Source organism: Scyliorhinus canicula, chromosome 15 (genome assembly GCF_902713615.1).
Source record: "Scyliorhinus canicula chromosome 15, sScyCan1.1, whole genome shotgun sequence".
NCBI classification, from domain to species: domain Eukaryota; kingdom Metazoa; phylum Chordata; class Chondrichthyes; order Carcharhiniformes; family Scyliorhinidae; genus Scyliorhinus; species Scyliorhinus canicula.
This window is the reverse complement of record NC_052160.1, coordinates 98,344,034-98,488,212: the sequence shown is the minus strand read 5'-3', so window position 1 is coordinate 98,488,212 and position 144,179 is coordinate 98,344,034. Positions and strand designations below refer to the sequence as shown.

The 144,179-nt window shown below is 49.8% G+C and overlaps 1 protein-coding gene across 4 annotated transcripts; it reads left to right on the top strand.

Moving 5' to 3' along the window:
- The first annotated feature begins 42,966 nt into the window (after positions 1-42,966).
- LOC119978334 (T-complex protein 11-like protein 1) lies at positions 42,967-112,849 on the top strand. 4 transcript variants are annotated; one of them, XM_038819898.1, is made up of 11 exons: positions 42,967-43,108; positions 52,086-52,284; positions 78,635-78,767; positions 80,206-80,326; positions 81,807-82,027; positions 84,905-85,041; positions 87,915-88,084; positions 90,422-90,603; positions 98,129-98,292; positions 99,088-99,349; positions 106,030-106,611. In XM_038819898.1, exons 2-10 carry the CDS (start codon positions 52,137-52,139, stop codon positions 99,315-99,317), a joined length of 1,506 nt encoding a protein of 501 aa, XP_038675826.1. In that variant the 5' UTR covers positions 42,967-43,108; positions 52,086-52,136; the 3' UTR covers positions 99,318-99,349; positions 106,030-106,611. The 4 variants fall into 4 exon arrangements, with proteins under 4 accessions (XP_038675826.1, XP_038675828.1, XP_038675827.1 ...); XM_038819900.1 differs by lacking the exons at positions 42,967-43,108; positions 106,030-106,611 and adding exons at positions 43,161-43,277; positions 110,370-112,849; XM_038819899.1 differs by lacking the exon at positions 42,967-43,108 and adding an exon at positions 43,161-43,277 and having other exon boundaries at positions 106,105-106,611.
- The last annotated feature ends 31,330 nt before the right edge of the window (positions 112,850-144,179 follow it).

Sequence of the window (144,179 nt, the reverse complement as noted above, 5' to 3'; positions counted from 1 at the left end):
AACTGGGAGTCCTACAGTGAGTAACTCACCTCGTGATTCCCCAAAGCCTGTCCACCATCTACAAGGCACAAGTCAGGAGTGTAATGGAATACTCTCCACTTTCCTGGATGAGTGCAGCTCCAACAACACTCAAGAAGCTCGACACCTTTTCCCTGTGTCTGCGTGGGTCTCACCCCCACAATCCAAAGATGTGGAGGGTGGGTGGATTGGCCACACCAAATTGCCCCTCAAATTGGAAATTTTTTAAAATAAGAGACTTGACACCAGGACAAAGCAGCCTGCTTGCTTTCTCCCACTTCCACAAACATTCAATCCCTCCACCACTGATGAACAGTGGCAGCCGTGTGTACCATCTACAAGATGCACTGCAGGAACTCACCAAAGTTCCTTAGACAGCATGTTCCAAACACACAACCACTATCATCTAGAAGGACATGAGCAGCAGATACCAGGGAACCCTGCCACTGGAGGTTCCCCACTAAGTCACCCACCACCCTGACTTGGAAATATATTGCAGTACCTTCACTATCGCTGGGACCAAATCCTGGAATTCCCTCCCTAATGGCACAGTGGGTACATCTACTCCTCAGGGACTGCAGTGGTTCGACTGCAGTGGTTCAAGAAGGCAACTCATCACCACCTTCTGAAGGGCAACTAGGGATGGGCAATAAATGCTGGCCAAACCAGCAATGCCATCATCCTGTAAACGAATAAGAATATATATATATATTTAAATATCATTAGCAGGCCTTTACATCTGATAGTCCCCATACTCACAAGGCAACGTAAATCGCAACATATCCCTCACGACATACGCCTGGTGAAGGGAACCCGCCCTAGGCATACAGGTGAGGAGAGGGTCATGCCCGGGTCATACCCTATCACTCTCTGGGCACCCTCATCTGGCAAGGGGGATGTTTCATGGGGGGAGTGGGTGTTCCATGGGGGCGGGGGGGGGGGGGGGGGGGGGTTGTTCTGTTGGGGAGGAACTCCTGGCAGTTCCTGGCAGGAGGGGTGAAGGGATTCTATGGTGGTGGTGTGGGGTTGCATGGGGATGGACGGGTGGTCTATCTACATTGTTTTTAATGGTTGCTGCAGGGCGTAGCAACGTGACATTGTGTGTTGTGTGATCTGCCCTATTTTTTGACTAAGTGGCTAAAAATACAGTAGACAAAGCCGTTCATGATGCCGACAGCTTCCACCCCACTTTCCAGCTCTCTGCATCACCCTGGACATAATGAGAAAATTCCACCCTGTATTTTACGTTGGGATAATGGTTTGTTTCAGAATGATATTTATCTGAAAGGCGATTTATGGTAGAGCACCTGGCTTCTGGTAAATTACCATGTAAATAAATTGCCTGGCAGACAAACAATAGAATAGTCGGGTCAACCAGAAAGGGTGCGGAGATTAAGGGTTTTTCGTTTTTAGCTTACTACAAGCTTCGTACAAATAAATCTGTTGCCAGCATGATTCACTGAAATTCTGCGTGTGTTAGCTAAAAGAGTCTAAAACATATCTGAAGGATTCCTCACAGTGAATTGAACTTCTGGGTTAGCCAAACTCAGAAGGGAAAGAGAGTGTTTTAGGTACCTGATCCAAGAGTTAAAAAGCTGATAGAACCGGGGAGTTTTGGCCCAACGTGACTACACGTAAGACTAGCAGTGCCTCTGTTGAACAGGGAGTCTACAATCATGGAATGGTTGGCGGAGATTTGAAGGGACAGCCCTGCTGTAAGTAAGCAGAAGACCCAAGAAATCTTAACACTTGTGAGTCTTTGAAACAGCCAACAGACTAAGTTGTTAACCTTCTAAATTCCGATAACTACCTAACTTGAGTTATTAGAGTGTAAGTCAAATGGGTGCAGAAGGAAATTTGATTTAAGTAATTTGCTTCAGATTACAAGTGACTGCGATTATTGTACATTTTTATTGGTCTGGACCAGACCCCTATTTTGGTTAAGATCCCAGCTATTTGCATTTGATAAAACTGTGAGAAAATGTTACTGCATCACAGGAATGATAACACTGACCAGCAGACAGCTTTTATGTCAAAACAAATGTTAATTTGAACATTGAATCAAGCACATTAGCAACAAAGAAATTGCTTTACAGTTAACAGTTACCACATCTTAACTTGCTTCCTGACACATGTTTCTACATTCTAATTAAGCAAATCCATATATTTCAAATACCGCTTATGTATGCAGTTAACAACCAAGCTTTACTTGCTTATCTTGGTGCAGAGTCCTTGGAGGGAGAAAGCTTTATTAGGAACAGGCTGAAACCCTTCTGCCAGGGTTAGAACCTGGAAGCAATTCCCTTTTCCAGACAGACCTGGCCCCTCCTCCTCCGTGGGCAGCACGGTAGCATAGTGGTTAGCACAATTGCTTCACAGCTCCAGGGTCCCAGGTTCGATTCCCGGCTGGGTCACTGTCTGTGCGGAGTCTGCACGTTCTCCCCATGTGTGCGTGGGTTTCCTCCGGGTGCTCCGGTTTTCTTCCACAGTCCAAAGATGTGCAGGTTAGGTGGATTGGCCATGCTAAATTGCCCTTGGTGTCCAAAATGTCCCTTAGTGTTGGTTGAGTGGGGTTACTGGGTTATGAGGATAGGGTGGTGTGGGCTTGGGTAGGGTGCTCTTTCCAAGAGCCGGTGCAGACTCGATGGGCTGAATAGCCTCCTTCTGCACTGTAAATTCTATGATCTCCTATTAGCTATATCAGCTGCACTCAAAGCACACTGCATTATTTTGACTCGTGTTACAAGATGTGCCTTGATTCATTCAGCCAGGCTCAAACTGTTACAACATTACATTAGCTCTTTATCTGCAAACAGGTAAAATGGATTTTAATACCTATTAGCAAACAACTTCCCCTGCAAAATCACTTTTAATCATAGCTCTAGCAAACTGCCTGTAAGCATTTTAACCCAGGTTTTTAATAACATTACTGCAAAACCACAAACTATAAAATATGACAATTTATTTTATTCATCACAACTTTTAATATATTTATTGTAATTGACTAGTTAAGATACAGTGTAGCTATTAATATATCCTTTGATTTTTGTGTTGTAAGATCTTTAGTTTTAAAATGTGAACCTTGTGAGCTTCATTCTTTTAGTTAATGCCAAGGGTTTCAGATTTTTTAAAAGCTACTGGTCTCGACTGAGATTATCACACTTCAAACATAGCGTTTAGTTAATGGTCGTTTTAGTCATTTGTTACAGTACAAGTCTTGGCATGTGAAATCTTGCCGTGTCATTCTTTTCAGCTATGAACCGAAAGTTCAAATTTCTTCTTAGAAGTTATAGGTCTCCATGAGGATTGTAATAAGAGCACAAAGGCCGTCAGGAGTAATCAACAAGAATATGGAAGCATGAGGTAATGTATCGCTAATCTGATGGGTTTTTTTCAGAAGAGGCACAAAAAATCTTTTCAAAAAAGGTTTAAGGCTCCGGCAATTTTCTGGGAACGATAGCATAGTGATCTAATACTCTGGAGACATGAGTTCAAATCCTATCATGTCAGCTGGGAATTTCTACTCATTTAATTAAATAAATCTGGAACAAAAAACTAGTATCAGTAATGTTGACCATGCATTAAAAACCTATCTAGCTCACTGATAGGAAAGGAGATCTCTTATCCTCACCTAGTTCAACTGTGTGTGACTCGGACCCACAGCAATGTAATTGACTTCCTGAAATGGCCGAGCAAGCCTCTCATTTTTAAAAAGGTAGTTCACCATTAGCCTCTCAAGGTCTATTAGAAATGGAAATTAAATGCTGATCTTGTCCGCTACGCTCACTTTCTGTGAATGAAGGAAAATATACGGCAGCTTAGCAAATTGAAATGAAAATGAAATGAAAATCGCTTATTGGCACGAGTAGGCTTCAATGAAGTTATTGTGAAAAGCCCCTAGTCGCCACATTCCGGCACCTGTTCGGGGAGGCTGGTACGGGAATTGAACCATGCTGCTAGCCTGCCTTGGTCTGCTTTAAAAGCCAGCAATTTAGCCCAGTGTGCTAAACCAGCTCCTAAGGATTGGATACAATTGGATACAAAGCTGGTTTGAAAATGGGAATCTGAAGGTGCTAAAATGAAAATAGCTGTTGTTGCACAATAATCAGCTTAGAGCATCCTTTTCATTTTCTTGACATTTGTTGTATAGTGCTAATAAATGACGAGGACTTGAGCTTACGAATGTATGCTGATAATTCCTCACAACTTGACCAAGTGACAACCTACGGGAGGCAAAGCTGTATGCAGAGAGATTGAAAGCAAAAAATACTGGAAAATCAGCAGGTCCAGCAGCATCGGAAGAGAGAGAAACAGTTAATGCTTTGAGTTTGTATGACTCTTGTTTATAACGGGCATACAGATTCAAAATGTTAACTGCTCCTCCCTCCACAGACGCTGCCAGACCTGCTGCGTATTCCCAGAATTTCCTGTTTTATTTCAGATTTCTAGCATTTATTTTAACATAGAGAGAGAGAGTTCGACCAATTAAGCTAATGGGCTAAAACATGACAGATAAATAGAAATTAATCCAGTTTGGATTGAAAGACAACAAATATGTATGCAATGGAAGTGTGAAAGGAAAAGAATCTTTGCAAAGATCAACGATCATTTACTGAATGTGTTGCTAATTGCAAAAGCTAATTTAATCTGCAGATATGTCTCAGAAGCATTAAAATGAATGAAAATCTGAATTTGGAGTGTTCGGGTTAGAAATAGACTGAGACGGAGACTGTGGCGCAGTGGATAGCCTCAGCGGCACTGAGGACCCGGGTTCGAATCCCGGCCCTGGGTCATTGTCCGTGTGGAGATTGCACATTCTCCCCATGTCTGCGTGGTTTTCACCCCCACAACCCAAAGACATGCAGGTTAGGTGAATTGGCCATGCTAAATTGCCCCTTAATTGGAAAATAAATAAATAAATAATTGGGTACTCTAAATTTATATATAAAAAAGAAATAGACTGAGATAACCAAATACTCAGGGGGTGGCTCTCGCAGAAAACAGTCATTTCGGACGGGAGATCTGATCGCAATCAACCCACACTTAGTCATTTTTTTGGAGTGGGGATCTAAAGAAGCCGTCAAGGCCTCATCAGAGATCAGGGTGCCTGCAGACATGGGCAGCTCCCCCAACCCTTGACCCTGGAGCGAATACTTCCCTCCTCCCAATCGCTAAATGTTTAAATCAGCCTCCCCCCCACCCCCACACCATGCAGGCATGAGGGTGTCCCAGCGCCACCCCCCCCCCCCCCCCCCCCCACATCCATCCTCACCAACACCGGGGCATCAGGCCGCCCCCCCTCCCCCCCAAGTGAAACCCCACAATGGGGTCGCCGAGGGCCCCCCTTTTTTCAGACCCCAACCATCCATGCATCCCCTTCAGACCACCCCCCCCCATCAATTCCCCCCCCCCCCCCCCCGTTATGGCCATGATCCCTCTCAGACCCTCCCCGCCCCTTGGCAGTGCTCCTTGGCCCCTAGCACTACCCCTTTCAGCAACCCCCCCAAAGGCCTTGGGGTCCCCCAACAGTGGTCATCATGACTGGTTTCTGCTTTTGAAAGCCAGCAGTGATTCCCACCGACCTTATGCTGCGCTATCCTCCGGAAATAGCGGGAGGTGGGCCGGGCCCAGGTGTGTGCTCAGAGGTGTGCTCCTACACGAGCTTTGCTCCGAAAGCTCGTGTTTGAAACAAACCTGTTAGACTTTAACCTGGTGTTGTAAGACTTCTTACTGTGCTCACCCCAGTCCAACGCCGGCATCTCCACATCAAAAATAGAGAGCCATCGTTAAATCTTTTGCAGTCTAAAGGCACTCAAGCAGATGAATATGTGAATGGTGGCGGAATTAGCACACACAGAAAGAACAAGATTGTTTGTATTGTTATATGTTAATTGTTACAATTAAAACATTCTAATCTCTTAATGTGCCATTATCAGCACCCTTCTTAGCCTCGATCACCCCCATTTACATTCCCTTTGCCTTTCTGTCTCCACCTATCGCTGGTCCCCTATCCAGTCCCACTGCTCCATGCCTCACCCCCACCCCCACTACAGTATAAATCTGACTCTATTTCCAGTTTTCTCCAGCTTTGACAAAGAGTCATCCAAACTCAAAACGTTCACTCACTTCTCTCTCCACAGATGATGTCAGATCTGCTGAGATTGTCCAGTATTTTCTCTTGTTTGGATTGGATTGGATTGGATTTGTTTATTGTCACGTGTACCGAGGTACAGTGAAAAGTATTTTTCTGCAAGCAGCTCAACAGATCATTAAGTACATGGAAGAAAAGGGAATTAAACAAAATTCAAGAAAATACAAGAAAATACATAATAGGCAACACAAGATAAACAATGTAACTACATAAGCATTGGCATCGGATGAAGCAAACAGGGTGTAGTGTTAATGAGGTCAGTCAATAAGAGGGTCATTTATGAGTCTGGTGACAGTGGGGAAGAAGCTGTTTTTGAGTCTGTTCCTGCGTGTTCTCGGACTTCTGTATCTTCTGCCCGATGGAAGAAGTTGGAAAAGTGAGTAAGCCGGGTGGGAGGGATCCTTGATTATGCTGCCCGCTTTCCCCCGGCAGCGGGAGGTGTAGATGGAGTCCATGGATGGGAGGCAGGTTTGTGTGATGGACTGGGCGGTATTCACGACTCTCTGAAGTTCCTTGCGGTCCTGGGCCGAGCAGTTGCCATACCAGGCTGTGATGCAGCCTGATAGGATGCTTTCTATAGTGCATCTGTAAAAGTTGGTAAGGGTTAATGTGGACATGTTCACAAGGGTTTGTGTTGTAATTTTCTCACACAAATGATGACAACACCAGATACCCCACAGTATGTTTTGGATAAACCCCACCCACCAGCACCTATTACAGTCCATGATCGGCCATTCTTGTTTTTGTTTATCTGAGCCTCAACTGATGTTTGAGCTTTTGTTCCTTCTTTACTTACGTGAACAGAGCTTGAAATTGACATGAACTCTCGTCAAAGTAAAAAGAAGAACTACAAGGATATTCTGAAGGCTTCACTTAGGAGTTTGGATATCGACCCAGACCCCAGGGAGAAGCTCGCTCAGGATCGCTGTGCTTGGCACAACCAAATGATAAAGGGTGCGGCCTCCTTCGAAACCAAACATATGTCAGAGACAAAGAGAGCAGACATATGGAAAGGAAATTCAGGGTCAGGAACTCTGAATCGTCTGCGGTAACCGGCCCTATTTGCAGCAGAAGCTTCCAGATGCAGATCAGCCTTAGCAGGAACCCATATACCCACTGAACCCTAGCAAACACTCCAGATGGTGGATGGACATAGTCACCTTTGTCTTGAAGGACAAACAACTCAGTTACATTATTCCTAGTTAGTACTCAGATCATTAGACAATTTGCCTCAAAGGAGTGCCTCACTCTGTCTCAGGGAAAGAAAAATGCTTATAAGAACAAAGAACAAAGAACAAAACAGCACAGGAACGGGCCCTTCGGCCCTCCAAGCCTGTGCCGATCATGTGCCCTATCTAGACCAACTGCCTGTATCCTTCTATACCTCGTCTATTCAAGTGACTATTCAGATAAGTCTTAAAGGTCGCTAATGTATCCACCTCACTTGGCAGTGCATTCCAGGCCACCACCACCCTCTGTGTAAAAAAACTTCCCTCGCACATCCCCACTGAACCTTCCCCCCCCCCCCCCCCCCCCCCCCCCCCACCCCCACCTTGAACTTGTGCCCCCTTGTACTTGTCATTTCAGCCCTCGGAAAAAGCCTCTAATTGTTCACCCTATCTATACCCTTAATAATTTTATAAACTTCTATCTGGTCGCCCCTCAGCCTCTGTCTCTCTAGCGAGAACAATCCCAGTTTATTCAATCTCTCCTCATAGCTAATACCCTCCATACCAGGCAACACCCTGGTAAACCTTTTCTGTACTCTCTCCAAAACCTCCACGTCCTTCTGGTAATGCGGTGACCAGAATTGGACACAGTATTCCAAATGTGGCCTAACCAACTTTCTATATAATTGTAAATAATTTTCGAACATTTAGACTCAATACCCCGTCCTGTGAAGGCAAGCTTGCCATATGCATGTTTTACAACCATTTCCACGTGTGCTGTCACTTTTAAGGATCTGTGGACCTGCACGCCCAGATCTCTCTGTATTTCTATGCTCCTGATGGTTCTGCCATTTATTTTATAGCTCCCACCTGAATTGGATCTACCAAAATGCAACACCTCGCATTTGTCTGGGTTAAATTTCATCGGCTATTTCTCCACCCAGTTTTGCAGCCTATCTATATCCTGTTGTATTCTCTGACAATCTTCACTATCCGCAACTTCTGCAATCTTAATATCATTCGCAAACTTGCTAATCAGACCCGCTACGTTGTCTTCCAAGTCATTTATATATATTACAAAGAGCAGAGGTCCCAGTACTGATCCCTGAGGAACACCACTAGTTACAGACCTCCATTCGAAAAAACACCCTTCCACTGCTACCCTCTGTCTTCTATGGCCAAGCCAGTTCTGGATCCATCCAGCTAGTTCACCCCTGACCCCACGTGATCTAATCTTTTGCACCAGCCTGCCATGAGGGACCTTATCAAATGCTTTACTAAAGTCCACGTAGACAACATCCACAGCCCTTCCCTCGTCAATCATTTTTGTCACCTCCACAAAAAATTCAATCAAATTAGTGAGACATGACCTCCCTTGTACCATGCTGTCTGCCGCTAATAAGACCATCCACTTCCAAATATGCATAGATCCTATCTCTGACAAACTTTTCCAACAATTTCACTATCAATGATGTCAAGCTCACTGGCCTATAATTACCCGGATTATCCTTGCAACCCTTCTTAAATAACAGTACAACATTGGCTATCCTCCAATCCTCGGGGATTTCATCTGTGGCCAATGAGGACATAAAGATTTCTGTCAGAGGCCCAGCGATTTCATCTCTTGTCTTCCTCAGTAATCTGGGCCCTGGGTATTTGTCTACCTTAATGCTTTTTAACACACCTAACACTTCCCCACTTGTAATAACGCCATGTTCTAAAGTGTTTACACATCCCTCTGAGACACCACCAACCAACATGTCCCTCTCCTTTGTGAATACCCATGCAAAATACTAATTAAGGACTTCACCTACTTCCTCTGGTTCTATACAGAATTTCCCTCCTTTGTCCTTGAGTGGGCCAACTCTTTCTCTAACTACCTTCTTATTCCTAATATACGTACAAAATACCTTGGGATTCTCCTTAATCCTGTCTGCTAAAGACATTTTGTGACCCCTTTTTGCGCTCCTAACTCCCTGCTTGAGCTCTTTTCTACTTTCCTTGTATTCCTCAAGTGCTTTATCTGTCTTTAGTTTCCTGTACCTCTCATATGTATCTTTTATCTTCTTGACAATATTCTCAATTTCCCTGGTCATTCAGGGAAAGAAGACCAGTCCACTTCACCATATGCACAGCAAACATGATGGACCTATGGCCTGGTATTGAGTTTCAGTCAAGGATTCAGCCACAAGGTGTCTGAAAGAAAAAGAAAAGCAAGAAATAGATTTGCATTAATAAAATGTATTTTGTGACATCCCAAAGAGTTTTATACCAATTAAATGCTTTTGAATTGTAGGAAACCAGGCAGCCAATTTGCCCCTACAAACAGCAATGAAATAAATGGTGAGATAATCTGTTTGAGGTGTTGATTGGTGTCCAAATATTGACCAGGGTGGCAGAGAGAACTCCTTCACCCTTCCTCAAATGCCATGGGATCCTGTATATTCACACAAGAGGGCAGAGGGGGCCTCATTTATGTCTCATCCAAAAGCTGGTACCTTCGATACTCCCTCCTTAGTGAATTGGATGCCTAGATTTTGTGTTCAGCTTCTTGGGGTCGTGCGAATGCTACCACTGAGCTGCATCTGATATAACGTATGACCATATTTTGTATAGCCTGGGAAGCAGTTATAGTTTGATGTTGAGGGTAGCACGGTGGTGCAGTGGGTTAACCCTGTTGCCTCACGGCGCCGAGGTCACAGGTTCGATCCCGGCTCTGGGTCACTGTCCGTGTGGCTTTTGCACATTCTCCCCATGTTTGCGTGGGTCTCACCCCCACAACACAAAGATGTGCAGGGTAGGTGGATTGGCCACACTAAATTGACCCTTAATTGGAAAAAATGAATTGGGTATTCTAAATTTATTTTTTTAAAGTGTCAGAAATTGATGATGACCATGTAAATTCAAGCCATGTAAAGAAATGGCAAGAAAATGTCATTGTTAAATATGTGAAACACTTTGTTGAACTGATCTACTAAATGGGAATTGCGCAAGCTTCTGTAATCTCACAGATTTAGCAAGTCATTTGTACTTCTAATCCTTCGTAGCATTTTTTCGGCATCCCTTTATGAATGGTGGAATGGATATTGAAATTTCAAGAGATTGTGACGTCGGGCTGTTCCACATTCATTTCAGATATGATTACCTAATGACAAACAGTGCTGTTGGCAGTAATCATTTCAAATCAAAGTACAAACCATTTGCATGAAAAGGAATGTTAACTTGAGTTCTGAACTATGCATTAGTGAAAACCGAGATGCTCAATCAATAATCAATTAGATCATAATGGTACATTGTCATCTAAAACATATCTACTTACTGACTAAGCGTTCATTGTTGTAGGAATAACTTTTTAATGAACTATGAAGAGATTTTGTGACCGGCACCAGTCTCCGTTCAGCTGGCATTGGCGATGGTACAAGTCAGTAAGAAGCTAAACTTATGTATTTATTCTCTCGCAGGGCGTGGGCATCACTAGTTTGTTGCCCATCCCTAATTGTGGTTGAACCATCTTCTTGAAATACTGCAGCCCATGTGGTGTAGGTACACTCATAGTGTTGTTAGGGAGGCAGGCAGTGGGGAGTGTTTGATGGGACAGTGTAGAGGGAGCTTTACTCTGTATATATCCCTGTGCTGTACCTGCTTGGGGAATGTTTGATGGCACAGTGTAGAGTGAGCTTTACTCTGTATCTAACTCTGTGTTCTACCTGCTCTGGGTGTTAGATCTAACAGTGTAGACCCTTGGTTCCCCATTAGCTCTTATTTGCTCTTTGTTTCTTCTGATGACAGGCACAAAATATTTGTTTAATGTTTGTTATTTCCTTATACCCATGATAATTTCTCCTGTTTCTACCCGTAAGATACTCACAATTACTGTTGCTAGTCAGTCTTTTCCTTTTTATGTACTTGGAAAGTCACCGACAGTCTACGTTAATGTTTCTTGTTCGTTTCCTTTCGGATTCTATTTTCTCCCTCTTTGTCACTATTTTGATCATCTTTTGCTGATTTTTCAAATCCTCCCAATCCTTAGGGTTACTATCTATTTTTGGCAACATGTTAGATCTAGTTAGTCATGGCTGTACCACTTCTACAATGGAATTTTTATTTCTCAAGGGAATATATATTCATTGAGAATGATGAATTATTTATTTCAATATTATTTCATATATTTTAACCCAATTTTCCCATCTACCTCAACCAACTCTCAACTCTCTGATTTTGATTAAAATTAAGGCTTTTGTTTCAGACATCATGGGCTGGATTCTCCCCTACCCGGCGGGGCAGAGGGTCCTGGCGGGATGGAGTGTGTGAACCACTCCGGCGTCAGGCCACACCTTTAGGGGCCAAGCCCTCACCTTTAGGGGCTAGGCCCGCACCAGAGTGGTTGGCGCGCTGCAGGCCGGTGGGAAAGGCCTTTGGCGCCACGCCAGCCGGGGCCGAAGGGACTTTGCCAGCCAGCGGAAATCTGCGCATGCGCAGGAGCATCAGCGGCTGCTGATGTCATCCCCGCACATGCGCGGGAGGGGGTCACCTCCACGTCGGACATCACGGTGGCTGATGCTGACGCGGAAGGAAAAGACTGCCCCCACGGCACAGGCCTGCCCGCGGATCGGTGGGCCCCGCCACCGTGGGGGCACCCCCTGGGGCCAGATCGCCCCCCCCCCAGGACCCCGGAGCCCGCCCGCGCCGCCTGGTCCCGCCGGTAAATACCTTGTTTAATTCACGCCGATGGGACCGGCATAACAGCAGCAGGACTTCGACCCATCGCAGACCAGAGAATCGCCGGGGGGGGGGGGGGGGGGGGGGGGGGCGCCGATAGGCGAGGCGTGATTCCAGCTCCCGCCGAATATCCGGTGCCAGAGAATTCACGCCGGCCCCCAGCGATTCTCCGATCGGAGAATCCAGCCCCATTTTCAAACTTAGTATGAAATTCCATTATATTATGATCACTCTTCCCTAGAGGATTCTTTACTGGGTCACAAATTATTATATATGTCTATTATATAATATTAGATATAAAATAACCTGTTCCTAGTTAGTACCTCAATACAGTGCTCCAAAAAACTATTTTGAATGTATTCCATGAATTTATCCTCCATATTGAGATTAGGTGCCCAAGATTATTGCATTATTCTTGTTACATACTGACCGCATTTTCTGAGTTCTACTCTGTCCAATACTATGATTGCTGTTAGTGGGCGTAGACCAGTGTTTTCTGCCCTTTCATAGTTCTTGCCACACCCGTACAGATTTTACGGGCGCAATTCTCCGACCTGCACGCCGGGTGGGAGAATCGCGGGATAGCCGGGTGATTCCCGCCACGCCACCCTGGCACCCGCACGCGATTCTCCCACCGCCCCCAAAGCGGCGTGCCGCGTTTTATGACAGGCCGTTCGGAGAATCGGTGCTCGCCGTTTCTAACGGTCGAGCGGCGATTCTCCGGCCCGGATGGGCCGAGCGGACTGCCCAATACGACCAGTTCACGCTGGTGCCAGCCACACCTGGTCGCTGCCGGCATGAACAGCGTGCTAATGCTGCGTGTGCGGCCTGTGGGGGGAGGGAGGGAGGATCGAGCACCAGGGGGGTGCTCAGTGGGGGTCTGGCCCGCGATCGGTGCCCACCGATCGACGGGCCGGCGTCTCTAAAAGACGCACTCTCTTTCCTCCGCTGCCCCGCAAGATCAATCCTCCATGTCTTGCGGGGCGCCCGCGGGGAGGACGGCAACCGCGCATGCGTGGATTGGCGCCGGCCAACCTGCGCATGGCGGGTGACATCATTTAAGTGCCGCCGGCCGCGTCATTTAGGCAGCGCCGCTTTGACGCGGGCACCAAGGCCCGGCGCACAAAATTGGCACGGCGCCCTGGGGGTGGGAGAATAGGGGGCGAGGAGCGGCCTCTGACGCCGGAGTGAAACACTCCGGTTTTCACTCCGGCGTCGGCACTTAGTCTCCCGTTGGGAGAATCGCGCCCTACATCCTGATTGTCTGATCAAGATATTTTCTCACTGTTCATTTATCAGTGATGTCACTACAATTCATACAGTTATGTGCATAATAAGAACATAAGAACATAAGAACTAGGAGCAGGAGTAGGCCATCTGGCCCCTCGAGCCTGCTCCGCCGTTCAGTGAGATCATGGCTGATCTTTTGTGGACTCAGCTCCACTTTCCGGCCCGAACACCATAACCCTTAATCCCTTTATTCTTCAAAAAACTATCTATCTTTACCTTAAAAACATGTAATGAAGGAGCCTCAACTGCTTCACTGGGCAAGGAATTCCATAGATTCACAACCCTTTGGGTGAAGAAGTTCCTCCTAAACACAGTCCTAAATCTACTTCCCCTTATTTTGAGGCTATGTCCCCTAGTTCTGCTTTCACCCGTCAGTGGAAACAACCTGCCCGCGTCTATCCTATCTATTCCCTTCATAATTTTAAATGTTTCTATAAGTTCCCTCCTCATCCTTCTAAATTCCAACGAGTACAGTCTCAGTCTACTCAACCTCTCCTCATAATCCAACCCCTTCAGCTCTGGGATTAACCTAGTGAATCTCCTCTGCACACCCTCCAGCGCCAGTACGTCCTTTCTCAAGTAAGGAGACCAAAACTGAACACAATACTCCAGGTGTGGCCTCACTAACACCTTATGCAATTGCAACATAACCTCCCTAGCCTTAAACTCCATCCCTCTAGCAATGAAGGACAAAATTCCATTTGCCTTCTTAATCACCTGTTGCACCTGTAAACCAACTTTCTGTGACTCATGCACTAGCACACCCAGGTCTCTCTGCACAGCGGCATGCTTTAATATTTTATCGTTTAAATAATAATCCCGTTTGCTGTTATTCCTACCAAAATGGATAACCTCACATTTGTCAACATTGTATTCCCTCTGCCAGACCCTAGCCCATTCACTTAACCTATCCAAATCCCTCTGCAGACTTCCAGTATCCTCTGCACTTTTCGCTTTACCACTCATCTTAGTGTCATCTTCAAACTTGGACACATTGCCCTTGGTCCCCAACTCCAAATCATCTATGTAAATTGTGAACAATTGTGGGGCCAACACGGATCCCTGAGGGACACCACTAGCTACTGATTGCCAACCAGAGAAACACCCATTAATCCCCACTCTTTGCTTTCTATTAATTAACCAATCCTCTATCCATGCTACTACTTTACCCTTAATGCCATGCATCTTTATCTTATGCAGCAACCTTTTGTGTGGCACCTTGTCAAAGGCTTTCTGGAAATCCAGATATACCACATCCATTGGCTCCCCGTTATCTACTGCACTGGTAATGTCCTCAAAAAATTCCACTAAATTAGTTAGGCATGACCTGCCCTTTATGAACCCATGCTGCGCCTGCCCAATGGGACAATTTCTATCCAGATGCCTTGCTATTTCTTCCTTGATGATAGATTCCAGCATCTTCCCTACTACCGAAGTTAAGCTCACTGGCCTATACTTTCCTGCTCTCTGCCTACCTCCTTTTTTAAACAGTGGTGTCACGTTTGCTAATTTCCAATCCACTGGGACCACCCCAGAGTCTAGTGAATTTTGGTAAATCATCATTAGTGCATCTGCAATTTCCCTAGCCATCTCTTTTAGCACTCTGGGATGCATTCCATCAGGGCCAGGAAACTTGTCTATATTTAGCCCCATTAGCTTGCCCATCACTACCTCCTTAGTGATAACAATCCTCTCAAGGTCCTCAACTGCCATAGCCTCATTTCTGTCAGTCGCTGGCATTTTATTTGTGTCTTCCACTGTGAAGACCGACCCAAAAAACCTGTTCAGTTCGTCAGCCATTTCCTCATCTCCCATTATTAAAACTCCCTTCTCATCCTCTAAAGGACCAATATTTACCTTAGCCACTCTTTTTTGTTTTATATATTTGTAAAAATTTTTACTATCTGTTTTTATATTCTGAGCAAGTTTGCTCTCATACTCTATCTTACTCTTCTTTATAGCTTTTTTAGTAGCTTTCTGTTGCCCCCTAAAGATTTCCCAGTCCTCTAGTCTCCCACCAATCTTTGCCACTTTATATGCTTTTTCCTTCAATTTGATACTCTCCCTTATTTCCTTAGATATCCACGGTCGATTTTCCCTCTTTGTACCGTCCTTCCTTTTTGTTGGTATAAACCTTTGCTGAGCACTGTGAAAAATCGCTTGGAAGGTTCTCCACTGTTCCTCAACTGTTCCACCATAAAGTCTTTGCTCCCAGTCTACCTTAGCTAGTTCTTCTCTCATCCCATTGTAATCTCCTTTGTTTAAACACAAAACACTAGTATTTGATTTTACTTTCTCACCCTCCATCTGTATTTTAAATTCCACCATATTGTGATCGCTCCTTCCGAGAGGGTCCCTAACTATGAGATCATGAATCAATCCTGTCTCATTACACAGGACAAGATCTAGGACCGCTTGTTCCCTCGTAGGTTCCATCACATACTGTTCTAGGAAACTATCGCGGATACATTCTATAAACTCCTCCTCAAGGTTGCCTTGACCGACCTGGTTAAACCAATCGACATGTAGATTAAAATCCCCCATGATAACTGCTGTACCATTTCTACATGCATCAGTTATTTCTTTGTTTATTGCCTGTTAGTGATGTAATAATCCTCACGAGGCCCACAGGGACGACTCGAATGATCTCCCCATGGGGCTCGTGGAATATGAGCTCCCTGCTAATAGGCAGAGGCCCATCATCTGAAGCTCGTAGAAATCACCTCATAAAAGCTGGTCCAGATTGGGACCAGCATGATCGGTAGTCCTGGTCGGGACCTTTGTGCAGGTGCCCCTGGGGCAGACATTGGGGAACCGCCAGGGCTGGCAGAACCAGCAAAGGTGGCTACTCATCTCCTCACCTCCCCACAGAAGCCCTTCCGCCAAGTTCATGTTTTTAAAAGGCAGTACTAATCTGTGCCAGCATGAGCACTTGCTGGGGAGGTCGTTGGAAAAGGGGCATCTCTCGTTAATTGTATGGAAATGGGGCTTAAATGGTGATAATTGGTTTCTCGTCACGATACGGCGAGATCCCGATTTTGCCTACCTGGGCGGGCCGGTTGCATTGCAAACTGTTTGGCACCTGACATGGATCATGGGCTGGATTCTCCGTTTTGGAGACTAAATCCCCACGCCAGCGTGAAAACGGTGTCTTTTACACCAGGAAAACTGGCGTCAAAAGGCCACCGGTTCCCCATTTTGCTGGGGGTTAGCAGAGAGGCAGCATAGAGCTCTAGCTGCCGATATGGCCCCCAGCACTTACGGTTCAGAGGCCACACATGCGCATGGCGGCAGCCTGCAGTAGCCGCACCGTGCTCCATGGCAGACTCAGCCCGGGGACCTGCACCGGTAAAGTAGTGCCCTCCGTCGGCTGCTCGCGTACCCTGGACTGCCTGCTCACAGAGCCCCCAGCCCCGAATGGATCCCTGCTGGCCGCGGATCAGCCCTCCCTCAACTGTGGCGGCCCCGGACTGAGCCTGCAGCCACCACGCAAGGTTCCCGAATGACTGGGACCGCAAGAGTTCCATGCCGTTGGGAATTCAGCCGGTTGAGGATGGAGTATCGCAGGGCGGGCCTCAGGCAATGGCCTGAGGTGGTGGATAATCGGCGCGGCTTACTACTAGAGTATGCCACTTTTCATGGGGTGGAGATTCAAAAACCAGCGCCGCCACTGATTTTAGCGCCAAAACAGATTCTCCGCCCCATCGCCGAACGCGATTTTGGTGTGGGGAGAGGAGAATCCAGCCCCTTGCTTTTGGCCTCTCCCGCTATTCACCGGCCTCATTTTGCTTGAGCGAGAGCGTAATGAGGCCGGAAGATCACGCCCATGGTCTTTGCATCCAGACTTGCATTGGCACAATTAACAAAGCCATACCTCAAGAAATCATCTTTACATTACTTTGTTCCCGATTCCAGTTTTTCCTTTGCTTAAAACAATCCATCTTCAGTTCTTCACAGTCCTGTTGCCTTGCTGGCTTGCAGCTAAAACATGGAGGAATCTCTGCTCCAAAAGCACGGGGTTCAAGGTGCATGATATCAGTGTATATGCTGGGTGCATGACCTGCTCTCTGCCGCTCCTTCTGGCCAGAAAACTGCATCGTTCTTTTAAAATCCAGTTGTCGCCGACATTCTCGATTTAAAAGCCAGTTGTGGCTGTTGGCTGCTTCTCCCGCGATCGGGATCGCCACGACCAATTGCTCCGCTATCCTCCTGACACCTGCCCATGGGTCACAAGCCACAGTTTGAAAAACCCTGCTCTATACTGTCCAATCAAACACTCCCAGCACAAACACTGCACCTATCATACATTCCAGCACATTTATTGCCCATCCTTAATTGTCCTTGAGAAGGTGGTGGGAAACCTCCTTCTTGAACTGCTGCAGTCCATGTGTTTTACATACATCCACAGTGCTAATAGGAAGAGAGTTCCAGCTTTTGGCCCAGCGCCAATGACAGAGTGGTGATACAGTTCTAAGTCAGGATGGTGTGTGACTTGGAAACAAACATGTCGATGAAGGTTTTTCTATGCATCTGCTGCCCGTGTCTTTCTGGTGGTGTGTAGGTCGTGGGTTTGCAGGGTGCTGTTGAAGGTGCAAGGTAGATGAGGGGGAACTAGTAAATGTAGTATATATCCAATTTCCAGAAGGCGATTGCTAAAGAGCAACACAAGAGGTTGCAACGGTAGCACAGTGGTTAGCACTGTTGCTTCACAATGCCAGGGTCCCAGGTTTGATTCCCAGCTTGGGTCACTGTCTGTGCAGAGTCTGCACATTCTCCCCGTGTCTGCGTAGGTTTCTTCCAGGTGCTCCGGTTTCCTCCCACAAGTCCCGAAAGACATGCTTGTTAGGTGAATTGGACATTCTGAATTCTCTCTATGTGTACACGAGCAGGTGCCAGAATGTGGCGACTAGGGGCTTTTCACAGTAATTTCGTTGCAGTGTTAATGTAAGTCTACTTGTGACAATAAAGATTATTATTACTACAGTATTATTATTATAACACAAGATTGGTGCTGACAGGACCGAGGTAATGCATGGACATAGATTGAGGATTCGTTAATGCACAGTAAAGTAAAGGTACGAATAGATGGGTTATTTTCAGGATGTAATTACTGGGGTTTTGGAAGGATCACTGCTTGAGCCTGACTTAATTGAGGAGCCTGAATGTAATAAATCCAAATTTGCTGATGATACATAGCTCAATGGCAAATTAAGCTATGAGGAGAACATAAAGATGTTGCAAAGGGTATTAATTAGTTAAGCGATTATGTAAAAAAAGGACAAAATATGATGTGGACAAATGCGAAATCATCCACTTTGATCAGAAGAATGGAAAAACAGAATTTCTTTAAGATTAGTAAACGTTGATATTGAGAGGAATTCAGAGTTTCTGTTTTAATATGCAGGTACAGCAAGCAAGTAGGAAGGTAATGCTATGTTAGCCTTTATTGCACGAGAGTTGCAGTACAACAGTAAGGAAGTCTTGATGCAATTATATAGGACTATGGTGAGACCATACCTGGACTACTATGTACAACTTTTGTCTCCTTCACAAAGGAAGGAATGCTTGCCTTTCGAGAGGATGCAATGAAGGTTCACTATATTGATTCCTGAGATGAGAGGGCGTCTAATAAATAGAGATTGAGTAAAATGGGCCCATAGTATCTGTAGTTTAGGTGATCTCATTAAATCCATATCATTTCTCCAGGACTCCAGCAGAGCAGATGTTGAAAGTTTAGTTCCCTTGGCTGGAGAGATGCACAACCAGGGATCATTGTCTCGGGGTAAGGAGTCAGCCATTTAGGGTTGAGATTAGAAGGAATTCCTGAATTCGGGGATTTGTGAATATTAAAAATTCTCTAGCCCAGTGCATGGATGGTTGAATATATATTCTAGACAAGGATAGATAGATTTCATCAGTTCTGATCAAAGGTCTTCTCACTCTGAAATGTTAACTCTGGGCTGGACTTTTTCCAATATCGGCACGGAAATTCGGATGTTGGACGGGATTAGCGGCCGCTGATGGCAACAGTGGCTTTTTATGCCATATTGTGCGACACCTCCTGCAAAATGAAGACAGGCAGGGGTTCCACGACGTATCACTGGCAGGAAGCCTCTGATTTGCCAGCCATTAACTCAGCATTCTGATGATTTGAGTACCTATTCCCCTGGCATTCTCTGACAAGATTCCCCCCCCCCCCCCACCCCCACTCCCCCTCCGGAGCAGTGTCCTCACCTCTGAGTATTGCTTGCAAGGTGCACACCTTCTGAGACTAGTCGGGTATTCGGCTGTTCTGACATCACACCGTTCTGACATCACGCCACCATGGATGCATTTTTTGACATGGAGGTATGTGTCCGGGGTATGGGCCCGATAATAATATGCTCATGGTAAATGGCAGCACCGTAGCACAGTGGTTAGCACTGTGGCTTCACAGCGCCAGGATCCCAGGTTCAATTCCCGACTGGGTCACTGTCTGTGTGGGTTTCCTCCGGGTGCTCCGGTTTCCTCCCACTAGTCCTGAAAGAAGTGCTGTTAGGTAATTTGGACATTCTGAATTCTCCCTCTGTGTACCCAAACAGGCGTCGGAATGTGGCGACTCGGGGCTTTTTACAGTAACTTCATTGCAATATAAGCCTACTTGTGACAATAAAAAGATTATTATTATGTATTCCAATGAGGTTCCCGACATTAAATGGTGGGAAATTCAACTTGACACTGACGCGGGGAGCGATCGATTACTTCCTGCTTTTACGTCGATGTGAAACGAGACTTTGGCCTTCTCGCGACATTTCCCACTCTCACCGCCAAACCTGCTAGACGTGAACAGGAGCGGAAAATCCCGGCCTCTGCTTTCCTCCACAGAAACTTCCAGAACTTTCATCATTTTTCGTTTATTTTAAATTTTAGATTTCCAGCATCCACAGTATTTTGCTTTCATTACCGACCAACTTTTCTTCATTAATGGAATGAAGGGTTGTGATCTTATGGCCGGGAATTGGTTTTGATACAAAAGTTCAGATATTCCCAGTAAATGGTGGAACAGGCTTGACTGATCATGTGGCCTCTCACTCCTGTTTCTTATGGTCTTATCTGAGGTTTTAAATTTTTTGCACGATCAGTAATTATTTACAAGGAATAAATTCCTGCCAACAACCATTAGGCATGCAACATGCTGTTATTTATAAATAATTGATTTACAGCAGAATGATGAAGGCAAGTAAGTTAAGTACCCTAATTATTATAACATTAATGTTAAACATCGTCTCCAAAGTGGATTTTTTATATTCAGGAGCTATAATCTTGAAAAGCTTTCTAATATGCGGTACATTTTAAACACTTGGCTCTTCTCTTTGTTCATTTATCTGAAGTGTTCCGTGTATAAAAATCACAAACCTCTAAAGACTATTGAATGGGCGGCACGGTAGCACAGTGGTTAGCACTGTTGTTTCTCATCTCCAGGGTTCCAGGTTTGCTTCCTGGGTTGGGTGACTATCTGTGCGGAGTCTGCACGTTCTCCCTGTGCCTGCAAGAGTTTCCTCTGGATGCTCCAGTTTCCTCCCACAAACTCCAAAGATGTGCAGTTTCGGTGGATTGGCCATGCTAAATTGCCCTAAGTGTCCAAAAAGTTTCGATGGGGTTGCTGGGTTACAGGGATGGGGTGGAGGTGCGGGCTTAAGTAGGGTGCTCCTTCCAAGGGCCGGTGCAGACACAATGGGCCGAATGGCCTCCTTCTGCACTATAAATGTTATGATTCATTGAACATCATGAAGAGATGTTGCTCCATTTCGTACCGCGCTAATCTGATTCTTGGTCATCCATTCCCGAACTTCCATCCTCGATCCAAAAAAGTACGTTTTTTTTTGGATTGCTCCAGGTACAAAACAAAGAGTGTGTCAGTGAGCAATCAGCTCACTTTGGTCATCTGAGCAGTCATTTTGAGTCCTTTTGCAGGGCTATGAAAAGTGTATCGAGACACATGCCTTTACCTACGCTCTGCTGTATGAATTAGCTTTTCTCAAGTTGGAATTAAATTGAACAGCATTGTCCTGTCTCATTATAATTATAACTCCAAGTGCAGACTTTAATCCCTTTGAAAGACAGACGTTCCTGCCCACGTTCAACTATGTCCTTCAAAACATAATGAACAAAACTACCTGTGGAGCCAGACCTTGGGCGGTCCTTAGAAACAGACAGTTACTCTGACAACCACTCAAACAAGTGGAGAATTATTCAGGTATGTCTTGTTCACAAGAAACTAGGCGAAATCCAATTCAACCAAACTGCAGCTACCTCTGGAATACAGATCTTCAGCATTACAATGGGGGATGTGGTCAGGCCTGGTAGCCTTTGCTGTGTCCTGCGCATTCAGCCATTTCTCGATTTCACTTCGAGTGAATTGAATTGGTTGAAGAATGGCTTCTGTGATATTGATGACCTCAGGAGGAGGCTGAGATGTATCATCAATATTAGCAAATTGCAAAATTATTTTTTGTGGTCTTGTACTGGGCTTTGCCATTGTTGAGGATGATTAATAGTTTGATTGGTCACCACCATTCATGACTGAAAGTAGCAGGACATCTGTGCTTTAATCTGATCTGTTGGTTGCAGGATCACCTTTACATGATTATGTATTTTTTTTAAATAATTTTTATTCAAATTTTCCAACAACAAATTTTATCCCAACAAAGAAAAAAGAAAAAACAGAAAACCCACCCCCCCCCGCAATTCAAAGCAATAAATTAACAACAAGAAAAAGTAATGAACATAGAATCGTAAGAACAAACCCCCATAACCGACCCATAATCCCCCCCCCCAAGAAGAGGAAGAATTCACCCTCCCCAGGGCGTCCGCCCACCTCCCCTCGTCGACCACCTCCCCCAGCTCCTCCTCCCACTTCGCTTTCAGCTCCTCCACCGAGGCCTCTTCCCCCTCCTGCATCACCTGATAAATTGCAGAGATCCTACCCTCATGACCCACGTCCCAGAGAGCACCCTATCCTGAACCCCCCTTGGCGGCAATAGCGGAAACTCCGTCACCTGCCGCCTAGCAAACGCCCTAATCTGCATATACCTGAAGGTATTCCCTGGGGGTAGACCCCACTTCCCCTCCAACTCCTCTAGGGTCACAAACTTCCTGTCGAGGAAGAGGTCCCCCATCCGCCTGATACCTGCCCTATGCCAACTCAAAAACCTTCCGTCTATCCTCCCTGGTACAAACCGGTGGTTCCCCGTATCGGGAACCAAACTGAGGCCTTCACTTCCCCCCTATGACGCCTCCACTGCCCCCAGATTTTGAGGGTAGCTACCACTACTGGACTCGTAGAGTACCTTGACGGGGGAAGTGGCAGTGGGGCCGTTACCAGTGCCTCCAAACTCGTGCCCACACAGGACGCTGCCTCCATCCTCTTCCATGCGGCTCCCTCCCCCTCCATCACCCACCTACGAATCATTACCACATTCGCGGCCCAGTAATACCCACACAGGTTGGGCAACACCAGTACACCCACCTCCTTGCCTCACTCCAAGAATACCCTCCTCATTCTCGGGGTCTTCTGCGCCCACACGAACCCCAAAATGCTCCTATTAACCCTCCTAAAGAAAGCCTCCGGAATCATGATGGGTAAACACTGGAAGAGAAACAGAAACCTCGGGAGCACCGTCATCTTAACCGACTGGACCCTGCCCGCTAGGGAGAGTGGCAACACATCCCACCTCCTAAACTCCTCCTCCATCTGCTCCACCAGACTCGTAAAGTTTAACCTATGCAGGTGATGTACCATCAATTGAACGCGAGACGAGTTGCTGAACAAAAGTATGGCTTTAATATACTAGATGTTAAGCCCTGCGGTCGATTACAGTAGAAGGACGACCGCCGGGAGTACTGGGTATTTATACCAGGCCCTGGAGGCGGGGTTAACTCAGCCTCTCGACCAATCGGGGTGCCGTCACACGACTGGTCTCAACTAACCGGTCGAGAGGCACATGACCAACCAGGGCCAATGGTAAGCCGGTGTTCTGCACCAATGGCAGGCAGCTATGCTAATCATACCACCACAGCAGGGCCCACCAGCTCCTGGCTATCTGGACTCCCAAATATCTGAAGCTCCTCTCTGCCCTTTTCAACAGAAGCTCCCCTATCTCTTTCTCCTGGTCCCCCATATGCACCACAAACAATTCACTCTTCCCCACGTTAAGCTTATAGCCAGAGAAGTCACCGAACTCCCCCAAGATCCTCATCACCTCTGGCATCCCCCCCGCCGGATCCGCAATGTACAGCAGTAAATCGTCCGCGTACAACGACAGCCGGTGCTCCTCCCCTCCCCCGTCAACAATCCCCCTCCAGTTCCTCGATTCCCTCAGTGCCATGGCCAGGGGTTCAATCGCTATTGCGAAGAGCATGGGAGACAAAGGGCACCCCTGCCTCGTCCCCCGGGACAGCCGAAAGTCCTCCGACCTCCTCCCATTCGTCACCACGCTCGCCACCGGAGCACTATACAACAGCCTCACCCAACTAATGAATCCCTCACCAAACCCAAATCTCCTCAACACCTCCCACAGGTAACTCCACTCCACCCTATCAAAGGCTTTCTCCGCATCCATCGATGCCACTATTTCTGCCTCCCCATTCGCCGCCGACATCATTATGACATTAAGAAGCCGCCGCACGTTGACATTCAGCTGCCTCCCCTTCACAAACCCCGTTTGATCCTCGTGAATGACCTGCGGGACCACATCCTCCACCATCCTGGCCAGTATCTTGGCCAGCAGCTTCGCGTCCACGTTGAGGAGCGAGATCGGCCTGTAAGACCCACACTGGAGGGGGTCCTTATCCCACTTCAAGATCAGAGAAATTAAAGCTCTGGGCATCGCGGGGGCAAAGCTTCTTGTAAAACTCCACCGGGAACCCGTCAGGCCTCGGTGCCTTCCCTGACTGCATGCTCCCCAGCGCCTCAATCAGCTCCTCCAACTCAATTGGGGCTCCCAGACCCTCCACCTGCTCCTCCCCCACTCTCGGGAACTCCAGCTTATCCAAAAAGTGGTCCATCCCACCCTCCTCCCCAGGGGGCACCGACCGATACAGCTCCTCATAAAAGGACCTGAATACCCCATTGATGCCCCTTGCACTCCGCACCAGATTCCCTCCTACATCTCTAACTCCCCCTATCTCTCTCGCTGCCTCCCGCTTCCAGAGCTGGTGGGCCAGCATCCGACTTGCCTTCTCCCCGTACTCATACACCGCCCCCTGCGCCCTCCTCCACTGCGCCTCCGTCTTCCGGGTGGTCAATATGTCAAACTCCGCTTGGAGACTACGACGCTTCCTCAAAAGCCCTTCTTCCGGGACATCCGCATACCTCCTGTCCACCCTTACCATTTCTTCCACCAACCTCTCCCTCTCAATTTTCTCCCCCTCTCCCTGTGTGCCCTATATCAGCTCCCCTCTAACCACCGCCTTCAATGCCTCCCAGACCACCCCCACCTGCACCTCCTCATTAGCTTCCAAATACCCCTCTATGCACCTACGGACCCGCCCACATACTTCCTCCTCCGACAAAAGCCCCACATCTAACCCCCACAGCGGGCGTTGATCCTTCCCCTCCCCCAGCTCCAGGTCCACCGAATGCGGAGCGTGGTCAGATATGACTATCGCCGAGTACTCCGCCCCCACCACCCTCGGAATTAGCGCCCTGCTGAGGACAAAAAAGTCGATTCGGGAATAAGCCTTGTGGACGTGGGAGAAAAACGAGAACTCCCTACCTCCGGGCCTCAAAAACCTCCAAGGGTCCACCCCTCCCATCTGATCCATGAACCCCCTCAGCACTGTGGCCGCCGCCGGCCTCTTACCCGTTTTGGACCTTGAATGATCTAGAGCCGGGTCCAGCACTGTATTGAAAAATCCGCCCAAAATCAAACCCCCCGACTCCAGGTCTGGGTTCCGGCTCAGCATGCACTGCATGAGGCCTGCATCATCCCAATTAAGGGCGTACACATTGACCAGTACCACCCGCTCCCCTCGAAGTCTACCGCTCACTATTACGTATCTGTCACAGCTATATGCCACCACACTCGATGCCACAAAGGACAAACTCTTTCCAACCAAAATCGCCACCCCCGGTTCCTCGCATCTAACCCCGAGTGGAACACTTGTCCAATCCACCCTCTTCTCAGCCTCACCTGATCCGCCACCTTAAGGTGCGTCTCCTAGAGCATAGCTACGTCCGCCCCCAGCCCCTTCAAGTGCGCCATCACCCGGGTCCGCTTCACCGGTTCATTGAGCCCCCTTACATTCCATGTGACCAGCCGAATCGGGGGGTCCTCCCCCTCCCTCTGCGCCGGTCAGCCATAGCTCTCCCTTGACCCACCACGTGCCCGCAGTACCCCTAGGCCCGTTCCCCACGGTGGCAGATCCCCTTCCCAAACCCCCCCCCCCCCCCCCCCCCCCATCTCCAACAGTTCCCCTTCAGCCCTTCCAGCAGCAACCCGGTGCCTCCCTCCTAATCCTCCTAATCCTACCCCCCAACAACACCCCCCCACCCCCCCCCCCCTCCCCCCCCCCCCCCCCCCCCCCCCCGCAGTTCGAGTCCAGCTTCTCTGCCTGGACGAAGGCCCAGGCATCTTCCGGGGAGTCAAAGTAGAGCTGGCGGTCTTTCTAAGTGATCCAGAGGCGTGCCGGCTGTAGCAGGCCGAATTTCACCCCTTTCTTGTGGAGCACTGCCTTCGACCGATTAAAACCAGCCCTTCTCTTCGCCACCTCCGCACTCCAGTCCTGATAAATCCAGATCTCTGCATTCTCCCACCTGCTGCACCTCTCCTTTTTAGCCCATCTCAGCACACACTCACGGTCAACGAAGCGGTGAAAACGGACCAGCACCGCCTTTGGCGGCTCGTTCGGCCTGGGCTTCCTCATCAGCACTCGATGGGCACCCTCCAGCTCCAAGGGCCCTTGGAAGGACCCCGCACCCATTAGCGAGTTCAGCATCAAGGCCACATAGGCCGCCAAGTCCGAACCTTCCAGCCCCTCCGGGAGGCCCAGGATCCGCAAGTTCTTCCGCCGGGAGCGGTTCTCCATTTCCTCCATCCTCGCTTGCCATTTCTTGTGAAGCGCCTCGTGCGACTCCACGTTCACTGCCAGGCCTAGGATTTCATCCTCGTTCTCCGAGGCCTTCTGCCGTAACTCGTGGGTCTCTGCGCCCTGAGCCTTCTGAATCGCCATGAGCTTGTCCAGCGAGGCCTTAAGCGGTTCCAGGATCTCAGCCTTCAGCTCTCTGAAGCAGCGCTGAAGCAGCTCCTGCTGCTCCTGCGCCCACTGCTGCCACGCTGCCGGTTCCCCGCCCGCCGCCATCTTGTTTTTCCTGCCTCGCACCTTTCTCTGCTCCAAAGCCGATTTTTTGACCACCCCGCTCCTAGTCGAGTCCATCCACCGGCAGATGATCGCAGCAGATGTGTTCCCCCCACCGGGAAAAGTCCAGCCAGCGCCGCAACGGGCCCTTAAAAGAGCCCAAAAGACCGAAAAAAGCGGGAGCCAACGAACGTGCAGCTTAGCTCCGCATCGCCGCCACCGGAAGTCTCACATGATTATGTATTACATGCTGCCTCCGCTGTTTAGCATACATGTAGTCCCTTGTAACTTCTCTGGAGGTTGGGCTGGCATTTGTGTATTTTCTTTGATATTATTCCACAGTGCAATGGGAGCAAGCAGTTTCGGGATAGGGCGGAGTTTTCTCCTGTTTTATCTGCCATGCTAATCTGTTTGGACCTATTTTGGTCCTCATTCCATTACACCTTTTCTCTCGAGATCCGTGATCCAGGCCTTGTTGCCCTTCAGTGTCTCTGGCAAGTGGCTGGTGCGGTGCCTTCAGTGTGTTTCTGTGGGTTTGACTTGCCACAGTTTGCCACTGTGTTCCATCCTGTTACAGTGGAAGAATGGACTGTACTCACAAAACACTGATTGCAACGGTGCTTTGCACTCCAGCACTGGTAAGGTACTCTGCTGGTCAGTTGAGGAATTGCTTTCCCTGACTTGGATTGTCCCTGTGACTTTAAGGCCTGTTAAGGTGGACTGAGAGTTGGTCTCTGCCCCAAGTTCCCTTAAGATTGTCCAGTGCTGCTCATATAGTTCAAACAGTCTATCCGAATGGCCCTGTCCAGGGTTAGAACTTCTTTCACTTGTAGGTCCACAGACCTTTTCTTTAAGTCCAAAAGTCAGAAAACCTTTCAAACAAAGCCTCCAATTTTGAGACTGGTCTGGGCCTTGGGTAAATTCAGACTGAGCTGGAATTTTTTAATTGTGATCCATGTCAAAAAATGTTAAATTGTATGTGCAGCTTTAAGAGCTTACAGGCTTCCAGGATGATGTCACCGTTGACTCAGAGACACAAGGATTTCCTGCGCATGCTGGTTTTGATGGGCCGAGCAAAATGGCGATGGCACGCTTCTTAAAGAAGACTCTTCATAATGGTCAGCTGTGTGCCAGCTTCTTTTGTTCCCCAGTTTACTATGTTGAGTAATGAGGCATTGAAATTTAAAGTTAAGCTTGCCGTTTTCTGAGCTGGACAGTCGCAACATTCGTGAGAGACTTAAATAAATAATTTTTTGTCTGACCTTACAAGTTTGGAGGCCACATGTTGGGCTCCGACTGGGGAACCAGGTTTTAGCGATGGACTTTCCTTCCTCTGACACTGAATTAGGGAACTAAGGCTTGTTGCAGCCTGGAACTTTGAAAGATTTAGTTCACCCTTGCAGGTTCTGTTGACTCTGCGCTCTGAAACTGAACTTCCAAAGGAGATTCAGTGGAGTCTACTGCTGCAGCAAAAGTCGCTGCCTTCAATTTCCAGGCCTTTTCTCGGGGGGGGGGGGGGGGGGGGGGGGGGTATTTTCTGGTGAATTTTCTCTCCTTCTTCAGCTTCTTGTTGGGAGCTTCTCTCTGTTTAGGGTTTTTTTTGAAGTGTTCTCAGAATCACAGAATTGTTACTGGTTTAGCTCACTGGGCTAAATCGCTGGCTTTTAAAGCAGACCAAGCAGGCCAGCAGCACAGTTCGATTCCCGTACCAGCCTCCCCGGACAGGCGCCGGAATGTGGCGACTAGGGGCTTTTCACAGTAACTTCATTGAAGCCTACTCGTGACAATAAGCGATTTTCATTTTTCATTTTCATTACAGTGCAGAAGGAGGCCATTCAGCCCATTGTTTTTTCTAACATCACATTTGATTTTGTTTTTGTGCAAAATCACTTTATATCTTTTTCTTGGTCTTTCAGCCTCTCACTTGTTTCTGCATTTTAGCACGGTTGAGGGTTTTTGATCCCCAGTTGCTACCTTGTTGTATGGATGTTGGCTACATCAAAACAGAGAAAATAAGAGCAGGAGTAGGCACTTCGAACTTGCTCCACCATGCATCATGATCATGGCTGATCATCCAAATCAATAACCTGTTCCTGCTTTCCCCCATATATCCTTTGATCTCTTCCGCCCCTTCTTGGAAAACACCTTCCTGAAAACATAAAATGTTTTGGTATCAACTATTTTCTGTGGTGGAGAATTCCACAGGCTCACCACTCTCTCCTCGTTTCAATCCTAAATGGTTTACCCCATATCCTTAGACGGGTTATGGACTCCCCACCATCAGGAACATTCTTCCAACACCTACCCTGTCCAGGCCTGTTAGAAATGTATAGGTTTCTGTGAGATTCTCTCTCATTCTTCTAAACCCCAGCGAAAATATTCCTAACTGACTCAATCTCTCCTCATATGTCAGTCGTACCATCCCAGGAATTAGTCTGGTAAGCCTTTGCTGCTCTCTCTCTCTAGCAAGAACATACCTAGCACAGTGGTTAGCACTGTTGCTTCACAGCGCCAGGGTCCCAGGTTCGATTCCCGCTTGAATCATTGTCTGTGCGGAGTCTGTACGTTCTCCCCATGTCTGCGTGGGTTTCCTCCGGGTGCCCTGGTTTCCTCCCACAAGTCCCGAAAGACGTGCTATTAGGTGGATTGGACATTCTGAATTCTCCCTCTATGTACCCGAACCGGAATGGCGCCGGAATGTGGTGACCAGGGGATTTTCACAGTAACTTCATTGCAGTGGTTTTTAAAATAAATTTAAAGTACCCAATTCAGGGGCAGCACGGTGGCCTAGTGGTTAGCACAGCTGCCTCATGGCGCTGAGGTCCCAGGTTCGATCCTGGCTCTGGGTCACTGTCCGTGTGCAGTTTACACATTCTCCCCGTGTCTGCGTGGGTTTCGCCCCCACAACCCAAAAATGTGCAGACTAGGTGGATTGGCCACACTAAATTGCCCCCTTAATTGGAAAAAATAATTGGGTAATCTAAATTTATTTTTAAAAAAGTACCCAGTTCATTTTTTCGAATTAAGGGGCAATTTAGCGTTGCCAAACTACCTACCCTGCACATCTTTGGTTGAGGGGGTGAAACCCACGCAAATAGGGGGAGAATGTGCAAACTCCATGTGGCGCTAACAATTGTACACAAAGACTCGAGTGAAGTACAGAGAGGCTTTATTACAGTGAGATGCTATTCCTCCAGCGGCAGCTGTAGAATGGCATCTCAGTGAAACTTACGAATATTTATACAGCTCCCTGTGGGCGGGGCTAGCCAGCCGGAGCTTACCGGAGAAACCTGTAATACAGGTACGGCCATACATCCCCCTACTGCAAGCACACATATATACAGTGGTTGGATCACCACATTCACCCCCTGTAAAAAATGAGTCCGGCGGGGGGTGACGTGGAACTATAATACATAAAGTGATCTATTTACAAAAGGGCAAAACAAAAGAAAACCAAGAGTCCATCAGGCAATCCGGTCACAGGTTGAGTCGGATCCGCGGTCGAACGTTCCGTTGCGAGCGACGGAGTTGTGGTGGCGACGTCGGCACAGGTGGCGTTGGTGACGACGGTGCAGTTGCTGGTTGTGTTGGTGCTGGCCAGTGGCGGGATGACTCCGGGAGCGAGCCTAAATCTTCCATGTCCTCCAGCGTGGGCAGGGGAACGAGGGATGGACCTGGTGGGGACCAATACGGGAGCGCCGGGGAAAAGGAGGGTGGCGTGGGGGGACGGAAGGGGCGTGGGCATGGGAATGGCACCCGAGGGAGCCAGGTCCCGGAGCGAGACTGTGTCCTGGCGGCCGTTGGGGAACTCCACGTAGGCATTCTGGGGGTTCGCGTGGAGCAGGCGTACTCTGTCCACCAGGGGTTCCGCCTTGTGGTGCCTGACATGCCTACGAAGAAGGACTGGGTCCGGAGTCGTGAGCCAAGTCGGGAGCGACATCCCGGATGTAGACTTCCTAGGGAAGGCAAAAACACGTTCATGGGGTGTGTAGTTAGTCGCGGTGCACAGTAGTGACCGAATGGAATGGAGCGCGTCAGGGAGGACCTGCTGCCAGCGAGCGGCTGGGAGGTTCCTGGACCGTAGGGCCAACTGGATGGCCCTCCATACCGTCCCATTCTCCCTTTCTACCTGCCCGTTTCCCCGGGGGTTGTCGCTAGTCGTCCTGCTGGAGGTGATACCCCTGCTGAGCAGGAACTGACGCGGCTCATCGCTCATGAATAAGGATCCCCTGTCACTGTGGATGTAGGCGGGGAAACCGAACAGAGCGAATATGGAATCAAGGGCCTTGATGACGGTGGCAGACGTCATATCCGGGCATGCGATGGCGAAGGGGAACCTAGAGAATTAATCGACCACACTAAGGATGTAGGTGTTGTGGTCGGTGGAGGGGAGGGGCCCTTTGAAATCTACGCTGAGGCGTTCAAAGGGGCGGGACGCTTTCACCAGGCGCGCGCGGTCTGGCCGGTAGAAGTGCGGCTTGCACTCCGCACAGACCTGGCAGTCTCTGGTGACTGTCCGTACTTCCTCGACGGAGTAGGGCAGATTGCGGGCTTTGATTAGGTGGAACAAACGAGTGACTCCCGGATAGCAAAGGCTCTCGTGCAAGGCACGGAGCTGGTTCACTTGTGCGCTGGCACATGTACCTCGGGTGAGGGTGTCTGGGGGCTCGTTAAGTTTGCCGGGGTGATACAAGATCTCGTAATTATAGGTGGAGAGCTCGATCCTCCACCGCAAGATTTTATCATTTTTGATCTTGCCCCGCTGCGTGTTGTTGAACATGAAGGCTACCGACCGTTGGTCAGTGAGGAGAGTGAATCTCCTGCCAGCCAGGTAATGCCTCCAGTGCCGCACCGCTTCAACGATAGCCTGGCCTCTTTTTCGACCGTCCCTACACTGCCTTCGAGGCAGACGGTCGCCTGTATCAATTTCTTAGGGTTCCCTTCGGCGTCACTAACGAGATTTCAACGAGAAATGGACTGAACGGTTGACCGGTACGAACTGCGGGCCACGTTTCCGTACTTAGACAATGTCACCATCTGCGGCCATGACCAGCAGGACCATGACGCCAACCTTGCTAAATTTCTCCACACCGCATCTCTCCTTAACCTCACGTATAACAAGGAGAAGTGTGTGTTCCGCACAGGCCGTTTGGCCATCCTCGGCTATGTTGCGAGGGAGGGGGTACGCGTCGAGCTACATGTACCGATTGATGTTCTGACTGTAGTCCACGACCATCCTGTGTTTCTCCCCAGTTTTAACCACTACAACCTGGGCTCGCCAGTGACGGTTGCTGGCCTCGATAATACCCTCCCGAAGCAGCAGCTGGACTTTGGACCTGATGAAGGCCTTGTCCTGGGTGCTGTACCGTCTGCTCCTGGTGGCGATGGGCTTGCAATCTGCAGTCAGATTGGCAAAGACGGAGGGAGGCTTAACCTTGAGGGTTGTGAGGCCGCAAACGGTGAGGGGAGGTAGGGGTCCGCCGAATTTGAGGGTGAGGCTCTGGAGATTGCACTGGGAATCCAGGCCTAGTAAGAGTGATGCGCAGAGGTTGGGGAGAATGTACAGGCGGAAACGGTCGAATTCCACGCCCTGTACAGTAAGTTTAACCAGGCAGAAACCCCGGATCGGGACAGAGTGGGACCCGGAGGCGAGAGAGATCTGCCGGTTGGCGGGATGGACCGCAAGGGAGTAGCGCCTTACCGTGTCCGGGTGAATGAAGCTCTCAGTGCTCCCGGAGTCAATGAGGCAGGAGGTCACGTGGCCGTTGACGAGCACCGTCGTGGAAGAGGGTGCCAGATTGCGAGGACGGTTCTGGTCGAGTGTCACAGAGGCGAGTAGCGGGCAATCGGCCGACGAGTCCCGTGGTCCCGTCCCGAGGGGAGGACAAAATGGCGGCGTCTGGAGTGCCTGTGAGGAAGAAAATGGCGGTGGACAAGATGGCGGCGCCCATGGAGCGCATGTTGTGGGGGTGGGACAAGATGGCGGCACCCATGAAACGCACATAGAGGCGGAGGGTGAAGATGGCGGCACCCATAGTGTGCACATGGCGGGGGCGGCGAAAGATGGCGGCACCCACTGATCGCACGTGGGGTCGGGGGCAGTGGATGGCAGGGCCCATTGTGCAATTGGCTGAGGCGAGGGGGGGGATTTGGGCGCAATAGCGGCAACCGTCCGGGACTGGCACACCGCTGCAAAGTGGCCTTTCTTGCCACAAGTTCTGCAGGTCGCGGTGCGGGCCGGGCAGCGCTGGTGGGGATGCTTCTGTTGACCACAGAAGTAGCAGCGGGGATGCCCAGGGTGCGCGGTGCGGCGAGCAGCGCAGGCATAGTGCGCGGGGGCGGCTGCTGGGGGTGGGGGGCGGTTGCGGGGTCCACGAGGGGTAGGACGGGTGGGCCGGGGGGGCCGTTTGCGGGGTCCACGAGGGGTAGGATGGGTGGGCCGAGTGGCTAGCGGGGTAGGATCACACACTACGGGAGGCGGCCGTCATTGATAGCGCCAGAGTCTTTGTAGCCGCGAGATCGAGAGCGGCCCCTTCCAGCAGTCGTTGCCGGATGGGGTCCGATGCAATACCCGTAACAAAGGCATCCCGCGTGAGTAAGTCGGAATGTTCTGTGGCCGTGAGGGCCCGGCAGTCGCAGTCTCGTACTAGAGGTATAAAGGCCCTCCAAAAGTCCTCAATCAACTCACCCGGCTGTTGGTCGCGAGTAGAGAGTAGATGTCTCGCAAACAGGGTGTTCGTCGACTGTGCATAGTTCTCCTTGAGCAGTTCCATGGCCCGGGCGTAGTCAGGCACGTCTCGAATTAGCGGAAACACACTGGAGCTGAGTCTTGAGTAAAGAAGCTGTCATTTTTGAGCCTCCGAAGGTGGAGGGTCCGCTGAAGAGATGTAGGCCTCGAAAACTGCAAGCCAGTGAACAAAGTCTTTCCTGGCGTAGGGCGACTGCGGATCCAGCTGCAGGCGGTCGGGTTTGATCCTGATGTCCATGGTGTAAGGAAAATCTCACTGTAATAAATTGTGGTGCTAACAATTGTACACAAAGACTCGAGTGAAGTACAAGAGAGGCTTTATTACAGTGAGATGCTATTCCTCCGGCGGCAGCTGTAGAATGGCATCTCAGTGAAACTTACGAATATTTATACAGCTCCCTGTGGGCGGAGCTAGCCGGCAGGGTCTTACCGGAGAAACCTGTAATACAGGTACGGCCATACATCCCCCTACTGCGAGCACACATATATACAGTGGTTGGATCACCACACTCCACATGGACAGTGACCCAGAGCCGGGATCGAACCTGGGACCTCGGCGCTGTGAGGTAGGAGTGCTAACCCTGCGCTACCATGCTGCCACTTCATTGCAGTGTTAATGTAAGCCTACTTGTGACAATAAAGATTATTATTACTTCCTCATATAAGGAGACCCAAACTGCACACAATATTCAAGACATCCCTGCTCCTGTACTCAAATCCTCTCGCCATGAAGGCCAGCATACTATTTGCCTTCCTCACCGCCTGCTGGCCTGCATGCTTACTTTCAGCGACTGGTGTATAAGAACACCCAAGTCTCATTGCACATTCCCCTCTCTCAATCCGTTCAGATAATAATCGGCCTTCCTACTTTTGCTTCCAAAGTGGATAGCCTCAGATTTATCCACATTATACTGCATCGGCCATGCATTTGTCCATTCACTCAACTTGTGGGAGGCCTCTTGCAGACTTCCGAATAGCCTTCACGCTTCGCAGGATATACCCAAGTCCTGGGAGGCATTGGAATCCGGACCAAAAGGGGCGTAACAAAATGGGGCGTGCCTAAGTAGGGTTTAAACCTACTTTGGTGAGTTCACCCGATTTCTACCGGCCTCCTGGTAGCTACCAGCCGCCCCAAAGAGGCTGCAGCCAGGTGCCGTACAGTATTGGTCCACACAAACGGAGACTAGGCAGAACGGCACGTGTGGGATCTCCCGGGCCATCGGAGGCCCCTGGGTGGTCAAGGACAATGCAGGTTGGCCACCTGGCCCTTCCCCTGGAACGCAAGCACCTTGCACTGACCAGTTGCCATGCTTGTACTGTCACCCTGGCACTGCTAAAGTGCCCAGTGGCTCTCCCAGGCTGGACATAGGACTGCCAGAGTCACGGGGTGGCACTGTGCCCAGGTGCCAGGGTGGCACTGCCAAGGGTCAGAGCCCAAGAAGGCCCATGCCCATGAAAGGAAGGTGGAGGGGGAGTTTGAAGGATGGGGTTGTGCAGGGCTGGTATGTTGGAGCCTCTGGGAAGTTGGGGGGGGGGGGTGATGGGTGGGGTCCTGGAGGGGGGTGCCTGTAAGGGGGCATGGTGGGGCCTGAAGAGGGGGCCCCAGTGACCAAGGATGGGCTGTCCTCACTTGGGGGGGGGGAGTAGTAGTGCCCATGTGTGTGGGGGGTGACATTGCTCATGGGTGGGGTGTGCGAGGGACCCACAAACTCACTTAGAGATCCAGGCACCCTTTCAAAATGGCGGCCCAATCTCGGAGTTCAGCTCCTCAGTGCTGAAAATATTCTAAGTGTGGGCTAAACCAGTGAGAAACTCCCTTGGGCCTACAAAAGTGGCAATGGGCTTGATTCAAATAATTGGGAACAAAGTCCCTTAGCGAGCACGTTTAGCCACATGTTTCCCGGCTTAGAAACACATGGCCATGCAATCCGACTGGTATTGTACAAGGGGCCTCAGCGGGGAATGCACAGCCAAAGCCGCTGATAACCCCATTTTGTACACTGGGGAGCTCTGCTCACTACAACTCTCCAGTGTCGCGACAGATCGGGACACCGTTTTTAAATGGTGTCCCAATCTCCAAGTACCCCGATACGAGCCTTGACCACCCCCCCAGATTAAATCACACTATAGGAGGATCCCCAGTGCATCCCAGAACACCTGAACAGGCCAACCCAGCCCGATTGTGCAAAAAATGCCAGCTTGGCACCACCAACCTGACACCCTAGCAGTGTCCATGTCAGCTGGTAGTGCCACCTGGGCAACTTGGTGGCACCTAGGTTGCACCAGTAGTGCCAGGGCACCACCCTACCCCAAGGGCATGCAGCTAGGGACCTCTGAACCTCTGGGAGACCCGCACGAGTGCCGTTCCATCTGGTCCCAGTTTGGAGGGACCAGTGCTGAACGGCACTTTTCCGAGGTCTCCAAGGCAAAGAGGATGAATCCCAAAGTCTCAGGTACCTCGGGAATCAGCACATTAGTGTGTGACTAGCTGTCTCGCTCTAATATGCAGATTTTCCAAAAGGTGATCCTATTCACAATGGGTGGGATTTACATTGCAATATTTCACGAGATTGCTTTGGATGTTGTGAGGCATTACCAGCTGGATAGATCCACGGAGCAGGGTCTCATAGAACATAGAACATAGAACGATACAGCGCAGTACAGGCCCTTCGGCCCACGATGTTGCACTGACATGGAAAAAAAAACTAAAGGCCATCTAACCTACACTATACCCTTATCATCCATATGCTTATCCAATAAACTTTTAAATGCCCTCAATGTTGGCGAGTTCACTACTGTTGCAGGTAGGGCATTCCACGGCCTCACCACTCTTTGCGTAATAAACCCACCTCTGACCTCTGTCCTATATCTATTACCCCTCAATTTAAGGCTATGTCCCCTCGTGCTAGCCACCTCCATCCGCGGGAGAAGGCTCTCGCTGTCCACCCTATCTAACCCTCTGATCATTTTGTATGCCTCTATTAAGTCACCTCTTAACCTTCTTCTCTCTAACGAAAACAACCTCAAGTCCATCAGCCTTTCCTCATAAGATTTTCCCTCCATACCAGGCAACATCCTGGTAAATCTCCTCTGCACCCGTTCCAAAGCTTCCACGTCCTTCCTATAATGAGGCGACCAGAACTGTACGCAATACTCCAAATGCGGCCGTACTAGAGTTTTGTACAACTGCAACATGACCTCATGGCTCCGGAACTCAATCCCTCTACCAATAAAGGCCAACACACCATAGGCCTTCTTCACAACCCTATCAACCTGGGTGGCAACTTTCAGGGATCTATGTACATGGACACCGAGATCCCTCTGCTCATCCACACTACCAAGAATTTTACCATTAGCCAAATATTCCGCATTCCTGTTATTCTTTCCAAAGTGAATCACCTCATACTTCTCCACATTAAACTCCATTTGCCACCTCTCAGCCCAGCTCTGCAGCTTATCTATGTCCCTCTGTAACCTGCAACATCCTTCCGCACTGTCTACAACTCCACCGACTTTAGTGTCGTCTGCAAATTTACTCACCCATCCTTCTGCGACCTCCTCTAGGTCATTTATAAAAATGACAAACAGCAACGGCCCCAGAACAGATCCTTGTGGTACGCCACTCGTAACTGAACTCCATTCTGAACATTTCCCATCAACTACCACTCTCTGTCTTCTTTCAACTAGCCAATTTCTGATCCACATCTCTAAATCACCCTCAATCCCCAGCCTCTGTATTTTCTGCAATAGCCGACCATGGGGAACCTTATCAAACGCTTTACTGAAATCCATATACACCACATCAACTGCTCTACCCTCGTCTACCTGTTCAGTCACCTTCTCAAAGAACTCGATAAGGTTTGTGAGGCATGACCTACCCTTCACAAAACCATGCTGACTATCCCTAATCATATTATTCCTATCTAGGTGATTATAAATCGTATCTTTTATAATCCTCTCCAAGACCTTACCCACCACAGACGTTAGGCTCACCGGCCTATAGTTACCGGGGTTATCTCTACTCCCCTTCTTGAACAAAGGGACCACATTTGCTATCCTCCAGTCCTCTGGCACTATTCCTGTAGCCAATGATGACCTAAAAATCAAAGCCAAAGGCTCAGCAATCTCTTCCCTGGCTTCCCAGAGAATCCTAGGATAAATCCCACCCGGCCCCGGGGACTTATCTATTTTCACCTTGTCCAGAATTGCCAACACTTCTTCCCTACGCACCTCAATGCCATCTATTCTAATAGCCTGGGTCTCAGCATTCTCCTCCACAATATTATCTTTTTCTTGAGTGAATACTGACGAAAAGTATTCATTTAGTATCTCGCTTATCTCCTCAGCCTCCACACACAACTTCCCACCACTGTCCTTGACTGGCCCTACTCTTACCCTAGTCATTCTTTTATTCCTGACATACCTATAGAAAGCTTTTGGGTTTTCCTTGATCCTACCTGCCAAAGACTTCTCATGTCCCCTCCTTGCTCGTCTCAGCTCTCTCTTTAGATCCTTCCTCGCTTCCTTGTAACTATCAAGCGCCCCAACTGAAACTTCATGCCTCATCTTCACATAGGTCTCCTTCTTCCTCTTAACAAGAGATTCCACTTCTTTGGTAAACCACGGTTCCCTCGCTCGACCCCTTCCTCCCTGCCTGACTGGTACGTACTTATCAAGAACATGCAATAGCTGTTCCTTGAACAAGCTCCACATATCCAGTGTGCCCAACCCTTGCAGCCTACTTCTCCAACCAACACATCCTAAGTCATGTCTAATGGCATCATAATTGCCCTTCCCCCAGCTATAACTGTTGCCCTGCGGGGTATACTTATCCCTCACTAAGTCTCCTCACTTTTATTGGCATGCTGCTCAGTGGTTAGCTGCTTTTCAGGCACAGCGTGGCCATTGGATCGTGCCCTAAGTGTTGTTTGATAGAAGTGCGGGGGGGGGGGGGGGGGGGTCTCCCTGATAAACCTGCCACAAATGAACTTCTAAATTTTTACCATTAAATTCCGCCCATTACATTTAGTTTCCGGGAAGTTTGGACTTCTAATTTAATGCAACTTCAGATGATCAAGTTAAAAGACAATCCTTCCCAACTTGCTATTTAGAATAGCAATTCAAAAAATCCGGAATATATAATGGCATTTGTGACACATCACTGTGGCCAGTTACCCTAAAATTCTCACTCAGACAGTCAAGGAAGGTTGAACCGATTGATTGGAAGACCCATTTAACCATGTTTGTCTCTTCAGGTTCGAGATTTTGCCAGAAAGGAGATACAGAACTTCCCGGAGGAGCCGGCCTCCACATTGCTGGAGGAGTTGCTGACGACAGGGGGTCTGGAGAAGGGGATAGTGCCAGCGGTCTACGGAACTATTTTGGAAGAGAGAAGGCACCACTGGAAGGGATCAAAGCAAAGTGGGAGGAAGAGTTGGATTACTGTAATTTCTAAAGTGGTGCATGTGAAACTGGACCTGGGTGCCCGGGAGGCCATATTCGGGGTGTCAGACTGGCCAGTGTTGGAAACGGGTGCGGAGGCAGATGTTGCAGCCTTCGCCTAGTTGATCGCTCGAAGATTCATCCTGATGGGTTGGAAAGCAGCCTCTCCACCGTGTGCCCTGGTGGGAGGATCTGTTGGAATTCTTGACTCTTGAGAAGGTTGAGTTTATAGAACATTACAGTGCAGTACAGGCCCTTCGGCCCTCGATGTTGCGCCGACCTGTGAAACCCCTCTAAAGCCCATCTACACTATTCCCTTATCGTCAATGTGCCTATCCAATGACCATATGAATGCCCTTAGTGTAGGCGAGTCCACTACTGTTGCAGGCAGGGCATTCCACACCCTTACTACTCTTTGAGTAAAGAACCTACCTCTGACATCTGTCCTATATGTATCTCCCCTCAATTTAAAGCTATGTCCCCTCGTGCTAGACATCATCATCCGAGGAAAAAGGCTCTCACTGTCCACCCTATCTAATCCTCTGATCATCTTGTATGCCTCAATTAAGTCACCTCTTAACCTTCTTCTCTCTAACGAAAACAGCCTTAAGTCCCTCAGCCTTTCCTCATAAGATCTTCCCTCCATACCAGGCAACATTCTGGTAAATCTCCTCTGTACCCTTTCCAATGCTTCCACATCCTTCCTATAATGCGGCGACCAGAACTGCACGCTGTGGTGAATTCATACTGTAGTGTGATTCACACTGTATTGCATTGCATTGTATTATGTCCTTGTGGGCTCTGTATGTGAGCCGTTATGCGGCTCTGCCCATAGGGGAGATGAGGAGCTTGTACAGGATTCCACCCTTGGCTCCGCCCATGGCTCTGCCCATGGCCCCTCCCACTACCGGAAGTATAAAGTACTGCAGCCGTGAGCCTGCTCTCAGTTCTTCTGGTCGCAGGCAGGCTCAGTTGTAAGACTATTAAAACCACAGTTTACTTCCAATCGTGTCTCTAGTGAATTGATGGTCACATCACACGCAATACTCCAAATGCGGCCGCACCAGAGTTTTGTACAACTGCAACATGACCTCATGGCTCTGAAAATCAATTCCTCTGCCAATAAAAGCTAACACACCGTACGCCTTCTTAACAACCCTCTCAACCTGGGTGGCAACTTTCAGGGATCTATGTACATGGACACCAAGATCTCTCTGCTCATCCACACTACCAAGAATCTTACCATTAGCCCAGTACTCTGTCTTCCTGTTATTCCTTCCAAAATGAATCACCTCACACTTTTCTGCATTAAACTCCATTTGCCACTTCTCAGCCCAGCTCTGCAGCTTATCTATGTCCCTCTGTAACTTGTAACATCCTTCTGCACTGTCCACAACTCCACTGACTTTAGTGTCATCTGCAAATTTACTCACCCATCCTTCTACGCCCTCCTCCAGGCCATTTATAAAAATGACAAACAGCAGTGGCCCCAAAACAGATCCTTGTGGTACACCGCTAGTAACTGGACTCCAGTCTGAACATTTCCCATCAACCACCACCCTTTGTCTTCTTCCAGCTCGCCAATTTCTGATCCAAACTGCTAAATTACCCTGAATCCCATGCCTCCGTATTTTCTGCAATAGCCTACCATGGGGAACCTTATCAAACGCTTTAGTGAAATCCATATACACCACATCAACTGCTTTACCCTCATCCACCTGTTTTGTCACCTTCTCAATGAACTCAATAAGGTTTGTGAGGCATGACCTACCCTTCACAAAACCATGTTGACTATCTCTAATCAAATTATTCCTTTCCAGATGATTATACATCCTATCTCTTATAAACCTTTCCAATACTTTGCCCACAACAGAAGTAAGGCTCACTGGTCTATAGTTACCGGGGTTGTCTCTACTGCCCTTCTTGAACAAGGGGACAACATTTGCTATCCTCCAGTCCCATGACTGTCCTTGACTGGCCCTACTCTTACCCTAGTCATTCTTTTATGTGGTGATATGGATATGAGCACTGCCATTGGTGCAGAGCACTGGCTTCCCATTGGCTCTGGCTGGTCATGTGCCTCTCGTCCGATTGGTTAGGACTAGTCATGTGACTGCTCTCCAATTGGTCGAGATACAAGTAGGCCCCGCCTCCGAGGGTACCCAGAGTTCCCGGCGGTCGGCCATTCTCTGTAGTCGACCACCGGGCTAACAACTAGCAAATTAAAGCCACAGTTTGGATCCTCAATGTGTCTTGAGTCGAATTGATGGTACATCATTTTATTCCTGACATATCTATAGAAAGCTTTAGGGTTATCCTTAATCCTACCTGCCAAAGACTTCTCATGTCCCCTCCTGGCTCTTCTTAGCTCTCTCTTTAGATCCTTCCTAGATAACTTATAACTCTCGAGCGCCCTAACTGAACCTTCATGTCTCATCTTTACATAAGCCTCCTTCTTCCTCTTGACAAGTGTTTCAACTGCTTTAGTAAACCACGGTTCCCTCGCTCGACCACTTCCTCCCTGCCTGACAGGTACATTCTTATCAAGGGTACGCAGTAGTTATTTCTTGAACATGCTCCACATTTCCATTGTGCCCATCCCCTGCAGTTTCCTTCCCCATCCTATACATTGCATCATAATTGCCTTTCCCCCAGATATAACTCTTGGCCTGCGGTATATACCTATCCCTTTACATCACTAAAGTAAACGTAATCGAATTGTGGTCACTATCACCAAAGTGCTCACCTACCTCCAAATCTAACACCTGTCCTGGTTCATTTCCCAGTACCAAATCCAATACGGCCTCGCCTCTCGTTGGCCTATCTACATACTGTGTCAGGAAACCCTCCTGCACACATTGGACAAAAACAGACCCATCTAAAATACTCGAGCTATAGTGTTTCCAGTCAATATTTGGAAAGTTAAAGTCCCCCATAACAACTACCTTATTACTTTCGCTCCTATCCAGAATCATCTTTGCAATCTCAGTTTGAACTGAGGGAAAGGACAGAGGACAGAGGACAGAGGACAGAGGTGTTCTACAATTCATCGGCATTATTCATTATTCACTTTCAAGAACTGGATAACATCGAACATTAGTTGGGGGAGGTGGGTGGGAGGGCTGGGGGGGAGGGGGGGCGATGGGTGTTAATTTCATAAATAGAACATACAGTGCAGAAGGAGGCCATTTGGGTCTGCACCGACCCACATTAAGCCCTCATTTCCACCCTATCCCCGTAACCCAATCTAACCTTTTTGGACACTAGGGGCAATTTAGCACGGCCAATCCACCTAACCTATATGTCTTTGGACTGTGGGAGGAAAACGGAGCACCCGAAGGAAACCCACGCAGACACGGGGAGAATGTGCAGACTCTGCACAGACAGTGACCCAAGCTGGGAATCGAACTTGGGACCCTGACGCTGTGAAGCCACAGTGCTATCCACTTGTGCTACCGTGCTGCCCCTGTGCTACCGTGGTTCCCTAAATGGGGGCTATGGGGGATTCCTGATTCCTTTTTGTCAGTTGTTTATGTGAACATGTGGGCGAATGTTTGGGGTTTGGTGGGAGGATGGGATCGTTGTTATTGATATGGGGATTGAGATATTTGTTACTGATTATTGTTGGTGGGTGTCAATTTGGGAGAAAATGCGAAAAAGGAGAATAAAAAATATTTCAAAAACCATGTTTGTTTCTCCAAAGCTTCTGCCTGAATGCCTGAAGAGTTGAGTTGTCCCCCCCATTTCCCAACTCCAGCATCCGCAGTATTTTGCTTTAGCACAACCAGAGCAGCTGGCTACAACTCTGCTATACATTATTCCCCAGACTGAGGCTGAACATCATACAGGAGGAGGATTTAATTGGTGACGTGTCACTTCCTGGTTACCATGGTAAATTTTTGCTTATTTTTAAAAAAACAATGTTTTGATTAGGTGATTGACCTCTTCGATTCGCGGTTCGATGTGAATTATTCTGCATTTCACAGAGGGTGGATTCTGCAAATGGTTCAGTTTGGGAGAGATTCTGTAACATGCCCGCAAATGTAACTTTAATGGGATTTCCTGGATTGCTGCAACATTGCAACTGCTGTGAGGGGCGGAGCTCCCACTCTGTTTAGTTTCAATATTGGAAGAGCCCATTAAATAAGGGGACGAGAGAAGCCTCAGGAAACAGTGGCATGTCACCATACAAAGAAAACAGGTGCAGACTGTGCACAGATCAGAATTGTCCAGGTGGGTTTTGAGAAATGCGATGAAAGATTATGTTCACTGTGCAGTTTGGAGCCCGAATGCAAACGTTAGTCAGCTTGCTACCCCCTCCCTGCTGCCAGCAGTGTAGAAGGGTTCAGTTTGAAGTTACAGGCGGGACTCAGTGTAAACACTCCTCAGAGCGATCGCCCAGGTAAGACAGCTAAACCCTGGAGAAACTGCAAAAAAACCCTTTAATTTACTCTTTTTTTCTAAAAAAAACTTTCTAAAATACTTCCTCACTGAAGATGAGCTGGGTCGACACATTTTATTTTCTCACGTTAGCAGAAAGGAGTTCAAATTATCCTGCAAATTTGCTGTGGGCACTGCAGATCTATCCCCACTCTTGTTAAATAGTACTGGGCGGTCTTAAATTATAATTTTGAAATACTAAACTGCACTCTGCATGTGTATCTCGTTATTTAGGCACTGGTTTAATAACGTGAATCTGGTGCAGCGGTTGTTTTTAAAGTTTCTGTGTTAAGGGGATAAAAGTGTGAAAATGCAAATGTTGCAAATCTGAAATAGATCTGAAATTACGAGGAGGGGGAAAATGATACTGCAGATTAATCTGTGCCCCTAGGCAGGAAGGCGCCATTAAAAAAAAACCCTCTCCCAATTGGTTCTGGAGAAAGGTGTCCAAACACCAATCCATCTTTAGATTCTGATAGATCAGTTGTGGTGTTTGCAGTTTCTTTATTCTTGCGATACAGACAATCCTCAACCCTGAGAGATATGTGAGGAATACTACAGGCACCACCACTCTCTAACGTCTGAAATGAGTGTTATTAGAATATCGTTCATAGTTTATTCCTTTTTTGAAATGCTCCTAAATCCACATCTAAACTCATTGCACTGTCTAGTTGATAAGCAGTAATGGTGTGGGTCTCATTTTTATTCTTGGTGGCGACTTGTCGGGCCCCTGTTTTTGAAATTCTATCTGGCACCGTTTTATAAAGAGTTCAGAACCCCAGATACTAAATCTTTGAGTATTGCAATCTCCAGGCACACACTGAATTTAACTAGAGCACCAATAGGAACAAAGGTGGGCCATTCAGCCCCGTGTATATGCTTCACCATTCGGTGAAATCATAGTTGATCTGCCACCGAGTGTATCCACCTTTGTGCCATATCCCTGAACAGCTTTGGTCGACAAAAATCTATCAATTCCAGATTTGAAGATAACAAATTAATCAAACATTAATTGTCATTTGCGGAAGAAATTTCTACCATCTTCTGTGGAAGTATTTCCTAAGTTCACCCCTACGATAAGTGTGTAAAAAATTAGGAGACGGCCCATTGGGCCTGCTACATCGTTCAACGAGATCATGGCTGTTCTGATTGTGCCCTTAACTATTGTAGCCACATAGGAAAGATGAGAAGGCAGTGGAGAGAACGCAGAATGGTTCCAGGGATGAGAAACTTCAGTTATGTGGATAGATCGGAGAGGTTGGGACTGTTCTTAGAGAGAAGAAGACTAAGACAAGATTTGATAGAGATGTTCCATATCATGAGGGGGCTGGACAGAGTAGATAGGGAGAAACTGGTTCCCACTCATAAAAGGATCAAGAACGAGAGGGCACAGATTTAAAGTCATTTGCAACAGAAGCAAATGTGATGTGAGAAAATGCATTGCCTGGAATTGTAGTGGAGGCAGGTTCAACTGAGGCTTTCAAGAGAGCATTTGATGATTATTTGAATAGAAACAATGTGCAGGTTACAGGGAAAAGGTGAATGACGCTAAGCGGTGATGCTCATTTGGAGAGCCGGTGCGGATACGATGGGCCAAATGGCCTCTTTCTGTACCGTAACAATTCTGTGAAGTCAACTTTCCTGCCTTCCCCTTGATCCTTGACTCTCTTGTTGGTCTAAAGTCTGTCCAACGCAACCTTGAATAAATTCAATGATCCAGCATCCACTATTCTCTGGGGAAGAGAATTCCAAAGGTTAACAAATCTCTGAGAGGAAAAGTCAATCCTCATCTCCATCATAAATGGGAGACCCCTTATTTTTAAACAGTCGTTCCTAATTCAACATTTCCCCAGGAGGGGAAACATCCCCTCTGTCAAGCCCCCTCAGAATCTTAAATGTTCCAATAAGATCACCTCTCATTCTTCTAAACTCCAATGGACAGTTGGCCCAACCTACTCAACCTTTACTCATACGGCACCAACATCAGCCGAGAACCATCTCTGAACTTCTACCAGTGCAACCATATCCCTCTTGAGTAAGGATACCAAAACTATACAACAGTACTCCAGGTGTGGTCTCACCAATGTCCTGTACAGTTGTAGCAAAGTCTTCCCTACCTTTATACTCCAACCCCCTTGCAATAAGGGCCAACATTCCATTTGGGTTTTAGGGGTGAGACCCATGCAGACATGGGGAGAATATGCAAACTCCACACGGTCAGTGACCCCAGGCCGAGATCGAACCCAGGTCTTTGGTGCCGTGAGGAATAAGTGCTTGCAACTGTGCCACCCAAATATATCATTCCTACGGCTATCATAGAATTTACAGTGCAGAAGGAGGCCATTCAGCCCATCGAGTCTGCTAAGGCCCTTGGAAAGAGCACCCTACTTAAGCCCCACACCTCCACCCTATCCCCCGTTATCCCTGTAATCCAGTAACCCCACCTAATCTTTTTGGACACTAACGGCAATTTAGAATAGCCAATCCACCTAACCTACATATTTTTGGACTGTGGGAGGAAACCGGAGCACCCGGGGGAAACCCACGCAGACACGGGGAGAACGTGCAGACTCCACACAGACACAGACAGTGAGCCAAACTGGGAATCGAACGTGGGATCCTGGAGCTGTGAAGCAACTGTGCTAACCACTATGCTACCATGCTGAGCCTGGTACCCAGAACTGCTCAGAGTAACTCCTGGTGTAGTCCAACCAGGGCTTTATATAACGGAGGTATCGCTTGTATCCCAATTTTAAACAAGCTTGTATGAGGATGTGAGTAAATCCGAACCCAGAAATACTGATGGAAGAGGGATATAACCCCGATTTCTGTGCTTCCTCCATTGTGTACTTGTATTCATGGATATCAGACAGCACAGGATTGGGCTTGACTCTGATGTCCCCAACATTCCCACTGTGGTGAATCACAGTAGCGTAATTCACATGTCTCTGTAAGCTCGGCACACGAGCAGTTGCGCTGCTCTGCCACTAGGGGGAGATGCACTGGGAGTGTACGGGAGTTTGTACTGGGCTCCACCCACGGCTCCTCCCCCCTAACCGGAAGTATAAAGGTTGATGCTGAGAGCCTGCCTGCAGTTCATCTGGAGTTCATCGTGTCACAGGCAGACTCTGTTGTAAGATGATTAAAACCACTGTTCACTTCTAACCATGTGTTGCATGAATTGATGGTCTTATCAATTTAATCGTCTTAAGAAACAGTAAGGAATGACCATGGAATCAGCCCTCAAGCCTAACCGACTGGAACTCGACCCGCAGGATGCAGAGGCGAAATAAATCTTTTCGCATTGGCTCCGATGTTTTAAGGCCTACCTGGCTGAAGCAAGCACCCCAGAAACGACGGAGGAGCAGAAACTCAGCCTACTGCACGCGAGGGTGAGCCATCGTATATCTACTCAGCTAAACTGTACCGGCTCATATACAGAGGCCCTGGCCCTACTCGATAGAATGTACATGAGGCCTATCAATGAGGTCTACGCGAGCCACGTTTTTACTACTTGCCGCCAGTGCCCTACAGAACCGCTAGAAGAATTCCTCAGAGACTTAAAAGCCTTATCCCGGGACTGTAATTATCAGGCTGTAACTGCTGCAGAACATAGAGAACTTGCTGTCCACGATGTCTTTGTTGCAGGCCTTAGATCGAATTACGTGCGCCAGCGACTGCTGGAGAAGGGGGCCCTAAATTTAGAAGATACTGTTGAACTCGCTACAACTATGGAGATCTCATTTCGTAGCCTCACCTCGTTTCCTGCCGACTGCGCGACCCCGTCATGGCCCCCGACCAGCGACTCCCCCAGGCCTGCACCGTGCGGCCACCCAGCCACCATGCTGCCCCAGCCTGCCACTTTTGTGGCCAGCCTCAGCACCCGCGGCAGCACTGCCCGGCCTGCAACGCGACCTGCAGCAGCTGCGGGCGAAAAGGCCACTTCGCCAGAGTGTGCCTGGCAAGGAAGGCCCCAGCCCCTAAAACTCCTGCGGCACAAAGTAATCGCTCTCCGCACTCGCAGGCCCCGGAACGCAGCGGCCTATGCCCCGACTCCGCCCCCACCCGCCACGTGCGATCCATGGGGCCGCCATCTTGGCGGACCCCCACCACGCGGTCCACCACGGGCGACTCATGGGGGCCGCCATCTTGGACGCCATCTTCCTTGCCGCCCACCACGTGCAATCCACGGGGGTGGCCATCTTGGGCCCCATCCTCTCCACACTCGGAAAACTCGATTGAAGACTGCGACCTCAGCGGGCACTCATCGCGGGGCCATCCCAGCGCAGCCGACCGAGCCGCCGATTACCTGCAACTCAACGTAGTCACACTGGACCAATCGCGCCCAAAGAATCTCAACAACTCTATGACAACGGTCAAAATCAACGGGTACAGTACACCGTGCCTTTTCGACTCCGGGAGCACTGAGAGCTTCGTACACCCAGATCTGGTAAGATGCTGTTCGCTCCCCGTTTTCCCTGCACGGCAAACTATCTCCCTCGCTTCGGGTTCCCACTCTGTCCATATCCAAGGGCACACTGTCGCAACTCTAACAATCCAAGGCGCAAGCTATTCTAAATTCCAATTATACGTCCTGCCCGAACTCTGCGCCCCACTCTTATTGGGACTCGACTTTCAATGCAATCTCAAGAGTCTCACCCTCAGCTTCGGCGGACCCCTACCCCCACTCACTATCTGCAGCCTAGCCACACTGCGAATCTCCCCCCCCCCTCTCTTTGCCAACCTCACTCTAAACCCATAGCCACTCGCAGCAGGCGGTACAGCCTACAGGACAGGGTGTTCATTCGATTCGAGGTTCTGAGGCTTTTACGTGAGGGGATCATACAGGCCAGTAACAGTCCCTGGAGAGCTTAGGTGGTGGTCGTCAAGACCGGGGAAATATTCCGCATGGTCATAGACTATAGTCAGACTATTAATCGGTTTACGCTCCTCGGCGCGTACCCCCTCCCCAGGATTGCAGACATGGTGAATCAGATCGGCCAGTATCGTATTTTTTCCACGGTGGATCTGAAGTCTGCATACCACTAACTCCCAATCCGCCCGGAGGATCGCCACTATACGGTGTTCGAGGCCAATGGCCGCCTCTTCCACTTCCTCCGGGTCCCCTTTGGCGTCATGAATGGGGTTTTGGTGTTCCAACGAGCAATGTACCGAATGGTGGACCAGTACGGGCTGCGGGTCACGTTTCCGTACTTCGATAACGTCACCATCTGCAGCTATGACCAGCAGAACCACGATGCCAACCTCAACCGATTTCTCCAGATGGCCCAAAAGCTTAACCTCACATACAACAAGGAGAAATGCGTTTTTAACACGACCAGACTAGCCATCCTTGGCTATGTCGTGGAAAACGGAGTCCTGGGTCCCGACCCGGACCGTATGCGCTCTTAGAACTCCCTCGCCTTCATTGTCCCAAGGCCCTCAAACGGAGCTTGGGATTCTTTTTGTATTATGCCCAGTGGGTCCCTCAATATGCGGATAAAGCCCGCCCACTCTTTAAGGCCACACATTTTCCCCTGTCAGCTGAGGCTCGCCAAGCCTTCAACTGCATCAAGGAGGACATCGCCAAGGCTGCCATGCGGGCGGTGGATGAATCCGTCCCTTTCCAGGTAGAGAGCGATGCCTCAGAGGTAGCTCTAGCAGCCACACTAAATCAGGCAGGGAAACCAGTCGCATTTTTCTCCCGAACCCTCTCCGCTTCGGAACTTCGACACTCCTCAGTCGAAAAGGAAGCACAAGCCATTGTGGAGGCTATTCGTCACTGGAGGCAATACCTCGCAGGTCGAAGGTTCACCCTCATCATCGACCAAAGATCGGTTGCCTTCATGTTTGACAACTCGTAAAGGGGCAAAATTAAAAATGACAAAATTTTGAGGTGGAGGATCGAACTCTCCACCTACAATTACGATATTATGTATCGACCGGGGAAGCTCAACGAGGCCCCAGATGCCTTGTCCCGCGGGACGTGTGCCAGCGCACAGAGCGACCGCTTAAGAACCATCCACAATGACCTCTGCCACTCGGGAGTCACCCGGCTCGCCCACTACATTAAAGCCCGAAATCTGCCTTTCTCCACCGAGGAGGTAAAAGCCATCACCAGGGACTGCCCGATCTGCGCGGAGTGCAAACCGCACTTCTACAGACCAGACAGGGCCCACCTGGTCAAGGCTTCTAGGCCCTTTGAACGCCTCGCTATCGATTTCAAAGGGCCTCAACTAACAGGAATGTGTACTTCCTGAACGTCATAAGACGCGTTCTCCCATTTTCCCTTTGCTATCCCGTGCCCCGATATGACCTCCCACGCAGTCATTAGGGCCCTGCATAGTATCTTCACCCTGTTTGGTTTCCCCAGCTATGTAAACAGCGACCGGGGTTCGTCCTTTATGAGCGACGAGCTGCGTCAGTACCTGCTCGGCAAGGGCATCGCCTCGAGCAGGACTACCAGCTATAACCCCAGGGGGAACGGGCAGGTGGAGAGGGAGAATGCGACGGTCTGGAAGACCGTCCTACTGACCCTCCGGTCCAGGAATCTCCCGATCTCCCATTGGCAAGAAGTCCTCCCCGATGTGCTCCACGCTATTAGGTCCCTCTTATGTACCGCTACCAACCAGACCCCTCACGAGCGGCTCTTTATTTTTTCCAGGGGCACTACCACAGGGGTTTCGCTCCCAGTATGGTTGAAGACACCGGGCCCAGTACTCCTCCGGAAGCACGTCAGGGTGCACAAAACTGACCCACTCGTAGAGAAAGTGCTCCTACTGCATTCAAACCCCCAGTACGCCTTCGTAGAGTTCCCTGACGGCCGTCAGGACACTGTATCCCTCCGGGACCTAGCACCTGCAGGGTCCAACCCCCCCACTACCACCGCCGAGGTACCCCTCACACTACATCCCACCCACGCCCCCGCACCTACCAGTTCGCTACATTTTTTTCGCGCGCTAGCTCCCAGCGGCCCCAGTCAAACCAGACGGGTATGAAGCTCGGGGGGAATCGCCCCCGGAGTCCGCCATCGTACCCCAACCGATGGTGCGCATCCAACCACCAGAAGGGGCTGTAACCCCGGTGCTCCGCCGATCACAGCGGACAACTCGGCCACCGGACAGACTCAATCTGTAAGCCACCACCCCCGCCGGACTTGATTTTTTTACAGGGGGTGAATGTGGTGAATCACAGTAGCATAATTCACACTGTATTACTATGTCTCTGTAAGCTCGGCACACGAGCAATTGCGCTGCTCTGCCACTAGGGGGAGATGTACTGGGAGTGTACGGGAGTTTGCACTGGGCTCCACCCATGGCTCCTCCCCCCCCAACCGGAAGTATAAAGGTTGATGCTGAGAGCCTGCCTGCAGTTCATCTGGAGGTCACCGTGTCACAGGCAGGCTCTGTTGTAAGATGATTAAAACCACTGTTTACTTCTAACCACGTGTCGCGTGAATTGATGGTCTCATCACCCACATTCACTGTTTCCATTCTGAGATGGAGAATGGCAGCTTGGTTTAGTTATTGGTGCATGGTGGGTGCCTGAGTACATGTATTCCAGCCTGGCTCAGCATTGACAGGACAATAAGGAGCGGTGGCGTTGGTTGGGAGTGAAATCGCAAAACACATGGGAGACTTGTATATCGAAAAAGGGAAATGTGTCATTCGTCCAATTGGAAAGAAAATCACTTCCTCAATGTGTAGCATAAACCTGTGTGAATTTGGCCAATTAAATGTGGTCTCAATAGACTAAGACATAGGAGCAAATAGGCCATTCGGCCCATCGTGGGTGCAATCAGAGCAATGGCACTTATAAAATAATTAATGCAGTGAAACATCAAACATAGGGAGAGCTCAGAACCAGTCACTCAGCAGCGGCATAGAAGGAGGATTGAGGAGGTGGCCAAGTATCACTTTCGTAGGTGCTATAGAAATACAAGTTGACAGAGATATTTGAAAACAAGGGAAGTTGTGACATGGCAAGGGCTTTCGGAGGGAGGTCCAAAGTGAGGGTGCGTGACAGCTGAAGCGACCAATGCTGATGGGATGTGGAGTTGGGGTAGGAGGTGGGAATGGTTTGGGGTGGGTAATAGATGACCAGAGCTGGAAGATTCCGGGGAACAAGCTGGAGGCAGTTGCATAGATGACATGGAAAACGATTATGAAGCAATTTAAAAAGGACAAGGAATCCCAAATAAGACAGTGGAAGTGACAGATAGAGGCATCATAGGACATAGAGGGGGCAATATAAACTGTTGTCTTTATTCAGTGCATGCGGTACAAACACTGAGTGTATAAAAATATTTTTGGTCAATGTACAGCTGACACACATTTTGAGGGGCATCAGGGGCCAAAGGGGAAATTAGGCTGTTTGTACCCTGTTCAGTTTTCATTCCCTGTCAAGTTAAAGGAAAATAAACTGGCATAAGAATATTAGCCTGTGGTGGATCTGGTTAAGGCTCTGCCTTCACGAGCAAGGTGTGATCTACAGCCATTGCTCCCTGAACTAAAAGTTTTTCAGGGTCTCAGGAACAGCAGTTGCATCTCCTGATATTCAAGGGCTAGTGCCTGAGCGTTTCAGAAGGGTTTCCAATCATTAAAGCTGATTTTAACGGGAGGTTTTGCAACACAGAGGCAAGATTTAGCAATTTGACTCCGATGACAGAACTATGTCAGTCCGTGAAGTGACAATTCGAAAAATTAAGGGCATGAGGACAATGTGACAGCTGTTGTTGTACCTTGAAAGACATCTCATTTTTTTTCAACAGATTAATTATTCAACTGGTTTTAGAAGTGGGGGGGGGAACAGCCCAGACAAAATGCACAACAGTGAAGACACAAGTGACACCAGTGGCAAAGGTCAGAAAGATCGGGAGGACAGAGGGTCTCTGCTCGATGACACCAAGTCCAGTGTGGGAAGCGGCAACACCAACATGCCTGGCCTCTGCAGACCAGGCCTCTCCTGCTGTAAGTACAAAGTGACCATTCACCAGGTACCATTGCCACATCTCATGTACCAACCACAGCCAAGCCAATATGACACTCCCAAACTAACATCTCTGCACTGCCTTACGGTGGTGCCATTATTACTAACTCAGCTGTGAAATCACACAAAACCTGGCCAGCATCCTCAGATGTTGTCAGGTATCATCTCTATTTTGATCCTCCTGTTTCCTGGAAACCACTGGAAGATTGCCACAATGAAGATGGCAGACTAACCATGTGGCAGGGTTTGGGGGGCTGACTCATTCTGAAACGAGTAAAATGGCCACCAATGGACCAATTAATTACCTTAATTGGCTGCCTGCCTCCAGTTGGTGAGCCGCCTAGCCGTTGCCGTACTTGCCTTTGGAGAAATCCCATGGCAACAGGGACATGTTGGGTTTTCCTTTGAGCGCCTTCTGCGCCATCTTCAAAGAGCATGGAAAATTTCAGCCATTGTGTCGTACACAGGTGCAAAGTTGATATTGGAGCATTCTAAATCGCGAAGCACTTTGTGTTGAAACTGAGTGCTCAAAGTTGCTCATAACAGCTCCCCTTTGGATTGACCTTGGCTGTTGTTGTAGGGATAACAATATGCAACCTCAATGGGAATGGGTGTTTACATTTACAACATGGTGACTGGTCTGCAAGGTCATCAAAGCCATGGGATCAAGGGTCATCAGGGCCATGAGATCAAACACTGGGAAAATGGCCGGTTTGGGGCCATGAATAACCATGTCCCCTCTTCCTCACAGCTCTGAAATCCATTATATGGCTTTCTTCTCCAGATTAAAATGGTGGTCCCCAACTCCTTATAGGTGGTTTTACCTCTGCATGAGGTCAATTAGAGCACATCTTGTCCAACCTAAATGAATAATATTACAATCGCAGACCGGAGCTAGGATACTGGACTGAAACCCCGATATTTTGTTTGTAAAACTGGGGAAAGAATGATCACTCCAGGAGTGATTGCATGAAGAAATAGGGTTATTCTTAAAACAAAACTGTATTATGAATAAAATATTAACTTTTTAACTTTACACCCGAAACAAGCTGCTTACAATGATCCCTTAAATACCACTACTCAATATCCCATTAAACAACAAGTAAAACAACTATACAGCTCTCAATCTCACTTACTGTGGGAGAATTGTGGACTCCGCATCAGGCAGATCAGAATTCAACTCTTCTCGCCAAGATTTTCTCAAAAAAACTCTATTTGAAGCTTTTTAAAATGTCTCTCTACATTTCTTGGCTGGACCCAGTAATGACCTCATCTCCCTAAGCTGAAAAACAAATTATCTCTGCAGGATGCAAAGCACATTAACTCTCAGCAACTTTCCCAGTCAAACCACATTCCATTAGCCCAGACTGAAAAATACATTCCTGAGTCAATTTCGCCTTCTGGCTGCGAAAAACATCGAGGCCATATAAAATTGAATTATCTTTTAAAAACATGGGCCGGGATTCTCAGAGATCCCAGCCAAGTGTTGACGCCGGCATAAACACGGAGTATGCCGGCGTTAGCGGGCCACCTGGCCCAGCAGTTCAGCGGTCACCAAGGGTCCAGCACAGTGCCGAAGTGCTACGCACTGCTTCGCCACCGAATGGCGGCCCTGCAAGGCCGGCGCGGGTCCGCGCATGCGTGCGACAGCTGCCCCCGAGCCGACGCATGCACGCGACACCCATCTCCGTGCCGGCGTGTGCGCGTGGTTGCCGTCTCCGCGCCGGCACCGCACAACATGTCGGAGACCTACAGTGGGCCCGTGCGGAAGGAGGTAGGCCCCCTCCAGATCGCGGGCGCCCACCAATCGGAAGCCCCCCCCGATCGCGTGGAGGCCCTTCCCCAGAGTCAGATCCCCCCCCCCCCCCCCCCCCCCAACCAGGCCATCCACCGCGGGTCCGAGCTCCCGCCGGGTGTGGTACCAGGTTGGAACCACGCCGGTGGGACTCGGCAGGGGTTCGGCCGGTCGACCGCGGAGAATCGTCGCAGGGACCTCTTTCAGCAGCCCCCAACCAGCGCCGCAGAGACCGTGCGGGAGCGATCGGCGCCGATTCTCTGGTCGCTGGAAAATCGCATGGAGTGGCATGATGGAAATTTCCCTAGTTCTCGGCGATTCTCCAACCCGGCGCGGGCTCGGAGAATCCTGCCCATGATCACTTCAGTCAAACACACGCTAATCCCAGGAGTTTAACACTTAAATTGCACAATAAATAGAATTCAATATTCTTAAAGCCTTCCAGTCATCACAGTAGATAGTTCACATGTTAATTTAAACTCACAGATTCAGCATCCTTTTGTTTTTAAATATTTTTTTTCTCCTTTTTCACATTTTCTCCCGAATTTACACCCACCAACAATAAACAACAATCAGCAACAGATATGTCAATCCCCATGACAATAACGACGATCCCATCCTCCCACCAACCACCAAATATCAGCCCGCATGTTTACGCAAACAAATGACCAAAAAGGAATCAGGGATTACCCATAGTCATCCTTACTACACACAGCCCCCCTACCCCCAACCCCATACCAACTAATGTTCAATTTTATCCAGTTCTTGAAAGTGCATAATAAATAATGCCCATGACTTGTAGAACCCCTCCGAGCTTCCCCTCAGTTCAAACTTAACCTTCTCAGGGGTCAAGTATTCCAACAGGTCCCCCTGCCACGCCAGGGCACAGGGTAGAGAGGCTGCTCTTCATCCCAACAGGATCCGCCTTCGGGCGATCAACGAGGCGAAGGCTACGATATCTGCCTCCGCACCCGTTTCCAACCCTGGCTGATCCGACACCCCGAATATGCCCTCCCGAGGACCCGGGTCCAGTTTCACGTGCACCACCTTGGAAATTACCCTAGAAACCTCCTTCCAGTTCTCCTCTCGCTTTGGACAGGAACAAAACATATGAACGTGATTAGCAGGCCCCCCCAGCAATGCTCACACACATCTTCTACTCCTTCAAAGAATTGGCTTATCCTCGCCCTCGTGCGGTGCACACTGTACACCTTCAGCTGTATCAGCCCCAACCTCGCACATGAGGTGGAGGCATTCACTCTCCGGAGCATCTTACACCAGACCCCTTCCTCTATAACCTCTCCCAACTCTTCCTCCCACTTTGCTTTGATCCCTTCCAGTGGTGCCTTATCCTCTTCCAAAATAGCTCCGTACACCACTGACACTACCCCCTTCTCCAGGCCTCTTGTCATTCAGCATCCTTTGACCAGCTGATATGTGAAAGCCATTTCACTAAATCTCATGCAGGCACCTAAAAAATTAAGGAGGTTTGTGATAATGAGTGGGGTATGACTGGGGATTGCGAAATGTATGTACGCCAAATTGGGATGTCGCCGGATTCATGAAGAGGCTGTTAGGAGCGATTCCAGACTTGGACTTTCACCAGCTGATTATGGGGGGCGGATTTTAATTGGGAGGGTTTATGGAGAGAGTGGGGATGGTGGATCCATGGAGCTTTGGGGACCCGGGAGAGAGGGGGTGTTCCTCCCTATGTTTATTGGGTGTATTCCCAGATTAACTTTTTTGATGGGGATGGAAGGAGCGGAGTATACTGGAATGACAGCTCCGCGCTGTCTCGATGTGAGACATTGTTCGGAGTCAAGTGCAGAGGCCAGGGTGGAGGTTGGATTCAGGGCTTTGGCCAGACAAAGAGTTCTACGCGGGAAGGTGGCAGTGGCGAATACAAATTATGTTGAGCGCAATCAGATTGGGATGGTATCGGCAGCCACGTCCTGGGAGGCTTTGAAAGCAGTGGTCTGGGGGGAAATAATCGTGTTTAAGGCCCATAAGCTTAGGAAGGGGATGGAGGAGAAGCGGCGATTATTGTATGAGAGAGTTGAGGTGGATAGAGGGTACTCTGTGGCTCCCACGGTGGAGTTGCTGATTTGCTGATGGAAAGAAAGAAAGCAGTTTGATCAGTTGACGACGGAAAGGGTGGTGGGTTAGCTGCGGAGGTGGGGGGAGGGGGGGGGGTGCAGTATGAGTATGGGGAGAAGGTGAGCCAAATGTTGGCCCACCAGCTGCAGCGACAAACAGCGTCAAGGGAAGTCCTCCAGGTGAAGCCGGAAGCTGGGGTGCGGGGGGGGAAGTGGTGTCGGAACCACTTCCGAGAGCGTAAATGAGGTGTTCAAGTCCTTCTTTGAGGGGCTGTATAAAGTCGGGGCCGGGGGCTGCTGGTATGGGTCAGTTCCCAGACGGGCTGGACTTCCCCGATTTGGAAGAGCGGAAGAGGCAGGCGCAGGAGGACGCATTAGGGCTAAAGGATGTGTTGGAGTGCATTGGAATGATGCAGGCGGTACGAGGTGCTGAGACCGATCGGCTTCCCGGGTGTGTTTGATGAAGCAGTGGAGAAGGGGGAACTGCCAGCTACTCTGCCGCTGATTCCGAGAAAGGGGAAGGATCCGCTGGAGTACAGGTCCAATAGGCCCATCTCGCTGCTGAACACGGATGTGAAAGCCCTGGAAAAGGTATTGGCAAGAGGTTTGGAGGGGTGTGTTCCAGACATGGTCTCAGAGGACCAAATGGTGTTTGTGAAGGGGAGGCAGCTTTCTACTAATATTAGGAGGTTGCTAAACGTAATTATGACCCAGTTGGGGGGGGAGTGCCGGAGCTGATTGTGTCAATGGACGCCGAGAAGGCCTTTGACTGGGTAGAGTGGAGGTACATGTCCGAAAACCTGGGGCGGATTAGGTTTGGGCCAACGTTTCTGACATGGGTTCGGTTGTTGTATGTGACCCACATGGCAAGTGTGTGAATGAATGAGACAAACTGAGGGTATTTTGGGCTGCACAGGGGAAACGAGGCACGGGTGTCCGGTGAAGGGTGTCCATTGTCCCTGCTGCTGCTCGTGTTGACGATTGAGCCCTTGGCGATGGCACTTCGGGCCTCAGCTTGAGTGGCGGAGGATCGAGAAGGGATGCAGGGAGCACTAGGTGTCGCTGTATGCCAATGACCTGTTACTGTTTGTGACGGACCCATTAGAAAGCATGGACAGAATCATGGGCTTACTGGAGAAATTTGGGGCCTTCTCGGGCTATAAATTCAGTGTCGAGAAAAGCGAGGCCTTCCCGGTAAACATTTCAGGGCAGAGGGTGTGTTTGGAGGCTCTGCCATTTAAGGTGGCACGGGAGACGTTCCGGTATTTGAGGATCCAGGTAATGCATAAGTGGGCCACGATGCATAGGTGGACCCTGACTGGTTGGTGGAGGTGGTTAAGGAGGACATGAAATGGTCAGATGCTCTGCATTTGACATTGGTGGGAGGGTACAGGTGATAAAGATGAACATACTGCCAAGATTCCTGTTTGCTTTTCAGTCTCCCCCGATTTTCCTTCCCAAGGCCTTTTTTCGGAAGGTGGATGCGTTAAACTCGGAATTTGTGCGGGTAGGGAGGGTTCTGAGGGTTAGTAGGGCTCTGTTGCAAAGGCAGAGGCGAGAAGAAGGGGGGGGGGGGGGGGGGGGGGGCTGGTGTTCCCAAAGGTGCTGCATTATTATTGGACAGCGAATGTGGAACAGGTGAGACGATGGTTGAAGGGGGGCAGGTTGGGTCAGGTTAGAGGAGTTGTCGTGCGAGGGGATGAGCCTGAGGGCCTTTGTGACGGCCCCTCTGCTGTTCACCCTGAGGAATTACACGAGCAGCCCTGTGATGAAACCGGCTGAGGAGGCACTTTAAACTGGGGCACATGCCGGTGATGACTCCGCTCTGAGGGAATCATAGATTTGTGCTGAGAGGATATTTGTGATGTACAGGAGATGGCGGCAGGAAGGGCTAGTGCAGGTCAGGAACATATTTGTGGAGGGCAAATTTTCTGGGCTACAGGAACTGCAGGAGAAGTTCGAGCTACCATGGGAGAGTGGTTCAGATATTAGCAGTTATGGGACTTTGCACAGAAGGAGCTGACCTCATTCCCTCAGGTACCAGAATATATGCTTTGGACAAAATGCTGCTCCTGGATGAAGGGGGACATATATGGGTGGTTGGGAGAGCAGGGCAGCGGAAGTGGGAGGAGGAGTTGGGGGACGGAGATAGGATGAGAACTTTGGTGGTTGAGAGAGCAGGGCACGTCCTTAGTGAAAAGGATCAAGCGGAAGTGGGAGGAGGAGTTGGGGACAGAGGTAGGATGGGAACTTTGGTGAGGAGTAATGTGCCGAGTGAACTAGACCTCCTCCTGCGCAAGGATGAGCCTTATAAAATTTAAGGTGGTGCAAAGGGCCCATGTGGCTTAGGCCTGGATGAGTGGGTTTTTCCTAGAGGTAGTGGACGGATGCTAGAGGTGTGGGAGGGGGCAGCGAACCAAGCCCATATATTCTGGGAGTGTGAGGAGTTGGAGAACGTTTGGGAGGTGGTGTTTAGGAACCTATTGAGGATTGTAGGATTTGGGATGAAGCCGAGCCCTATGTTGCCGATCTTTGGGGTGTTGGAGCTGCTGTTACTTTGTTAAAATAAAAATGACAAACTGCTTGTATGGTATAGTTAAGCCTTTGTATGAAAGAATTTGATAATGCCGGAGGGAAAGGGGTCCGATGATGTGGCGTTCGTCTCTCTGATTGCCTGGCGACACATACTTTTGAGTTGGAGGTTGGCTATGCCACTGGAATTTGCGGCATGGTTAGGAGACTTGTACGAGTTTCTCAGGTTGCCCTCAGGGGCTCAAAGGGGGCCTCGAGGTACGGTGGACGCCGTTCATGACTGTATTTGAGGAGCTGTTTGTCACAGGGGGTAGTAAATGGGGAAAATGTACAAACTATATATTTCCACTGGATGTTAAGGTTGTGTGACTTTGTTTTTTTAAAAATATATTTTATTGCAAACATTATCAAATTCTTTCATACAAAGGCTTAACTATACCATACAAGCAGTTTGTCATTTTTATTTTAACAAAGTAACAGCAGCAATCCTAAATCTCCGACCCCCTCAGCCTCACTATTCCCCCTCCCTTATCCCCTCCCCTCCTAACCCTCCCGCCCAATCCCCCTAACTATTGGCTACGAACAGGCCCTTAAAGAAAGTGACCATCAGCTGCCCATTGTTCACAGTCCCACGCATACAGCCCAGGGGGTGGGTAGCTGGTGGCCTCAGTGGCCAGGGCACCTGGCCATGGCGGCTGCTATGGGTGCCAGCATGTGGGGAAGGGTGGGGATTTGGCTGTACTCTGGGAGATGGAGGGGGCAGGGTTAGTGCCAGGGGCGAGGCCTACTCACCCTGGCCGCCCTGAGGAGGTTGTGAAGATTTTTTTTCGGCACTGCATGCCAGTACGGGCGATGTTGCCCATGGCGCTGGCTGTCTCCGGCATGGCGGATGGCACCTGGCAACCCCCTTCCCGGGCCGAGGTACAAGGTCATCCGCCACTCCTCCACGGCGTCCAGGAGGGTCTCCAGCTCAGCGTCCGTGAATCTTGGTGCCGTTCTCCTTACAGCCATCTTGTTGGCTGGGGTGGTGCGTGTGGGGGAGGAGAATCGTTTATGTGCGGCTGCAGCTTGTCAGCCTTTTGAATGTCAATCACGGACCCGGTGAATCACGCACCATTTTTCATTAGAATTGATTGTGTTCCGCGTGGCGCCGGTGCTAACCCATTAATAGTAGCGGAATCGGTGTAGGTGTGGCGCCGATCTCTGTCCACGTATTCTCTGTTGGCGTCAACACTTAGGACGGGAATCTCTGTTGCCCGGCGCCGATATCGTAATCGTCGATTGGGAGGTGAATCCCTTCCGAGGCCCAAATCGGGGGCGGTGCCGGTGCTGGTTTGACGCTGTATTTTTTCGTTTCCACTCCCTCCGAAATGGCGTCATCGCGTGCCTCACGCTGTTGGAATGGCGTAGGCACGTCATCGGACGTCCTCCCCCGATGCTTCGCCCCGATGGGCCGAGTTCCCGACTACACGGTTGACGTGTGGTCCGAGCAGTCAGGAACCTGGCGTGGTAGCCGCAGACTTTGTCCAGCACTGCCACAGTCGGCTGGAAGCCGTGCTGCTGGCCGGGGGGGGCTTCCACGAGGTTTGGGGGGTCTGGTGGGCGGTAGCCAGGGGTTGTCCTTTGGGGCAGTATTTGGTAGGTCGGGTGCACGCATGGCTGGCGTAATGTTACATGGCGCGACCGCTGCAGGTTGTCGCCGTGTGCATGCGTGACCATGGACCCGGCCATTCTCCGGTGTTTTTTGGCGCAGGAGCCGGGAGTTTTAGCCGGTGCTGCTGTTTGCCCACCACCGGTCCCGGAATCGTTGAAGGTCCTGCGCTGATTTTGGCATCGTAAAACGCCACAGTTCCCACGCCGGCGTCAGCATCTAGCCACAGAATTGGAGAATCCAGCCCATGAAAGGAATTTCTGAACCTTATGATTTTTGTAAGTATTTGAAAACATTACCAAGAACAAACCACAAAGAAATAAGAAGGGAACTATTCCCCACAAGTATGAACATTTGCTTGAAACTCCGTCTGCTTATGGTCTTGGGTCTGAACATCCTGATAGTTGCAGGCCTGGATGCCTTTGAGGTTTGAATAAGGCAGGATCAGATGTGTGTGTGTGTTCACTGGAGACAATTACAGGTGTAACACCCTAACTACCAATTACATTTTTTCACTTCAAAACGCTTTCACGTCTGACAAACAAAAGCGTGAACCGGGCAGGGCGAGCCACTCCGGCGCCGAGGAGTGGCGTGAACCACTCCGTCAACGGGCCGCCCCGAAGGTGCAGAATCCTCCACATCTTCAGGGGCTAGGCCGGTGCCGGAGTGTTTGGCGCCACGCCGGCCGGCGCGTAAGGGCTTGGCACCATGCCAACCGGCGCTGAAGGGCCTCCGCTGGCCAGCGCGAATTGGAGCATTCGCGGGAGCGCAGCGTGTGCTGACGTCATCCCAGTGCATGCACAGGGGGGGTTCTTCTCCGCACCGGCTGTGGCGTGGATCGGTGGGCCAGGCCACCGTGGGGGCACCCCACCCGGGGCCAGAACCCCCCAAGGACTCTGCAGGCCGCCCATGGAGACAGGTCCCGCCGGTAAGGACCTGTTGTGATTTACGCTGGGGGGGACCGCTGCCAGCAGCCGCCGACCGGCGCACCTCGATTCCCTCCCCCGCCAAAACCTCGACGCCGGAGAATTCGGCAGCCGGCGGGGGTGGGATTCACGCGCCCCAGCGATTCTCCGACCCGGCGGGTGGTCGAAGAATCCCGCCCATGGTTTATTATAGAGAGCAGGAGCTGAATTGTCAAGAGGGTTGTTGTGGAAGAGCAGGATGGAGGAGGCTCTAAATATTTGCAAAAACCAAAACATACTCAGCTCCATCTCCGCCATAAATTTTCACCTGGGGACTCCCTACAGCCGTATCTAGGTAACGCTCCCCAACAACTGAAAATGGCTGCCACCTCTCTGCCCACCCTGTCAGATATTACAGCCACGTTAAGATCAACAATGAAGTCCATCCAAAGCAAATCCAGCAGCTGAAGTGGTGGGACAGTCATCCTCCCACTCTGGCTGTTCTGAGCATGAAATTGGGCAGTCTTGAAGCTACCCTGAAGCTAATCCAAACAGTTGACATGTGCCGGAATTCTCTTTCCACTGGGATTCTCTTTTCCCACTGGTGGGAATCCCATTGACAAACGGTGGGAGTAGAGAACCCCGCTGCCAACGAACGGCGCGACACTGAGAAACAAGTGGCTGGGGGACCGGAGAATCCAGCCCATAATTTCAAGCAGCCAACAACCTGGGGGGGCAGCACGGTAGCATGGTGGTTAGCATAAATGCTTCACAGCTCCAGGGTCCCAGGTTCGGTTCCCGGCTGGGTCACTGTCTGTGCGGAGTCTGCACGTCCTCCCCGTGTGTGCGTGGGTTTCCTCCGGGTGCTCCGGTTTCCTCCCACAGTCCAAAGATGTGCGGGTTAGGTGGATTGGCCATGCTAAATTGCCCGTAGTGTCCTATAAAATATAAGGTTAGGGGGAGGGGGGTTGTTGGGTTGCGGGTATAGGGTGGATACGTGGGTTTGAGTAGGGTGATCATTGCTCGGCACAACATCGAGGGCCGAAGGGCCTGTTCTGTGCTGTATTGTTCTATGTTCTAACCGTACATGCACCTCAATATAAACTTGCTTTCAATAAAGGCCTCTGGTCTCATAGGTGGATGTACATGGCTAGCTTCGTACCTATTCGCCTCCTGACTTTGATCCTTCTTTTGGATCTCCCAAACCAGCTTTCATGATCAGCAGAGAGATTAGACTGGGAACAATACCACACCTACACTGGCCACTGGGACATATACATGAGGATGACTTTAAGTCAACCGCCTGCTGGTTGGACCTGTCTCCCCAGCTTCCCTCTCCACCGTGAGGTGCCAGAATCTTTAGTGATTCACCTTGAAGACAAGGCAGGGCCAGGAACATACCATGAAGTGAGAATCATTGATGTGGTTCTGCATCCTAGCAAGTTTGAAAGAGTAAATAGTGATTAATAGCTGGTCGGTGAGTTAGCAACATGGGGGCAGACACTCTGGATTAGTACAAGGAGCATAATGGGGCAGAGAAGTTAGAAGAACCTTTTTACATAAAAGATTATTTTTGTATGGAACAATTAACCACAGACAGTTGTTACAGCTGAATTAATCTTGGCATTTCAGAGGAAAAAACACAGACCTTTGAAGTCAGAAAATATTAAAGGGAAAGGGGTAGAGTGAGGAAGAGGGATTAGAGTAGACCCTTTTTGAGTGGGGGAAATTGGCACTAGTGCAATGCCATGGGAAAAGTAGCTTCCTTCTGTATTGACATTGTACCGCCTTGTTGGCTAATATAACAAATCATTCTGTCAACTCACATAATACCAACTTAACAAAAACTAATCAGTGTTTGATCAGCACATCTAATGGGTTGAAATATAAGAAGTCTTAGAACTAAATTGATTTAATTACAACGTAAAACGGGTGGCACGGTGGTGCAGTGGTTAGCACTGCTGCCTCACAGCGGCAAGTATCCGGGTTCAATCCCGGTCCCGGGTCACTGTTCCTGTGGAGTTTGCACATTCTCCCCATGTCTGCATGGGTCTCACCCCCACAACCCAAAGATGTGCAGGGTAGATGGATTGGCCATGCTAAATTGCCCCTTAATTGGAAATTCAGAAAAAAAATTATGACAAAACAAGGGTAACCCAATCAAAAATGAACCTCCCTCCTCCACCAGTGACGTTTACTACTCCTTAAAGAAGGAGACGATCACCCTCCACCTCAAGAAGACCCCCTCCTCTGACCCCCTAATGGCAAACTTTATTTTTTTCCAGATGTAGGAATTCCATCAGACCCTCTCCCCACCTGCACTCCCGGATCCTCTGACACCACAATATCGCCATCCACGGGCTCGAGGCCACCTTCACCCCCAAACCCTCCAACATAATCCCCGAAAAAGCTTCCTAAAACTCCACCAATGTCGGGCAAGACCAGAACATGTGAATGGTTTGGAGGCCCCATTGCACACTGCCCATATTTATCTTCCACCTTCGGAAAAACTGACTCATCTGTGGTACTCGCATGTGCGCTCTATGCACCACTTTGAATGATTTAGGCTCAATCTTGCACAAGGAGGTAGAATTTATCCACTGGGAGTCGTGTTGGGGGGCTGTTGAGTGAGGCGTAGTGTTGGGGGGGGGGGTGTTGAGTGAGGGGGATGGTGTTTGGAAGGGACGTAGAGTGAGGAGGCAGGTGTGGAGTGAGGGGGGGAGGTGATGGGGGTTTGTTGAATGAGGGGGCGGAGTTTGGGGGGTGTCGAGTGAGGAGGGCAGTGTTGGGAATGGGATGGGGATGTAGGTTCTGAGTGAGCTCTGTGCACTGGTTGGGCCTTTAAAAATAGTTCTCACGATCTTCGAGAATCTAAGTGCTGGCGGGGTAGGCTCAATCAGAGCCAGCCTGACGTCATGGGACCTGCCCCCTGCCTTTTTCTTCTCTACGTCCCAGACGATACAGAAGTGAAAGCTGCCATTAGCACCATCGGCTTCAACGCCACTGTTCCCGCCTACTATCGGTCGTTGTCATATTTAGGACAATTCCACCATTGACCTTCTCGGGTGTCACGGTAGCACTGTGGTTAGCACTATTGCTTCACCGCGCCAAGGACTCTGGTTCAGTTCCTGGCTTGGGTCACAGTCTGTGCGGAGTCTGCCTGTTGTTTGCATGGGTTTCCTCCGGGTCCTCCGGTTTCATTCCACAAGTTCTGAAAGACGTGCTTGTTATGTGAAGTGGACATTCTGAATTCTCCCTCAGTGTACCCGAACAGGTGCCAGAGGGTGGCGACTAGGGGATTTTCACAGTGACTTTATTGCAGTGTTAATGTAAGCCTACTTGTGACAACAATAAAGATTATTATTATTATTCATCCCTAGCACCTACTGTGTTCCTCAGTCACCGCCTCGATCCATCTCCCTGGTCACAGAATGAGACTGAACCAGTTTGTTTGCAACATTGTTGTGTGATCCTGAGGTTCAGCTAAGATCCAGCTACATATCCTCTGCATCACAAAGGATGTCCGCTTCCACTTGGCTATTATGGTCTATTGTCGACACCTCTCCATCCTCAGCTCGTCTGCTGCTGAAACCCTCATCCATGCCGTAATGACGTTGAGCCTTGACTATTCCAGAGTTATACTGGCCAGCGTCCACGCTCCATGGACCTGGGCTCATCTAAGCTGTCCACATCCTAACTCGTATTATGAAGGAATCTTCTGCTCTCGCTGGTGAAGAACGTGGAGGTGGGAAGGGTATTTACCTCAGTGGGGTGGTGGCACATCTCAACCCTGCTGCCCTTCTGCCTCCAGCAGAATTAATTCTGGGTGGGAAGGCCCCGAGTCGATCTTGCCGCACCGTCAGCAATTGAGGTCATTAATTGACCAATTAACAACCTCTTAAGGGCTGCACCTGACTGCTGCTGTGATTAACCCAGCTCCAAGTGGCTTGTCGCCACGCAGTGTGCAATGCAGGTCAACCTGCGAGTGCTGCTAGTCACCTTGGGCTGGGGGGGGGGGGGGTGCAGGTGATGGGGCGAGTCCCATGATCAAATGCAATCAATCATAGGTGGGGTTACTGGGTTACGGGAATAGGGTGGAGGTGTGGCTTAAGTAGGGTGGTCTTTCCAAGAGCCGCTGCAGACTCGATGGGCCAAATGGCCTCCTTCTGTACTAAATGCTATGATTCTATGATTTAATCAGTGCCCAATTGAGGGACTGGACATCACAAAGTGGGTGGGGGTGCTGCTGAGATCTACCACCCTGTCATTGCTTCCCACTTTCCGGCCACCCTCTCCGGTAACCCTACACTACATATCTGGAGCTTGGGTCCTTCGCGATCCTGGGACTTGGGGTGGGGGGCTGGCGGTGTTGGTGTCCTTCAAGTAGCCATAGTCTCCTCAGTGGTCTCAACCCTAAGCTCGTCAATTGCCCCCTCCCCCACTTCAGAACTGCTCTGCAACCCTCCCGCTCAAGTTCTTCCCTTAAGATCCTCCTTAAAACCTATCTTTTTGATGATGTTTTTGTCACCTATCCTAATATCTCCTTAGGTCCCTCAGCATCAAATTTTGTCTGATTATGATTCTATGAAGTGCCTTGGAATGTTTTACAATGTTAAAAGTGCAATATAAGTTCAAGTTTTTAAAAAAATTGCTGGTCACTGGGTTGCAACCCGGTCCAATTAAATCCTCACCTTTCTGTCGATTGTAAAGGTTCCATTGTGAAATATGTTTCCGGTAAAGAAAACACAATGTCCAATGGTGATGAGCCCATACCACAAACTGGCAGTAAATTGGCCACCTTACTCTGCCCAGCCTCATCGATGTTGGAAATGGAAATTTTCCCAGTGGCAGAGATATCAGAGAATTCTATTGTATTGGTTCAAGACAATGTTGGAGATGGGTAGAGTGGGTTTTACTCTGCATCTGAGCTATGATATACTTGAATTAGGAGTTCTTGTTGCTGGTGGTGAATGCCTAAAGGGGTAAAGAACCCCACAAGATAGTGGACAGATTTCATAGAGATGCTCAAAGTTAGGATTGGTTTTGTTAGCGCAAATCAAGAGGAAATGGTTCCACCAGTAAGAAGGTCGGTACCAAGAGGACACAGATTAAGAAAATTGGAATTTATTTACGCAGTGATCAGTGATCTGGAATGCACTGCTTGGAAAACCGGTGGGAGCGGGTTCAATACAACTATAACACTTGAAAAGGGAAAAGAAACAATGCGCAGAGAAGGAATGGGACTAATTGGATGGTACTTTGAATGAATTGGCTTAAGAATGGCGAGCTATGGAGATTCCATCTATGATGCTGCAAGATTGTGATTGGACTCTCTGCCCACTACAGACAGAGCAATGGATTTCAGCTCGGGTTTAATTTTTAGGCTGGGTGAAGCATTTGCCTGACATGGAGGAAGTCCGAACTGAACAGGCTCAGATCTCCGGCGGGAGGAAGTCACCATCAGAAGCCCCCTTCTGACTTTGGGTGCCCCGCCTCCCTTAAGGTCAGGTGGCTTCTGACCCTCGAGCATCCTACCTCTCCCCACTCACACCAGTCAACACCCCAATTCACTCGCCTCTCAAACACACTCCCCGCCCCCAACCACTCTTCTTCCCCCCCCCCACCACCATACTATCCCTCCAACCACATTCACCCCTCAACAGTGCATCCCTCCCCTACTACAACTCCCCAACATTACCCAACCTTCCAACAATCTCCCCCCCCCGCCCAATCCCACCACCCCCCTCTTCCCCGACTGATCATCCAACCACCACTGACCACCTGGCACCACACCCCAACCACCTGACAACTTCGATCCCGGCCCCGGGTCACTAACCGTGTGGGATTGCACATTCTCCCCGTGTCTGTGTGGGTCTCACCCCATAACCCAAAGATGTGCAGGGTAGGTGGATTGGCCACGCTAAATTGCCCCTTAATTGGAAAAGCATAATTGTTCTCTCAATCTACTTTTTAAAAATTCCAATCTCTCACTCCTGATAACAGCCTGGTAAAGCGCCTCTAAAGATCTTTCTAAAGTCCTAACTTCTTTCCTGGTGTGTGCTGCACTGATAATTCTGGTTGAGGCCCAAGAGCTGATGTATAAAGTTCTAGCAAGATTTTCTCTTTATACTCAGTCCCTCAGTTTATAAACTCAACAGTAAAGTCGCCATAGTCCCAGATGCCCTTAGGCTGCTTTCCCCTTTGAGGGGGAGAGCTGACTGGTGGTGATTTACCTGAGGATCACCACTCCTCAGGTGAGGGGCGGTGATTTACCTGAGGATCACCACTCCTCAGGTGAGGGGCAAGGTTGAGAAGGAGGAGCCTTCATGAATAACCTCAGCCGGTAAGGGAATTGAACCTGCGCCGATGGCCTCGCTCTGCGCTAAACCAGCCCCCAACACCCAACAAACCATCTTTTGAACCACCTTAATAACTTGCCCTGACAGGATTAAAGATTTATCTATAATGACACCAAGGCCTCTATGCTTCTATCTTTTCAAGATCGTGCCATATGTACAATGTTTCCATTTTAGTATCCTAAAGTGCATCATTTTGCATTTCTCCACATTGAACTCCTGCCAACTTCTCCCCATGTCAGTCTTGCCTCTGTCGTCCTGAAGCCTAACACTATCCTCAGCACGATCCATTACTTTGATAAATTTCATATCTTCTTCAAATTTTACATCGCTGATCCCGACACCCGAGTTCAGGTTGCTTATGAAAACTGCCGAGTAATGGACCCAAAACTGACCGCTGTGGGGGGGGGGACACCACTGCAAACCCTAACTTGCAGTCCAAACAATATCTATCATTTTGCCAGGAAGAACGGGAAAGGCAATATAAAATAAAGGGTGCGTCATCAAAGAGGGTGCAGGAGCTGGGGGATTTTGCAGTACATGCGAACATATCATTGAAGGTGACACGGAAGGTTGAGAGAGCGGTTGAAAAATCCTAAGGGATCCTGTGCTTTATAAATGGGCACAGAGTACAAAGGCAAGGAGGTTATGATAGATCTGTGTAAAGCATTGATGAAACCTCAACTGGAGTGTTGTGTCCAGTTCTGGGCACTATTCTTCAGAAAGGATGTGAAGGCATTAGAGAGAGTGCAGAAAAAGTTCACAAGAATGGTTCCAGGAATGAGGAACTTCAGTTACTTGGGTAAATCAGAGAGGTTGGGACTGCTTTCCTCAGAGAAGAGAAGGTTGAGAGGAGATTTGATAGAGGGTTTCAAAACCGCAAAGGGCCTGGATAGAGACAACCTGCCCCCATTGGTGGATGCATTGGGAGATACCCTCAATCACGACACAGGAGAGAAGATAGATGATTCAAAGGCTTTAATCATCTGAGAACGGTACTGCAGCCGAGAAGTGTGCTCATCACATGTTGCCTGAGTGAGCCTTATCTTATATACCGTTTCCTGGGGGCGGAGCCAGAGGAGGAGTCCCCCAGGGTTCCAAGCCCGGTCTTAAAGGGCAAATGCATTAAAGGTAAGGTACCATTATATCAGCTACTGATAACATTCATCACACATTGGGAACCACAGAATACCGGTTTTAAGTTAATTGGATAAAAATGCAATGGCGACCAGGGGGGAAAAGTGAGTTGTTGGAATCTGGAATGCACTGCCTGAGAGTTTGGTGGAGGCAGATTCATTCGTGATTTTCAGAAGAGGATTGGATCTTGAGCTGAAGAGGAAGGCACTGGGGAAAGGGTGGGAAGTGGCACTCATTGAATCGCTCTTACAGAGAACTGAACAGCCTCCTGTGCTCCGGCCATTGATTCTTTCATTTCAGTTTCTATCACCATTCTTTGGGCAGATAGGAAGAAACCTTTTCCCTTCTTCCCCTTAGTTAAGGGGTCAATAACCAAGGGCATGGATTTAATGTAGGGGGCAGGAGATTGAGGGGATTTGAGGAAAAACCTTTTCACCCCAAGGATGGTGGGAATCTGGAACTCATTACCTGAAAGAACGGTAGAGGCAGGAACCCCCATGACATTTAAGAAGCATTTAGACAAGCACTTGAAATGGCATAGCATTCAAGGCTGCGGACCAAGTGCTGTAAAATGGGATTAGGATTGATAAATACTTGATGGCCAGCACAGACATGATGAGCCGAAGGATCTCTTTCTGTACTGTAAAACTCTTATGAATATCTCATCATTGTTTCGTTGTTCCTTATTCTACACAAATTGGTTGTCACATTACAACAGTGGTCACACTTAACAAGTACATTATTAGCTGTGAAGCACTTTGGGGCATCCTGGGGTCAGGGAAGGCACTATAAAAAGGCAATTTTATTCTATAACAAGATGGTAAAATTAGAGCATCATCAAGTGAAAATGGAGAACAGTTTTGCATCTGAATTCCACATTGTTACTGTCTAGGCATGTATTGATATTTAATTCCACAACTGTGGCTTAATTTGTGGCATTGTTGTCTCGGAGTCAGAAGGTTGTGGGGTCAAGCCCCTACTCCATGATATGAGCACAAACATCAGTGCTGCACTATTGGCACAAAGAACAGGCCATCGGGTCATTGCCACAGTTGCTGTTTGTGGGGACTTGCTGTGTACAAAATTAGCCACTATGTTTTCTACATTACAAAAGTGCTCCATTAATCGTGAAGTACTTTGTGACATTCCCTGGTTGGGAAAGGTACTTTCTTGTGACATGTAACAATGTGAAGTCACTCAGTTGCTACATAGTCCCCAACATGTTCATTTAGAGCTCAGAATTCTGGCAGAAAGTCAGATATTTTCACAATTTAACATGTTCTTGTTACCCAGTAAAGGTGTTTTGAAGTGCACAAGACACGTCCAGTCCAAGCACAGATTGCAGGTGAATACACATCTGCACATCTGTGGTTATCCTACCTACCTACCCCCCCCCCCCCCCCCCCCCACCCCAGGGATAAAGAGATTTGTCAACAGGAGCTGCCAAGGAAGAGCAGTGCCAGCCAGAATGGTGTGGGTAATCTGTGGCAGAGGAGATCTATTTATTGATGTATTGGGTAGGCTGGGTCTGCGAGGACTGCGTTTACTGTAGCAGTGAGAGAGACAGGCTTCCAACACTTGAAGAAATGCAACTCTATTTTATTGAACTCTTAACTATCATACATACTTTAACTGTGGGTTGACACTATGCTGAGTTGACTGGAGACCTGAGGCTAACCTGACCAGACTATCTTACTACCACAAGGTGGATGTTCTAGTTGTTGCTCACGGGCTCTGACTGTCTCAGAGGCTGCATCCCAAGAGAGCGGGAAAACTAGTGCCCTCTGACTTTATAGTGGCCGTGTCCTGTCTGGTGATTGGCTGCTGTGTTCTGTGTGTTCATTGGTCATCCTGTGTGTCAATCAATGCCAGTCTGTGCACCATCATATACTTGTGTGTATATTATGGCATTTATAAGCTCCATTCTTTTTTCACAGGCAAAATTGTGCAAGTTCCCTTTAACTGTGGGGGGGGGGGGGGGGGGGGGGGGGGGGAAGAGAGAGAGAGAGAGAGACCCCTGCAAGTTTCCTTTTAACTGTGAGTTGGGAGGGTAGACACCTGAAGACTAAACCTGTGGCAATTGGGCCTATAAAACCCGAGCAGTAGCACCTCACGAGCGCATTCAGGCACCACCGCAATTTTGATCACACTCAGCTGCTCATTTCTAGACAGCCGCTGTCTAGACATGCAGCAGCAGGTGAAGCGCAACTCACACAGATTACAACATGCCAATTTAACACAATTTCTGTTCAGGTGCTGAGGCAATTAATTTCTTTTATGTTATCAACACCTGGCACATTGAGTTGATTTTAAATTTCAAGTGCTCAAAATAAAGTTACTTTCTAATTATCAGAGACTCCACCTATTCATTAGTCAAAACAAGTAACAGGCATGAAATTTGTCCCCGGTAACAGGCAACTAAAATGTTTCTATTCACTGTGCCAAGTGTGAAGGGAGTACTCTGCTGGAATAGGGCCTGGTTGCTTAAAATGGGAAATATCCATCTTAATGTCAAATAAAGTCAACAAGGAAGAGCTTTGACCTGTACATTTACTGGTTGTCTCCGCTCGTACTGTAGTAAGTGAGTAGCAGCTTGGAAGTAGGCATTTGCCTGGGAACCCTACTTTCACGGCATGCTCTACAATGGCATGATAAATTAGGAATGCTTTTCACAGCCCGCTACTGTTCCAATACCTGTCGTTAATGGAGAGGACTTCATTCTCTGTGATCTCATTATAAAGACAGTCTTGCACGAGGTGAATACTTTGGCACTTTTCTGGTTTGTAGTATAAAGCCTAAAGCAAAGGAACAGTGACCCAGTAGGAAAGGGGAGACAAAAGCCTCCCTCTAAACATTCAAGATTGCGAATTTGGATGAATATGATTCTAACGATTGTACATTTTAATCTGCTCAATTAGCTATGTAGTCGTCAGTTGAGAAAATTATTCCATGTTGAACCACATCTTGAATCTAATCCTGTGAATTTCTACACTTACTCCACGTGATGTCATTCACTGTCCAAGTGACATGCCTTATTGAGCACTCTGGATAGAATGTCTTCCTCCTGTGTGTCCACATAATGGCTGCTTATTTTTCAGGAGCTTGGGAGGGTATTTAAGAACAAAGAACAGAGAACAAAGAAAATTACAGCACAGGAACAGGCCCTTCGGCCCTCCCAGCCTGCGCCGATCCAGATCCTTTATCTAAACTCGTCTCCTATTTTCCAAGGTCTACTTCCCTCTGTTCCCGCCCGTTCATATACCTGTCTAGATTCCTCTTAAATGATGCTATCATGCCCTCTCTACCACCTCCACTGGTAAAGTGTTCCAGCAGGCACCCACCACCCTCTGCGTAAAAAACTTTCCACGCATGACTCCCTTAAACTTTCCCCCTCTCACCTTGAAATCGTGACCCCTTGTAACTGACACCCCCACTCTTGGGAAAAGCTTGTTGCTATCCACCCTGTCCATACCTCTCATAATTTTGTAGACCTCAATCAGGTCCCCCCTCAACCTCCGTCTTTCCAACGAAAACAATCCTAATCTACTCAACCTTTCTTCATAGCTAGCACCCTCCATACCAGGCAACATCCTGGTGAACCTCCTCGGCACCCTCTCTAATGCATCCACATCCTTCTGGTAATGTGGCGACCAGAACTGCACGCAGTATTCCAAATGTAGCCTAACTAAAGTCCTATACAACAGTAACATGACTTGCCAACTCTTGTACTCAATATCCCGTCCGATGAAGGCAAGCATGCTGTATGCCTTCTTGACCACTCTATCAACCTGCGTTGCCACCTTCAGGGTACAATGGACCTGAACTCCCAGATCTCTCTGTACATCAATGTACATGACTAATTTGCTATGAAACCAGCTAGCAGGTTGGTGTCTCTGAGATAGCATACTAGTCTCACTGTAAGTAGGGTATCCATGAGCTTAGCATGACTAACAGTAAGCATCTTGGATTGCGACTTGCGTATCTATCTTGTGTGGAGGGATGATAATGTCTGCTGTTGGCGGGTTGCGTCAATACCAGTAAACGGGGCATGTCAAAGTATGGCATAAATAAGAAGCTAGTTCCTCAGACCAGACGTCTTCAACTCAAGCATGGTTCCATTAGGGCAATAGCTTTTTATTGAAGTGCTTTTGTTATTTAATAATTTCATGTTTCACTGGGCAGTATTTTAAATGTGATGTCTTTGTTAGAACAGTAGAAACCCTAGAACCATGGAAAAGTTACGGCCTTTCCTGTCTACACCATCCAGAAAAGAGAAGAAAAACGAAAGAGGCCGTTCATTTTAATCCCACTTACAAGCCCCTAGTTTGTAGCATTGCAGGTTATAGCACTTCAGATCCGGGTATCTTAAATGAATTGAGCTTTTAGGCCTCAAACCACCAACCTGGGTAGTGAATTCCAGATGCCCTTCATGCTCTGGGTGAAAAGGTCTTTCCTCATGGAAATTATGAGGTGATTTAATGAAGGTGGCGATAATTATGAAGGGGATGGGACAGAGTATTTAGAAGCAGACTGCTTCCAGTAATTGAGGATGTAGAATAAAAGGACATTAAAATAAGATTAAATATAAAAGATTTATGACAGAGAACAGGAGGAATATTTTTACATGGAGAACCCTGAGACTAGTGAAGAATGAGTGACTGAAGCAGAGACCATATTTAACATTTAAGAATAAGTTTGATAGTTGGATACAAAATGGGGAATAAAGGGAGATGGGAACAGGGAAGTCACAAAGGGATTAGGACGACAGCTCAGAAGGAGGATTAACATAAAGACTGATTGGGCTGTACAGCCTATTTCTGTGTTGTCATTTCTATGTAAAGTATTGTATAAAAAGTATCAACGGAAGCGGTGTAGCTGGTTTCTAAGTGGTTTGACCAATAATAAATCATCTGTCACAACAAAATACTTTCCATCATCCTGAATAGAGATTTATAAAAGGTAACAGTTTGAGAACTTAAAGACTTGTGAGGAAATAGTTAATATAATAGCCCAGTTAATAATAGAATGTGAAGCTTTGCTGTACTTTGATCTTTGCTCATCAATATGTTCAATTGTTAGTTAGCCCACATTAATTTCCTAGACATCGAGAAAGATGGATTTGTTACGACGGGATTTCACTCATTTCTTCTAATGAATTTTCACACATGTTTATGGAGTATTGTGTTAGCTGTGGCTCTGACTCACAAGGTTCTGGGGTCCAAGCCCTACTCAAGGGCTTGAACACAATAATCAATGCTGACATTCCAGTGCGGTATTGCGGGAGTACTACACTGTCAGGTGCTGCGTTACAGATCGAATGTTAGACCAAGGCCTCGTCTGCCTGCTTGGGTGAATGTAAATTTCCCACCAAACCAGCTTGAAGAAGAACGGGGAGTTATTCCCTGGTAGCCTGGCCAATATTTATCCCTCAATCGAAATCACGTAAAATAGATGAACATTATCACATTGTTGTTTGAGGGAGTTTGCTGAGTGTGAGAATGTACGTTATTTTTAAAAATATTTTTGGGAAATATGTTATTCTGTAAAGAAATGAAATGAATGAAAATGGCTTATTGTCACAAGTAGGCTTCAAATGAAGTTACTGTGAAAAGCACCGAGTCGCCACATTCCGGCGCCTGTTCGGGGAGGCTGGTACGGGCATTGAACCGTGCTGCTGGCCTGCCTTGGTCTGCTTTCAAAGCCAGCGATTTAGCCCTGTGCTAAATCAGGCTGTGTGTGTGTATCTAAATGACTTAATTATGGTGGGGATGGTTTGTCTGGAAGAGCTGAGGGATGAAAGGAGAGAAGGTGTTAAATACGTGTATTTGTGATGAAGCTACAGTCAAATGGTTTCATAACAAATAAGTAAAGTTTAAAAATTTGAATTAAGAGATAGAGAGAGACTCTTTCTAGCTGTTAAATTTCAATAGGAACTAAAAGGAATTAACAATTTGCAGAGGTTTCGTAGATAAACAAGTTAGGATTATTACATTTCATTTGATCCCAGTATTGGGGGCAATAGGAAAGACATGAAGATTTTTTATATTCTGGAAAAGTTAAGTTCAAAAAAGTACAGAGAACAATGGGATTGAAGATGGCAGGGACAAAAGTTATGTAAGGAGAGAGACTGAGCTAAATTGATGTTGGCCGTGTGAGGAAGACATCCTGGAAACAGTTCTGGGCTTGGAGAAGATGAAGTTTGAATCAGCCATCCAGTCAAGCCAGAAAAGTCTTGGGCTGCAAAAGAACAGCGGTGTTCTGAAGTTTCTTGAATTTGCACAGCAGAATGGAATAGAGCTTGGAAGGTTGTATGGAATACCTTTGTTAAAGCAAGAGCAATTTTGCCGTGGGTAACAATACTAGATTTTTACATTTAAACATTTATAAAAGAGTGTTGCTTAGAAGGTGTTTACTTGTGGGTTGGACTAAGCAGGGATTCTTTTGGGGGAGGGGGTGTTTTGTCAGATTATTTTTAACTGTACCCGTAATATTTTGTGCTAAAGTCTTATTTTCTTCTTGTTAATAAACTTACTTTTACTTTAAAATTTACTTTTCATTTTTGTATCCCAAAAGTGTTAGTAAACTTCTTGCTGCTGAGATCAGTACATTGTCTTCTTGCTTCCAGAACAAAAAGAAACGGGTGTGGTCCATAAGCCAGGTTCCCCTCTGGGATTTGGTTTTTCAGCAATTAACATCTGCTGTGGTCATAACATGAGCGCAGGTTGGCTGTCAATTCGCCTACATTGCAACAGTGAATTTTAAGAGTCTTTCCTGTTTATTTCCTTTGCTCCTATTTCTTTTATTTTATTATATTGGTCCGGGGACCCATTATCAGGATATGCCTTTCAGCAGAGCACTCAAAGTTGAAACAGTCTCCTTGCCAGGTCATGGTGTTTCCAGCTTTTGTATTTTGGAGAGTAGAAGCCAGACTCCTCGGCATCAAGTGGATCTTGGAAACCTGGGGCGAAATTTTCCGACCCCCCCCCGCAGGGTCAGGGAATCGTCTGGGGCCGGCATTAATCCCGCCCCCGCTGTGGCCGGAAATCTCCGCCACCCGGGAATCGGCGGGAGCGAGAATCACGCCCCGCCGGTCGGCGTGCCCCCCGCGGCGATTCTCCGGCCCGCGATGGGCCGAAGCCCCGCCGCTGACAGGCCGATCCCGCCGACGTGGTTTAAACCACCTCTGTGCCGGTGGGATTGGCGGCGCGAGCGGGCCCCCGGGGTCTGGGGCGATCGGACCCACAGTGGCCTGGCCCGCGATCGGGGCCCACCGATTGGCGGGCGGGCCAGTGCCGTGGGGGCACTCTTTTTCTTCCACCGCCGCCACGGTCTCCACCATGGCGGAGGCGGAAGAGACCCCCCCACCGCGCATACGCCGGTGGTGACGTCAGCGGCCACTGACACTCCGGCGCATGCGCGGACTCACGGCAGCTGCGAAGGCCTTTCGGCCAGCCCCGACGCCGGCCGGCGTAGCACCAAAGTCCGTTGGCGCCAGTCGGCGGAGCGGGAGCCACTCCGCTGCGGGCCTAGCTCCTACGCTGGGACCCCCCACCCCGCCTGGTAGGGGAGAATTTCGCCCCAGGTTTGGAAGGAGTCAGTTCAATTGGTTAACTGGCAACCGCTGAGTTAGCGAGAGACAGTGTTCTGTCTGACAACGGTCAGTGACTGGCTCCTGCGTGATGCTTTCTGAAAGAAACAGGGAGAAATGTTTCGACATTGGAAGTGAAAGGAACTCTCTCCAGCTTGCCGAAGTGAAGAAAATGCTCTATTGCTCTGAACGCAGTGAGTGTCAGGCACATCCTTTGCTGTAAATGTGAAATAATGCTGAGTCTGCAGAGAAAGTAGACAACCGTGCCAGACAAAACCATCTCGAACCAAAAAGGAAGAAGTACCGAAAGAAAAGTCTGAACTTCAGAAAGACATTGACTGGAAGTCATCCCAGCGCAACAGAGATCTCTATCCTTTTATTTTTATTAATATTTTCTTTTCCTTACCACCATCCTTTCCTCTCTGTTCTGTCTGTCTGTTTGTTTATGTGCAGAATGGAGTTAGGAAGGGGAATTGGGAAAAGGAAATTAGACATTTTCTATCAATTTACTTATAATACTTCATAAAAGTTACTTGTGATTTAAAGTTATAAAGCTGGTGACTAGTTTATAGGCCTCAACCACGGGCTACGGGTATTTAAATAAAATCTAATTTCACCTGTGTTCCAACTCCAGTCCAAGTGGGGCTGGAATTGACCGTACACTAGTCCAGGATGTTGTGCCAAAATATACTTCAAAATAGTACTTCAAGGCTGCAAAATGCTTTCAGATGTTCATGAAGAATGCTAAAGAATGCAACTCTTTCTTCTTTCACACATAAAGTGCTGAAGCAAAACATTCAAAACAGAATTCAATGACTGTTCCCTTTTAAAGAAACATTTCATGTTTATTCTGTTTAAGATAAACAACCGTTGTCCTCAGCTGTCCTGATCCATCAACGAAAAAAATGGTAGGATAGGGATTGAACAAGTTCCCCAGTGAACCAAAGAGATGTGATGATGAATGGGTTCAACCTTGCCATTGTTAGCACTGGATTTTACTCTTCCATTGCAATTTTGGCCAGCCTCCCACATTCAACCCTCTACCATCCTGAAGTCATCCAAAAATCTGTTGGCCATGTCCTACCTTGTACCAACACCTGTTCACCCATCGGCCCCATGCTCACTGATCTACACAGTTAGGTCATGCCTCGATTTTATCATTATCATCCCTGTTTTCAAATCCCTCCATGGCCTCACTCCTCGTCCAGTCTGCAACCTCCTTTAGTCTCACAATCTTCCTGAGGTATTTGCACACCTGCAGGTCTGGTTTTTTGATCATCTCTGATTTTAATCGCTCCGCCATTGGTGGCCATTCTTCTGATGAGGCCTTAAGCCCGAGGATTCCCTCCCTAAATCACTACACCTGTCGACCTCTTTTTATCTCCTGGAAGGCACTTCTTAAAACCTTTTTGACCTTGAGTTTGTTTATCTGCCTTAATAGCTTCTCATGTAGAACATACAGTGCAGAAGGAGGCCATTCGGCCCATCGAGTCTGCACCGGTACCCACTTAAGCCCTCACTTGCACCCTATCCCCGTAACCCAATAACCCCTCCTAACCTTTTTTGGTCACTAAGGGCAATTTATCATGGCCAATCCACCCAACATGCTCGTCTTTGGACTGTGGGAGGAAACCGGAGCACCCGGAAGAAACCCATGCAGACACGAGGAGAACGTGCAGACTCCGCACAGATAGTGACCCAGCAGGGAATCGAACCTGGGACCCTGGCGCTGCGAAGCCACAATGCTAATCACTTGTGCTACCATGCTGCTCTGTAGCTTGGTATCAATTCTTTTTTGATAACGCCACTGTGAAGCACCGTAGGACATTTTGTTATGTTAAAGGTACTATAGGGAAAATAAGCGATTTTCATTTCATTTTCATTTCATTTCATTCAATTACATGTTGTTGATATGCTCAAATTTGCATCTCTTCAACTTGAGTAAAGAAGGAACCCAGACAAGGGAAATGACCGTCATATGAGATAGTGAAGATTTTTGCTGGGGAAAAGAGAGTTACAGATGCTGGTGTGCGAGTTTGTGAGAAAGCTGACAGCTGAAGAGGTAGTATGGTAAATGGAAGATCAAAGATTAGACCATTGGCTTATGGAATTTGCTGCAAAAAAGTTCATTTCTTAATTTGAAAAGGATCCCAATTTTATTCCAGTGTTATAGAGACATGCGTCTTGGTCATTTTATTGTAGATCTGGGAACTTGTAACATGGTCATTTTCAAAGTAGAGAAATGCTATCTGTATTGTATCCCTTCCACAGCCAGTCCTCCAAGAATAATATCTGTGACGGAAGTTCTGGAAACTGCCCGAGATGTGTCCAACATGACCATTGCGCATGAAATCGTAATGAACAGCAACTTCCAGTTCCAGAAGGTGGAATCTCCTCAGAACAGGTAACGGCCTAATTTACTGGGTTTTGTTTCTCAATTAAACAAATCGTGTGCTCCCTAGTCAATCTGCGAGGTTATCAACTCAGTAATTGAGCCATGCAGACTCAATGAGTGGAATTTTACAGACCCGTTCCGGCGGGAGTGGGGCTGGAAAATGCAGCGAGTCGGTCAAAAGTCAATTGATTTCAACGGGACTGGAAAATCTTGCCGGCGGGAGGGGCCGTAAACTTCCGCCCCTCATTTGTTTGAAAAAGCCTCTGCTTATTCCTTAGTTGGCTGCTCTCAACTGGGTTGACCCATGGTCAGTCTCGGCACACCCACGATACGAAGTAGGGGTGGGGTGAAGACATCGGATGTGGCTGCTATTCTCGATTACAAGCTGAAAACCTAACCGAATATACAAACGTTTGGAGTTTGGCAAAGACAATATTAGGCTTGGCTGTAGGATGCAGATAGTATCCTGGTGGGATGCACTGTTGAAGCATTCTTCGCAGGACCTTGGAGTTGAGGTGACTTGCTTCCACACTATAAATGAGGTCTGAGGTGAATGAGGAGTCCAAAGCGTGACCTGCAGTCTCCATCACAGGTGGGGTAGATGGTGGTTGGAGGAGTGGGTGGGTGGGGTGCCCAGCTCGCCACCCACTCCTTTCGCTGGCATTAGCTTACTCTCGGTGATCAAACCCGGGTGCTCCTTCCTGGATACTTTTCCTCATCTTTGGGTGGTCTAGGGCCAGGGATTCCCAAGTGACAGTGGAGATGTTGCACTTTTACAAGGAGGGTTTGAGTGTGACCTTAAAGTATTTCCTCTGCCCTCCAGAGGCTCACTTGCCGTGTCGAAGCTCCGGGTAGCGCACTAGTTTGGGGAGTCTCATGTCAAGCATGAGGACGATGTGACCTGAACAGGCGGGACTTCGACCCATTGCGGGCCGGAGAATTCGGGTGGCCCCGGGGCCCATTGAGTCGCGCCGGTCCCCGCCATTCTCCGAGATGGGCGGCACGATTCACGCGGGGGCGATTTTTGGGGGGCCGGAAAATTCGGAGGACCCGGCGGGGGGTCGGAGAATCCCGCCCCTTATTTCCTCCTTGCAACTTACTGTCCCATCTATTTTTCTTCCATCTGCAAATTTGGCTCTCGAACCTTCTATCCCGGTATCCAAGTCATTTATATAGATTGCAAATGGCTGGGCACAAGTCCTGATCCCTGTGGCACTTCACGTATTACAGCCTACCAACCTGGAACATACCCATTCATCCCTACTCTCCACTTCCTGTTAACTAACCTTTAATCTTGCTAACTTGTTACCCCCACACCGTGTAGTAACCTTTGAATGGCACTTTATGAAATGGCCTCTGGCAATCAAAGTACAGTACATCCACCAGTTCCCCTGTTTCCACCTTGCTTGGAAATTCCCCATTAAATATCTATGTATTTCTTCCACAGTTTGGAAAGAAGAGTGAAGGAGATTGTGCACAAAGCTTTCTGGGATAGTTTGCAGGCCCAGTTAAACGAGACGCCACCACAATACAGCCAGGCCATTAAGCTACTGCAGGAAGTTAAAGAGGTAAGAGGTAGAGATGGACTGCAGTCCAGTGCAGCCTGGAGTGGACCAAATTGAACTTGTGCTAAGTTAATTGGCTCAGATTTCCATTCTTTCCCCTGGGAAAGACAGGTTGGAATTTAACACTGAAACTTTAAGGCATCTGCTTGCAGAGTTACAGCATCGTTCACATTCGCTGTTCATCTGTTCAATCAGTCTGTACTATAGAGCGGCTTTATAAATCCACCTCAGTTCTGCCAAATTGGCAACATTAGCAGTAAAACTGCCAAATCCATATTTAACCTTACATTTGGACTAGAAAATATTTGAAGACTTGCTCACGTCTTGGCAATTAGGAATACTTCAGAAACTACTAAATGGACTGAACTTCACTCTGCACCAACCCCTTGCACTGAGTTTCAGCTGAGGATGTGCCCGTCTCCTGCCGTAGGAGTTGGAGGGGAAACACCGGAAATGTGGCAACAGCTGGGTATCCCGCCCTTTGGGCTGTTTCGCTGGGAGTTCAGCCAATCTTTTACCTCACAGCAAGGCATTAAAAAACAAATGTATGGGCAATTGAGCTTACCAAACCAGTTACCCAATATTTCACACTGCCTTTGTCATAAAATAGTTGGCATGCACAGGTGAATGAGAGTGGGGAAACCACTTTTGAAAAAAGTTTTTGGAAAGGTGGTAAAGAGAGGGGCCGTGGCATTTTAGCGGTTCCACTTACACATCGGCAGCAACCTCCAAGATGTTACAGTTGCCCCCTTGTTCCTCACCTGCCTTAAAAGCCCAGGGGACTTTACTGGCTGTGGAATCCACCGAAGTCTGTGAGCCCGCTTTCAGTCCCAGCATCGCCAACTCCACAGTCCTGGAGCTGGTGGGACTGCTTGATCTGCCGTCCAGCCAGAGAGCTGTTGTCTGACAACTCCCGATGATAGGACTTCCTACTAGTGAGGGCCAGAAGTCCCACTCTGAGTTTGTCCAGCCTGCTGGCAACATGTTATCGCTCAGGGACAGGCTTCTATTTTCGAGTCCGTCAGCTGCTGGCCAACCCAGGCAACGGAGGGGTGAGCAATATGCACCCCACCCTCTACCCAAGCCCCCCAACCCCCATGAAATATAACCCAAGAATGCATCAGCTGAGTACTTCACCATGACTACTTCATTTTATGCTCATTTATCCCTTTTTGTTTTTGATTGGGATCCTGCCCTGCACCGTGGACAAGCCTTCACAGGTTTGTCAATAAAATAAAACTGGTGTTCTTTTAAAATAAACGACACACTTGATTCTTGACAAGCACATAATATCTAACCTGAAATGTTTAAACCATCCAATTATGGAACTAGACCATCACACAATCTTTGCCAGGCTAAGATGTCTTCACAGTTGGATCCATGATTCTATACCTTGGGAATTTAGTGAACGAGGAGCTGTGGCACAGAGTAGAGCTGCTGGTCTGAACTGAACTGTACTTATTGCTGGCTTTTTTCTCTTTAGTCACTGTTAACTCTACTGCTTCCTGGCCACACCCGTTTACGGGCTCAAATTGGTGAAGTGCTGGACATGGAGTTGATCGAGCAGCAAGCTGAACACGATGCACTAGATATCCAGCAATTGGCCAGCTTCATCGTAGGCATGATGGGAACTCTGTGTGCGCCAGTCAGGGATGCAGAGATTAAGAAACTGAAGGGCCTCACAGAGATTGTATCACTCTTCAGGTATGTTTGGAGGAGGGAGGATGTGTTAGGAGATGACATTGTAAGCTCTAAATATTCTTCTTATGATTTTCCTTCCTAAGCCTTTCTGCCTCCTCAAAGACACTCTTCAAAGTGTACCTCCTTGACTCCATCCTGATATCCCTTTTTGTGGTTCAGTGTCAGGTTTGTTAACTCTCCTGTGAAGTGCTGTGGGATGCTTTACTACATTAATGCAAATTGTACTTGTGGCTGAGGGGAATCCGAACAAACAAAACTCGTGCAAAAAAATTATATTGAAGCCAACTAAACCATGTGTAAACTGTTCTCACATCTTCACATTTGGTTATTTTATCGTGAAATGCTGCTATAATAGCCATGTTTTAAGGTGTTGGGCGTAGTTTGGCCGGTCTTATTAAGGTATTCATGGTCTTGGGTAGTTCAACAGTAGGTATTAATTGACTGCAAGAAACTATATACATAGATACAAAAAAGGTCTCCATGCTTGCTTCTACACACTGCTCTGTCCAACATACCTTGACCGCCTAGGTGTGGGTCATGTGTTATAAGACCATAAGACATAGGAGAAGAATTAGGCCACACGGCCCATCGAGTCTGCTCAGCCATTCAATCATGGCTGATATTTTTTTCATCCCTATTCTCCTGCCTTCTCCCCATAACCCAGATACCCTTATTGATCAAAAACCTATCTATCTCTGTTTTAAAGACAGTCAGTGATTTGGCCTCCACAGCCTTCTGTGGTAAAGAGTTTCACAGATTCACCACCCTCTGGCTGAAAAAATTCTTCCTCATCTCTGTTTTAAAGGATCGTCCCTTTAGTCTGAGATGGTGTCCTCTGGTTCTAGTTTCTCCTATAAGTGGAAACATTCTCTCCATGTCCTCTATCCAGGCCTGTACGTTTCAATAAGATCCCCCCCCCCTCATCCTTCTAAACTCCCAACGAGTACAGATCCAGAGTCCTCAACCGTTTGTCATACGACAAGATCTACATTGCAGGGATTATTCTTGTGAACCCCCTCTGGACCCTTTCCAAGGCCAGCACATCCTTCCTTAGATACGGGGCCCAAAACTACTCACAATCTCACAATACTCCAAATGGGGTCCGACCAGAGCCTTATACAGCCTCAGAATCCCTGGTCTTGTATTCTAGCCCTCTCAACATGAATGCTAACATTGCATTTGCCTTGCATCACTATGTGGGTGGTACTGTACTCAATTCCACGTTAACCCTTTATGTTCCAGATCCTTGTACTTAAGTCGGGTGTGATTTCCCTTTGTAAATTTATGATTGATTCTGTTTATATCTCCTTAAATGTTCAAGCAGCTTGTAAAGGTCAATCTAGCAGTTTCCCAAATACCAGCAGTTTCATTAGGACCATAGGAATTGCTACACGAAAGAAGACCAAGATCCACCTATTAGAAGGAATTTACAGCATGGACACAAACCATTCAGCCTATCCGTTCCCAATTGTCGCATGATAAAATAATAATGGAGCAATTGACAAATCCTTAGCAAATGATCTCGATCAATTAATCTGTAACAGAGCCAACCAAGAGGTGAGGAAATGTCCAGTGCCAGTAAGCTTCAGGAATCACAGGTCCAAAGTCACCTCTTCCTCCTGAAGATGCTACAATTACTATATGCCCTGCCTCAAATTACACATTCACTGGATCAAAAATAATAATTTTTTAAAGAAATCTAATTTGAATGAGTTAATACCATCTTCTTCCACTAACTCCCTAGTTAGCCTGTTGCACAGCTTGACCACTCGCTCACTGCGGTAATGGAGACAACTTTAACCCAAAAGAACAAGTGGGTTCGGATTGGAAAGGATGTTTTTTTTTCAAAACTCAAAGTTTACCACCCAAGAAACTTCGCAGTGGTGGAGAAGCCTGGGCTTCAGATTAAAATGCCCATCCCCCTCACTCACTGCACCCACACCACACACTGGCTGCATCCTCTTCTGATTTTGTTCCCCGATTTCTAGTTACAATCCCTTCCAGACCAGCTCTTCCGGTGATGATTATTATTTGTTCACCATATACCCATGTACATTAGAAAGTCATCAAAGCCATCAGTGGGATTATCACCCCGAGCTTTGCAATGTTATTAGTGTAAACCATCAAAACAAATTGATTAGATCAGAATCTAGTAACTTTACACTGTTGGAGAGGATTAAGGTTTGACAGTAAAACTCTATGGGCTGGATTCTCCGACCCCCCCGCCGGGTCGGAGAATCGCCGGGGAGCGGCGTGAATCCCGCCCCCGCCGTCTCCCAAAGTCTCCGGCACCAGGGATTCGGCGGGGGCAGGAATCGCGCCACGCCTGTCGGCGGGCCCCCACCAGCTATTCTCCGGCCCGCGATGGGCTGAAGTCCCGCTGCTTTAATGCCGGTCCCGCCGGGGTGAATCAAAACACCTGCCTTACCGGCGGGACTGGCAGTGCGGGCGGGCTCCGGGGTCCTGGGGGCGGGGCGATCTGGCCCCGTGGGGTGCCTCCACGGTGACCTGGCCCGCGATCGGGGCCCACTGATCGGCGGGCGGGCCTGTGCCGTGGGGGCACTCTTTTCCTTCCGTGTTAGCCATAGCCTTCACGATGGCCGGCGCGGAAGTGACCCCTTCCCCTGCGCATGCGCGGGGATGACGTCAGCTGACGCTCTGGCGCAATCGTGGACTTTCGCCGGCTGGCGAAGTCCCTTCGGCCCCGGCTGGCGTGGCGCCAAAGGCCTTTCCCGCCGGCCGGTGGGGCGCCAACCACTCTGGTGCGGCTTTCCTTGCAGTCAGTAACTCTCCTCAGGTGCAGACTAGGCATAGCAGAGTGAAACATATCGCCAAGAGAGGAACAAAATCTCTAATTGGTCTGACTTTACCATCTCTTAGGGAAATCTTCCGTGTGCTTGACCTGATGAAGATCGACATGGCGAACTTTACCATGAAGGCCTTGAAGCCTCACCTACAACAAGAGTCCATCCAGTACGAGCGCAGCAAGTTCCAGGAGTTCCTCAACAAACAGCCCAGTAAGCAACTCAGTACTGTAATAGGGAAAAGGCAGATGCTGGAAATCTGAGAATAAAACAGAAAATGCTGGATAAACTCAGCAGGTCTGACAGCAACTGTGGAGCGAGAAACAAAGTAAACATTTGAAGCTCAGAGTCTCATTGCTCATTGAAATGGTCATTACTCGGCCTGTTCTGGCTTTGAGCTACTGAGAAATTAAGCCGCAGGAATTAAAGAGAGTTAATGCGAGGAATTGCCTGAGAACTGGGAAGTAAGTGAGTTGTGTCAAAAAGAAAAGAGAAGGTGAAAGTGGGGAACGTGGAAAACATTTCTGAATGCAGTTGCAATGTTGCTGCAGTCAGAGTGATTCCTCCCTCCTCCAAAGGAGAGTTAAATATAATTATTTTGCGGACATTTAAGAAAAGATTGAGAAAATAGAGCTTTAAATTGACCAAGACTCCATTGACGACCTTACATACTAAAATAAATCTGATGAGAGGCATCAAGGGAAGCAGTGGTCAATATCTTGTGTAGGCTGGGGCTTCACACTGTAAACTGGGCCTTAACATTTGATTTATATGGGCTTATTTTTGCTCTTGGCCGTCTGGACTAAATCCATTTTTCGGATTCAGATCTTCAGTTCAATTTCTTCTTTTAAAAAAAATTTAGTGTACCCAATTCATTATTTCCCAATTAAGGGGCAATTTAGCATGTTCAATCCACCTACTGCACATGTTTGGGTTGTGGGGGTGAAACCCACGCAAACACAGGGCGAATGTGCAAACTCCACATGGACAGTGACCCAGAGCCGGGATTGAACCTGGGACCTCAGCGCCTTGAGACTGCACTGCTAACCCACTGAGTCACCATGCTGCCATTTCAGTTCAATTTCAATAACTCCCACACATCACCTAAAAAAAGGAAAATGTATCCTGACCAATGTTGCATTGTTATATTTTCTTTCCCAACTCAGGATCTAAAGTTGTTTGTAGATCTCTTTCTTCATAGACCAGAACTCAAACTGAGGAGTTTTAGGGTTTTATATGGCTCGGTTGGTAAACACTGAGGATTATGATTCCAGACCAGACTCAATAGTGGCCAGGATACTGGACTAAAATCCCAATATGTTATTTTATTTATTTTTGTCAGATTATGAGGAAAGGATATTTATTACTCAAGCACTGATCTCACAAAGAAGTAGGGATATGGTATATTGAAACAAACTTTATTACCAACACAGTGTTAAAATCTTGAACATCACACCAGAACATAGCTTCCAATTACCCCTAAACGATCCTACTCAATACAGTGAATACAATAGCCTTCATTGATGTATTTATTCCCACTTAAACAACAAGGGAACAAACCCTTAGAACATAGAACAGTACAGCACAGAACAGGCCCTTCGGCCCTCAATGTTGTGCAGAGCCATGATCACCCTACTCAAACCCACGTATCCACCCTATACCCATAACCCAACAACCCCCCCATACCTTACTTTTATTAGGTCTCAATTCTCAGCTCTCAATTCACCTTAAGTACCAATGGTGCAGAGGAATACTTGCTTTACAGAGGTATTCTTTTTAAAAAATAAATTTAGAGTACCCAATTTTGTTTTCCAATTAAGGGGCAATTTAGCATGGCCAATCCATCTTTTTTGTGTTGTGGGAGTGAGACCGTCGCAGACACGGGGAGAATGTGCAAACTCCACACAGACAGTGACCCAGCGCCAAGATCAAATCTGGATCCTCAATGCCGTGAGGCAGTAGTGCTAACCACTGCACCACCATGCTGACCCCAACAGGGATATTCTTAGAGAAAGCGATCTCTTGATATTGTTTTAAAGGGAAGATCTGACTCCTCTCAGACCCATGCAAAAACCCTGGCTGTATGGCTTCAGAAACTGTTTCCAGCTGGCTTGTTTCAGCTCCGCTTTGTTCTCAAACAAGTCTGCACTGCTATAAATACTGTTAATTTATTTTAACAAACCTACAGTGAGGACAAACTGCTACACTTGTGATCTCAGCTTCAGCCAGTTCAGAAGTGAACTGAAAATGCTTTCTCAAAAAGCATAATGCTTTGCTTCACCCAGTAATAGCATCATCTCACCAAGCTGAAAACAAATTAACTCCCCACGGAATCCCCTTAATGAAAGCAAAATTGCATTAGCCCAAGCTTTTTACAATGGTTAATTGCACCTCTTGACTCCCAAAGACTTTAGAACATAGAACAGTACAGCACAGAACAGGCCCTTCGGCCCTCAATGTTGTGCCGAGCCATGATCACCCTACTCAAACCCACAAATCCACCCTATACCCGTAAGCGAACAACCCCACCCCCCCTTAACCTTACTTTTATTAGGACACTACGGGCAATTTAGCATGGCCAATCCACCTAACCCGCACATCTTTGGACTGTGGGAGGAAACCGGAGCACCCGGAGGAAACCCACGCACACAGGGGGAGGACGTGCAGACTCCACACAGACAGTGACCCAGCCGGGAATCGAACCTGGGACCCTGGAGCTGTGAAGCATTTATGCTAACCACCATGCTACCCTGCTGCCCCACTTTGTTGTCTTTCAAACTATGAATCTTTTAAAACATGATTTCAGCAGTCAAACACACTCCAACCCAGGCTTTTAACCCTTGGGTGGGATTCTCTGGCCACGCCCGCCCGACGATCAGAAATTCCCGCCTGAGGTCAATAGACCTTTTCATGCTCCGCGCACCGCCCCTGGCGATCTTGCAGCAGGCGGGGTGGAAGAATCTAGCTCCTTACATCACCACTTATAATACAATATATCTGAAATTCCCACATTCATCAGACTGAGCCAGTGCAAGAGTCGTTTCCTATCATGCCATTGTTACCTTTATCTTTCTCCCATTTCTCAGATGCTTTGGAGTACACGACTGCGTGGCTGAAGGCAGCAACTGAAGAAACTGCCAATTCAGTCTCACCAACTCGTGGTAACTGTCCGGCAGTGGTGAGTCCCACGGTGGTGCTGAATCAAGGCTTCATGAACTTGCTGAAATGGGACCAGGACACTGACAATTATCCAGAGGTAAGAGTCACCTGCAAGCAGAATGTGCCCATTCAAATGATTTATGGATGCTGTGCCCATCACCTATTGTTAAAGCCATGTTGGGGCATGCAGATATCCTGCTCTGGACTGCAAGGGGCAAGTACCTCAATAAAGGCGAACAACCACAAACTGACATGATAAACAAGGTGCCATCATGGACACAGCTGAAGTGGCACGCATACCACCACTCCATTTTCTCATTTAAGATGCAGCAAGTATGCCATTTTTTCTCTGCTCCTCGTTCACACCTATGTGGGACTTCTCGTGCCTCTCACTTGGAACCTCTTTGATCCCGATCACATGCAGTTGACATGACCTGACAGCTCCACATTATTGTGTGAACGCACTTCCAACAGTGTAACAACATGGAAAAAGCATGTCTAATGAGACGGCAAGGGCGTGCACTGCCTTCGTAGGGCAGCCTCCATCCAATCGGTTTGCATGTGTGGAGCTAGTTTGTTGTGACAGTGATGAAACTGTGCCCGCTCCTCATCCCACCTTCCTCCACTCAGTCACACTCTGCCATTGCTCTTGTACACAATTCAGATTGACAGGTCAGAGTTTTTTGTGTGGCGTCAGGGCGAGACCAAGAGGACAAGGCCTAGGGTCAAACTCAGCCCAGTCTCCTGATCAAATTGAACAAGCCTTGACAGCCCATATTTGTTGGTTGAGGGTGAGGTTGACCCCATGACCTTTTGCCCCATAAGGCCTTGGCAAGTGCAAGGCCATCTCTGAAGACAATAGGTGCCAGGCTCCATCATACCTTCTGCACAGTCACTCCCGAAAGGCCATCAGATATCAGAAAAATAAACAAGTTGGAAATAAATAAAATAAAGTCTATTTCATAATTGACTTTTGCAATTGGCAACAATGAAAGCGTGACTCACTCTAAGGAAAAGAACTGTGAATGGGTTTCCTGATCCCTTGTCAAGAGGCTGAGATGCTCTCTGTCTCATGCAGATCATTCCACCAACCATTTAAATTCAAAATAGTCATTAAAGTTCAGATTTATCTTGATGATAGGATTGCTTCAAGTCATTTATTAAGAGTGAATGAAGAGCACTGTCTGCATCTGAAACTGCTGATCATTCCGGAGGCAACTTCACACCTGCCTATTGTTAGTTCCTCGTTTTCCCCCACTGCACTTGTTTTGTCAAGAGTTCAACACCCTTCCTGCATGAAGAGGCGTCAAAATGAAATTCTTTGTTGATTCAGATTGGAGAGGAGCAACACTGAGAAGGGAAGATAATGATTAAAATTGAGAAAGAAAAACGCACAGGGCGGCACTGCGGCACAGTGGTTAGCACAGCTGCCTCACAGCACCAGGGATCCGTGTTTTATTCCGGCCTTAAGTGACTGTCTGTGTGGAGATTTCACTTTCTCCCCATGTCTGCGTGGGTTACCTCCGGGTTCTTCAGTTTCCTTCCACAGTCCAAAGGTGTACAGGCTAGACGGATTGGCCATGCAAACATTGCCCCTTCGTGTCCAGGGATGTGCAAGTTAGGTGGGGCAATAGGGCAGGGGAGTGACCCGAGGTAAGGTACTCTTTCAAAGGGTCAGTGCAGACTTGATGGGTTGAATGGCCTCCTTGTGCATTGTAGGGATTCTAGAACAGATACCTGTGAGTGAGTTAAAACGGCCTCCAAAATATAATTGGAATCCACTCGCAATTCGGGTGCTTGATCACCACTGTCTCTGAAAGAAACTCAGCACAAGATACACTGCTGTGGGTTTAGAGAGTTCCAGATTGTGCTTTTGCCCCAAAGATGGCAAAAACTTCGCTTCTCACCAAGATTACTTACATGGGGAAGAACACATCTAACAGGTCCGGCCAGCTCAGGCTTTTTGTTTATGTTGCTCTTATCTCCGTTCTTTTTCTGAAGGTGCAGGGACACCGCACTTGGGTGCTGACAGAACTTTGTGTATCCTGACCAAGTGGCCCTTCACGTGCGAGTCTGTACTGTGGGTGTTAGTGAGCAATATGCAGATCACAGCAAATACCAGTCCCAACGTGCACCCTGCATGTTGTCCAGCAAAGGTCACTCAATGACAAGCAGGCATTGGGACCTGGGCTGGCTTCCCTCCCTACGCATGTCCTCATAGCCCAAAGTCTGCCTGGGCCTATTCCAATGCCTACAACCGCGGTGCTGGCTGGTTAATCATTACAGACAAGGTATCAAAACGATCTTAAATGACTTATCACTTTGAATGAGCCAAATCCCTCAATCCTACTGTTTAGAAGTGATTTATTGGATGCCATAGTCTTCCCGTTGACAGACAACATGGACCAACACACATTTTTCCCTCCTCACACAGACTATGCTGATGGACAGATCTCGTCTACAGGAGCTGAAGCAGAGAGTCGATCAGCTGACTCTGGTGGCCTCCATCTTACTGGTAACCAGTAATACAGCAGGAGCAGCCATTTGTGGTTTGCCTGGGTTTGTAGATAAAGTAAAGCAGGTCACTTGTGCCCTGTTGGATGGGCTGAACTACAAGTAAGTTAATCTGTGTGACCACCTGTGTCTCCAGGAAGCGACAGCAGAGGCAGAATATTTTGAAGCATATTTTTCAGCGCTTGCTGTAATTACAGCTCTGCTCCTTCAGTACACTCAGGTGGAAATGTTGCAGAGTGGAAACAACTTTCGGCTGCGAGTTTAGACAGACATCTGTGTGGTCCGCTATCTCACAGTAAATGGAAGGCTGACAGCTGAATGTACAACATCGCTGGTTTCAGTCTTGTCCTCTTGTATCATGATCAAATGGTGGGTTTGGAAATAGGAGGCCCTTTCACCCCATTTGATTCCATCATTCCAGAAGACTAATTCTACAACCTTCCCCTTTCAGCATTAAACCACCAGTTAAATGTCCAGCCCTGGCCTCCCTCGCTATCGTGCAACACATTCCAGCTTTCAATCATCTCCAATGTCTCGAAATCCTTCGGAGCTTGGGTTGTTTAATCTTGCCTTCTTTAGACATAGAGTGCCGTGTTCTCTCTGACTTTCAGCCAAGGGCCTCGATATTCTGGCTCACCTTCTTTGATAAGGCTTGGATATTAATAATCCCGCTGCACCTGATCTGGTGATCACAATGGCCCTACTTTTATTTAACAAATGCAGACAAATAACCACAGGAAAGGCGGCATTTTGAGCTTTTATACCAAGAACGCATTGCCACATTCATTCGCTTTGAGGGCTATCAGAGGCATTCAGGAGGGTAAAGCTAAAAAGTATCACTAAAGGTTGGCTGTAACAGGCTGAGAACCAGTCCTTTTATTGAACCTTTGAAACACTTTACCTTAGAATTGTTTGCCCTACATTGATGGACACGGGACTCACATTATATAAAACAAGGATACGTGATTGTTCAGGAAAATAGATGGGCGCAATTCTCCGCACTCACGACGGTGCGGAGAATAGCAGGGGTCGTAAATTTTTACGGCCACGCTAGTCTGACGCCCTCCCGCTATTCTCCCCCCCCCCCCCCCCCCACGCCCGACTCCCGACACGAATCGCTGCCGCCGTTTTTTTACAGCGAGCAGCGATTCTCAGCTGGCCGATGGGCCGAAGTCCAAGCCCTTTACGGCCTTTTTTACGAACGGCAAACACACCTGGTCTGGCCGTTCATAAAAACGGCCGTAAAGTTCGGATCTTGGCAACCATGGCACCGATTGGCACGGCAGTACCACAGCCGTACCAAGGGTGCCATGCGCGGGCAGCGGGTCCGATTCCCGCGCACTCTTTGTCCTTCCGCCGCCCCGCTGTATCAATTCGCGGGGCGGCTGAGGGGCATCCCGGCCCGCGCATGCGCGGGTTTCGCGCAAATGCGCGATGACGTCACCCGCGCATGCGCGGGTTGGAGTCTTCCAATCCGCGCATGCGCGGCTGACGTCATATGACGCGTCAGCCGTCGCAAACTCTGGCAAGCGGGCTTAGCGAAATTCGTTAAGCCCGCGATGCCGGAGTTCACGGCCGCGGCATGCTAGCCCCGACCGGGGACCAGAATCGGTTCCCGGTCGGGGGGGGAGGAGGCTGGCGTCAAACCCGACCGTTTTTGACGCCAGCCTTACGATTTCTCCCTGTTTGGGAGAATCGCGCCCGATGTGTTTTAGGTGCAGCAAGCAGAGTCGGAAGACGAAAGGTTGAAATGCTGATCAAAAGGTTTGACAGGCTGAAGGATATATATCAGTGGTGGGCAAACTGCGGCTCATCTGGGTTTTCAGCGTGACCCACTAAACATTTTGTTGAGGGTTGCCACTTTCCACTGATTTCCATCCAAGTAATTTTGTTCCTATCGGTATGACTGAATTGATACACACAGAAAGTAAGGGCTAGTGAAGTGAGGTGCTCACAGACGGATTGCTCACAACATTGGCTTTGAGAACTGTGGTTTCTCTTAGCGAGCAAAATATTTCTTTTATTTTTAACCATTTGAAGTTGATAGTTTTATTAATAAGTAAATGATTAAACATTTTCTATTAACCTTTTATGAAATTCAGTGTGTATTAAATATATTTAATCTTATTCATGGGGTCATGGTTCGTGAACAAGCCCCGATTTCAATCTTGCGGCCCACTAGGGTGCAGGAGTGTCACTTGTGCGGCCCAGTCACTAGACCAGGTTGCCCACCACGGATATATATAGTTAATAAGGGACAGGAGACTATTCAATCCATGCTGATTCTCCACAGAGTAATCCAATCACTCCCATTCCTCTGCTGTATCCCAATGGGGCCCTGTAGTTCCCTCAAGTGCCCAGACAATTATACATTATCTCTGTTTCCAGCATGCCAGTGAGCTGCAAGTTTCAGGTCATTAACACTCTCTCTGTACAAAAGGTCTTCCTCACATCTTCCCCAACATCTCTAGCCCCAAACCGTAAATCTGTGTCACCTAGTTCTTGTACCATTGGCTAATGGAAACAGCATTTCTTTGTCTACCTTATCTCGGCCTGTTACATAAAAGGGCAGAATACAAAAGTCTCATAAAAATCAAGAAACATTACAAAACTGAACCTCACCAGTGTTTACTTGCCGATACCTACTGTGGCACATAATGATCCTTTGGTGCTTACCAGCAATGAGATATTAAATGGACGGATGTACAGCTGTTTATTAGAGTTCTGGGACAGGATTTTCTGTCCCGCCAGACCCTGCCGGCAGCAGGATTCTCTGTTCCCGCAGCTAGCCAATGGGGTTCCCCTTTGTTGCCACCACATGCCTTCGGGAAACCCACGGGCATGGGTGCGCTGCCAGCGGTCCAGAGGATCCGCCGACCCAGAATTCCACTGCTGGTTCTTTTTATCTTTTTCTGAATTGCCGAGTTGGTCCTCTTTGTGCCCCAGATCTCAATTCGGCTCGTACTAATAAACCAATCGTCCAGCTGAGTGTAAAGGAAGCGGACAGTATTGAGAGCACAAAATACTGGAATCACCCAGCAGTCCAGACAACAGAGGTGCAGAGGAAAACAGAGTTAATGGACTGAATTCTTCGAGCAGGGGAGATGTTTCACCAATGGGGCCTAGAGCGGGAGCTGATCCGGCGCTGGCAGGATGTGGGACCCTATGAAGGACTTCTACTGACGGTGGCTAATTAAGAGGCCGTCTGCCTCTGGGACCGCCTTGCAATTAGGGATGGCGGATCGCTCCCCGAGCTGCTGGCCCAATCAGATGGTCAACAGCCTCGGCAATGCCACTGTCAGAGGCCACTGCTGGGACTACAGGGTGAAGGAGAGAGCACCTCCAGGACTAGATGCCCTCACAGGTAAAGTGCCTGTTTTGTTGACAAGCCAGGGCAGATGGGCCCTGGCAATGGAGGTGGGATTGGAAGCACCATTAAGTGGCAGAGCCATAGCCATGGTGACAGCTATTACCGTTGAGGGGGCCTCTCCAAGGCACATGGAATAACTGTAAAAAGAGGACACCAGGGAACTTGCTAGGAGGCCACCAAGGTTTATCTGTCAGTCTCTCCACGGGGCAAAACCCTTGCTGACGACAGTAGAATGCCAGTGGGGGTGGGAGCTGCCCCTTACTTGGGCTCTTAATTGCCTGAATTAACTGCTGGAGAGACCCGGGCCTCTGGCTCCTGCTGAAGGTAAATGCCACGGTGGAGGGAAGGTGTCGGTGTTCTCTCCTGTCTCTGGGCTGCTAAAATCCAGCCCAAAGGTTTATCTCAGTGACCTTTCAAGCTGTGTTGATAACCAAAGAAACAAAATGGCCACTCACTCCTGGGAAAATGGATACCTGGATATAAACCCTGCTTTGCATTTCAATATAAATGAATTTCTATCCTGTTTTGCACAATAGTTTCAAAATAGGAATGATTTTCACTATTTGGGAGGTTTTGTTTTCAAAAATTTCTCCCAGAATCTTTCACATCTTACTGCTACTTGAACCAAGTTGCCAAATCTCCACAGTGTTCCGCAAGCCAACAGCTTGGATTTATCATCAGATTTTTACTCATTCCTAAAACCTTTCCACAAACATGCATGAGGGGAAAGTTGTCTTCATTCTGAAATTCTTGGCAAATTACTCCCACACATATCAATTTGGGAAAATGTTAATTTTACCATTTTTTTGGTCTGTTTTTCCCTTTGTCCCTATTTTAGGTTCTTCCTACCTAATCCTGTTACCATGATTCCTTTTTTAAAAAATATTTTTATTCAGGCATTTAAATATATACATAAAACACAGTCCAAAACCAAGAAACAGAGAACAACCAGGAAGTCATACAGCCAATAAATAACAACACCCTACCCACCATGCTGTTCCCCGCCACCCACCCTGCCTGCCCTGTTTTTACCCCACCCCACCCACTGCTGTCGTCTTAACTATCCTAGAAGAAGTCAATAAACAGCATCCATCTCCGGACGAACCCTCCCGCAGACCTTCTCGAGGCGAACTTAATCTTTTCCAGCTTCAGGAATTCCGCGAGGTCACTTACCCACACCCCCGGTTTCGGCAGCCCTGAGCCCCTCCATTCCAACATGAGCCGTCTCCGGGCTACCAGGGAGGCAAAGGCCAAAATGTCGGCCTCTCTCATCCCCCTGGACTCCCGGGTCTTCCAACACTCCGAAAATCTCCATTTCTGGACTCGGGACAACCTTCACCTTTAGTACCTCCGACATCACGTCAGCAAACCCCTGCCAGAATCCCTCCAGTTTCACACAAGCCCAGAACACATGGACATGATTCACGGGCTCCCCTGCGCACCACCCACACCTATCCTCTAACCCCCTCAAAGAACCTGCTCATTTTGGCCACTGCAATATGCGCCCCAAGGACCAATATAAATTGAGTGAGGCTAAACCCCGCACACAAAAGGAGGATCGCCCCTCCCGGGCAAACGTGTGGTTCCCACAAATCGGTGCCCAAACCGAGGCGCCTTCCACCCCCAGGTGCTGCCGCCACTGTCCCCACACCCTCAGGGCCGCCACAACCACCGGACTTGTGGAGTACCTGGCCGGCGGGAACGGTAGCAACGCCGACAACAGTGCCCTTAAGCTAGTGCCCTTACAGGAAGCTGCCTCCATCCGCTCCCACTCTGACCTTGGTGAATTGGTGAGCCAACATCCTGTTTGCCTTCTCCCCATATTCATACACTGCCCCCCTGGCCCTCCACAACTGCCCTACTGCCTTCCCCGTGGACACCAACCCGAACTCCATCTGGAGCTTCTGCCGCTCCTTCAAAAAGCCTGCCTCCGAATATGTCCTATCTACCCACAGGATCTCCTCCACCAGCCTTGCCATCTCTTCCCACTCCATCCTGTCCCTGTGAGCCCAAAACGATATCAGCTTCCCCCCTGACCACTGTCTTAAGCACCTCCCATAGCGTGGCAGCCTATACCTCACCCGTGTCATTCAGCTCCACATACCCCCAAATAGCAGCCCTCACCCGCTGGCACACCTCCTCATCTGCTAACAATCCCATGCCTAATATCCACTGCAGGTTCTGAGCCACCCCCCCCCCCCCCCCCCCCCCCCCCCCCCCCCCCCCGCACCCAGTCCACTTGCAGGTCCACCCAATGCGGCGCGTGATCAGAAACCACATTCACCAAGTACCCCGAGTCGACCACCCCCACCAACAGAGTTTTATCCACCACAAAGTAATCGATCTGCGAGTACACCCTGTGCACACGGGAGAAGTACGAAATTCCTTTGCATTCGGCTTCCCAAAGCTCCAAGGGTCCACCCCCCCGAACAGCTCCATGTACCCCTTTAGCTCTTCCAACACCGCCGACACCCTGCCCAATCATGGACTGAACCCGTCCAATCTCGGCTCGATGACCGTGTTGAAATGCCAAATTTAAACCGGCTTCGGCGAGCTTACCCGTGATCCACCGGCAACACCAGATCCACCGGCCTCTCCAGCGAGGCTGCAGCCGGGCGCCGTTCTGCATGTGGACCAGGCGGAATGGCACCCGGGCGGGTCTCCCAGGCCATCAGAGGCACCTGGCTGGTCAGGGTAAGTGCAGGGTGGCTCCCTGGCCCTCCCCCTCTAACATGGGCACCTTGGCATTGCCCAGCTGGCACTGTGGCACTACCAACCTGTCACTCCCAAGCTGGCAGGAACACTGCCTGGATGCCAGGGTGGCAGTGCAACAGTTCACAAGTGCCAAGGCGACATTGCCAAGGGCCAGGGTGTGAGGGGAGCCATGCCCATGAAAGGAGGATGGAGTATGGTTTGAAGGATGGGGGTGTGCAGGGCAGGTAAGTAGGGGCCTGTGGGAGGGGTGATGGCTGGGGGCCCTGGAAGGGAGGGGGTGCTGTAAGGGAGCTTGGGGGAGTCCTGAAGAGTGGGGACCCCATAGGGGGGTGTCCTCACTTGGGGGTTGGGGCGGAGGATGCCCATATGTGTGGGGGATTACATTGCCCATGGATGGGGGGGGGACCTACAGGCTTATTTAGAGATCGGGACACCCTTTCAAAGCGGCAGCCCAATCTCGGAATTCAGCTCCCCAGTGCTAAAAAAAATTATAAGTGTGGTGTGAAACTCCCAGGGCAAAAACAAGTGACAAAGTGCTGGATTCTTCTGCCCCGCCCACCACAAGATCACCATGGGCGAGACGCGGACAATAGAAATGTATATTGACTCAGGCAGGATTCTCCGATCACCAAGCGGGTGGGGCCGGGGAATCATGTCCAAAGTGTCGTTGAATAGCAGTGGAGAACTCGCCAGCAGAGCCGTCGGGAAACTCCCCGAAAATCACGCCACAAATTAACTTCAAATTTTGGGGAAGAATCGCGCCCATCCTCTCCAAGTTCACCCTGCCAAGCCCCCTCCGGTTTCAATCTAAACTCCAGTGGATAGAAACCGAGCCTGTTCAACACTTCCTCATGAGACAACCAGGAGCGAAATTCTCTCATAATGGGGCTATGTTCCCACGCCCATGAGAAAATGGGCGCTAATCACTCTGGATTTTCCGGCCGCGTGTCCGCGCATGCACGTGGCGGCCCCCTGTGGTGGCAACATGGTGGACCCACACAGTGGGCCGGCCCCAATAATATAGGGCCCCCCGCTCCCCAGATTGCACCCGCCCGCCAATCGGTGGCCCCCGATCGCGAGCCTGGCCGTCCTGGAGCCCCCCCCCCCCCCCCCCCCCGGGTGACAGATCCCCCCCCCCCCGCCGACCCCCACCAGGGCGCCCGCGAACTGTGTCTGCAGCAGCCACTCCGAGTGCCCGCTGGGTGGAACCATGGGGGAACCACGCCGGCGGGAATCGGACAGTTACCGGCAGAGGATTGCCGTGGGGGCTTATTTCAATAGCCCCCAACCGGCGGCGTGTCAACCACGCAAGCGTGATTCGTGCCGATTCTCCAGTCCTCGCAGAGTCGCGCTCGGGCGTCGGACCCGATGACGGGTCTGAAGCCCCATTGTCCGTCCCCGCGCCGAACGCAATTGCGGCGTGATGCCTCGGAGAATCCCGATCCAGATGTTCTGTAATCTAACCAAAAATATCCCCCTCCATCTGAAAACATGTTGAAAGATTTGTGTTTTGTTGCTCCTGTTAATCTCCACGATATTCAGGTTAGAAGAAATTCTAGTTGCAGTTAGTGACCAGATACACAGAGAGGTCAACAAGTCACTTCCTGAACATGGGTACACTCCGCTGACCAGTGAACAAGAAGCCATTTTAAAAGGACAAATCGGAAGCATTACACAGAGAGGCAATGTCATTCGGAACCTGATAGGTGAGTCCATTGTACAATTTTCAAACTAAACCAAGCACTCCTAGAATGTGTCAGTGGATCGGAGACAATTTTAAAAATATATATTTGTTCAGGAATTTGCATAAACAACACAAAAAACAAAACACATGAAAGCAGAAGTAAAATTATGCAACATAATAAATAATCAACACCCGCTCACCCCCCTTCCAGACCTCCTCCTCCCTTCCTGCCTTCCCCATTTTAACCCCCTTGTCCCCCCCTTCCACTTGAGCCATTCTCCGCCCAATCGCCGTTCCCGATTTTTGGCGTCGAGAATCCCGCCCCATGACTTGGTGCCATTCCCCTGCCTTTCCCTGCACATTTTTCTGTTCAAGTAATCATCGAATGCCCTCATGAGTGCCTCGATTAAACCCGCCTCTTCCACAATTTATATAGTAAGAAGTCTTACAACACCAGGTTAAAGTCCAACAGGTTTGTTTCAAACACTAACTTTCGGAGCACTGCTCCTTCCTCAGGTGATTCACCTGAGGAAGGAGCAGTGCTCCGAAAGCTAGTGTTTGTAACAAACCTGTTGGACTTTAACCTGGTGTTGTAAGACTTCTTACTGTGCTCACTCCAGTCCAACGCTGACATCTCCACATCACAATTTATATAGATTCACATATTAACTGAAAACAATTCAGACTTGAAAATATTCATAGTTCATTTTATCATCTTCTGCACTGTCTGCCTAACTACGCCTTTCTCAACCCTATTCTGCTGACTCCATTGTATTGTTATTTCACTATTTTCATTGTCCAACATCTCTATCTGTAGGTGAGCGGATCCACTCATACCTGAAGGGTTTTCTCAACTTCCCGAGTCCACAGAAATGCCTCCATGATCTCCCAGGGGGGCTTGCACCAATTCAGGCAGAGCTGAAGGAGATTGGCTGCACTCTGAGTCGTGTACTGCACCACAACAGGATGGTGTTTGGGCCCTATTACTCAGGGATTCTGGTGAAGTTGCTCTTCATGGACAGTGACGCCGGGATGGACTCTCGCTGAGTCTGAAAGCAGGAACTACGGTAGATCATCGGGTAAGGACCAAAAATGTTAGAAGTGAACAAGCATTAGTGTGACGCCGCATTTTAACCCTATCCTTCTAGTCAACGTGCAATTCTAGAATTACATAAAATGCTCAGGGTAATTAAAAATTGTTCCTGGTTTTATCCAAGAAACATAAATCACATTAAACTCAATATTCTGGTACTTTAACAACTATTGGCAACCATTAATTTTTTCTTTAATTTTTCCAATTATGGTCCAATTTGGTGTGGCCAATCCACCCACACTGCAGATCTTTGGGTTGTGGGGGTGAGATCCACACAAACAAGGGGAAAATGTGCAACTCTACACGGACAGTGACCTGGGGCCTCGATCGAACCTGGGTTCTCAGTACCATGAGGCAGCAGTGCTAACCACCAGTCCCAGAAATCATTAAAAATCATTGAAAAGAAAACTTGTTTTTTTTTTTGTTTTCAGTCCCTTATGTCAGATTTCCCTGTAACATACATTGTTCATGGACAAGGAGGCCATTTGGCCCATCAAGTCTGCACCAACCCTCTGAACGAACACTCAACCTAGGCCCACTCTCCCGCCCTATCCCCGTAACCCCACCAAACCTGGGCATCTTTGGACTGTGAGAGGAAACCAAAGCACCCAGAGGAAACCCACGCAGATATGGGGAGAAAGTACAAACTCCACGCGACAGTCACCCAAGGCCGGAATTGAACTTGGGTCCCTGGTGCTGTGAGGCAGTAGTGCTAACCATTGTGCCATGCTACCTGTGGGCTATTTGAGTTTATCAGCTTTGGGAACCTTTGCCGTGGTTTCACCTTGCGATATCTGGACTTTCTCACCCACAGAATGTCGTACTCCAGAGGGCTCTAGAAGTTCAGTTGTTAACTATATTCAACAGAGAATAATACATTTTCGAGTAGGAAGGGAATGAAGGAGATACAACAGGAAGGAAGAGTTAAAGTAGAAGATCTGCCCTGATCTTATTGAATGATAAAGCAAGCTCAAAGGGCCGAGTGGCCTGCTCCTGTTCCTATTGCTCATATTCTGATGGACCTTGGCAAAGGCACTCAAGGTTCATTGGAATGGTTCCCCCAATCATAGTATGAGTGAAGCTACTACATTAACAGATGTTATTATTGACCTTCACAGATAAACTACATCCAGTAAGTGCTATTTTTACTGAGATAAGAAAGGAAGTGACAGCTGTGTGTTTCATTATATAAATAACTCTGTTCCTTTCTGCAAGGTGCTCCCAAATACCTGGCATTCGATAAATAGTGTGTTCTGACCCATTGAACCTGATTACTGTACTAAGATTATTTAGTTGTGGAATACTAGGCCTGGTTCATTCACCTCTCTCTTTTCCCCATCCCCCATGCTCCGTGATGCTAGTGAACAGCCTTTGGACATCATTCCACATCTGAACGAAATTAATGCCAAGATAGTAGTTATCGTAGCCAGAGCACTGCATTGCACTGACTGTTTGATCCTCTGTTTCCCTTTAATAACAGGATGGATGAACATGTTCAGTTTTCACTCTTAGAATTTAATCCCAAGTGGCATTAGAAAGTCACCCAAAGGGGCGATCCTGGATGCCTTCGATATGTTATATAGGATAACACTGGGAGAAATCCTGTAGGAGCCCGCTCAAGGCTTGTTTAAAATTATAATCTATTTCAATATTTTTTTATTGGAGGAGACTTTTAAAGTTTGGTGTGATTATACTCATCGGATGCCATCTAGTGGTAAACAGAACTTGTCCAATATTCTACTGTTGGTCCCACCAAATTACAGAGCTGGCAGCGCACAAATGAGCACACAAGCTGAACTGACACTGCGGTGCAGTCCTGAGGGAATACTGCACTGTCGGACGTGCTATCTGTCAGAAAAATCTTTAATCCCAAGCCCCATGCGACCCTCTCAGGTGGATGTTAGCGACCCCAGGACATTGATCGAAAAACACAATGCTGCAAACCCTGGGAATCCAAGACTTCTCCCAGCATCTATCGGCCTCATCGCGCTCCCGTTTGGGCACGTGGCCACCGTTAGATCCGTTTGGGCGCGTGGCCACCGTTAGATCCGTTTGGGCGCGTGGCCACCGTTAGATCCGTTTGGGCGCGCGGCCACCGTTAGATCCGTTTGGGCGCGTGGCCACCGTTAGATCCGTTTGGGCGCGCGGCCACCGTTAGATCCGTTTGGGCGCGCGGCCACCGTTAGATCCGTTTGGGCGTGCGGCCACCGTTAGATCCGTTTGGGCACGCCACCACCGTTAGATCCGTTTGGGCGCGCGGCCACCGTTAGATCCGTTTGGGCGTGCTGCCACCGTTAGATCCGTTTGGGCACGCCACCACCGTTAGATCCGTTTGGGCGCGCGGCCACCGTTAGATCCGTTTGGGCGTGCTGCCACCGTTAGATCCGTTTGGGAGTGCCGCCACCGTTAGATCCGTTTGGGCACGCTGCCACCGTTAGATCCGTTTGGGCGCGAGGCCACCGTTAGATCCGTTTGGGCGCACGGCCACCGTTAGATCCGTTTGGGCGCGAGGCCACCGTTAGATCCGTTTGGGCGCGCCGCCACTGTTAGATTTGTTTGGGCGCGCCGCCACCGTTAGATCCGTTTGGGCACGCCGCCACCGTTAGATCCGTTTGGGCGTGCTGCCACCGTTAGATCCGTTTGGGAGTGCCGCCACCGTTAGATCCGTTTGGGCACGCGGCCACCGTTAGATCCGCTTGGGCGCGCTGCCACCGTTAGATCCGTTTGGGCGCGCCGCCACCGTTAGATCCGTTTGGGCGCGCCGCCACCGTTAGATCCGTTTGGGCGCGCGGCCACCGTTAGATCCGTTTGGGCGTGCGGCCACCGTTAGATCCGTTTGGGCGTGCGGCCACCGTTAGATCCGTTTGGGCATGCGGCCACCGTTAGATCCGTTTGGGCGCGCCGCCACCATTAGATCCGTTTGGGCGCGCGGGCACCGTTAGATCCGTTTGGGCGCGCCGCCACCATTAGATCCGTTTGGGCGCGCGGCCACCGTTAGATCCGTTTGGGCGCGCCGCCACCATTAGATCCGTTTGGGCGCGCGGCCACCGTTAGATCCGTTTGGGCGCACCGCCACCGTTAGATCCGTTTGGGCGCGCCGCCACCGTTAGATCGCGCCCATGAACCCTGTTTCTCTCGCTTCGCAGAAGCTGCCTTAGCTGCCGTTTTTCCCCCCCAGAATTTTCTATTTCTATCCCATGGCAGTGTTTTGAAGAGGAACAGTGCCTTGTGCCCCAGTTTCCTGGCCAATACTTATATCATTCAACCAACACTAAAACAATTTATCTGGTCTTTATCACATTGCTGTTTGCGAGAGCCGGTTGTGCATTAATTGGCTCCACATTACAACAGCAGCTGCATTACTTTGGAAAAAATAAGTACTTAATTGTCCAGAAAGCACTTGGGGGCACACTAATGCTTTATGAATGCCACTTGTTTCTTTTGAAAATTAATTTACATAAAAGATTACTTACTGGGGGTGCAGTGATTGCTTTAATACAGCAAAAGACCAGAAGTCATTCTGCATGAGCAGAGTTGCCAAACAGCAATGGAAAACATTGGTAACAGCAACGTTACAGATTTACAGATCGTACATCCCTGGGGGTGAGCAGATTCGGAGACTCAAACCGGAGTGGTTTTGTACAATCGCCCGAAAACCAGTCATGTCCAATAGCCATAAACCCACTCCCCATCCATACACATCAGTGGGTGGGGGGGGGGGGGGGGGGGGGGGGGGGGGGGAGGAGAGGGGAAGAGGGATGAAGAATAATTATAAATGAGCGGTGCCGTGATTCAGTGGGGAAAGTTGTATCACTCGATGGTCCAGTGAAATGTATTTAACATGTTACGAAAAGTCTGAAGTTAACTCGCTGTCCCAATTATGGACGATCCCTCTGCCCATAGATTGAAGCTTTCTTTAAACTGAGGCCGCACCAGTAGGTGGCATCAAGTCCAACAATATGAACATTTTTGAACTGAATCTTTCACACTAACGTGAAGGATACAGCAGTCAGTTGTAATTCAAGACACGACTTCCAAATCAAAAATAGAAGTTAAGGATTTTGACATATTTTGCATTGTGACAGGATAGAAAAGGATATAAAAAGTTATTATTAAAGTGTTGAAATTTATAAATACACTCTGACAAATAACACTTCAGTTCTACAATCAGGATAGAAGCATTTCATGTAACATGAGGTTGCAATATTGAGCACATTTTATTGATCAAACAATGCAATGTTATTTCTGTTGTGACAACATCTTAGTCTGATGGCAAAACGACAGCATTACAGAACCAGGCAGATCGTTTCTTCCCCCAAATTGTAACAACCCCTTTAAAGCTTCAACGAAAAGCTCTGAACTGAAATTCTCATCTTCTATTCTTACTAAAGCTCAACCTCCTCACTGGCATGCAGCAAGAAGCCACTAGGAGGCAGACGTAAGCATCATCCAGTTGCTGACTGGTGAGAAAGCTGCAACTCGTCAATTCTATCCCCTTCCCACCCTCACCGGTACAATTGGGAACACACGATGTAGGAAAATCAGAGGCCCAATTTAGGATCTTGCCATAGCACCCTGGGGTGTCAATGTATGTCACTTTGCAGTTCAACTGTAAAAAGACATTTGGTGTACTGGCTAGTTAACAACACAGCTATAAACACGTCACTAGACTGTTCTGAATATATCAAAGAAAATACGGGTGATTAAAAAGTCTTTTTATCTCCTTCATGGTTCCGAGTGCTTAATATGGATGTTCACAATTCAAAATGCCACAAAATTGACAGTGGTGACATATAACGGGGAATAGATCATTCAGTCCCTCATCTTGTGTCTGAACCCTGTATATCTGCTGTGTATGTCCCCTTAATACCTTTGGCTAGCAAAAATATGTTCATTCCAGACTTTAAATTAGTTATTGAGCTAACATCTACTGCTTTTTGTCGGTCTGCAATTCTACCACCCTTTGTTCATTTCCTAACTTCTCTGCGGAATGGCCTTGGCAATGATTTTAGGGTTATATTCATGCCATAGTCTCTCCTACCCGTGGAAAGAGTTTAGCTTTGGTAACCTATCAATTTTTAAAATAAATGCTAAAAGCCTAAATCAGATCACCTCTTAAATCTTCTACATTCCAGAGAATACAAGCCTAGTTTATGTAATCTGTCCTCGTAATTTAATTAATGGAGCCCGAGATACCTTCTGATAAATTTGCACTGCGTTTCCTCCAAGGCCAGTCTGTCCTTTCTACAGTGCAGTGCCCCAGTACTGCAGATATAGTGCAACCAGAGATTTGTACACTGTCGAAAAACTTCCTTCCCTTTATATTTTAGCCTTCTCGATATAAAGACGAATATCTCCATTAGCCTTTTAGATGTTGTTTGTAGCTGACCACTATATTTTAGTGTTCAGTGCACATGGACCCCTGAATCTCCTTTGACTGTCCTGCTCCTAAATTATAATTATTTTTAAAAAATACTCAGATCTAGTGCAGCACGGTGGCGCAACGGGTTAGCCCTGCTGCCTCACGGCACCGAGGTCCCAGGTTCGATCCTGGCTCTGGGTCACCGTCCGTGTGGAGTTTGCATATTCTCCCCGTGTTGCGTGGGTTTCGGCCCCACAACCCAAAAATGTGCAGGTTAGGCATATTGGCCACGCTAAATTGCCCCTGAATTGAAAAAATTAATTGGATACTCTAAAATGTAAAAACAGTATTCAGATCTATCTATTTTTGGTTCAAAATGAATGACCTCACACTCTCCTGCATTCAAGTCCATCGGCCACTGTTTTGTGTACTTAATTTGTCTATTAATGTCTGTCTCTTCGTAATTTTATGCTCCTGTTTGCATTGCTGGAGGTCTTGTGGCGCAGTCGGTAGCATCCCTGCCTGTCAGCCAGAAGTCCCAGGTTCCAATCCCACCCCAGGATTTGATAGCCAAGGAAGGTGTCGCCATAACGCGGCCAAACAGGTTGAGTATGCCAACCTGCAAAATTCTTCCAAATGTGGCAATGGCTGGCAGTAAGTGTGCGAAAGACTACTGGTCAGCCATGTTGGACGTGGAATGCCGTCCCTCAAGCTGTAAGCCCCTGGCGACAGACTAGTGACCTGTTCCAGGAATAACTAGCAATGGAAACAGATGAAATTCTACTTTTGTGCATCATCAGGTGCGGAAGGGGAATTGGAATTTGTTTTGCTGACTTATCAGCCAATCCTTGTATCAATGGCAAATTTGGACATGTGACTCTATTATGTTATTTAAGGTATTAACAATAGAAAATAGTTGAGGTGCCTATTACTGACGCTGCGAGGATTTTCTTCCAATTCAAGTCCACTCGCATCATCTTTATTCCCCATCTTTTACTGCACAACTAATCACTTGACCAGGTCAATAATTTGCCTTCCGTTTCATTTTTTTGAATAGTTTCTTATGTGCAACTTTATCTGGATAATGGCGCACAGAATTATTCTGTGTAAATTAATGGAGACATTCATCTCAAAGGTTCACCTTAGAACGGTTAATGCTGGTGCAAAATAGTAATTTCACATCAGCATTAACCTGTTCAAGTCACAGTAATTGTACGCGAACACTTAAAACTAGCTACACACTGTCACATGGCATAATCTTGAGGCTGTAGATTTTGAAAAATTATTTGTGATTCTGCTTTCAGTCCAGTGCTTGTACCAGCAAAAACCAAGCAATTCATCTTTTAACGCGTTGGAACTGTGACCTTCTCTTATCACAGCATGTCTACCCATGCCTGAACGCCGATAAATCATCAAGAGGAGCTGTTAGAAAGCAACGCTGCCTCACAACACACTGCCTTCTGCCAAGAGTGACTCCGGCTTAGCTCCCATCCTGCTTCACCGCAAGGAAGATGTATCTGACCTACACTTGCTGGCTCTGATTGGAGCAGGCAATGAAACAGCAGCTTGTAAATATTTTAATTGCACTATTATATTTTTAATAAGCTTGTGTGAGGTGATAAATATATTCTCCATATGGGGTAAGAGAGAGAATCTGGGCACCACTGAGTATCAAGGACTGCTGCGTAATCAGATTCATAAGACAAATCTATTCATTGATTTTGTTTTGAACTATTAATGTTGGCTTTGCTTATTGCCTCATGTTTATTTCATTGTTCTTAGATCTCTTGAAGGTTGTCGGTGGTAATGATGCTGTTACAGCAGCCTGGGTAACTTTTACTGCATGGATTAAAAACTGTGAATGCTGGATATCTGAAATCAAAAAAGGAATTTCTGAAAACAGACTGCAGATCCTGAAAGGGGGAAGATCCAGTTCAGGTTTAGGATGTGATTTCTGATCAGGATGTGGATCCGGATATGAATCGCATTCGGGTGAGGATCCGGACCAGCATTCAAATGTGGCTCTGGATCCGCATCGGTATTTGACTCTGGACTTGGACCGGCATCCAGATGCGACTCCGGATCCAGACCGGAATTGGGGTGTGAGCCAGCATCGGTATTTGGCTCTGGACCCGGATCAGCATTTGAGTGTGGCTCATGATCCGGACCAACATCCGGTTGAGATTCCAGGGGCGGCATTCTCCCCTACCCGGCGGGATGGGGGTCCCGGCGTAGCAGAGTGGCGCCAACCACTCTGGCGTCGGGCCTCCCCAAAGGTGCAGAATTCTCCGCACCTTTGGGGGCTAGGCCCGCTCTGGAGCGGTTGGCATCACGCCGACTGGCGCCAAAACCGCACCAGCGGCCTTTCAGTCCCGGCGCCGGGGCTGGCCGAAATACCTTCGCCGGTTCGCGCATGCGCCGGTGGTGACGTCAGTGGTGTCACCACCGGAGCATGCCCGCTGGGGGATTCTCTTCCGCTTCCACCATGGCGGCGGCGGAGGAGGAAGAGTGCCCCCACGGCACTGGTCCGCCCTCCAAACGGGGGGCCCCGATCGCGGGCCTGGCCACCGTGGGGGCACCCCCTGGGGTCCGATTGCCCCCCCCCCCCAGGACCCCGGGGGCCTGCTCGCGCATCCGATCCCGCCACCACCAGAGGTGGTTCAAACCTCGGCGGTGGGAGAGGCCTCCCAGCGGCGGGACTTCGGCCCATCGCGGGCCGGAGAATCGCCGCAGGGACCTGGCCAATCAGCGCAGACCTCACGCCGATCGGCGGGGCGTGATTCCCGCCCCCGCCAATTCCTGGGTGGCGGAGAATCTCTGCCACGGCGGGGGCGGGATTTTCGGCGGCCCCAGGCGATTCTCCAACCCTGTTGGAGGTCGGAGAATTTCGCCCCAGATCCGGACTGGCATCCGGGTGCAACTTCGGATCAGGACCGGCATTCGGGTGCGACTCCGGATATGGACTGGCATTCAGGTGTGACTCCGGTTCAGCATCGGTATTTGGTTCTGGACCCGGACTAGCATGAGTGCAGCTCCTGATCCGGGCCAACATCCGGGTGAGACTCCAGATCCGAACCAACATTTGGGTGCTTCTCCGTATCAGAACCGGCATTTGGGTGTGGATCCGGACTGGAATTTTTGTGTGACTCCAGATTCGGATTCGGCATACGGGTGTGACACTGGATCTGGACCAGTATTCAGGTGTGACTCCGGACATGGACCAGCATTCGGGAGTGGATATGGACTGGCATTCGAGTACCACTCTGGATTCTGACCGGCATTCGGGAGCAACTCTGGATTCAGACCGGCAGTTGGCCACGGCTCTGGATCCGGACTGGCATTCAGGAGTGACTTTGGATCCGGACTAGCAGTCGGCCACGGCTCTGGATCCGGATCAGCATTCGATTGCGTTTCTGGATTCAGAATGGCATTCGAGAACGACACTAGATCTAGACTGGCATTCGGGTGTGGCTCCGGATCCGCATCAGTATTTGGCTACAGATTTGGACTGGCATTCGACTGTGACTCTGGATCCAGCATCCGGATGCGACTCTGGATCCGGACCGACATTCGGGTGCGACTCCGGATCCGGACTGACATTCGGGTGCGACTCTGGATCCGGACCGACATTCGGGTGCAACTCCGGATACGGACTGACATTCGGGTGCGACTCCGGATACGGACCGACATTCGAGTGCGACTCCGGATACGGACCGACATTCGGGTGCGAATCCGAATACGGACCGACATTCGGGTGCGAATCCGAATACGGACCGACATTCGGGTGCGAATCCGAATACGGACCGACATCCGGGTGCGACTCCGGATACGGACCGACATTCGGGTGCGACTCCGGATACGGACCGACATTCGGGTGCGACTCCGGATCCAGACCGACATTCGGGTGCGACTCCGGATACGGACCGACATTCGGGTGTGACTCCGGATATGGACCGTCATTCGGGTGCGAATCCGGATACGGACCGACATTCGGGTGCGACTCCGGATATGGACCGTCATTCGGGTGCGAATCCGGATACGGACCGACATTCGGGTGCGACTCCGGATATGGACCGTCATTCGGGTGCGACTCCGGATACGGACCGACATTCGGGTGCGAATCCGGATACGGACCGACATTCGGGTGCGAATCCGGATACGGACCGACATTCGGGTGCGACTCCGGATATGGACCGTCATTCGGGTGCGACTCCGGATATGGACCGTCATTCGGGTGCGACTCCGGATACGGACCGACATTCGGGTGCGACTCCGAATACGGACCGACATTCGGGTGCGACTACGGATACGGACCGACATTCGAGTGCGAATACGGATACGGACCAGCATCAGTACTTGGCTCTGGACCTAGACCAGCAGATTGTGAAAGGGGGAAGATCCAGTTCAGGTTTAGGAAGTGATTTCTGATCAGGGTGTGGATCCAGATTTCAACATTCGGGTGAGAATCTGGACTGGCATTCGGGGGTGGCTCCAGATCAGCATTTGGCTGTGGACTTGGACCGGCATCCAGGTGCTACTCCGGATCCAGACTGGCATTTGGATGTGACTGCGGATCTAGATTGGCATTCGGGAGTGGCTCCAGATCCAACTCGGTATTTGGCTCTGGACCTGGACCGGCATCTGGGTGCAGCTCTGGATCCAGATCGGCATTCAATAATAATAATCTTTATTGCCACATGTAGGCTTACATTAACACTGCAATGATGCTACTGTGTAAAGCCCCTAGTCGCCACATCCCGGCGCCTGTTCAGGTACACTGAGGGAGAATTCAGAATATCCAACTCCCCTAACAGCACGTCTTTCGGGACTTGTAGGGGGAAACCGGAGCACCCGGAGGAAACCCACGCAGATACGGGGAGAACATGCAGACTCCACACAGACAGAGACCCAAGCTGGGAATCGAACCTGGGACCCTGGTGCTGTGAAGCAACGGTGCTAACCATTGTGCTACCATGCCGCCCATTTGGATGTGGCTGCGGATCAGGAGCATCATTCGACTGCGACTCCGGATCCGGACCGACATTCCGCTGTGATTCCAGGTTCAAGATTCTGTGCAGTTCAGATTTTGGGTGCTATTCTTGATCAAGTTCAGTTTTTCAGAGCAGCTGTTGATCCATTTCGTATTTCTAATGCTGTTCCGGATCAGCATCCGATTTTGGGAACCATTCTTGATCTGGTTCGGATTTCCGGTGTGATTCCTGATCAGGTTCAGATTCTGTAGCATAGTGGTTAGCATAATTGCTTCACAGCTCCAGGGTCCCAGGTTCCATTCCCGGCTTGAGTCACTGTCTGTGCGGAGTCTGCACGTCTTCCCCGTGTGTGCGTGGGTTTCCTCCGGGTGCTCCGGTTTCCTCCCACAGTCCAAAGATCTGCAGGTTAGGTGGATTGGCCAGGCTAAATTGCCCTTAGTGTCCAAAATTTCCCTTAGTGTTGGGTGGGGTTACTGGGTTATGGGGATAGGGTGGAGGTGTTGACCTTGGGTAGGGTGCACTTTCCAAGAGCCGGTGCAGACTCGAAGGGCCGAATGGCCTCCTTCTGCACTGTAATTTCTATGAAAGTTTCAAAGCTCGGATGTAATTCCCGATGAACCTGGAATGCCAAAATTTGTTTTTCCTCTTTTCAGATGCTGCAGATATTGTTTTCAGAAGATTCTGTTTTTATTGCACAGTCTTACTGCAAATATTGTTGTCCGATTATAAACTGTTACCCTGGCAAAGTTCCTGATCATAAGGATTTTAATTATGAATGATATTAGCTACAGAGTATGTTAGCGATTGATTTTGTTACGGTTTGTATACATAATAGGCTGTATTCGTTAAAGGATTGTAAACTTGGTACTGTTTTGATTTTCTTGCTCCTGGTCCCAGTTTATCCTTTGTCACTGTCCCGCTGTCAAAGACAGGCAACCACCCAATTGCTGCTCTTTGCCTGTTTCAATCTTGACTCCAAGAGGGACATCAGGACATTTCAAACAGACTCCTGCTGCTTCCTCTGACCTGCATTCAGTTCCTGCTCCTGGTGCCTTGATTCAGGTGGGTGCAAAGACCAAAAAGCTGGTCCTTCACAGCACACCACACCTCAGCTGCTGTATGCTTTCCACAGCAAATTATTAAAATGAGCACCCCAACCATACCACGGGCATTCAAAGCCATTGTGCCGCAGAGGTCAAGAGGAATTAAAAGACGACTTATATTCCCATTCGGAAGGAGCTGACTGAGTGAATCCGGATCTCTCTCGCCTCTCGGCAGCCAGTAAATGGAGTGTGAGCCACCAATGTCGCCGCAGTCTAGGGAGCAAGGCACCTACTTCACTCACAGACCCGGAAATATATGTGACACTGGACTTGCCTGGGGAGGGGAAAGAATTATGGATTTTTCCATTTTGAGTGACCCTGGGCGATTGTGAGCATTCTTTGTACAACGGCTACCTTTTCCAGCTGTCTTACTCAGTTGCTATGCAGAAATATCTCAATCGTTGACACTTGCTTTTTGAAAAAAGGAATTCAGTTTGACTGAATTAAACCAAATTAAGCTTGTTTTTAATGAACTGAAGAGCTAAGCAAATCTATACTGATTACAAAGAGGTGTGCAGCCGAGGTGCTATGTACCAAGATAATTATACCTACACTGGAATTGCTCAATCCACACAAGCACGTACAATGTTAAGATTAGTTGGGTATAAGAACTGGATAGCCATTCAGCCCATCAAGCCTGTTCTGTCAGCCAATTTGGCCATGGCTGGTCTAGCTCTTTCTGCAAGCTTGGCCTAACAACAGTCTATTAATCTGAGTTTGGAAAATTTGAATTGACTCAACCTCAATAGCATTTTGGGGATAGAGTTTCAGACTTACTCCTCCATAGTTCCTATGCTTCCCACCATTTAAGAAGTACTGTTTCAATAAACAGTAGGCTGGAAATGACACATTTGTGTCTTTACTTCTCATGTGAAAGAGACTTAACGCATGCCAATATATACAGCTTGCGCTAAACCTCAGCCAAGTGGCATATGGGTGTAAGTGATTCCACGGTCTCTACCAATTTGCAATGAACAACTAATTATTTAGCACCATTGCCATAAGGTGCATCACAGAAACAGAAATACACCAAGAGGCAACAAGAGTTGGGGTGATAACCAAAGACATGGTTGAAGAGGTCAGTTTGAAGGGTCTCTCGATGGTGGGTCTACAGGAACAAGTCAGAGGAGTTTGGAGATTGTGGAATGAATGGCCCAAAGATGGAAAGGAGGCAGGGAAAAGCATTGGAGGCCAACTTGAGAGCAGAGGGATTATACTAACAGAAGATTGCAGAGGTGAGGCTGTAGAGTGATTTATAACTGAGGGGCGATGATATTAGAGTGTAAATTAGCGCAGGATAGATTGCAGGTTTGAGAAACATGAGCTCAGCTCAGTCATTCAGCTGCACCTCTTTAATAACGGAGAAAATCCTGTAACTACTCAACCCTCCCCCTCCACTGACAGTCCTTACGCCTCTCACCTAACAGCACAACAGAAGCCAAAGGTTCTGTCAGTGCTCTTCTCTCCCAGATATCACAAAGGCACAGGCCAAAGTCGAGCACCCTCACGAACATCTCCCCAGGACCCTATTGCCCAGCGAATGCATGCCCATAGCCTTCACTCACTGTTTCCCCTCCCCCAGACAGCACAATCCAGAGAAGGAACCTGGCAGGTGGAAAATTAGTCCTAAATCTACATGACCCCCCTCCCCCCCCCTCTACATCACACTAAAGGATTAACATTAAATTGTGTTAAAAAAAAATTAAAATCTGATCTGTTCAACGATATCTCACTAGAACTGGCAACATGGAATGTTTTTAATTAAAATGGCTCATATCAGTGCACCTTCAATCTTTCAGCACACAGAAACATCTGGACATCTGCCCATTGCACATAGTAAAAATGCTACAGTGACCTTGACAATGTTAAAAGTACTGCATGATTCAGTTCATTAGTATAGTCTGTCTTTCTGGGTATCTATTGGGTATGTTAACTTGCTTTTTTAACGTTACATGTATAAATGTGTTGTATGACCAAATGGCCAATTTTCCACTGTATATAAAGTATCATAATTATCATTTAAAATGCAATCTTATGTTTCTATGTGGTGCTTGGAAAGAGAGGAATAGTGGAGCTGGAATATATAGCATGAGGGGTGCTGTGCAGAAGAATACTGGGCAAGTCAGAATGGGGCATGACACTGTTACACCACTCACCTGGCAAGCCCACCTGATGCCCTGGATCCTCCCAATGCACTGTCTCCATGGAGGAGCATAATGCTGCTGCTCACTTTCTTGGCCATTGTCCATCTACAACTGCTTGGTTGATTAAGCTGTCCACATCCTCCTGCCCAGAAGGAGAGCCCACATCATCTCTCTAGCTGTTAACCCACGTACGAGTGAGAGACACGGATGGGGGTTCCTCACTGTTCCTGAAGCTCAAAACCACCCTGGTGAGCTGCTTTGAAACATGGCATGGTCCCTTTAATTAGAAAACAGCACCATCACCTGCCCTTCCTCCTTGATTGGTCTCGGGAGTCCAGGGGTGTGACGTGACATGGGACCCCGAGTGTCCTGAGACACTGACATGAAAATGAAATGAAAATCGCTTATTGTCACGAGTAGGCTTCAATGAAGTTACTGTCAAAAGCCCCTAGTCGCCACATTCCGGCGCCTGTCCGGGGAGGCTGGTACGGGAATCGAACCGTACTGCTGGCCTGCTTGGTCTGCTTTAAAAGCCAGCGATTTAGCCCAGTGAGCTAAACCAGCCCCATGACATGTCAAGGAACCTTATCCTCTGCCTGAGAGCCAGGTATTTGTTTTAGCTCTAAAGAGTCATGCGGACTCGATACATTAACTCTGTTCCCCTCTCCCCAGCATTTTCTGTTCAGATTTCCAGCACAAGCAGTAGTTTTCAATTTGTGGTATGGAACTCCCATGTCAGGTGGCGGAGATATTTGCAGCTTCTGGAACAAGAGTTGCTGCCAAGTGGACTTGGGGACCATACTGTTCCAGTGTCTGTCAAATCCATGAGACATCAAACTCACCGGTGAGAGCATTGTGGAACTAAGGACATAGCAGGCAAAACAATGGCAATACTTAAACAGCACTTTCAGCTGCTTTCTTGCCTACTTGTGTGAAAAGGACTTGACAATAGTACTCGTGCAGCAAGGTGACTTGACACATGTTGGATATCTCATGTACGCTTTGGAGTTCTGAGATCTACTTTGGAGCGTTGATCAATTAGTTCATGAGTGCCACTGATTGGCTCTCACACATGGATCAAGGTGACTAACAGTAGCAGCAGATCTGCAGTTCTACGGGAGAAGGGAAGAGAGACGCAGCTTGCAGGGGGTTCTAGTCGAGGGATTAACAGAGATCAATTGAACACCAGCCTTTCCTGGGGTTGGTCCCACACACATGGGCTGGAGTGAACTGGCAAATTAGAATCAGCTTCCCAAGGTACTGCCGTTTTTGTCAGATTTAATCCCCTACTCCCATTTGCTCCACATGTTAAAACTCCCACCAGTGAGTTCATGTTTCAATCGTGCATTTCCTGAAATATATTTAGCAATTATTGAGAAGTTGGTTAGTTTTATCTGTTATGATCCTTGGCCAGACCTCAGGACATTGGGTGCCAATGACGTTTTTTTTAAAGTAGATAAAAGTTGAGATTCTAGACACCTTTTGGAATAAAACCACAAGATTGCACAGGTTTTGAACAAACAAACACTAACTTTACTATTCGAGTTCAGAAAGATGAAACAAGTTACAATATTTATCTTATACTCGAACATTCAGGGTATCTATGAGGTACATATGGGTGAGCAGAAAAACTGTGGTCAGACTCACAACACTACAGAATAAATGATAGATGGACCAAAACAAATTCCACAGATTTCTCAACAAATCACTTACAAGCATGTTTTCAAAGCTATGGCTGTGCCAAGCGGAACACCACTGCTCCAAGCAGCTGCTGCAAGGAGTCACTACCTATCAGCTGCCTCCTCGGATCTTTTGCGCATCCCAAACCCTCAGAGCTAACAGCAGCACTTTTGCTTCATGAAGCTTCTTCTCCCCCCCCCCCCCCCCGACTCTCCCTAAACTGACTGCCTCCAGAAGAGCTATTCTCTGACCCTTGAACTGATGTGGGGACCTATCAAAAACACTTGAGAGGATCCCACCCTTGTTACTCGGCAGGAACCAATATAACAAGCATGGGAACTGTAATAAGCATAAGGGGAGTCCACAATGAGTTGAAGAATGAACTTTGATTTATTTGCAAATACAGTATATACACTTGGTGGTAGATCCCTACCAGGTCTCTCTCTGGTTGCTGCCTTACTGACCGACCTTTTATACAATGCTAAATGGAGTCCCCACACCCCACAGCGGGGGAGCTCGTACTCCACGAGAGCCACGGGAATGATAATCATAAGACATAGGAGCAGAATTAGGCCATTCGGCCCATTGAGTCTGCTCTGCCATTCAATCATGGCTGATATTTTTCTCAATCCTATTCTCCTGCCTCCTCCCCATAATCATTCCCACCCCGTAAGTCCCATGCGGGATATTACAGCGTCATCCTGTACCGTAATTGTTACAGTCTCTCCAGGCAACTGATCTAACACTCAGGGACACATAGATAAATGAGTTTCATGACATATGAATAAGGATTTCTAGCCAAATTCAATGGTTTCTCATCTTTGTTCCTTTGACCTCAATTAACAGCCAGAAGGATGGAACACTTTTGGCTGGAGCTTTTTATTGTCAAGATCAAAAATCTAAAATAAGCTGACAGAATTAGAATACAAGTCAGGAGGTTCTGACGGCCTCCTTTCCTTGCTTCTCTACCATTACTCACTGGGGACTTGACAAGACCCAGCCAACCAACATACACACACTGCTGTGACAGGCAGCTCTGGGACTCTGTATACTTGACATCATAGTGACTGCTCTAGAGGCAACAGCTTGAATTTCCAATTCAGTCTTATCTGATCCTTTTTACCTCTGCGCCCGATGCAATGCGCTGCTTTACTCATTGTTGAGGAAGCTGAAGTGAAGCATAGTGTTCTCAGTGTATTTCTTCTTTGCCCTTTACTTCTTCCTGTTCACCTTGTCCCACTACAATTTCTGACTGCTAATAGGATGCTTTGGACAGACTTATAAGGCAGCACGGTAGCATGGTGGTTAGCATAAATGCTTCACAGCTCCAGGGTCCCAGGTTCGATTCCCGGCTGGGTCACTGTCTGTGTGGAGTCTGCACGTCCTCCCCCTGTGTGCGTCGGTTTCCTCCGGGTGCTCCGGTTTCCTCCCACAGTCCAAAGATGTGCGGGTTAGGTGGATTGGCCATGCTAAATTGCCCGTAGTGTCCTAATAAAAGTAAGGTTAAGGGGGGGGTGGGTTGTTGGGTTACGGGTATAGGGTGGATACGTGGGTTTGAGTAGGGTGATCATGGCTCGGCACAACATTGAGGGCCGAAGGGCCTGTTCTGTGCTGTACTGTTCTATGTTCTATTTCTCCATTTGGTCCTCTTGCTTTGGGTACGAGACATAAAGACCTCATGGCCAAGCAAAAGACTGGGCTGCGGTGTGTACCAGACAGTCATTCCGTATTTTAAGTCTCCATTATTGATAGTGCTTTAGTTGGTGAATATGCTGCCCATGCTTAAAGAGTCAGGAAGCCCCGGAGTCAATTGTTGCATTGCGCAGAGTTAGCCCATTGCAGTTGGGGCAGTGAAGGAGCTGCTACATTATTGCGAATGCCGGAAATCTGAAATATAAACAGAAAGTGCTGGAAATACTCAGCAGATCTGGCAGCATCTGGGGAGAGAGAAACCGAGTTAATATTGCAGGTTGACGGACAACCGTGAAAAATTATAGATGTAGTAGGTGTTAAGAAAGTGAAAGACTGGGAGAGGAGGGGGGAAGAAGCACAAAAGGGAAGGTCTGCAAAAGAATGGAAGACAGGAGAGATTAAATGTTGGAGGTGCAAGGCCAAAGGAGTGGTAATGTTTAATGATGCACTTTCACAGGCTGCATTAGAAGCACAGAGGGATTTATTACTAAGAAAACTGCATGGCCATACAGCAGCCACACGGCTGCCCTGATCCTCTACATGTCTATCCACTGGGGTGATTATCTGCTCTGCATCCCAATTGGTCCCCCAAGCCAGGTGACCTTACTCTACTGTGTTCCCCTTCAAGGGACAATCACCAGATAATGGGACAAGAAAAGAAACAAAGTATATACAGAAGGGTGACGTGAAAGGCAGAATTTTATATGCCTGCTGCCTAAAAGTAAAATAAAATGTTTAAATCAGGTGTGTAATATTAAGCTCCGATGGTAACTGTAATATGAATGAGGAAACAAGTCTTAACTTCAACTCCAAATTTATTGTGTTCAGTAATCACTTCTCCAACACAAAACACCTTTATATATTTGTAATGAACTCCAATTAGCTTTATTGGTTGGCCAATTGGAGTATGAGCTCCCTCAATGATAGCTCATTGAGGGGGCCCATATACGCACCTGTGTAGGCTTTGTGAGCCAGTCTTAAGTTGACTGGACTGCTAGCAGCACTGTTTGGAGCTGCTCCTGTAATATCATTATTGTAAATAAATATTGGTGTGGTGATGGAACTCCTGCCTCCCGTGGATTACTACAATATTGATGCAATCTATTAAACAATAAGTGTAATCCATTAAACAATTGAAACACCAATTCCCAACTGAAGTACGAGGGAACATGAACTCTTCCCTAACAAGTAAAACCAAAGGCAGCAAAGAGAAAGGAAACAAAATGGCGTCAGAGGTTTCATCTGGAAGGAATGTGTGGAGCCTTGGATGGCGAGAAGGGAGGAGGTAAAATGGAAAGTGTTGCATCTCCTGTGCTTGTGTGGAAAGGTGGGAGGGAGGTGAGTTTAATGGTGGCATCACACTAGAGGTGGCAGTAATGTCAGAGGATGATCTGTTGACTGTGGAGGCTAGTGAGGAAATAATTATGGTTCTGGAATGGAGAGTTAGGGCTGTTGGTGAAAGTGCGTGAAATGGGATGGAAACAGTTGAGACCCCGGTCAATCGCAGTAGGGAGAATCTTTGGTTGAGGAGAAAGGAAGACTTATCAAAAGTGCTAGTATGGAAGGTTGCATTATCAGAGTGGATGCAATAGAGACTGAGAAACTGGGGAACAATATGGAGCAGATAGAGAAAACAGGGTTTAAGGAAGTGTACTTCAGGTAGCGATGGGAGACAGTGGGCTAATAATGAATTTTGGTTGTTAGCATATCCCTAGAAATGCAAATAGAGTTATCAAGAAAATGTAGAGAAGAGTCAGAGATGGACCAGGGGAAAGATGGAAACTGGAAGAAAAGTTGATAATGTGTGTGTGTCGGGTGTTGTGTGGCAGGGTGCATGTGTGTTAATCAGATGGGTAATGGGAAGCATAGATCTCCAAGCCACACCATCCTGACTTTGAAACATATCACCGTTCCTTCACTGTCGCTGGGTCAAAATCCTGGAACTCCCTTCCCAACAGCACTGTGGATGTACCTACACTACACGGGCTGCAACATTTCAAGAAGGCAGCTCACCATCACCTCAGTGCTCACCACATGATCCCCTCCACATTAGGGAGACTAAACACAGATTGATCTCTGCTCAAGTCTGAACCCAAAAGCTTCTGGTGTCCGCTATTTGAATTCCCCACCTTGCTCTCATGCTAACTTCTCCGTCCTCGGCAGTATTCCAATGAAGCTCAATGCAAGCTCAAGGAACAGTACCTCATCTTTTAATTAGGCACTTTTATCACCTTCTGCAGAATCCAACAGGCGAGAAACACTCATAGGATTTATAACGAAAGATACACTGCTAAACTCCCGTTTGTCTCTAGTTTTTGCTTTACACCTGCCCAGACAGTTTTGTTTCTTCACTTAATCCTTTGGCCTTCCACCATTAACCCTTCTGCCATTTAATCTCTCCTTTCTTCGACCTTCTCACAGACCTCCCCTTTGTTACTATTTCTACCCTCTCCATTTTTGGTAAAAACCTGTTGAAAGGTCTCTTTCTCTGACTTACTGAGTACTTACAGCATTTTTTTTTTTTCATTTCAGATTCCCAGTATTTTGCTTTTTTTCATTAGCCTCTCCCTTAAGTAACCCAGTGGCTGCAAACGGAAACCTCCCACCACTCTCCTCCCAATTTTTCCCCGTTTCTTCTGTGATCCTGAAGTACAGTTCCACAGATGCCAACCCAGTTCCAGTTGTTTGCAAAACAATCATTCCTCCTGCAAAATCCCAAGATAACAAGTGACAGTAAGATATTCAACTGTGGAGAGCATTGTGGTGCAGCTTGATCCTGTCGCTCTCAATGTTGGTCCCCCGTCCCCGCCAACACACCAACAATAATAATAATAATCTTTATTAGTGTCACAAGTAGGCTTATATTAACACTGCCATGAAGTTGAGCTGTCGCAGAAAAACACTTTTCACTGTACCTTGGTACACGTGACAATAAACAAAATCCAAATCCAATCCAAGTTACTGTGAAAATCCCTTAGTCACCACACTACGGCACCTGTTCGGGTACACTGAGGGAGATTTCAGAATGTCCAATTCACTTTACAGCATGTCTTTCGGGTCTCGTGGGAGGATACCAGAGCACCAGGAGGAAACCCACGCAGACACGGGAAGAACATGCAGACTCTGCACAGACAGAGACCCAAGCCGGGAATCAAACCTGGGCCCCTGGCGCTGTAAAGCATCAGTGCTAACCACTGTGCCACCCCAACAGAGCGTGGCTAGCTTACTTAATGAGTACTCTGTAACGTTGTTTCCTAAGGAAGGGGTACTGACAAAATATAGGTACAGGTGGAGATGGTAGAGTTAGCAGGTGCGGTGAAAATTAATAAGGAAGATGTATTGAAAAGGCTGGATGTGCTTAGAGTAGATAAGTTGCTTGGTCCAAATGGCTGCAACCCAGGTTGAAAGCAAGTAGCGGTTGATAGCGGAAGGCTTGCCATAATCAAGCACACAGACACACATTTTCATTGGAGTCAGTCAATTCCGATCTGGAGTACATAAGACTCGCATTCAACGTATTGTCTTGCATCTTTGACTTTGTCTATATATATGTTTCTGGAACCTACCTCTTCATTCACCTGAGGAAGGAGCAGTGCTCCGAAAGCTAGTGATTTGAAACAAACCTGTCAGACTTTAATCTGGTGTTGTAAGACTTCTTACTGTGATCTGGAGTACGTCAGTTTTCTACATCTTCCCCAGGGACACTGAGGCAGAATCCAATATTCAGACAGCCCCTGACTGAGATCAGCTATCTCAACTCAGGCTCGGGCCAAAACTGAGGACTTTGCCAATCCATTTGACTCAGCCCTTCACCAATTGGAGCCGCTGACAGGACACTTATCCCGTGATATATGACCCCTGACCTCACTTTTATTGTGGCATCACACATTAATAAATAAAAGCTAAATACGGCGGATGCTGGAAATCTGAAATAACAACAGTAAGTGCTGGATTATCGCAGCAGGTCTGGCGACATCTACTTCAGGTCGAAATGACCCTTCTACAGAACTAGGAAATGTAGAAATATTCAGAATGATATAGTTGGAAAGGGGCGAAGGAGGTGGAGCAGAATAGGGATAGATCGGGGCAAAGTAGAAATTGACAAGTTTGTCATGGACATAAGTCAAAGGGGTGTTAATGGTGCCATTACAGCATGTAGAGTGTGAATAGTGGAAAAGGTGAGATAGCAAAATGTGTTCATGGGAGAAATTGAGCTGCCAGGGATGAGTAGGGGAGGGGTGGGGCAGGCCAGGGCTGAAAAACAACAGACAATAAACTACAAAAAGGGGGTTTAATTTATTAAAAATAACTTTTAATTAATAAGTTTTAAAATGAATTAAGTATTCATAAAGCATATTCATATAGGAAGGCATTAAAATAAATGAGTAATTAGCAGTGTCAGTGAGGGACATCCTAAAAAAAACACAACGCAAGCTTGATGAGACCTTTGAACCGTCTTGGGCTGTGGTCTGATCTGTACCTTCATGTGGTAAACCACATATTGTCTGGTCTGTACTGTATCATACATGCCTGGGCTTGTCCAGGTTGGCTCTGCCTGTGACTCCTCCCCTCGGGGCTTTCTGTATAAGAGTGGCAAGTTTCCACCTCCGGCCCCAGTTCGGGTCCAGAGGCTGGAGGCTTGCTGTTTAGTGTATTAAAGCCTCGGTTAACTTTATCAACTTTAATACACTAAACTTCTAAGACGGACGCTTCACTCAAGATGAACTCCTCACTCAAGCCCGATCGCCTGGAAATGGACCCACAGGAAGCTGACAATACAGAGACTTTTGAACACTGGCTAAGCTGCTTCGAGACCTACCTCGCGTCCTTCAACGAGGACTTCATGGACCTCCAGAAGAAGCAGGTCCTCCACGCACAGGTGAGCCCAAGAATCATTAACCTCATCAGGGACGCCCCATCGTACGCAGAGATGATAACGCTGCTCAAAGGACACTATATGAAATCCGTCAACCATGTATATGCTAGGCACCTCTTCGCCATGCGACGCCAAATTCCTATGGAATTCCTACGCGCCTTGCACATCCTCTGTCGAAACTGTGACTGCCGGGCGATATCGGCTTCCCAGCACATGGAGCAGCTGATCCAGGACGCCTATGTCGTGGGCATGCACTTGAATTACATCCGCCAGCGTTTATTAGAAGGGGGGACACTCTGCCTCCCAGAGACAGTCCAGCTCTCCAACTCACTGGAGGTGGCCTCCCAGAACATGGGTGCCTACACCTCTGACCGCGCAGCACCCTCGTGGGCGCAGCCACCAGCCGAACCGGGGACGGCGCAGGCCTGCACCGTGCAAGGGGCCCACTAACGCCGGAGGCCCAAAGTGCTACCTCTGCAGCCAGAGTAATCATCCCCGACAATGCTGCCCGGCACGGAACGCGACTTGTAATGGCTGTGGGAAGAAGGGCCACTTCGCAAAAGCCTGCAAGGCCCGAACCCTCCCTAAAGCTTCTAGGTCTAGCAGTGCTGCCTGCTGCCTGTCGGAGCCACCCCCAGCTGCTGTACCACCTGCTATGTGCGACCCATGGGCGCCGCCATCTTTAATCCCAGCCAACACATGCGACCCACGGGTACCGCCATCTTGGACACCATCTTGCACCTCGCTCGCCACGTGCGACTCATGGGGGACGCCATCTAGGGACCCCTCCGCTGCCTCCTGGGAACCCAGCTCGCCCGACAGTACGCTGGCCGCTGCTACCGCCGACCGGCCCGCCAACCGCCTTCTGACACTCGCCTCCGTCACACTGGACCAGTCCCGGCCGCACCACCTCGCGAAGTCCACGATGGCCATCCGGATCAATGGGCACGAGACGGTCTGCCTCTTTGACTCCGGGAGCATAGACAGCTTTATACACCCGGACACGGGAAGGCGCTGCTCCCTACCCATCCTACCCGCGACCCAGAAAATCTCTCTGGCTTCCGGATCCCATGCTGTGGGAATCCGGGCTACTGTGTCACGACCCTCACTATGCAGGGCATAGAGTACACCTGCTTTAGGCTCTACGTCCTCCCCCACCTCTGCGCTGCCCTATTACTGGGGCTCAACTTCCAATGCCACCTCCAGAGTCTCATCTTGAAGTTCAATGGACCCCTGCCCCCTCCCCCCCATCTGTAGCCTCGCGACCCTTAAGGTCGCCCCTCCCTCCCTCTTCGCAAACCTCACCCCGGACTGTAAGCCCGTCGCTACCAGAAGCAGACGCTACAGTGCCCAGGACAGGGCCTTCATCCGGTCAGAAGTCCAGCGGCTCCTGCGAGAGGGGATTATTGAGGCTAGTAACAGCCCTTGGAGAGCCCAAGTGGTAGTCGTCAAGACTGGGGAGAAGACTTCCGGTTGCGGCTATGACCAGCTAAGTCGCACGTTTGGCTGCTCCTGCTACAAAGGTGTTTTCGGGCCGATTGGAGGGCCCCAACGGCGCTGTAAGGACAAATCCCGGTGGGGGAAGGCTCCCTGAAGAGAACCAGACCAACTTTATGGTCGGTACCCGGAGTGGGGTGGTAAAGAAAGCAACAGCAGCTCCCAAAAAAAAGCGGGGGAAGAAGACCAAAATGGCGGCCGGTGGCGCACCCGAGGAATGGAGGAAATGGGCGGAGGAGCAGCAGGCCGCTCTCCTGCGCTTCTTTACGGAGCTGAAAATGGAGCTCTTGGAGTCAATGAATGCGACGACCACCAGGCTGATGGGAGCCCAGGCGACCCAAGAGGCGTCGATTCGGGAGCTGCAACAGGAGATGACTGTGAGGGAGGAGGAGGCCATGGTCCTCGTGGGAAAGGTAGAGGTGCACGAGGCACTCCACCTGAAATGGCAGAGCCGTTTTGAGGAGCTGGATACCCGAATGAGGCGGAAGAACCTGAGGATCCTGGGCCTGGCAGAAGGCCTGGAGGGGTCAGACCTCCCGGGATATGTAGCAGAAATGCTGAGCTCCCTGATGGGGGCAGGGGCCGTCCCCTCGCCCCTGGAGCTGGAAGAGGCCTACAGGGTCATGGCTAGGAGGCCAAGAGCAAATGAGCCCCCGAGGGCGGTGCTGGTGCGGTTCCAGCGACTCAGCGACCGTGAGAGAGTGCTGGAGTGGGCCAAGAGGGAAAGGAGCAGCAAGTGGGAGAATTCGACGGTGAGGGTCTACCAGGACTGGAGTGCGGAGGTGGCAAAGCGGCGGGCCCGGTACAACCGGACAAAGGCGGTGCTACATGCAAAACGGATCAGGTTCGGAATGCTGCAGCCAGCGCGCTTGTGGGTCACCTACAGGAACCAACACCACTATTTTGAGTCCCCAGAGGAGGCGTGGGCCTTTGTACAGGAAGAGAAACTGGACTCGAATTAGACCCAGGGGATACTTGGCGGCCGTAGCCGCTCGGGTACTTTCAGCTGAATTCTCTGTTTGGATTTTGAACTCTTGCTGTGGTTTTTCTTCTGATGTTTTTTCCCCCTTTGCCAACTTCCCTTAGTTATTGTTATTGTGGTTATTCATGGTTATTTATGGTTATTTATGCTGTTTGGTAGAGGGCGACTGTTAAGTGCATCGTTATTTGTTATTTATCTGTTATTTATAATGTTAAGTTGGGGAGGTGGGACGGGGGGGGGAGAGCAGATCGGGGATATGGGCCCCTAGGGGGGGTTCTTTTACAGGCATGGACGGGGACGGGGGTGGAGCTGAAGATGGCGGGGTGGGGTGTGGCAGGGCGAAAGCGCGGGCTTTCCTCTGTTTTCCCGCGCGTGGGGCAGAGGAGGGGGGAGGGGAGGAGTGCGGGGCGTGGCTAGTAATGGCGACCTTTCCCGCGCTGGAGCGGGGCCAGGGAGGAGTGGCAAGGGGGGGGAGGCCCCCCCCCGAGCCGGGGGGAGTCGGAGTGTGGCAGGAGCAGCCGGGTCAGCGTGAACCAGCTGACTTACGGGAGTACGATGGAGGGTACATCGCGGCTAGGAGGGGTCCTAGCCTGGGGGGGGGGGGGAGGGGGGTTAGGGAGGGACACCGGGTTGCTGCTGAAAAGACCAGAAACGGGAAGTGGAGGACTGGAGAGGTGGGGGGAGGGGGACATCGCCATGGGGAGCGGGTCAGAAGGGGAGGGTCGACCCGGGGCGAGCAGGGAACAGGACATGGCTAATCGGCAGGGGAAGGGGGCGGGTCGTCCCGCGACCCGGCTGATCACTTGGAACGTGAGGGGGTTGAATGGGCCGGTCAAGAGATCAAGGGTATTCTCACACCTGAAGGGACTGAAGGCTGATGTAGCAATGTTACAGGAGACCCATTTGAAGGTAGTGGACCAGGTTCGCCTGAGAAGGGGGTGGGTGGGACAGGTGTTCCACTCTGGATTGGACGCAAAGAACCGGGGGGTGGCGATTCTGGTGGGAAAGAGGGTGTCATTCGTGGCGGAGGAGGTGGTGGCGGATAAGGAGGGTAGGTATGTGATGGTGAAGGGTAAGCTGCAGGGGGAGAAAGTGGTGATAGTCAACGTATATGCCCCGAACTGGGATGACGCGGGTTTTATGAGGCGCCTATTGGGCCTCATTCCGGGACTGGAGGCAGGGGGCTTGATCATGGGGGGGGACTTTAACACAGTGCTGGACCCCGGGCTAGACAGATCGAGCTCAAGGACCAATAGGAGGCCGGCAGCGGCAGAAGTGCTGAGGGGGTACATGGAGCAGATGGGAGGAGTAGACCCATGGAGGTTTGGTAGGCCGAGGGCGAGGGAGTATTCCTTTTTCTCCCACGTCCATAGAGTGTACTCCAGAATCGATTTCTTCGTGTTGAGCAGGGGGCTGATCCCGAGGGTACGGGAAGCTGAGTACTCGGCCATTGCGATCTCTGATCATGCACCGCATTGGGTGGATGTGGAAATGGGGGAGGCGCGGGACCAGCGCCCGCTGTGGCGGCTGGATGTGGGGCTGTTAGCGGACGACGAGGTGTGTAAAAGGGTCCGGAAGAGCATTGAGAGCTATCTGGACTTGAATGACACGGGTGAGGTGCAGGTGGGGATGGTCTGGGAGGCCCTGAAGGCAGTGATCAGGGGAGAGCTGATCTCCATAAGGGCGCACAGAGAAAGAAAGGAGAGGCAGGAGAGGGAGAGGCTGGTGGGGGAGCTATTGGAAGTGGATAGGAGATATGCGGAGGCACCAGAGGAGGGGCTGCTGGGAGAACGGCGCAGCCTGCAGGTCAAGTTCGACCTGCTGACCACCAGGAAGGCAGAGACGCAGTGGAGAAGGGCACAGGGCGCGGTCTATGAGTATGGGGAAAAGGCGAGCAGGATGCTGGCACACCAGCTTCGCAAACGAGATGCGGCTAGGGAGATTGGGGGAGTGAAGGAGAGGGGCGGGAAGGTAGTGCAGAAGGGGCAAGAAGTGAACGGGGTCTTCAGGGATTTTTACAAGGAGTTGTATCGGTCTGAGCCGCCGACGAGGAGAGGGGCAATGGAGGACTTCCTAAACAAATTGAGGTTCCCAAGGGTCCAGGAGGGGCTGGTAGAAGGGCTGGGGGCGCCAATAGGGCTAGAGGAGCTAGTCAAGGGAATAGGTCAGATGCAAGCGGGGAAGGCGCCGGGGCCAGATGGGTTCCCGGTGGAATTCTATAAGAAAAATGTGGACTTGGTGGGACCGGTACTGGTACGAGCCTTTAATGAGGCGCGAGGGGGGGGGGTTCTGCCCCCGACAATGTCGCAGGCTCTGATCTCCCTGATATTGAAGCGGGATAAAGACCCCGTGCAGTGCGGGTCCTACAGGCCTATCTCGCTTCTGAACGTGGATGCCAAGTTGCTGGCAAAGATCCTGGCAGCTAGAATAGAGGATTGTGTGCCAGGGGTAATCCATGAGGACCAGACGGGGTTCGTGAAGGGGCGGCAGCTCAACACGAACGTGCGGAGATTGCTGAATGTAATTATGATGCCGGCAGTGGAGGGGGAGGCTGAGATAGTGGTAGCGCTGGACGCGGAGAAGGCATTCGATAGGGTGGAGTGGGAGTACCTGTGGGAGACGTTGGAACGGTTTGGGTTTGGGGAAGGGTTTATTAAGTGGGTGAAGTTGCTCTACTCGGCCCCGACGGCGAGTGTAGTGACAAACGGGAGGAGGTCGGAGTATTTCGGGCTCCACCGAGGGACCAGGCAGGGATGTCCCCTATCCCCCCTACTTTTCGCACTGGCGATTGAACCGTTGGCGATGGCACTGAGGGGTTCAGGGGGGTGGAGAGGACTGACTAGGGTAGGGGAGGAACACCGAGTATCGCTGTATGCGGATGATCTACTGCTGTACGTGGCAGACCCAGAAGGGGGAATGCCGGAGATAATGGAACTATTAGCAGAGTTTGGGGACTTTTCGGGGTACAAACTAAATTTGGGCAAAAGCGAGGTTTTTGTGATACACCCGGGGGACCAGGGAGAGGGTATTGGGAGACTCCCCTTCAAGCGAGCAGGAAAGAGCTTTAGGTACTTAGGGGTGCAGGTGGCAAGGAACTGGGGGACCCTCCATAAGTTGAACTTTTCCAGGCTGGTGGAACAGATGGAGGAGGAATTTAAGAGGTGGGACATGGTACCGTTGTCGCTGGCGGGGAGGGTGCAGTCAATCAAAATGACGGTCCTCCCAAGGTTCTTGTTTTTATTTCAGTGCTTGCCCATCTTCCTCCCTAGGGCCTTCTTCAAAAAGGTGACGAGTAGCATCATGAGCTACGTGTGGGCGCATGGCACCCCAAGGGTGAGGAGGGTCTTTTTGGAGCGGAGTAGGGACAGTGGAGGGCTGGCACTGCCCAATCTCTCGGGGTACTACTGGGCGGCAAATGTGTCAATGGTGCGCAAGTGGATGATGGAAGGGGAGGGGGCAGCTTGGAAACGAATGGAGAGGGCGTCCTGTGGCAACACAAGCCTGGGGGCCCTAGTAACGGCACCATGGCCGCTCCCCCCCACGAGGTACACCACGAGCCCGGTGGTGGCGGCCACCCTCAAGATATGGGGGCAGTGGAGGCGACATAGGGGGGAAATGGGAGGTCTGTTGGCGGCGCCAATAAGAGGGAACCATAGATTCATCCCGGGGAACATCGACGGGGGATTTCAGAGCTGGTACAGGGTGGGCATACGGCAGCTGAAGGACCTGTTTATAGAGGGGAGGTTTGCGAGCCTGGGAGGGCTGGAGGAGAAGTTTGAGCTCCCCCCGGGAAACATGTTCAGATATTTACAAGTGAAGGCATTTGCTAGGCGGCAGGTGGAGGGGTTTCCCCTGCTCCCCAGTAAGGGGGCGAGTGATAGGGTGCTCTCGGGGGTCTGGGTCGGAGGGGGGAAGATATCAGACATCTACAAGATAATGCAGGAGGCGGAAGCAGCATCAGGGGAGGAGCTGAAAGCCAAGTGGGAAGGGGAGCTGGGAGAGCAGATAGAAGACGGGACGTGGGCGGATGCACTGGAGAAGGTCAACTCTTCCTCCTCGTGTGCGAGACTGAGCCTCATTCAATTTAAGGTGCTGCATAGAGCTCACATGACGGGGACAAGGATGAGCCGGTTCTTTGGGGGTGAGGACAGGTGTGTCAGATGTCTGGGAAGCCCAGCGAACCATGTGCATATGTTCTGGGCATGTCCGGTGCTGGAAGGGTTCTGGAAGGGGGTGGCAAGGACGGTGTCGAAGGTGGTGGGGTCCAGGGTCAAACCAGGATGGGGGCTTGCGATCTTTGGGGTCGGGGTAGAACCGGGGGTACAGGAGGCTAGGGAGGCCGGAATACTGGCCTTTGCGTCCCTAGTGGCTCGACGAAGGATATTAATTCAATGGAAGGACGCGAGGCCTCCAAGCGTTGAAACTTGGATTAACGATATGGCTAGCTATATTCAGCTAGAAAGGATCAAATTTGCCCTGAGAGGGTCGGTACAGGGATTCGCCAGGCGGTGGCAACCTTTCCTTGACTTTTTAGATCAGAGATAGACGTTCGGGGTCGTGGCAGCAGCAACCCGGGGGGGGGGGGGGGGGGGGGGAGGGGGGGGGGGGAGGGGGGGGGGGGGAGGGGGGGGGGGAGGGGAGGGGGGGGGAGGGGGGGGGAGGGGAGGGGGGGGAGGGGGGGGAGGGGAGGGGGAGGGGGGGGGAGGGGAGGGGGGGGAGGGGGGAGGGGGAGGGGGGGGAGGGGGAGGGGGGGGAGGGGAGGGGGGGGAGGGGGGGGGGGAGGGGGGGGGGGAGGGGGGGGAGGGGGGGGGAGGGGAGGGGGGGGGAGGGGGGGGGAGGGGAGGGGGGGGGGAGGGGAGGGGAGGGGGGGGGGAGGGGAGGGGGGGGGAGGGGGGGAGGGGGGGGGAGGGGAGGGGGGGGGGAGGGGGGGGGAGGGGGGGGAGGGGAGGGGGGGAGGGGAGGGGAGGGAGGGAGGGGGGGGGAGGGGGGGGGGAGGGGAGGGGGGGGAGGGGGGGGAGGGGGGGGGGAGGGGAGGGGGGGGAGGGGGGGGAGGGGAGGGGGGGGGAGGGGGGGGGGGAGGGGGGAGGGGGGAGGGGGGGGGAGGGGGGGGGGAGGGGAGGGGGGGGAGGGGGGGGGAGGGGAGGGGGGGAGGGGGGGAGGGGAGGGGAGGGGGAGGGGGGGGGAGGGGGGGGAGGGGGGGGAGGGGGGGGAGGGGGGGAGGGAGGGGGGGGAGGGGAGGGGGGGGAGGGGAGGGGAGGGGGGGAGGGGGGGGAGGGGGGGAGGGGAGGGGGGGGAGGGGGGGGAGGGGGGGGGGAGGGGAGGGGGGGGGGGAGGGGAGGGGAGGGGGGGGGGAGGGGAGGGGGGGGAGGGGGGGGAGGGGGGGGGGAGGGGAGGGGGGGGAGGGGGGGAGGGGAGGGGGGGAGGGGAGGGGGGGGAGGGGAGGGGGGGGGGGAGGGGGGGGGAGGGGAGGGGGGGGAGGGGGGGGAGGGGAGGGGGGGGCAGCAAGGGTCGTGGGGGGACATGCACGACTGTAACGCGGGCAAGTCTGCTCGCTGCTCATGTCTGAAACTGTAGGCTGCCTTGTTTGTTAAGGTTGCCTGGGGGGGGGGGGGGGGGGGGGGAGGACTGGTGCGCGCGAGAGGGCGGGCGAGGGAGGGACATTTGCCTAGAGGGATTGTGTTGTAAATAATTTAAAAATTAGTAGGGGTAAATGTCTGTATGGAAAAACTCCTTCAATAAAAATTATTTAAAAAAAAAAGACTGGGGAGAAGCACTGGATGGTCATCGATTACAGCCAGACCATCAACCGGTACACGCAGCTCGATGCGTACCCCCTCCCCCGTATATCTGACATGGTCAATCAGATTGCGCAGTATCGAGTCTTCTCTACAGTCAACTTGAAGTCCACGTACCACCAGCTCCCTATCCGCCCGGAGGACCGTCCATACACTACCTTCGAGGCAGGTGGCCGCCTCTATCACTTCCTCAGGGTTCCCTTCGGCGTCACTAACGGGGTCTCGGTCTTCCAAAGGGAGATGGACTGAATGGTTGACCAGTACAGACTGAGGGCCACATTCCCATACCTGGATAACATCACCATCTGCGGCCATGACCAGCAGGACCATGACGAGAACCTCCGGCGCTTCCTCCACACCGCAAAACCCCTGAATCTCACTTATAATAGAAAGAAATGCGTCTTTCTATTTCGCATGATGCGTCTGGCCATCCTTGGTTACGTCGTGGAACATGGAGTCCTAGGGCCCAACCCCATCCACATGCGCCCCCTCCTGGAACTCCCCCACCCCCACTGCCCCAAGGCACTGAAGAGATGCCTGGGGTTCTTCTCCTACTCTACCCAGTGGGTCTCCAACTATGCGGACAAGGCCCGCCCACTGATCACATCTACCACTTTTCCCTAGCGGCTGAGGCTCGACTGGCCTTCAACCGCAATAAAGCAGACATTGCCAAAGCCATGATGCACACTGTGGATGAGTCCACCCCGTTTCAAGTGGAAAGCAATGCACCGGAGTTTGCTCTGGCCACCACGCTCAACCAGGCGAGTAGGCCCATGGCTTTCTTCTCCCGTACCCTCCATGCCTCCGAAATTCACACTCCTCTGTCGAAAAGGAGGCCCAGGCCATCGTCGAAGCTGTGAGACACTGGAGGCATTACCTGGCCGGCAGGCGATTCACTCTCCTCACTGACCAACGGTTGGTTGCCTTCATGTTCAATAACGCACAGCGGGGCAAGATTAAGAATGACAAGATTCTGAGGTGGAGGATCGAGCTCTCCACCTACAATTACGATATCTTGTATCGACCCGGGAAGCTCAATGAGACCCCAGATGCCCTCTCCCGTGGTACATGTGCCAGCGCACAAGTAGACTGACTCCGGGCCCTCCACAACGACCTCTGTCACCCGGGGGTCATCCGCTTTTTCCATTTCATCAAGGCTCGCAACCTGCCTTACTCCATCGAGGTCAGGTCCACGGTCAGGGACTGCCAGGTCTGCGCGATGTGCAAACCGCACTTCTATCGGCCTGATAGAGCGCACCTGGTAAAGGCCTCCCACCCCTTTGAGCACCTCAGCGTGGACTTCAAAGGGCCCCTCCCCTCTACTCATCGTAACGTGTACTTCCTCAACATCGTTGATGAGTACTCCAGATTCCCCTTTGCCATCCCTGCTCTGACATGACCTCTGCCACCGTCATCAAGGCCCTGCACAGTCTCTTCACCCTGTTCGGGTTTCCCACCTATATATACAGCAATCGGGGTTCCTCCTTTATGAGCGACAAGTTGCGTCAGTTCCTGCTCAGCAAAGGCATCGCCTCCAGCAGGACAACCAGCTATAACCTCAGGGGAAACGGACAGGTGGAGAGGGAGAACGCGACGGTCTGGAAGGCCGTCCTTCTGGCCCTACGGTCAAAGAATCTCCCAGTCTCCCGCTGGCAAGAGGTCCTCCCTGATGCGTTCCACTCCATCCGGTCGCTCCTACGTACAGCTACTAACATGACCCCTCATGAAGGTCTGTTTGCCTTCCCCAGGAAGGCCAACTCCAGGGTCTCGCTCCAGTCCTGGCTCACAGTCCCAGGGCCCGTCCTTCTCCGGCAGCATGCGAGGAGCCCTAAAACCGACCCCCTCGTCGAGAGGGTTCAGCTGCTCCATGCAAACCCCAATACGCCTAGGTGGCACACCAGGACTGGCGGCAGGGCACAATCTCCCTCCGGGATTTGGGTCCTGCAGGCTCCCCGGAGACCATCACCACCACCACCACCCCCCCCCCACTCTACACCGTCTCCCACCACCCCTACCCACCTCCCTCGCGAACTGACACCCGCAGGCCCACCGGAGACAAATACCACCACCTCCGCTCCTACACCGCCCCCTCCTTCGCCGACCCAACATCTGGGTGAAGAAGCTGATGACAAAACGCTCCCAGATGCGCAGGCCTCGACGCCAGCGCCAACACCACAGCCGGGACTGAGGCAATCACGGTGGAAGGTCAAGGCCCCCGACAGACTGGACCTTTAAGACCACTCCACCCCCGCCGGACTTTTTTAAAACGGGGGTGAATGTGGTAAACCATTTGACTGTATTGTCTGGTCTGTACTGTATCATACATGCCTGGGCATGTCCAGGTTGGCTCCGCCTGTGGCTCCTCCCCTTGGGGATTTCTGTATAAGAGTGGCAAGTCTCCGCCCACATCCCCAGTTCGGGTCCACAGGCTGGAGGCTTACTGTTTAGTGTATTAAAGCCTCAGTTAACTTTATCAACTCGTCGTGTATTATTGATGGTGTGTCACTTCAGAATCCGGTAAATTATTCAGTATCATTTCTGTGAATCTCAGTTTGTGTGTATTTGCTTTCTGTTGAAATGAATACACAGCGGAGTTGTACAAGGGGAATACACTCCCAATAATTCTGAGCAGAAAGATGTGGAGACAATTCTGAGACCTGTTGGTGGACAGACCATAATCTACTTTTTAAAATTCTATTTTATTCCAAACGTATATAAAACTTACAACACATACACAATTCGGGAAACAAACTTCCCAACACAACTATACAGTTTGTACAGAATTCCCCCCTTTTTCACCCCCACCTCACCCCTCCACGACGAACAACTCCTCAAACACGATCACAAACAACCCCAATTTGCCTCGAAACCCTCCACTGAATCTCTTAACTCGTATTTGATCTTTTCCAGCCGAAGAAAGTCATATAAGTCACCCAGCCAGGCCGCTACCCCTGGTGGCGTTGCTGACCTCTACTCCAATAAAATTCGTCGTCAGGCAATCAGAGAGGCGAAGGCTAAAACATCGGCCTTCCTCCCCTCCATCAGCCCCGGCTTCTCTGAAAGTCAAATATTGCCACCAAAGAGTCCAGCTCAACCTCCTCCCTCACAGTTCTTATTAGCGCCACAAACAGTCCCACCCAGAATCTCTCCAACTTTTCGCAGCCCCAGAACATATGTTCGAGATTCGCTGGTCCCCGCCCGCACTTCGCACACTCATCTGCCACCCCCTAAAAGAATCCACTCATTCTTGCCTACATCATGGGCGGAATTCTCCGACCCCCCGCAGAGTCGGAGAATCGCCCGGGGCCAGCGTAAATCCTGCCCCCGTCGTGGCCGGAATTCTCCGCCACCCGGGAATCGGCGGGGTCGGGAATCGCGCCCCGCCGTTCGGTGGGCCCCCCGCATCGGTCGGCGGGCCCCCCCCCCCGGCGATTTTCTGGCCCGCGATGGGCCGAAGTTTCGCCACTGTCAGGCCTCTCCCGCTGACATGGTTTAAACCACCTCTGGTGCCGGCGGGAGCAGGCGGCGCGAGCGGGTCCTGGGGGGGGGGGGGGCGCGCGGGGCGATCTGACCCCATGGCGTGTCCCCACGGCGGCCTGGCCCGCGATCGGGGCCTACCGATCGGCGGGCAGGCCTGTGCCGTGGGGGCACTATTTTTGTTCCGCACCTTTGGGGAGGCCCAACGCCAGAGTGGTTCTCGGCTCTCTGGTACGCCGGGGCCCCCCACACCGCTGGGAAGGGGAGAATCCGGCCATGTACCCTGTGTACCACCTTAAACTGTATCAGGCTCATCCTTGCGCATGAGGAGGTTGTATTTACCCTTTGTAGCACCTCACTCCATATTCCCCAGTTTATCTCCCCTCCCAGCTCGCCTTCCCACTCCTCCTCAATCTTCACCACCCACTCACCTCTCCGTTCTCCCAGACATCTGTACATTCTCCAATCCTGCCCTTCTCTTTCACATCGGGAGGCAACAGTCGCTCCGACAGGGCGTACCTCGGCAACCTGGGGAACTTTTTCCAAACCTTACGCGTGAAGTCCCTTTCCTGCAAGTACCTAAACTTACTTCCTCTCGGGAGCTCTACCCTCTCCTTGAATTCATCTGTACTGGCAAACCCTTCTTCCATATACAAATCCCTCACCTTATCCAGCCCCACTTCCTATACATGCCATCTCCCCCACCCCCCCCGGCTCACACCATGGTTCTCACACAACGGAGTTAACACTGATATCCCCTCTATCCTAAAGTGCCTCCTCAGCTGGTTTCAGATCTTAATAATAATAATCTTTATTGTCACAAGTAGGCTTACATTAACACTGCAATGAAGTTACTGTGAAAACCCCTGAGTCGCCACATTCTGGCACCTGTTTGGGTACACGGAGGGAGAATTCAGAATATCCAACTCCCCTAACAGCACGTCTTTCAGGACTTGTGGGAGGAAACCGGAGCACCCGGAGGAAACCCACGCAGACACGGGGAGAACGTGCAGACTCCACACAGACAGTGACCCAAGCCGGGAATCAAACCTGGACCCCGGCGTTATGAAGCAATAGTGCGAGCCACTGTGCTACCATGCCGATCTTCACCGTGGACTGCACCACAGGGCTCTCCGAGTATCTGCTTGGTGTCATTGGCAATGCCACCATCACCTCACCTCCACATTCGCCGCCCAATAGTAATGTAGCAGGCTCAGCAACACCAACTTTCCTTCTGCCTCTGCCTGTTACCGGGTTCTCTTAACCCTTGGCACCTTCCCTACACATACAAAGTCCAAATAATCGTGTGTAGTTTTCGAAAGAAGGCCTTTGGTATGAAGATTGGGAGTGTCTGGAAAATGTTCGGGAACCTCGGCAGAATGTTCATCTTCACCACTTGGACCCTCCCTACTAAAGTTAAGTGCAGCATATCCCACCTCTTGAGATCCTCCCTAGCCTCTTCCACCAGTTTTGTTAAATTCCATTTGTGCAGCATTACCATTCCCTCGCTACCTGAATTCCCAGGTATCTAAACCTGTGTCTGGCCAATTTAAATGCCCCCCCCCCCCCAAATTGGCTCACCGACCCAACTCGTTCACTGGGAACACTTCGCATGGCCGCCACCAGACGTCCGCAGATGCTTAATATCGACAAGACCGTGACTAAAAGGATTGGAAGTTTTGTTTCTCACCTCATGGGTTTCCATTAAGTGGAACCAGATCCCATAAAAAAAACAAATTCCCAAGATCTGGACAAGGAAGGTCATTCAACAAATATTTCCTCAGCCTTGCAACAAAATCCAACACACATCCCCCAACCCACCTAACCATCAAAGTATCCATGATTCATAGAAGCATCGAAATAGGAGGAGTAGGCCATTCTATATGATCATGGCTGCTCCTCTAACTCAATGCATACTCCCAGTCTCTCCCATACTTCTCGACAGCTGTAGAGTCTAGAAATCTATCTATTTCCTCAGTGAGTTGGCCTCAGCCGTCTGTGGTAGAGAATTCCACAGGCCCACTGTCCCTATATTTCTCCTCATAGAACATAGAACAGTACAGCACAGAACAGGCCCTTCGGCCCTCAATGTTGTGCCGAGCCATGATCACCCTACTCAACCCACGTATCCACCCTATACCCGTAACCCAACAACCCCCCCCTTAACCTTACTTTTATTAGGACACTACGGGCAATTTAGCATGGCCAATCCACCTAACCCGCACATCTTTGGACTGTGGGAGGAAACCGGAGCACCCGGAGGAAACCCACGCACACAGGGGGAGGACGTGCAGACTCCACACAGACAGTGACCCAGCCGGGAATCGAACCTGGGACCCTGGAGCTGTGAAGCATTTATGCTAACCACCATGTTACCCTGCCGCCCCTAAGTCATCTCAGTCCTAAATGGTTTACCCTGTATCCTGACACTGTGACCCCTTGTTCTAGACCCCCCCCAGCCAGAGGAAACAACGTCCCTGCATCGTCTGTCCACCCTATCAGAATTTTATACCAGTCATTAGATTCCCGCCGATTCCCGCCGGCTTAGTTTACATATGGTCCCATCCGGCGGGACCACGGCGTTCTGGCTGCAGGGGCCATCCTGGTTGGGGGGAGGGGGGGGGAAGAGGGGATCAGACTTTGGGGGGGGGGGCCTCCACGATGGCCAGGCCTATGATCGGGGGCTACCGATAGGCGGGCACGTTCATTCCAGGGTGGGGGCTATGTTCCTCCGCGCTGGGCCTCTGTAGGGCTCGGGCCATGTTGCCCGGGGGCCGGCGTGGCGACGGCAACCACGCGCATGCATGCGCGCACTCGCGCCGGTCGTGTAGGGCCGGCTTTCGGTGCCGAAGCAGCGCACAGCACTTCGGCCCTCTTCTAACCCCCGAGGAAGAGGCGAATGACTGGGCCTGGAGGCCTGTTGAGGACGGCGTCGCTTGCGCCGGTTTTGACGCCGGCGTCAACACTTGGCCGCGATATCGCTGAATCTCAGCCCATGTGTTTTTCCCTACACTAGTCTATTCAGAGATCCATTCCATGTTCATCGTTCTTTGGGTGAATGACTCTGTGTTGCTCCTTTGCTGAAAAGAGAGCTACAGAGAATTCTGGTGAGGAAAGAGGATGGGGCATTATTGAGACGGGGCTATACTGAGATGTCAATTCCTGTCTTGTCGGGGTGGAGAGGTAGTGGTGGGTGAATTAAGAGGCAGTAGTTCTTGGGAATTGATTTTTGAGGGGCCTGGTTTCATGGTGAGGATATTGGAATGCAAGAATATTCTAGAGTTCTGCTTCGCCGTTTCAGAACTTGTTAATGCAGAACTTTCGGGGGATTAAAGAGGTGAGGCTGAATCAGCGAGATGGCAGATTGGTATACAAAAGGGGCTGATTGAGTTTTCTCATTCTAATCTGTTTAAATATGCATCTCAAAGCCAATGGTCTCTCCGGACAACCAGGTTCATTCATTTTAATATTGTATGACTGGTTTGCAGCAGCTTTCCTCACAGATGCACACCCATTGATCTTACTCATAGAGCGAAAGTGACTGGATAGACTGCATAGATCTCACCCCTCAGCGTGAACGGAAAACACAAGGCGGCAGCAACTCCCAGGGAAATAACCGATATTTCACAATTTAAAATAAAAAAATTACAACACGAAGGATCATTAATGGGATATACAGCACGATCTCTACCACCCAAATATATTTAAAAAAAGAAAGATATAATTTACTGAAGAAGGTCAGGATGATAGGCAGTGAGTTATTGAAAGGCCATGTATCAGCAGTTGGAACGGGGGCTTGAGCTCATTGCCAAAAGCTCAGTTAAAGCAGTGATCAGTCGAGCCAGTAATTAAAAGAAGGACAACCCCAGGTTCAGTCTGGCGATAAGGGCAGACCAGCCCTGAGCTAAGGAAGGAGCTGAAAAGAGAGGAAATGGACCACGATTACTGCCTATAAATTACTATAAATAACTCCCAATTTTCAATGAGCACAGGATAGCCACGATGTCCCCGTGGGAAAGAAAGACTTGCATTTGAAAGAACTCCTTTGATAACCCCAAAGCACTTTATGATCAATGAAAGAAAATACAAGCGCAGTCACTTAAAACAGGCAAGTCAGCAGCCATTTTGTGCAAGTCAGCAGCCATTTTGTGCAAGTCAGCAGCCATTTTGTGCAAGTCAGCAGCCATTTTGTGCACCCCAATAACAGCAATGAGATAATGACGAGGTAATCTGTTTTAATAATGTTGGTTGGATAGTTTACTGGTATTCACCAAGGTGTATGGAACCATGTCAGATTGAGGAATTGTGGTAGTCACCACTAGTGGTATATTGTGTGTATTACGGCACTGCCCGTATATTACTGGTACGACGGTAAATCCCTGCCTGCTGACTCCGCCCAGCAGGCGGTGTATAAAGTGTGTGCTCTTCTGTGCTGCAGCCATTCTGGTTCCAGCTACAAAAGGCACAACATCTTGTTCACTAAAGCCTCGATTGTACCACCATTCTTGTCTCGTGGTGTTGCACGTTTTACTATGGGCGTAAAACGCGTTTATTGGAGTGTATTAACACGCCTCCGAATTCGACGTGTGCTTAACACTACTAGGCTCTGTTGTATGTAATTATTCAGCTCTGAGAGTCGCCAGTTGCCGTATAGACAACGTCACAAGTATTCCAAGGTCAAGTTCAAAGTAATAAAGACGATACACCGATTAGTAAAGTTCAAACGATCAATATTTATTATACAGTTATAATAAATACTCATGCACACACTAAGAGACTAAGCTATAACTAAACTTAAGTGAACAGAATACTTATCTAACAGGAACAGGCAAGGTCAGAGAACGAGGCCTTCGTCCTGGTCTTGTACTGCAGCCTTCAGCAAGCGTTCTGGTACTTGGGGGTCTAGTGGGCTTGGATCGCGTAGCGAGCGTTGAACTTACGGTTTCGGCGGCTGGTGCTCAACGGCTGGAGTCAGGATGCAAGATGTCTATCAGGGCCGGAGCACGGGTTTAACAGACCGGGCTCTGTGGGGAATTTGCCTTTATACCCCTCTCTAATGTCCTTGCCCCCTTCTAGGCGGGCTCTACCTTTCGGTACCGATTGGAGCGTTTCCAAACGGTTACCTTCGAAATCCTCCAATGCGGGGGCTTCCCTCAATGTTGGGGGGTGGTTTCGATATTCGTTACTCTGGTGCCATCCTGCCTGCACAACCAATTAAGTGTTACATTGAGATGGAAATGTTGCCATTGTTTGTGCCTGGATCTGGGCTGCCTCATCAGAATGTTAAGCGCTTTGCCATTAACACCTTTGGCTTGGAGATCTTGCACCTGGCCAGAAAACTGGTTTGCTGCTTGCAAAATGCTAATTAGTTGAGAGCAGGCTGTCTGTTCTCACTAAACAGGCTTTTCCTTCTGTCTTCCATTTTAGTTTGGCTCAGTGTCCATTTTGCGTGGCCAGCATGGCTACAGTGGTAATTGACGGTGCATCAATTATTGAACAAGATTTTAAAAGATGGATCTCCTCATCAAGCCTGATCGCCTGCAGCTGAGCCCTCAAGCAGCCAACGACACGTCCACCTTCGACCACTGGCTAGCCTGCTTCGAAGGCTACCTCAGAGCAGCCGCTGAAGAACCCGCGGACTCGCAGACGCTCCAAGTCCTCTACTCATGAGTGAGCCTTGACATTTATCCCCTCATCCGGGATGCGCCCACCTACTCCGAAGCAATGGAGCTCCTGAAGGGACATTATGTTAAACCGGTGGATCAAGTGTATGCCAGGCACCTCCAGGCCACGAGACAGCAACTCCCCGGGGAGAGTCTGGACGATTTCTTGCAGGCCCTGCAGATCCTAGGTAGGAACTGTGACTGCCAGGCAGTTTCGGCAGTCCAACACACCGAACTTTTAATTAGAGACACTTACGTCACGGGCATGAAGTCTACGTACGTCCACCAGCGCTATTGGAAGCGGGTACCGACAGGGCCTGGCAAACAAAAACAAAGTGCCCCTTCTTCCCAAACCCGTTGCAGGTCGCGCTCCGCGCCGGGCAGCGCTGCCTGGGCTGTTTGTTTTGTCCTCAAAAATAACACTTGGGCCCCCCAGGGTTGGCTGGCTGCCGTGTGGCGCAGGCTTGCGGTGAGCTGGAGTCAGCAGCTGGTGGGGTCCACGATGCCCACTAGGCAGCTCGCTAATTCATTAGAAGTGGCCTCCTGTAATGTGCAGTCCTAGCCCCCGACCGCATGGCACCCTTGTGGGCATCGTGGACCCCACCAGCTGCTGACTCCAGCTCATCGCAAGCCTGCGCCACGCGGCAGCCAGCCAATTCTGGGGGGCCCAAGTGTTATTTTTGCGGACAAAACAAACAGCCCAGGCAGCGCTGCCCGGCGCGGAGCGTGACCTGCAACGGGTGTGGGAAGAAGGGGCACTTTGTTTCTGTTTGCCAGGCCCTATCGGTCGCCGCTGTTTCCAGGCCCGGCATTTCTACACCCCCCACATGCGCCCCAGGGGCGCCGCCATCTTCCCCTCCGCAAGCCACATCCGGCCCTTGGCCGCCGCCATCTTTGATGCTGCCCCGCCATGGGCGCCGCCATCTTCGGCACCATTTTGGACCGCGCCTCAGAACCTCTGCTCGTCTGACTGTTCGCCGCCTACCACCACCTCCGCCACCACTGATCAGCCCGGGACCTCCCAGCATCTTCCGCAGCTCGCCTCCATCACCCTGGATCAGTCTTGGCCCCGTAACCTCGCGACTGCTACAACGACAGTGAAGATCAATGGGCACGAGACGACCTGCCTCTTTGACTCCGGCAGCACGGAGAGTTTCATCCACCCCACTACGGTAAGGCGCTGCTCCCGGTACACCCCTGGCCTCCGGATCCCATTCTGTTGAAATCCGGGGGTACTGTATCGCAATATTCACCGTCCAGGGCGTAGAGGTCAGCAACATCCGGCTCTACGTCCTCCCCCACCTCTGCGCTGCCCTGTTGCTCGGCCTGGATTTTCAGTGCCATCTCCAAAGACTAACTTTAAAATTTGGAGGACCCTAACCCCCCCCCCCCCTCACCGTCTGCGGCTTCACGACCTTAAGGTCGATCCACCTTCCCTGTTTGCAGCGCCGGCCCTAGGGTTGTTGGCGCCCCGGGCAAGCTGAACTTCGGCGCCCTTCGGGGGGGGGGGCTGGATCGGGTCAGGGGGGGGGGGTCGGATCGGGTCGGGGGGGGGGGAGGGGTCGGATCGGGGAGGGGAGGGGGGGTCGGATCGGGGGGGGGTCGGATCGGGTGGGGGGGGTCGGATCGGATCGGGTCGGGGTGGTAGGATCGGGTCGGGGGGGATCGGGTCGGGGGGGGTCGGATCGGGTGGGGGTTCGGATCAGGGGGGGGTCGGATCGGGGGGGGTCGGATCGGGTCGGGGGGGGGGTCGGATCGGGTCGGGTGGGGGGGTCGGATCGGGTTGGGTGGGGGGTCGGGTCGGGTGTGGGGGGTCGGGTCGGGGTCGGGGGGGGTCGGGGTCGGGGTCGGGGGGGGTCGGGTCGGGTGGGGGGGGTCGGATCGGGTGGGGGGAGGTCGGATCGGATCGGGTCGGGGGGGGTCGGGGGGGGTCGGATCGGGTCGGGGGGTCGGATCGGGTCGGGGGGGGATCGGGTCGGGGGGGTCGGATCGGGTGGGGGTTCGGATCAGGGGGGGTTGGATCGGGTCCGGGGGGGGGTCGGATCGGGGGGGTCGGATCGGGGGGGGGGTCGGATCGGGTCCGGGGGGGGTCGGATCGGGTCGGGGGGTCGGGTCAGGTCGGGGTCGGGAGGGGGGGTCGGGGGGGGTCAGGTCGGGGGGGTCTGATCGGGGGCGGGGGGGAGCCAGAGTGACCTGGTATATGATCGGGACTCACCGATCGGCGGGCCGGTCTCTCTGTCGGCAGGTCTCTGACGCCGGTCACGCACTCGTTGATGGCGCCCCCTAGCACATGGCGCTCCGGGCGACTGCCCGAGTTGCCGGTACCTTGAGCCGGCCCTGCCTGTTTGCGAACCTCACCCCGGACTGCAAACCCGTCGCCACTAGGAGCATACGATACAGTGCCCAGGACAGGACCTTCATCAGGTCGGAGGTCCAACGACTTCTGCTGGAGGGGGTCATTGAGCCCGGCAACAGCCCCTGAAGAGCTCAAGTGGTGGTAGTGAAGACTGGGGAGAAGCACAGGATGGTCATTGACTACAGTCAGACCATCAATTGGTACATGCAGCTCAACGCGTACCCCCTCCCACGCATATCCGACATGGTCAATCAGATTGCGCAGTATCGAGTCTTTTCCACAGTAGACTTGAAGTCCACCTACCACCAGCTGCCCATCCGGCGAGAGATGGACCGAATGGTTAACTGGTACGGACTGCGGGCTACCTTCCCATACCTAGATAACATCACCATAGAACATAGAATAGTACAGCACAGAACAGGCCCTTCGGCCCTCGATGTTGTGCCGAGCAATGATCACCCTACTCAAACCCACGTATCCACCCTATACCCGTAACCCAACAACCCCCCCCTTAACCTTACTTTTTAGGACACTACGGGCAATTTAGCATGGCCAATCCACCTAACCCGCACATCTTTGGACTGTGGGAGGAAACCGGAGCACCCGGAGGAAACCCACGCCATCTGTGGCACGATCAGCAGGACCACGACGCAAACCTCCAAAAATTCCTCCATACTGCCAAACTCCTTAATCTCGCATACAATAAGGAGAAATGCGTGTTCTGCGCCAACCGCTTAGCCATCCTTGGCTACGTAGTGGAAAATGGAGTTCAAGGGCCCGACCCCGATCGCATGCGTCCCCTCATGGAACTCCCTCTCCCCCACTGCCCCAAAGCCCTGAAATAATGCCTGGGATTTTTCTCCTATTATGCCCAGTGGGTCCCTAATTATGCGGACAAGGCCCGCCCACTCATTAAGTCCACAGTTTTTCCCCTGACAGCCAAGGCCCGCTAGGCCTTCAACCACATCAAGGCAGACATTGCCAAGACCACGATGCACACAGTCGGCGAGTCCCTCCCCTTTCAGGTGGAGAGCGATGTATTGGACGTACCTCTGGCCGCCACCCTCAACCAGGCGGGCAGGTCCATGGCCTTCTTTTCCCGCACCCTCCATGCCTCCGAAATTTGGCACTCCTCCGTCGAAAAGGAGGCCCAAGCCATTGTGGAAGCTGTGCGGCATTGGAGGCATTACCTGGCCGGCAGGAGATTCACTCTCCTCACTGACCAACGGTCGGTTGCCTTCATGCTTAATAATACACAGCGGGGCAAGATTAAAAATGACAAGATCTTGAGGTGGAGGATCGAGCTCTTCACCTATAATTATGAGATCTTGTATCGCCCCGGGAAGCTCAACGAGCCCCCCCGATGCCCTATCCCGAGGTACATGTGCCGGCGCACAAGTGGACCAACTCCGGGCTCTCCACGATGACCTCAGCCACCCGGGGTCACGCGCTTTTCCATTTTGTCAAGGCCCGCAACCTGCCCTACTCCATTGAGGAGGTCAGAACTGTCACCAGAGACTGCCAAGTCTGCGCAGAGTGCAAGCCGCACTTCTACCGGCCAGATAGAGCGCACCTGGTGAAGGCCTCCCGCCCGTTTGAATGCCTAGCATGGACTTCAAAGGGCCCCTCCCCTCCACTGACCGCAACACGTACTTCCTCAATGTTATTGATGAGTACTCCCGTTTCCCTTTCGCCATCCCATGCCCCGACATGACTTCTGCCACGGTCATTAAAGCCTTCCACAGTATCTTCACCCTGTTTGGTTTCCCCCACCTACATCCACCGCGATCGGGGATCCTCTTTTATGAGGATTAGCTGCGTCAGTTCCTGCTCAGCAAGGGCATCGCCTCGAGCAGGACGACCAGCTACAACCCCCGGGGAAATGGGCAGGTGGAGAGGGAGAACGGGATGGTCTGGAAGGCCGTCCTGCTGGCCCTGCGGTCTAAAAATCTCCCAGTCTCCCGCTGGCAGGAGGTCCTCCCCGACGCGCTCCACTCCATCCGGTCGCTCCTCTGCACCGCCACAAATGAGACCCCTCACGGACGTGTGTTTGCCTTCCCCAGGAAGTCCACCTCCGGGGTCTCGCTCCCAACATGGCTGACAGTTCCTGGACCCGTCCTCCTCCGAAAGCATGTGCGGAGAGAGTCCACCTCCTACTTGCGAACCCGCAGTACACCTACGTGGCAAACCCTGACAGGCACCAAGACACAGTCTCCATCCGAGACCTGGCACCCGCTGGGTTCCCCACCCACGACCCATGACCTGACACCGCTCCTCCCCCCCCTGGTTGCCTCATTCACCCCGGCGCCACTCACCCTCCCTCCAGTGAACCTCATCGCAGCCCCCACCCCAGCAGGATCCGTCCTCCCACTGGATCCACTCAGGGGTGACAAAGACGAGGACAACACGCTCTCAGAGTCACAGGTGACCAAGTCGGCGCCCAAATCACCACCAGGACTGAGGCGATTGCGGCAGAGGGTCAAAGCCCCGGACAGACTTAATTTGTAATGTTCCCGTCACCCCCGCCGGACTCTTTTTTTAACAGGGAGTGAATGTGGTAGTCACCACTAGTGGTATATTATGTGTATTACGGCACTGCCTGTATATCACTGGTACGACGGTAAATCCCTCCCTGCTGGCGTATAAAGTGTGTGCTCTTCTCTGCTGCAGCCATTCTAGTTCCAGCTACAGGAGGCACAACATCTTGTTCAATAAAGCCTCGATTGTTCCACCATTCTCGTCTCGTGGCAATTGACAGTACATCAGGAATATGAACAAAATGAGTAAGGTAAAAAGTTTCTACAGTTAGAATAGCCTGCTAGTTGTAGTGGCCCACATTGTTTTAGAATGTGAAAAATCGGGGTAAATGATTTAACTGGAGAGTCACGGAACATTACAACAGGCTTAACAAGTTAAAAATGTGCAAAGCGTATCGGGCAATAAGAAGTGAAAGGAGGCAAATAATAAAACGTTATTTGCCATGAAATCCAGTTTAGAAATATCCAGCTATTCCAAGGCACTTGGCCATTTCTTTTGGGCTTGGGGAGATTGTCTCTGCGGAGGCGGCACTTACTGGGATTTGGCGAGCTGAATCTCATCAGCAGGAAAGGCTCCTCGCACATCAGGAGCCATTTTGGAAGTTTTCTCTGATCTCCCCCGACCCCCACTACTTTCAGGCCCCCCCCAACCCCTCCCCCT

What these genes read in the sequence shown, in the direction of transcription:
- LOC119978334 (XM_038819900.1), top strand. Translation starts at nt 52,137, where the DNA reads ATGCACAACAGTGAAGACACAAGTGACACCAGTGGCAAAGGTCAGAAA. An exon ending in TACTGCAGGAAGTTAAAGAG is followed by an intron (nt 80,327 to 81,806) that starts GTAAGAGGTAGA and finishes TTTTCTCTTTAG; the next exon opens with TCACTGTTAACTCTACTGCT. An exon ending in ACACTGACAATTATCCAGAG is followed by an intron (nt 88,085 to 90,421) that starts GTAAGAGTCACC and finishes CTCCTCACACAG; the next exon opens with ACTATGCTGATGGACAGATC.